Here is a 144179-nt window from a genome sequence, read left to right on the forward strand (position 1 = left end):
CATTTGACAGGTTGATATTAGTTCAGAGGTCAGTTACAGGGGAAACTCTGCCGAATTTTTCCCAGGAAAGTAAACTACTGTGAAGCGTAGCTATGGCTGGATCACAGGACACTGCTCTTTACAATATCAAGAAGCTGGATGGAACCAATTTCCCATTGTGGAAGAAGCAGATTTGGCACATGTTGGTACAAAAGAAGCAGATAAAACCTATAAAGCTCAAGGGGATAAAACCAGAAGATATGGACGAAGATGAATGGAGCGAAATGGATGAATTGGCACTTTCTACCATTATGTTGACTTTGGCAGAAAGCGTTTACTTCAATGTAGCAGACTAGATGTCGGCTTATCAAGCATGGTTAAAGCTGAGTGATCTTTATGAGAAGCAGAGTGCAGCTTCACAGGTATACTGGCTTAAGAAGCTTGTTGACTTGAAGATGAAAGAAGGGACACCTATGTCCAATCATCTGAATGAATTCAACACAATCTATAGTCAGTTGTCAGCTCAAGGTGTCAAGTTTGATGAACCTGTTAGAGCTATGTTCCTGTTGATCACATTGCCGGAAAGTTGGGACACTTTTCACACAGCTTTGAGTAATTCTGCACCTCCAGATGGTTTGAACATAGCAGGTGTAGAAGGAAGTCTGCTTACTGAAGAAACCAATAGAAAGACAATGGACAAGGGCAAAGGAACAGCCTTAGTTGTCAGGGGAAGGAACAAAGAAAAGTACAAAGGTGAAAAGAGGAATCAGTCTCGTAGCAAGTCCCGCAGTGCTAAAGGCAAGAGTGACATAGAATGCTACCATTGTGGCAAGAAGGGTCACATGAAAAGAGACTGCAGAGAATGGAAAGCAGAAAAAGGCAAAGAGAAAGCTGAAGACCATGGTGAGAAGAACAAGTCCTCAGTGAAGATTCAAGAAATAAATGTGACAAACACTGTTGCAGAGGATGACAGTCTAGTGTCAGGAGACATCTACTTCTTGAAGAATACAATGGACTCAGCTCTTCTTACAGCATCTGATGGAAATGCACTGAGTGACTGGATTATAGACTCAGGGGCATCACTTCATGTGTCTCCAAACAAGGAGTGGTTTACCTCTTATGTGACCACTTTTAGAAACCCCCATAGGCTGTACATTTGCCTCATTTGAATTTACATTTGAACTTCCACCATTGAAAAGAGGCAATAAACTGTCATAAATGTCGTGATCTTACATTACTATCTATATCTCTAAAATTCGAAATCTCTCTTGTCTTGTAGCCAAATGGCCTCCCCCACACTCACACACACTTAGTTTCACTGAAAAAGGTGCCCACAGACCCATCCCCACCCAGTGGTTACCTGATTTTTCTTGTGTTCACACGCATCTGCACACAAATTCACCTCTGAACACACTCCTCTCTCTCCCCTCTTGTAATTACTTTATTCTCCATATCACCTCTCACTTTTTTTCATCAACCCATCTCTCTCTTAGTCTCTCTCTCATGAGACTGCTGTTCTGGCACATATACACACAGCCAGACAAGTGGGGCCCACAGTCACATGGCCTATGTAGATAATGATTTCTTCATTTCTAAATTCTAGAATTTCTCCCCCCTCCTCCCCTATATAAAGAGGGGTCACCATCACATTAAAGACACACACAACATCACCAAAGAGCACACTATGCACTGTGTGTGCCTAGTGCACACACACACACCCACACCATCACCATCACTGCAATCACCATGCTCGTCTTGAGCATGACCTCTACACCCTTGGCCTATGGAAGATGAAGGGAAACTAAATGCGTTTAGTGTTTTCAAAACGTTTGTGACACTTGTGGAGAATCAGAGTGGCAAGAAGCTTAAATCCTTACGCACTGACAATGGTGGAGAGTATGTTTCAAAGGCCTTTCGGGACTTTTGTGAGTCAAAAGGTATAAAACGTGAACTTACTGCTCCTTACAATCCTCCTCAAAATGGTGTTGCTGAGAGGATGAATAGGACCATACAAGAGAAGGTCAGAAGTATGTTGTCTAATGCACAGCTGCCAAATGGGTTTTGGGCTGAAGCTGTATCAACAGCTGTTCATCTTATAAATAGATCTCCTAACAAGGTTTTGCAGAAGGATTCAGTGCCAGAGATGGTATGGTCAGGCAAAATGCCCTCATACAAGCATCTCAGAGTCTTTGGCTGTGAGGCATATACTCACGTTCCAAAGGAATTTAGGAACAAACTTGAGCCAAAGAGTAGAAAGTGCATCTTTCTAGGCTATGGTAATTCTGGTGAGATGGGGTACAGACTTTGGATCCCGATTCCAGAAAGGTTGTCCGCAGCAATGATGTTCACTTCAATGAATCCAAATATCATTCTAAACCAGAGAGGGTTGAGGAGATTAGAAGAGTTGTCTTCCAAGAAGATGGACCTACACGTGCAAGACAAAATGTCAGGGCTCAAGAGGAGCAAGGACAGGATAGAGTGGAACCACGGGTTGTGGCTGAGCTTGAGCCACCTATTGTGCGTAGATCTGGACGTGTCACGCGACCTCCTGATAGGTTTGTTCCATCTATGAATTATGTCATGTTGACTGATTGCAATGAGCCTTCATGTTACAAGGAAGCAGTGCAAATGGAGGACTCCGGGAATTGGCAATTGGCCATGCAGTCAGAGATGACAGCTCTGCATAAAAACCAGACATGGAAGCTAGTTAAATTACCACGGGGCAAAAAGGCTCTACCCTGTAAATGGGTTTACAGGTATAAGATCACCGCTCATGATAGTCAGCCAAAGTACAAAGCAAGGCTTGTTGCCAAGGGCTTTAAGCAAGAACGAGGCATTGACTTTGATGAAGTCTTCTCTCCGGTGGTCAAGATGACTACATTGAGATGCTTTCTTGCATTGGTTGCCATATTAGATTTGGTGTTGCACCAAATGGATGTCAAGACAGCGTTCTTGCATGGTGATTTAGATGTGGAAATTTACATGCAGCAGCCAGAAGGGTTTGTTGAGAAAGGCAAGGAAGATTGGGTATGCGAGTTGTTAAAGAGTCTTTATGGCTTAAAACAATCACCGAGGGCATGGTACCATAAATTCCACAAGTTTATGCTTTCTCAAGGCTACAAACGTAGTGAGTTCGATCACCGTCTATATACAAAGAAGGATAAGGATGGCAGTTGGCTGATCCTTATTTTGTATGTGGATGACATGTTGATTGCTGGCAAGCACTTGGAAGAAATTTCAGCTTTGAAGTCAAAGATGGCAAAATCGTTTGACATGAAAGACATGGGTGAGGCAAGTCATATACTTGGTATGCGCATTGAGAGAGACAAATCAAAGAAGTTGATTTGGTTATCTCAAACAAAGTATATTGACAAGGTTTTGCAACGTTTCAATATGGAGAAGGGAAAGGCATTGAGTGTTCCATTGCCACCATATGTGAAACTTAGCAAACAAGATTGTCCTGTGTCTGAGAAAGAACAGGCTGAAATGGATAAGATTCCATATGCGTCTGCAGTGGGTAGTTTGATGTATGCAATGATTGCTACTTGCCCAGACATTGCATTTGCAGTGGGAGTAGTAAGTCGATACATGTCAAACCCATGCAAGAAACATTAGGAGGCAGTGAAAGGAATATTGAGATACCTGAAAGCTACAAAGAGTATGCGTATATGCTATGGGAGTCAAGAGCTAAGTGTAAAGGGTTTTACAGACTCAGATTATGCAGGTGACTTAGACAACCGAAGGTCTACGTCAGGGTATGTCTTTACATTGGCTGGTGGAGCAGTATCATGGCGTTCTAGATTACAAGATTGTGTTACTCAGTCTACTACAGAGGCTGAATATGTTGCAGCATCAGAGGCATGCAAAGAATCAATTTGGCTTAATCGACTAGTAACAAATTTGGGAATCAAAGAAGAGATGCCTGTGTTATATTGTGATAGTCAAAGTGCTATACAATTGGCTCGCAATCCAGTTTATCACTCAAAGACAAAGCATGTGGATGCGAAGTATCATTTCATCAGGGAAATGCTCGAGGATAAGCAACTTCAGCTTGTCAAAGTTCACACCACAGAAAATCCTGCTGATCTACTTACAAAAGGACTTCCCTCAGAGAGCTTTGCGCATTTTCGCAAGCAGTTAGGTGTAGGGTAGTACATCACTTCTCTACTTGTATATTAGCTTGTATAGTAGCTTCTCGCACACTTAAAGTACCACATTGGACTTTAAGTGGGAGGTTGTTGGGGTATAAAGCCCAATGTGGTCGCCCAGGTAAGTGGGCGGGCCGCCAGGTATGTACACATATTCTTTTGTCAAAACCTAATAAGAACTCACTATGCTCTACACATTACTGTAGAGCGAGTTCACCATATCGTCGTGCTCTTCTGCTCGCACTCTCTCTCGCGTCGCACTTCCACTCGTACTCCTTCAAGAGGCCGAGCTTACAAGCTCAACCCAAAGTATGCTGAGGCAGTCAAGTCAGAGCTAGAAACAATGCAAGAGGCAGGGATCATTGTACCTGTGGAGCACTCTGAGTGGTTATCACCGATGGTAATAGCTCCTAAGAAGAAATCCAATAAAATCCGTGTGTGCGTAGGTTACCGCGCTCTGAATAAGGTAACTATCCCAGATGGTTTCCCCACACCTTTCACTGAGCGTGTGCTTGAAGATGTACCACGGCATGTATTGTACAATTTCATGGATGGATTTAGTGGATACAATCAGTTGGGCATCCATCCAGGTGATCAGCTGAAAACGGCCTTTGTGGCTCCGTGGGGTATTTTTATATACACTAGAATGTCTTTCGGGTTGAAAAACGCTCCACCTTCTTTCAATCGGGCGGTATATCTCATCATTTTTTCTCTGCTTACGGATCATCTTCGCATCTTCATGGAAGAGTTTTTGACCTTCTCAGGTGCTCAATGTTAAACCCCAGTGGAAAATCTAGAGGAACACCTCGCTCAGCTCTCTACTGTCTTCCTCTAGTGCAGAGAGGCACGCCTAAAGCTAAATCCTAACAAATGTCATTTTTTGGTCACTAAGGGCACACTTCTAGGCCATGTGGTGTCTGCTAAAGGTTTAGCGCCTGACACAGAGAAGATCGTGGCAATCTTAAAGTTACCACCTCCCATCAGTCCAAAAGGGGTGCAGAGCTTTGTAGGCCACACAGGTTTATACGCATGTATGCACAGGTTGCTCAACCCCTAACCCGCCTAACCAGTGCTACTGTTCCCTTTCAATGGTCAAATGCAGAGGCCGAAGCTTTTGCATACCTCAAGAAACACCTCACTGAAGCGCGCCTATCCTAGTAGCTCCCAATTGGTCTCTCCATTTTCATGTGCATACTGATGCCAGTCAACTGGCTGTGGAGGCTATGCTGACTCAGCCTAGTAAGAAGTACAAGCTGGATTTCCCTGTTCACTATGCAAGCCGTCTACTCACCAAGGCAGAGCGCAACTATAGCACCACAGAAAGGAAAGATTTAGCGATTGTGTATGCTCTGCAAAAATTTTGGCATTATTTATTAGGGGTCCACTTCACAGTTATTACTGATCACCATGCCCTGCGCTATCTGCTCAACAAGCTGCAAGTTGCAGGTCAAGTATGGCGATGGCTAATCTTATTTCAAGAATTTGACTTCGAAGTGGTACTCAGACTCGGCAAACATCATGTCCTTGCCAACCACCTCTCTTGCATTCACACAGGTGAAGAAGCAACAGGGGTTGCAGACGACTTTCCAGATAGCAGTCTCTCTAAGGTGGATACCACTCCAGAATGGTACGGCCATGTTTTGCATCTGCTTTCTACTGGCGTGTACCCAAAGAACACTTCTCCACTGCAGAAGAGACGATTGTTGTTGAAGTCTAGGCCTTTCACTCTGATTGGAGGTCAGCTATACAAGTCAAGACAAGATGGTGTTCTGAGGAGGTGTGTCTCCCCTCATGAAGTGGAGTATATTTTGGAGGATGCCCATAGTGGTCCCACTGGTGGCCATTACCTGGTCATATTACTACCTAGAAGATTCTACAGTGTGGCTTATGGTGGCCCTATGTTTTTCGGGATGCAATTGCCTATGTAAAAGTATGTGATGGGTGTCAGCGCTGTGGTCCTAAACCAAGCAAGCAGTCAAACCGTCCTTTGCAGGTCTCGATGGCATGGCATCCCTTTGAGAGATGGGGCATTGATTTTGTGGGTCCAATTGGTCCCTCGGCCCAACCAGGCAATCGAAAGTATCTCCTAGTGGCTACAGATTATGCAAAAAAGTGGACAGAGGTACTGGCAACAATGGATTGCACTGGCACTACGGTAGCCAAGTTTCTCTACGAATATATTTTGTGCAGGTTTGGATGTCCCTTGGAAATCACCAGTGACAGGGGTAGTCACTTTGTGAATGAAACAATTTCAACCTTGCTTACCAACTACAAAATTGTTCACCGAAAATGTTGTTCCTATTACCCTAGAGCAAACGGACAGGCCGAGAGCACTAATAAGCTTATAATAGCACTTCTGCGGAAAGCATGTCATCTCCATCCTTCGACTTGGGCTCAAGCTGCCACGGCATCCTGTGGGCATACCGAACTTCTTTCAAAGCCACAACCAATCACACCCATTTCAATTAGCTTTTGGTTTGGAAGCGGTAGCACCCTTCGAATTCAACTCAAGGTCTCCACGAGTCGGCAGTCTGCGTGCCAATGGAGATTTGGGGTCGGCATCTGTCTCTCGTCTTTGTCTTCTAGATGAAAGCCGAAGTTTGGCTTCTTTGGATCTGGAAGCAGAGCAGCTTTGTCGAAAAGCCTGGCATGATCGCCATCTCAGAAAGCCAAAAATAACGCAAGGAGCACTGGTGCTACTTTATCAAGCTAAGTATCTGAAAAAAGCAAAGAAGTTTGTCCCAGCATGGCAAGGACCATATAAGGTGCTGGAGATTCTACCCCAAGGGGCTGTACAATTAGCCACCCTTGAAGGAGTTCCATTGCCTTTAGTCAATGGATCTAGGATCAAATGTTATCATGCTTAAGCTGACGATCAACGGTCTAAAATCAAGTGTTGATCCTCACTGACTCCTGAACCCTTAAATATCTTCTGGTATCACTATCTTCGACATCCCCTCTTTCTAATGTTTCTTTTTCATCACTATCTCGTACACCCTCTCCTTATATAGCTCTCCTTCTAATGAATCTGTTGTGTTCAATGGGCTTGATTCTAGAATTGGGGAACCTCTCTCCTTCACTCTCGGTCTGTATCCTATGTAACCCCTCTCCTGCTCTAGTGAGTATGATTCTAGTCTTGGGCTTAACCTGCTCACTACCTCAACCCGACTCATGACTTTTTACAAAGAACAAAATTCTGTTGATCTATAGAGTCTCGAGTGACACTAAGTTCTTTTTGCTATGCATATAAGTCTTAGTGTTCTTGAATTGGGTATTTATGAAGGTTCCATGTTCATTAGCAATTTTACTTCGCGTTTTTATCTACCATGGATTCTTTCAGAGAGGTTAGATGATTTCCGCATTCTGTGAATCTTCCCTGCTCTTGCTTTGCTAGTCCCTTTTCCTCTTTGGTGCTTCTGATGTCCTCTCACTCACTCACTTTGCTTCTGGTTCGCCCAACAAGCTACCCGATTGCCTCGACTTAGCCATGTGACCTCGCCCTGAAACATCCCTTCGCCTTGCTGCTCTGACCCTCGCCACCAAGCCCTCGCCCTCGCCCCTTGCTCTCTCCTCTCGCCCTCTCCCCTCGCCCTCCCCCTCTCCGTTCTCCCTCTCTCCTCGCCCTCGCCCTCCCCCTCTCTCCCTCCCCTCGCCCTCGCCCCCTCAACTCGCCCTTCCTCGCCCCTCGCCATCTCCTGTCGCCTTCTCCCCTCGCCCTCTCCCTCTCCCTCTGGGCGTGGCCACTTGCCCTCGCCTTTCCCCGCTGCCCTTGCCCTTGGCTTCCACCACCTCCACATAATCAAAAAAATAAATATTAAAGCATACTTACCATGTTTTAGATTCCAATGCAGGAAAATCACAATTGGTGATAAAAACAAAAAACAAAAACAGCGCAGTAGGTTTTCAGTCAAGATTGTGTTAGCCAGGATTGCTTTTTCAAACAAAGAACTTCCCTTCAGTCAAGACAGCTTCCATCGCCTCTGTCCATCGCCAAACATTCCTCCCTCCATCTCCAGCGTTCCTATCTCCGTGCTCCTTGGCCAACCATAAGCGGGATACCATTTGATGATGGTAGCTTGATCTTGACCTTGCTACATGTATTTGTTTGGTGTCGCAAATTGCAAATTGTATCTCAGTGTGGTTTACGGTGGTATATGTATCAGGTGAGGACTTAAGAACACAAGTTTTTAAGATTCATCAGTTGCAGATTCTCTGGTATATTTTACTCGGAATCGAGAGCAGCACCTCCAGTCTGAGGAAGAGTCCTCTGCCTTCTCTAGGGATAGCTCTGACAATAAATCAGACTATACTCCTAGTTCCAAGCAACTTTCAGTAGAATCTTAGGAGGAAGATTCACCCCAATCAGTCACTGTTGGCAAGGTCACCACTCTCCAGGTGCCTCGCTCTTCTGGTGCCATCTCGAAGGTACCCTTACTAATGATCTATCATTTATAGGCACCAAACCCGGCAGTCAAAGATGTGTTCTCTCAGCAGCAAATGATACACCTGGGTCTTCAAAATTTGGCTCAGGCCGATTTGTCCTGCACAATCTCTAGTGCCAAGCTAAGTGCCCTCTTGCTTACTTTTCCAAAGCTAAATGTAATTACACTGATAGTGGAGGATATTGGGCATGCTATGGGGATATTGAATGTGTTGGCACCTTTGCCCGCAACCAAAACCTTCTCGAATCTCTCCCCGGAAGACACCGCAAATGAGTGCCAAGAACTGTTGCTGCACTCACATGCCGACTATCACAGGAGTCAGCAGCTGTATTCAATTTTACAGTATTATTTTTTACTACGCGCACTGGAAAGAGTAGTAGTTCCATCTTCTCTAGGTTCTCTAGGAATATGCGATGCTTTTTTGTCTCTGCCACAACCTGTCGTATCCATTTCACCATCTGCTGTTTAGAGGGCTACAGGACAGGGAAAAGCGATTTCGGACTCAACGTAAAGGGAAAGCGGAGAGGTTCAATTGCTATGCAGCCCCTATTATGTATTGGGTAGTGCAAATTATGCAAAAAAAAGGCAGATGCAACCGTTGTTCTCACCTTGCAAGATGAAGCCAAAGAACAAGAACAAGGCCGTTATAAAATGGCCAAAGGGAAAGGCACCTTACGCAAGAGGGCAAAAGTACAAAAAGATTCGACTGAGCAGCTAGCAACACTACCCTTCTCTGAATCATAGGTCAAAATCTCTGGCGTCCATACTGCAGCACCAAGAGTGGGCATGACTACTTCTGTGGCCACCTCTACTTTTACACCACCTCTTGTGAGTGGTGTTGCATGCACCAAAACACACCCTCCAGTTGTGTCGGCAGCACCACATACTACTCTTAGTGCAGGGGCACATAGGGATACTGCAGGGGCATCTAGCTCTGGGACACCTACATCTGGGCAACCTGACATGTTTACCAATTTTGCGCCTCAAGCCGACAGACTTTTAGATGCGGACAGAAGAGCCATTTCGATGATTATGGATGCAGCCATCTCATTGCAAGGTACCAACGGTCTGCATCACGCTGTCTATGACAGTATGCAAAGGGAAGTGCGTAACGATCGATGGATAGGGACATGTCAATTTCTCAGGCTCAAGATCGCATAAAGATTCTCACTCAACAGGTAGTGGACCTCAAACATATTGTCCACACTCAGCAAATACAGTTAAAAGAGGCAAATGATATGGCCACATTTTAGGACCTTTCTCCTGTGGACAGTGTGTCCCTCATGTGCCAAATATCAATCTATAGCAATTTCACAAATAGCTACAAATACAGCTCTGGTTTCTATGCAAGTTCCTACTATGGCAGGACAGATACAGTCGGATGTTTCCAAAGCCCATTCAGGGGATTCTCAAGCAGCTGAGAAAACAAATCTACCACAATGGAGTCTAAGACAACAGGATCGGCTTCATCACAGTTTCATGGACTCTCTATGACCTCCCCCTCCCAGTCCACCTCTTTCCCACAGCACTTCTACAGCTTCCTTGGAATTCAACCACCTGTTTCACCATCTCAGCCTACTCAGTCTTTTCCTGGGATTCCACCTGTCCCACCTTCTCAGCCTTCTCAACCTACTCAGTCTTTTCCTGGGTTTCCACTTGCTCCACCTACTCACCCTACTCAGTCTGCTGCTGCTGCTCATGGGGTGCCACTCCATATCCAATGTACCCTCCTCATGGACACTACCCCCCACCATACACATGGCCTCCATCTCCTTACCCACCTTTCTACCCGTCTCCTCCCCCTCCTCCATCATCCGACCACCAACAGTAGATATCACCTTTTGGAGTTTGACCAGTAGTAGACCTGGTTGCCGATCTTTCAGTTCTTCAGTTCCGCTCTCCGTGACGGGAAGTGGTCTTGTGGCGGGCAACCTGTAGCAGACTACAATGTCACTTTCACAGGACAGTTAGTACAGTTTGTACTTTACAGTTGATCTTTGGTCTGGTCGGTTAACACTAGACGAACTCGCTGGGCAGTGACACGTGGCAGGGATACAGTGGTTTAGTGGACATCGTGGCCAGGTCACCACCACCACCCAATGGAGATAGACTTAGGTGCTGTCATTTATGAGCCGTTGGTGGCTCTTTATGGTTGTATATATGAGTAGTAGCGATTTGGTCAGGATTATCTTTTACGTAGTCATCTAGAGTGAGTCTATACACAGAGTACGTCTTCACCATCCCTGCACATCTGAGCCTCGACACCCCCATTGTACCTGTGAGTCTTGGGCTGGAGCTGAGTGTGTTGCCACGCCAGAGTCTGTATCAGTTCTTTGAGATAGTCGAGTCATATGTTCTGGTCTGCTGTTGTGTCTTTGTGAGCTAAGTTGACGTCTATTGTTTCCTTCTTTTCATTCTGTTTGAGTGAGATTGTCACGCACATTACAGTGAGGACAACCCACTATAGAGAGCACAACACATTATCCGTGCTACATGATCACACCATTCTAGCGGCGACAAGCTCTCGTCTCTGTCAATTGCGTGATCTGCTAGAATGGTGCTCCCAGCACCCATCTTCTACACCTTTTATGGTTTGGGAATACTATGATCAAATCGATTGAGATCAAAAAATTTGGGTATTAATTTGAGACTTCTTTTAAGCACATCATTGATCAACTAAGGTATTAAGGATGAGGAAGGCAAGATTATTAAGGACCTAGTTGTTGTTAGCACCTTTTTGTTTTTCGTTTTATAAATACCATTGTTCATTTCCAAAAATGAGTTAGAATGGGATATTAGCCGATGTACTAATGTTTGCTCGAAGACGTCATGGTTTGTCATGAGCATGACTAGTATTTGTAATTCTTTTGGGTCGCTAATATAATATACTCACGTTCATGAGTTTTGCCATAAATAAATAAAATGGGATTAACCTATCAAATCTTGCTAGTGTGTGACCCATCACCTCCGGCTACAAAACATCATCTGCACTCATCCACACTTATCCCAACCTTCTAGAACTCTCTTTGTGGTTGCATTTCCATCTCGGGGCTTTTCTCTTGCCACCACATGCTAACAAGCTCTGATAAGAAACGCTTCACCTAGCCTTGGCCGTAATGGCACATCTTGCAATTATTGTGTAACTTATCTCTTTGGGTGTGTAGAAGAGATCACACTTGTCATACATGTCAACCAAAGCATTGCCAAACATGCCATCCTTTTTCAACATCCCCTAACAATATTATCACGGATATTTTTATCCACATCAATGTCTTGCATGATGTCACATGCCTTTAATAGCATAAACATAGGACCCCATTTGGAGAGAATCATGGGTTCACAACTGCTCAAAATAGCTTAAAGCTTCTTAAACTTGCCTTTGTTGGGCATATTCTACAAGCAATGCATACCATGAGACAACATTTTGCAATGGAAGTGTGCCAAAACCTTGTTGATCTTTCAAAACCATACCACATTTGGACATCATGTCGACCAACTCTCCTCCAAACATAGGGTACCCTTCCAATAGGCCTTAACTCTGTTAATCTCTTTATTGCGTTGAATAAGACGACATAAATGGGCTCAACATAGAGTTCAACCAATGCAATGCCAAGCATGGCATTCTTTTCAAAGGGCCTATGATTAACAATTTCATCATGAATTTGTTTGCTCGAGTTAATTCTTGGCATAATGTTACATGCCATCAATTCGTGAGCATCGGTGATTGCTTCTTGAGACATAGACTTGCTTAGCATTTGGCTAAGAATAGTGCAATGCTTCTTGGCCCGTCCCATGTTGGGTATATCTTAAAACCAATGCAATTCAAGAGACAATATCTACGACAAGAAGCTCATTGCACACTTTGTGGGCTTTTTGAGAATAGATCACACTTGGCATCGATGTTGACCAAAGCAATTCCAAACACAAAGTTTTTTCCAAAAGCAACAATCTCATGATGGTTTTGTTTCATGTCAACTTTTGGGATAATGCCACATTGCCTTCAATATGCAAGTGCATATTATCGCATGTCAAGATAATCCCTCAATCCACCTTCACTAAACAATAGCCAAGTGGTTTCATAGACATGATTGTTGAAATACTTGTCAAGCAATGAGTAAATATGTTTGCCCATGTCAACTTCTTGCATCATAACTTAACTTCGAAATGTATGCATAGGTGGTTGCCCTAGAATTGCCAAAGTTGAATGTACCTACACTGATTTCATTCTACAAAGGAAATCCTAGACAAGAGCTCCTTAGAAACCTATTCTGTCTTCTTCAAAAGTACAACTTGGCATGCATATCAATCAAATCCTTGCCCACCATGACACAGAGCATTTGAATAACATTTCTTGCCATGAATTAATTATCCCATGTCAACTTCTACCATAATGCCACGTGCTTTCAAAGATGGTAGCACATGCACTTGCATTTAATGAGGTTTTCTCACTTTGCATAAGATGAAAGTATCCTAGAACGTATTTGCTCTATTCATGTTGTACCACATTGGCACACTTGTCAACAACCAAATTATTGCTCAGCATGACATCTATTTTTAGCAGCTCTTTACTAACAATCTGGTCATGAACTTGTCAACCCACAAACTTCTTGCAAGATGACAAATGCCCTCAAAATTAAGCTTTGATGTTTGTGTTTAAAGAGACCCCATGCTTTAAATTTGTTGATGAAACCCTAAAATGTTCTAACCCTTGCCCTCTTACACGATCATGTAATGAAACCAAGAGAAGGCGTTCCACATTGGAAGAGAGTGTCAAATGTGAATTTTTAGAAGGACACGACACTTGGCATACATGTGAACCATAGCTCCAAAAAACATGATGTTGTTTTTCAACAACTCGTAAATGTTAATCTTGTGTTTTCCCATGTCAATTTCTTGCATCATGCCACATCCCTTTAAAATGCATGCATAGGTGATCACCTCTGGAGACTCATATTATCTTTGCATTCATTGATGATAGCCAAGAGCGCCCTAGAGTTGCCAATGTTGGATATTGCTTGTAATAACTGCAATCCAAGAGGTGACATCTCGGATAGGGAGCTCCTCAAGCACTTGTTGTGCCTTTAAACGTAGAAGACACTTGGCCTATATGTCACTCAAACCATTTTGAACCACTTGCTTAACAATCTCATGATGACTTATTTTACTCATGTCAGTGTCTAATATAATGCCACATGTCTTCAAGGTGCAAGCACATTTGATCACATTTTTTAGAGTTCCCCACTTTGAATCACACAAAATGCTCTCGAATGTATTTTTCCTATTCATGTTGAACATAACACACAACATATATTTCAACCAAAGCGTTGCCAAGCATGACATCTTTGTAGAAACTCTTGAATAGCAACCTCGTTATATCTTGTTATCACACATTTGTTTCTTGCATTATACCAAATGCCTTCCAAACGTAAGCATAGGTGATTGTAATTTTAAAGAAGCCCTGCTTTGCAATAGGGAAAAAAAACCCCAAAGCTTCGTGGCTCTGCCCCTATTTGCTGGCACATCTTGAAATGCAATCCAAGGTGCAACATTTCATACTAGAAGTGCAGTTCAAACTTGTGCTTTCAAAAGGACATGAAACTTAGCATACATGCTGACCAAAGCTTGATCAAGCATGGTGTTGTTTTCCAACACTTCATTTTAATTACTCTCGACATGAATCGCTTTGCCCATGTCAACTTCTTGCATTAGGTCGCATGCCTTTGTAACAAATGCATAAAGTATCACACTTGGAGAGAAAATTTGGCTATGCATTTGGTGAAAAGAGCCCAGAGCTTCCCAAAGATGCCCGTGCTGGACATACCAAACTTAGGTTTAGGACTCCCACACTAGCCATAAAATTGGATGGTTGAAGCCTTTCCAAGGAAGCCTACAATCAAGCCCTAAATTAAGTCCTACAATCAAAATCATTTAGCCATTAAAACGATGTACCTCTTTCATTATGAATCTATATTTTGGTTAGTTTATTTCAACTATGAATGGATCTTTTGTCTTCTCACCATAGATGTGTGTTCCCAACAACTGGTACTAGGGCCTAGGGTTCCACTTAGGAGTACCTCATAAAGCTAAATTAGGCTTTCAAACTTAGTACTAGATCATCAGCCCTTCTTTGGGCTTTAGAATTCATAAATTGAAAGGTTTTTTAGCTCCTAACTTCTATGCCAAAATTTATGTTGCTTCTGACTTGCAACATACATCACTTTTGGTGCAATGTGTAGTGTATGGGCAAAAAAATTTCCATGTTTTTGACTAGGAAAATGTTCCACCAACAAGCAAGTTGTTGCAATATACTCATAGTGTGGTTCTTAATTGCACAATCCTTTTGGCTTGGCATAGGGTACCTTGAGAGGTTTAGGCTCACGAAGCCACTTGTCAAATTGTTTACCTCCACCACCCTCCAATTATTGCATAGTTCTGATAGAGAAAGAAATAGAGAGTTTGATTAAGGTGATTCTCACAAGTCGGCGAGAATGAATTCTATCCCTGTGAGATGCAAAGTCACCCTACGGTGATTCTCACAAGCTGCCAGAATGGACTCTATCCCCTTGAGATGCAAAGTCACCCTAAGCCATTACTTCATTATCTCAAAGAATGCAATTAAGTCATCTTGTAAAGGAGAGTGAACCGGTGCTAGTGGACCCATAGCCTCAATGAATTTGATTAAAAAATCTCTCGCATCTACCAAGATCCCCCACTTAAAATGGAAAGCAATGAATTGGGCTCATGACCCGCTTTTCCAAGATTCCTAACCGCTTGACCCCTCATGGGTTGGTGTGAGAGGAAGTCCAAAAAGGAGAATCTTAAGATTTTCTTAATTTACACGAGCTTGCAAACACACATGTAATTCTAATAGTGGTTTGATGGATTAGGCTAACCAAGTTCTATTTAGGTGGTCAAGGGCTTAATCAAAAGCTTATGCAAAGAGGGTTTAATACACACATTTGATGCAATGGATTTTGCATTGAGGGAAGAGTAATTTGAAGTGCAATCAAGGGAAAATCAACACACTAATGCACTGTGAAAATGATGATACTAATGATTCCAAACACACTAATTAACCACTACTAGCAACAAATGTTGAGTGAAGATCAACTCAAATTTGTACATATGAACAATGAGTAGATATTGGAATTTCCTAATTCGAGAGATAAAACCAAACACTAATGAGTATAATCAATCCTATATTCAATCAATATCCATTAGCCAAGGAGAATAGTGGCTCAAGGGTCTAGAACCCAAGAACCTATTCTCATTTAGCTAATCTTCTAATGATTAAAGAGTGTGCTAACTTAAGCCTAGTGGATTAGCAAATTTCTAATCCTCATGTGGCATTGATGCCACTTCATAAATTAGGGTAGATAGAGAAAATTAGCATTCTCTGTTTACAGCCTTGAGCTAAGCATCTAGAGGGTAGTAAAGTGTGTAGTACAACTCTAATCAAGTGAATGAACCTCCACCAAGTCGTTGTAGGAAGAGGGGTTGATCCATGAAAGTAAGGGCTGATTTGGATTCATGTGGAAACATGTGAAAAATCATGTACATCATGTCAAACCTCATCATATCATCTCATAAGAAGAGGGTCATAGGCTAAAGGCTATACACGACAACAAGTATTTGTTCCTCATATTGTGCAATTATAGTATACAATACAAGGTGGCACATTGAATGTACTTCAAGTGCCATGTGGGTTCTCAAGATTGAACATTATTTTCTTTCATTAGGTTGCTTTTGATGTTCTTAGTGAGGCCTTTCTAAACACCTAAAAAAAGCGTTTATAGTTTGGCTTGCTAGCTCCTTGGCAAAGAATCCATTCCTAACCTTTTTATTTTTTTAAAAAAAATCATTTTTACCGAAGGAGCCACAAAGTAGCAGATAATAGCCGTTAGGTATAATTATATGCATATATTTTTCTATTCAACCTTGGAGAGAGTATTCCATAGAGAGAGATTATATGTGTTTCTATATGTAGACATACCTATATGTGTGCATGTATATATACAAATACACAAGCACCTATATGTGTGCATATATATTACAAATACACAAGCACCTACATGTATGCCTATAGGAACATAAACATAATAGAAACTAGAAAATTTTATACATGCACGCACGCACACATAATGTGCATTGCTCTCTTCTTTCTTGGGGGGAGTAGTACTCCTTAGTTTATGAGCAAAGAATCTAATATAAATCTACTTGCATCTCTCTCTCTCTCTCTCTCTCTCTCTCTCTCTCTCTCTCTCTCTCACACACACACACACACACACACATTAATAGGAAGCTCTTCATATACCCTCATAAGCGACAAGCAATATTGAAGGAGGTTGCTTAATTTTTGCTCAGCTCGATAAGATTGGCTAGAAGAATGGTAAAACTTAGTTGCACCTATGTTCTACATATAATTATTTTGTGAAAAGCACATCGCTACATTGTATTCCTATCACATAAAAGCACCAAGACAACTTCACATAAAAGCACCAAGACGTAAGTATTATGGTAATCTTCTTTTCTTCTATATGCCCCCCTGGCAGCTTCTTGACATGATTTACTAGCCACTCTTGCAAACAATGCCCAACCAAACTTGTGCCAAGTTGGATCTTCCTCCGACAAATTTGCACCTTTCAGATGCTCATACCACCGCAAACTTGAGCATAATTTCGTTGTTCACGGAACTAGAATGGTAAACTTTGTGGTATACAAGGCTTCCCATTAATATAGATAAAACTTATCCCATTCCAAGAACATATCTAATTTTTTTTAAAAATGGCTATCAAGTATCCGTAATTTCTCCACTACATACGATCTAGGAACAAAACTCAATATAGCACATACGCATTAGGGCACGGAGCCTGTAAGACCTGATTTACAGCCTAAACTGATGATAGGGCATTTTCTTCCTTGTTTGACAGAGTACGCAGACTTGGGATACATTTGAGATAGCCATGTGCGACTGGTAGATAGTTTGGGCATTTTTCGAGGAGTTTGGGAGCTCTCCGTGGGTCTCAAGTTTTTGGACAGATGAACTGGTTATGTAAGTAAATGCAGTTTGTATAAGGCTCAGTGAGCTTTGTGAGGGGAACCCGTAATGCAACCAAACATACAGAGGATATTAATTGCTCGCGGCTGTTTGTCATGGTGCCTTGATTACTAACAGAGGTAAGAAACATTTAGTGAAGCAGCATATCATGACTCCGCGATAATTGCATCCTCTTCTTGCGAGTGTTTCAGGAACATCGTGTATGATTAAAACTGAAACCACCGGGATAGAGCTACAACTGTGAGTATTTAATGACGAGTGTTTCCTACCGTCTGCCGGAGAATAGTCCTGTAACAAAGCTTTACTGAAATGTAACAAACCATGGAGGAAATTGATGAGATTCGCCAACGACCGATGCTAGATCTCTTGTGATTCAGCCATCCCAACAAGCCGCCCATTTTTTGCTTGGTCTTTTGCTTGGTTCACATCGATCAACTTAGGACCCCATAGTATATATCTTTGTTTTGTACTGTTGTTAGGTTATTTTGTTACTCTGACTTTGTATCAGATCCACCGGAGAATAGTCCTGTAACAAAGTTTTACTGAAATGTAACAAACCATGGAGGAAATTGATGAGATTCGCCAACGACCGATGCTAGATCTCTTGTGATTCAGCTATCCCAACAAGCCGCCCATTTTTTGCTTGGTCTTTTGCTTGGTTCACATCGATCAACTTAGGACCCCATAGTATATATCTTTGTTTTGTACTGTTGTTAGGTTATTTTGTTACTCTGACTTTGTATCAGATCCACCACTTTGTAACTTTCGGGTCTCATAGGTCATTATGGCCTTTTGAAGACGTTAATATAACATTTCATTTCTCTCTCTCTCTCTCTCTCTCTCTCTCTCTCTCTCTCTCTCTCAATGAGTTTTGCTGAGGTCAGCAGCAAGCATGGGAGCTCGAATGTCCCATGTATGCCTAAACTTGTTGAACTGTATTCGGTCTAGCCAATCCCATGATGCCAATGATTTTCAGCAAAAGGCCTCCAATGTAAGCTCCAAAAGCTCCTGTTGATGATGTACTCCAATACACACTAAAAAGACAAACCATATGTTTAAGCATAGGAAGCACCCTTCGACCCATGATAAATCCTCGCAGGTTTGAAAGCATAGAGTGCGAAAAAAATTCAATGACATAACACACACTTTCAAAAACTAAAAACCATCTCTTGAGTTCAACAGACTTGTAACTGCCAACTTGATCCACATCAAATTTTCAAAGACTGTTGAAGGAACAATGACTTCGTATGATAATATGAGTGTAGGCCCGCACGTAGTAGTTTGCACTTCACAACAAAAGAACATCCCCAAATTGATGAATATCTGCATTTAAAAATTGATGTGTCGTCATCAAAACTGCAATGACATTGCATCACAATGACACAACATGACCATCAGCTTCAAGTACAAGAACAAAGAATCATTTGACAAGATCTGACACTGCAACTGAATTGCAAACACCGTGCAGTTGGTAGTCTGTGTAAGAGAGTTGATCAATCAATGAGTTTCAATAATGTACATGTCAGCCATTTATGAACTGTTGCAATATAGTGAGATATCAGCAGTATCAGTACAGACCTAGGCTCTGCAGCTCATTAATATGCCCAGGTTCAAGAACTGAAGGAGCCTCAATGTCAGATAGGTTCTGGACAACATATTCCTGCGTGCCATGAAACAAAGTAATGCAAATTTACAACACAGGAAGTGGCAACAGCCTACTAGCAGATGCAGACTTCAATAATGTGCAAAAAAAATACATGCGGTTACGATAAGGATGTGAGTGCAGATTTACAGAAGCGAACATGCAATTTTAATGTAAATTCACAGCTAAACAATGAGGATGGATAACATGCCTATGTAACTTTAATCTAAATTCAAAGCTAAACAATGAGGAAGGATGGATAACATGCCTATGGAGCCAACAACATTTATGATGAGGGTATTTCTATCACTGATATTTGTTGTCATATGTGTCTTACATGTGCACAGTGTGTACACCAAAAGATGTCTTAAATGCCGCATCTGTCAGTGCAGGAGCTGTTGCTAGAAAAAAAAAATTGCATGACAGTGAATACAGCTACCTTAGTCAGCTCTTGTTTCGCAAGAACATGATAGTGTCGCTTGCTGATCCTTTGCCCACATATTATTGCAATGAAAAATCCATATAAAAGGCCAACCAGCAATATGACAATGACTGCAAATCAATAAAAGGGTTATCGTCAGCTCGATCTATGAACATTGATCTAAATACGTACTGAAAGTTACCATCTTTGTATCTGTACTCTAAACGATGTTCTTCAAGCTCAAACTTTATACATATATTTATTTTGCAAACAAAACCTTATGTCCAGTATAAAGGCAGTTACTTTGCTGGAAAAATTCTAAATCTGACAGCTTCCAACAACTGTCATCAAAGGGCTAAACAGTAGGAAACAAAAGAGAAGAAAAAAGAAAATTACGCGTGACAGCATCATTTAAATAGATGAGAAACGGCTAAATAAAAGCAAGCCAAAAATCACTGCATGTTTGTTACATTCAAAAAGCTTCAAGACAACTAGTGTGACAGCCGTTTTGACATGCTAAATGATAGCACACACTCAAAAAATTGCAGCTGCAGAATTCTGAACTTTCTAGTCTTTATGGTGCCATGCTTTTAGCAATAGCTTCAAAAGCATGTACACGACTTCAGGAACCGCGCAAAAGAATGGGTAAATTAAATGATCCCCTCATAATTATGCACTCACCAAAAGAAGTCAAATATCATAGAGTGTCTAATATCATACAGTAACACTAGTTGCGTTAGTTAATTTAGTCTATGTTGGTATTGTCCATTGCAGTATGACTCTCTTATTGTCTCTGAGTCGTCTTATAGACATAGATGTCTACATGAGTTAGTGGATGATGTTTGCTTCACTTTCATCTGATTGATGCTTGAGCATGGTTGAATGAAGCAGACTGATGACTTGGTGTCCCAAAATGATGACGTGGCTACATTTGACTCACACACACACACACACACACACACAGAGAGAGAGAGAGAGAGAGAGAGAGAGAGAGAGAGAGAGAGAGAGAAATGAAATGAAATGTTATATTAATGTCTTCAAAAGGCCAAAACGACCTATGAGATTAAAAGTTACAATAGGTGAATCTGATATCATGTCTGAGTACGGAAAGTACAAAGAACTAATACTAGAAACATTAAGGAAATGAATCTGAAGCTGATTCGGAGGGGGGGGTGTGGGTGGGTTCAAATGAAATCTCTCATCAATTGCTGTCGAATCTCATCCACATCCTCCGTGGTCAGTACTCTGGTTGGGCGTCTTGCATGTCGAGCTAGAGTGATTTGTATCTTCTGTTGTAGCCTTCGTCGATGGTGGGAAACCCTCAAGGTCGTGGGCGTCTAGATCTGCCTAGTTCCATGGTTCAATCAATCAACGTACCTCTAGTGTGGGTGGGCTTTGAGATCTGCTGTGGTGACTGCTCCTCTGCCTCTCCCCTGGCTTGTGTTAAGAAATCTGTGATTCGTCTCTGAGACTGTCTCTCCCCTAATGTCCTCTGCAAGCTCTCCCTGAGTCTGCGTATCTCTAGCAGGAACAATCCGAGACATCTCTGATCCTTGTATCTCATGACTCTAGAAAATGGTTCGAAGCCCTCTCTGAACAGAGAGTGGAAGCGGCTGCGTATCTCATAGTACGCCGGGCAATGACATGTGTAGTGCAGCTCTGTCTCTGGTTCTAAGTGACATAGGTGACATATCCTGGCCCCTGTTGGCACCCCTCGAAATCGGCCAATCTCGATCTGGAGCTGATGTGAGGATGTGCGTATCGCCCAATAGCGCATCGTATCCCATGAGATAAGTGTCACGTGACACATCCAACCCTAGGTATCCGTGGACAAGCTACAGAGCGCAGTTCGGAGCACTCATCTTGAGCAAAGTTCAAACATTCATTCCGCTGCACCTAACAATAAGTGTGTATCCATGTATGCAAGCCTAGTCACAAAACCGTCCTCCGTGAGTTGAAGAAGATGCTCTCTGTAAAAGGCCATCTTCGTTCCCAACTCCTGTGTCGGCTGTATCCATGTGCTCTTGGTATCTAGCTGAATCAGATCCTAGCGTATGAGTCTGCTGAGCTCTGTCCGTGTGAGAGACAGGGAGGGTGCATCTAGGGAGTATTAAAACAGAGGCAATCTATCCATGCTGAAACCATGTTGTCATCTGTCCATAGCAACAACTGTATCTCCTTGTAGCGCTAGTTGTTGAGATGACCCCAGGGCAAGCCGAGCATATCTGTCCCTAGGGAGATCCCATAAACTCTTGATAAAGGATATTGATCTAGCCTCAACCACGAGGGGGGGGGGGGGGGGGGGGGGGGGGGGGGGGGGGGCAGCTGGCTCGGCTCGGATAATCTCATGCGGCACTGAGGCCTTAGCCCGAATCATCCGAGCAATCATAGAGACCAGAGGCCTCTCCATACATCTCCATCCATTTGTGTTGCCAGATCTCCCATGATGGTCTACTGAGGGTCCCCATACCTGAACTCCGTAGAGCATAGCTGAGGTCACTAGAGTGTCAAAAAGCCATAGCTTTGTTCGCGGTTCCTGAAACTGAACCTGCGAACACATCCTCTCCACTCCTCCCAAGGCTGCATATGCTCTCGTCGGTCTAGTCTCTGATGCTCTCCTCGATGAAAACACCGGTCCACCGAAAACTACCCCAAGGTAGGTATATGCATCTGTGTACTCCACAATCTCCCGGCAATAAGTAAATGTGGGTGCTCACCTCCTAACCCACTGTGGTGTGGTGTTGAACACCATAACCTTGGTTTTCCCAAGGTTGACAAACAATCCACTGTCATGAGAAAATGTATTCAAAGCATCTAAATGACGCTGCGAGAGAGAGAGAGAGAGAGAGAGAGAGAGAGAGAGAGAGAGAGAAATGAAATGAATTGAAATGTTATATTAACGTCTTCAAAAGGCCATAATGACCTATGAGACCCGAAAGTTACAAAGTGGTGGATCTGATACAAAGTCAGAGTATCAAAATAGCCTAATAACGGTACAAAACAAAGATATCTACTATGGGGGCCTAAGTTGGTCGATGTGAGCCAAGCATAAGATTAAGCGGGAAAATTTGGGTGGCTTGTTGGGATGGTTGAATCACAAGAGATCTAGCATTGGTCGTTGGCGAATCTCATCAATTTCCTCCATGGTTAGTAGTCTGACCGGGCGTCATGCATGCCTGGCCAGCGTGCTCCGAATTTTCTGTCGTAGAACCCGTGGATGCTGTGTAGTTCTTCATAGTCGTGGGCGCCTCGATTTCCCTAGTTCAATCGCTCGGTCAATCAGTGTGCCTCTCGTGTGAGACGAGGGGGAGCTCTGTTGTGGGAGTGGCTCTTGCGGCCGTCCCGTGCCTGCTTTGAAGAAGTCTGTGATCCGTCTTTGAGACTGGCTAGCCTCGCCATTCATCATGCTATCTCTGTGTCTGCGCAGCTCGAGTAAGAACAAACCCAGACATCTCTGATCTTCGTATCCCATGACTCTTGAGAGTGATCCAAAACCCTCTCTGAACAGGCAGTGGAAGCGACCTCGTATCTCGTAGTAGACGGGGCAACGGCATGTATAGTGTAGCTCTGTCTCAGGTTCCGTGTTACACAAGGGGCATGTCCTGTCCTCTACTGGTACTCCGCTGTACCTCCCAGTCTCAATCCGCAACCGGTGAGAAGATGTGCGTAACTGGCCAATAGCACATTGTATCCCATGAGACAAGTGGGTATCCATGTATCTGGGTCTCGCCACAAAACCATCTTCCGTAAGCTGGAGAAGGTGGTCTCTGTAGAAAGCCATCTTCGTGCCCAACTCCTGTGCTGGTTGTATCCATGTCCTCCTGGTGTCTAGCTGGGTTAGGTCTTGGCGGATGAGCTTGGTGATCTCTGACTGTGTAAGAGTGAGAGATGGTGCATCCAGTGAGTAATAGAATGGTGGCAGCCTGTCTATGCTGAACCCATGTGCCCGAAACCATGATGCCATCTCCCCATACCAGCATGTTGTATCTCCTTGTATGGCTAACTGTCGAGAGGATTCAAGTGCTATGCGAGCATATCTGTCTCTAGGAAGTTCCCATGTGCGGTTTATGAAGGAGACCGATCTGGTGAGCGCCTCCACCACAAGTGGGGGGGCCGCTAGTTCTGCTCGGATAATGGCACGTGGTACTGATGCCTTGGCTCTAATGAGCCGTGAGATCATAGAGACGAGAGGTTTCTCCATGTTCCCCCATCCATCTAAGCGACCCGGCCTCCCGTGGTGATCCAGTGAAGGTCCCCATATCTCTGTTCCATAGAGCAGTGTTGAAGCCACCAAGGTGTCAAAGAGCCAGAGCTTCGTCCGGGGCTCCTGAAACTGAACCTGCGAACACATCCTCTCCAATCTACCCAATGCTGCGTGGGCTCTAGTAAGTCTGGTCTCTGCTACTCTTCTAAGTGAGAATGTAGGTCCGCTAAAAACCACTCCAAGGTAAGTGTAAGTGTCGGTGTACTCCACAATCTCCTGACCGTATGTGAATGTAGGTGTTGACCTCCTGATCCACTGTGGGGTGGTGTTAAACACCATAACCTTGGTTTTACCCAGGTTGACAGACAAACCACTTTCGTGTGTAAACGTGTGCAAAGCATCCAATTGTCGTTGCATTCCCTCTGGGGATTCGGAGATCAACACTATGTCATCAGCATATAACAAAAGTGGAATCCATGTCCCTGCCAACTGAGCACCTTTATCCCCATCGCTGTCAATGTAGTCAGAAACCTCATCCACATACATACCAAAAAGGGTAGGAGAGAGCGGGCAGCCCTGCTTCACCCCAATAGTGGAGTGAACCGGTGTAGAGAGTCCCTCCGGGGTGCGTACATGCCCTACTACTGATCTGTACAATGCCATGATTCCCCAAATGAGTTCTGTGGGTACTCCCATTTCCTGTAATCTGCGCATCAATCTAGCTCTGGGTACCGTGTCGAAAGCTTTGCGGAAGTCCACAAAGCTACAATAAATCCGTCTCCTATGAGATCTACCTTCCTCGATAATGGCCCTAGTGTTAGGATATGGTCAAGAGTGGAGAAGCCTCTCCTGAATCCTGCCTGCCCAGTTGCACGTATTCCTTCCCTCTCTGCCCATCTACTCAGCTGTTGCTCAAGAATGGATGCATACAACCGTGCCAGTGTGTGCCCAATCATAATAGTGCGATAATTCCCAGGCTCCATGGGGTCTTCTGATTTGAAGATAGGTACGATCGTAGATAGGCTCCAAGTGTCCGGTAGGCCCTCATACATGGCCCAGTTAAACATAACTGCTAGGAGCTCTGCTAGTAGGTCTTTGGCATGCATGAAATGCTCTGCGACTAGGCCATCATGATCATATGCTCTCCCAGTCTTCATCCTGTCAATAGCTTTCTTCAAAATCTCAACGGTGAAAAAGCCACATGCATGTGGGCATGGATCGGGGGGGTTGGGGAGGGGCGGCTGTCCAAGTACTGTGTACAAAGATGATGCGTACTGACCCCATGTCTCTGTGGAGGAAATAGCCGCGGGGGGGGGGGGGGGGGGGGGGGGACTACTCATGAAAGAGCCGCCACGCCTTACGCGAGTCCTGACTCAAGAATAGCTAATATAGATCCTGCTCGAGTCGAGCCCAAAAAGCCCTCTTCTTTCGCCGCACCAAGCGTCGGAAGTCAATTTGTGACTGTCTGTGAGTGACGTCCCCCAACAGCACCTCCCTCTGGAGTCTGGTTGCACTCCTCGTCATACTAGCTGTTCTGAGGCATGCTCCCCGATCAACGGCTCTGCTCAGGTTGGGTGTGTGGGTAGGCTTCTGCTGCTGCCTCATGTAGTGTCTGTGTCAGTATAGTAGTTACCTCCTCCAGAGGTCGCCCCGGGTCCTCAGTGCATAAGCGTCTGTAGATTCCATCCATGTATACACAATCCGTCTCCCGTGTGAATGTGCATAAGCGTCTGTAGATTCCATCCATGTATACACAATCCGTCTCCCGTGTGAATGTGTAGCGAGTAGGGGCTACTACTCGTGGCCTGTGTGCTACACTGAACTGGAAGGAGATGGTCATTGACACCAGAGCATGATCCACTGCCACCCCGACCGGTCTGGGCCCAACTGTGAGATCCTGGATACTGGAGATGAGATTCGGCTGTGCCATGACATAGTCCACTGTGCTGGCTCCATGTCTGTGTGGGAAGCATGTAAATCCTCCTGCTGCAGGAAATCTCTGTAGGCCGTTCAAGATGGCCAATCCATGTGCAGTGCCCATGTCTATCAGGTGTCGCCCATACTCAGTATATTCCATATCGTGTGATATTCTGGAAAGGCCCGTCTCTTCAACATCTAGTTCTCTTAGCATCTGCTCTGAAGTATCATAAAACACTGCCTGGTGATGGGCAGTCCTAGCATTGAAGTCCCCTAGGATGATACTGTCACCGTCCCTAGAGAACTCCCATATGTCATCATCCAAAATAGAGAAAGGGGACTGTCCTCTGGGTGATGCATAAACTGATGTACTCGGGGGAAAGTAGCAAATAGCTACATAGAGGTATCTGCCTGTCTCTGCTTTCAGTCTCACCCACATGTACCTAGCCTGCTCGTCCCTGCGGACTATATGTATCAGTGGCTGCAGATCCTCTCTAAATAACACTGCCACTCCTCCCGAGCCCCGCCCTGTGTGCTCTGAGCGTGTCTCCTGTCTATAGGCTGTCTCCCACCTGTATCCGCTGATGTGAGGCATGGATTGCCCAGGGGCCTGGTGTGTCTCAGAGTAAAAGATGATGTCTCTTCCAATAAAGCTATCCTCAAAAGCCCCCACATCAAGACGCATAGATCCATTGCAGTTCCAGGCAGCTACTTTGAGTGTGGTCCCATAAGTCTCGCACCGTCATGTGGAGCGTCGCTCTAGTATCACCACTTTCCCGTCTCGGTAAAAAGCGATCTTGTCTTTTCCCCTTGCCGCTCTAATCTCCGGCATTACTTCCTACATATGAGCAATCTGCAAGAGGGTGAGATCATCCCCGAGAAAGATGCCAGTCTCTTTGAGAGTTGGTCTTTTCTTCAGGAATGACTTCTTTGCTTCCATGGAGGGAAAACGGAGGATGAGTGCTCTTTCTTTTGAGGTTTCTCCACTGCTTCCATTTTTCTTTATGTTGCCCACTCTCCATGCCCTTGTGTGCGTCGGCTCAGGAATCCCCATCAAGGTTGTGAGTTCTTTTACTTCTTCGTCCACATTGCCTTTGTCTTTAAGACCGCAAATTCTCACATGTAAAGCGCGCACCCTTCTCCTCTGCTCCTCCTCTAGTGTCTGATTGATGATGTTGTCGGGTGTGGACGTGGGCGTTATCTCCTTGCCTTTTCCTTTCTTGGCCACCTTGATCCATTGCTCGGCTTCGTCCGCCTTCTGTTGAGTTTTGGTAAGAACATCCACCCAAGAAGTCGTCATTTCTTTGTGCTGCTCTTCTCCCTCTTTGATGGCCCGTACTTGTTCCTTGATCGTGTTGATTTCATCGATTACTGAGGGTTGCAGTTCGCCCTCTTCCAATGTGTTTCTTGATCGTGCTTCGGCGAGATCTTTCTTGAGTGACGCGATCTCTTCCTCTTGGGCCGTCACTCGGTCTTCCAGCGTGCTTATCTTGCTCTCTTGGATCAGCACGCGTCCTTCGAGTATGTTTATTGTGCCCCAGAGATTGCGGTTCAACTTGGTAACGGTCTCCGTCATTTCCTCTTTGCATTTTTGAATGGCATCCTCCAAGGGGTCGGCTTTATCGTTCATCTTCCTCATGCTTGATCGCCGTCCGCAAGGGAGTTAGATGACGCGTGCACCCCCCCTAGCAGCGGGTGCGGCAGCTGAGCGAGTGGGGGGGTCGTCCGCAAGGGGGGTCACTAGGTGTGCGTGTGCACCCACATTAGCGACGGGCGCGGCGGGTGGTGGAGCGTGAGGCGGTATGGGCCCGGGCGGGGGGAGGTATGGTAGAGAGAGTTGGGGAGGGGGCGGGGCGGGGCGGGGTTCAAGAGGGGGGGGGGGGGGGGGGGGGGGGGGGGGGGGGGGGGGGGTAGAGAGAGAGAGAGAGAGAGAGAGAGAGAGAGAGAGAGCGGGGACCGGGGAGGGCGGCGGGGGGGAACAACGCGTGGGGTAGAGAGAGAGAGAGAGAGAGAGAGAGAGAGAGAGAGAGAGAGAGAGAGAGAGAGAGAGAGAGCGGGGACCGGGGAGGGGCGGCGGGGGGGAACAGCGCGTGGGGTAAGAGAGAGAGAGAGAGAGAGAGAGAGAGAGAGAGAGAGAGAGAGAGAGAGAGAGAGAGAGAGAGAGAGAGAGAGAGAGAGAGAGAGAGAAATGAAATGAAATGTTATATTAACGTCTTCAAAAGGCCAAAATGACCTATGAGACCAATCAGTTACAAAATAGTGAATCTAATACCATGTCTGGGTACAAAAGAACTAGAAAAGAACTAGAAGTGGAACAAAATACTACTACTACTACTACAATCTAAAACTACGTGGGTGTAGCAGCTGATACAATAGGTACCCGGTAAACTGGATGTAACAGTGTGTGAAACAAAGATGGAAGAAATGGTGAGGATCCATCCTCATCTGCACTCTGGATGTCGAGAGAGTATGGCTCGAATCTTCTGTTGTAGTCTCCGTCGATGCTGTGTAGCTCCTCTCCTCAGTCGCGGTCGTCTGTATCTCTGTAGCTCCAATGCTCGGTCGATGAGAGTGCCAGTAGTGGTCGAATGAGTGTGGGACGAGCTCTGCAGTGGTGGCTGCTCCTCTGGCTGTCCCATATCTAGTGAAAAGAAATCTGTAATGTGTCTCTGGGACTGCCTCTCTCTAGCTCTCCCCAGTAAAGTGTCTCTATACCTGTGTAACTCAAGTAGATATAGTCCAAGACATCTCTGATCCTCATAACTCATGACCCTAGATAGAGGACCAAAACCCTCTCTGAATAAGCAGTGGAAACGCCCCCGTATCTCATAGAACACTGTGCAATGACATATGTAGTGCAACTCTGTCTCTGGCTCTCTCTGGCATAATCGGCATATCCTGCTGTCTGCTGGTATCCCTCTGAATCTACCGGTCTCAATCTCGAGCTGATGTGAGGATGTGCGTATCTGACCAATGGCACAACGCAAACCATGAGACATATGTGTGTCCATGTAGCTGGGTCGAATCACAAACCCATCTCCTGTGAGGTGGAGAAGATGCTCTCTATAGAAAGCCATCTTTGTGCTCAACTCCTGAGGCGGCTCTATCCATGTCCTCCTGGTGTCGAGCTGGATCAGGTCCTGACGAATGAGTCTAGTGATCTCCACCCGTGTAAGAGACAGCGAGGGTGCCTGAAGAGAATACTGGAAAGGGGGCAACCTGTCCATGGTGAAGCCATGCGTCTGAAACCATGAAGTCATCTGTGCATACCAGCATGAAGTGTCCCCCTGTAGAGCTAACTGTCTGGAAGACTCAAGGGCCAATCTAGCATATCTGTCTCTAGTAGTATCCCATAGGCTGTGCACAAAGGACACTGATCTGGTAAGCGCCTCAATCTCCATGGGGGGGGCAGCTAGCTCTGCTCGAATGATCGCGTGAGGTACGGAGGCCTTGGCTCTAATCAATCGGGAGATCATAGATACCAAGGGCCTCTCCATACCTCTCCAACCATCCTGGCCTACAGAAGGTCCCCATACCTGTACCCCATACATCATAGCTGAGGCTACTAAAGTATCAAAGAGCCATAACTTTGTCCGAGGTTCCTGGAACTGAACCTGCGAACACATCCTCTCCAAGCCTCCCAAGGCCGCATAAGCTCTGGTCAGTCTAGTCTTTGCTGCTCTCCCCAAAGAAAACCTCGGCCCAGTGAAGACTATCCCAAGGTAAGTGTATGCATCTGTATACTCCACAATCTCTTGACCATACGTGAAGGTCGGTGCCGATCTCCTGATCCACTGCGGTGTGGTGTTAAACACCATGACCTTGGTTTTACCAAGGTTTACAGACAATCCACTATCCTCTGCAAAACTGTGTAATGCATCCAACTGTCGCTGCATACCCTCTGGTGAGTCAGAGATCAAGACAATATCATCAGCATATAACAACAATGGGATCCACGTCCCTGCCAGCTGGGCACCTCTATCACCCTCTCTGTCAATGTAATCAGACACCTCATCAACATACATACCAAATAGAGTAGGAGACAATGGGCAACCCTGTTTCACCCCGATAGTGGAGTGAACTAAGTCAGATATCCCCTCTGGGGTGCGTACATGTCCCATCACTGATCTGTATAAAGCCATAATCCCCCAAATCAACACTGTGGGCACCCCCATCTCCTGCAGTCTGCGCATCAGTCGAGCTCTCGGTACCATGTCAAATGCTTTGCGGAAATCCACAAAGCTACAATAAATCTGTCTCCCATGTGACCTGCCCTCCTCAATGATAGCTCTGAGTGTCAGAATATGGTCAAGAGTGGAGAAACCCCTCCTGAAACCTGCCTGTCCCTTTGCCCGTACACCCTCACCCTCTGCCCAGTTACTCAACTGCTGCTCAATAATGGATGCATACAATCGTGCCAGTGTGTGTCCAACCATAATAGTGCGGTAATTTCCAGGCTCTGTAGGATCACCTGCCTTGAATATAGGCACAATAGTAGACAACCTCCAAGTCTCAGGTAATCCCTCACACATGACACGATTGAACAACACTGCAAGAACCTCCATCAGCATATCCCTAGCATGTATAAAGTGCTCCGCTACTAGACCGTCATGATCGTAAGCCCTCCTGGTCCTCATCCTGTCAATGGCTCTCTTTACCATCTCAGTGGTAAAGAAGGTGCTCGTAGGTGGACATGGCTCTGTAGGATCTGGAAGGGGATCCTGCCCAGGAACCGTATATAACGATGTCGCATACTGGCCCCACACATCAGGAGAAGTAATCACTGGGGGAGGGGAGTGCTCATGGAAGAGTCGCCATGCCTCGCCTGAGTCTCTACTCAAGAACAACTGATACAAGTCTCGCTCCATCTGGGCCAGGTAAGCTCGTTTCTTCTTTCGCACAAGGCGCCGGAAAGCAATCCGCGACTGTCTGTAGGTGATGACTCCTAAATGAAGATCCCTCTGAAGCTGGGCTCTCATCTCTCTGCACTCCTCATCATACCAACTATTCTGGGGCATGCTCCCAGAATGTCGCCTCCGATCCGGTTGAGTGTGTGGGTATGCCTCTGATGCTGCATCATGTAGTGTCTCAGTCAATAAAGTAGTGCACTCCTCTACTGAGAGGCCTGGAGCAACTGTGCATAGACGATCCCAGATCGCCTCTGTATAAACCGAGTCAGTCTCTGGTGTAAATGTATAACGGGTGTGTGACCTGCCTCCTGATTTCTGGGCTGTACTAAACTGAAAAGATACGGACAGTGTCAAGAGAGCATGATCCACTGCTACGCCCACTGGTCTGGCTCCCACCGTGAAATCCTGAATACAAGGAATAAAGCTCGGCTGTGTCATAACATAGTCCACTGTACTGGCCCCATGTCTGTGTGGAAAGCATGTGAAGCCTGCTGCTCCAGGAAACCGCTGTAAGCCATTAAGTATGGCTAGCCCATGTGTAGTCGTCATCTCCGTGAGGTATCTCCCATACTCAGTCTGCTCTCTGTCATGTGAGCATCTGTCAAACCCCAGCTCACCCACATCCAACTCTCTAAGCATCTCATCTGAGGTGTCGTAGAAGACTGTCTGACAGTTGCCCGTTCGAGCATTGAAGTCTCCTAGGAGGATGATATCACCATCCCTAGAAAACTCCCATATATCATCATCTAGAATTGAGAAAGGCGACTGCCCTCTGGAACCGGGGAGGGGCGGCGGGGGGGAACAGCGCGTGGGGTAGGAGAGAGAGAGAGAGAGAGAGAGAGAGAGAGAGAGAGAGAGAGAGAGAGAGAGAGAGAGAGAGAGAGAGAGAGAGAGAGAGAGAGAGAGAGAGGAAAGACGATAGACTTAAAAGGACTCAAAAAAGACTTAAAATGAAGAAGCGATAGACTTAAAAAATGGGGGGTGTGGGGGGTTTTAAAAAGTTAGTACATGAAAAAAATTAAACAGCGCGATAGGGAGAGAAAGAGACCCCGCGATAGACTCCTCGCGATAGAGAGAGAGAGAGAGAGAGAGAGAGAGAGAGAGAGAGAGAGAGAGACATCGCGATAGACATAACCCTGCAGGCAGGGGGCAGGTGCGGGTGCAGCGCGCGAGCAGAGGGTGGGGGGTGCAGGGGGCAGCGTGAGAGCGGGGGGCGGGTGCAGGGGTAACGTGCGAGCAGAGAGAGAGAGAGAGAGAGAGAGAGAGAGAGAGAGAGAGAGAGAGAGAGAGAGGTCAGCTCTGCCCTGCGCGCGAGTCTTCTGCCTGCACGCGAATCAGCTCCTGTGCGAGAGCCTGCAGCCCTGTGGCACGTCAGCCTGCAGCACGCGAGCAGAGGGTGGGGAGTGCAGGGGGGAGCGCGTGCAGAGGGTGGGGGGTGCGGGTGCAACGCGCGAGCAGAGAGAGAGAGAGAGAGAGAGAGAGAGAGAGAGAGAGAGAGGCGGCTGTATAGACAGATGACATGGCTGCCTGGATTTTTTGACGTGATTCGCACCACAAATCACAGGATGAAGATGTGTCAAACAAGCAAGCTTTTTGGGCGCCAGTTTCTAAAGCGGTCGACTTGCAAGCCTTTTGGGGTTCCTCTTTTTTTATGTTAATGCTTTTGAGGGCACCAACTTTTCCAATGCATATAAATCAGTGCGTTGGGGGTCCTCATTGTCATATCTATGCATGGTTGCACATATATACAAGGTATGGGTGCACTTCATGAAGAAGAGTGAGGTGTTCTCTCACATGCAGAATTCCAAGGTTATGGCTGAAAAACAGGTAGGGAAATATGTACAGTGCCTAAGGTCAAATGGAGGGGGAGAGTACTTCTCCAATGAGTTCGGTGGTTTCTTGAGAAAGCATGGAATTAAAAGGCACTTTTTGTGCAAGTATACTCCGCAACAAAATGGTGGTGCTCCGCGACTCTGTGTCTTGACTGTAGTTGTTTTTAAAGTTCAAGTGTTCTCAACTTTCAAGTTCAATCATGTATTTGCTGCTAATTTACCACCTCACCACTGGCTTGCCAGTTACATGCGGCACCCCAGACACATTGAAGAGGACCTCGACTATCCGTAACCCAACCGTACGGAGCCACTGCCACAATATTTGGGACTACAAGGACTACTGGCGTAGCAACTTTTACTATCAAGTGCAACGGAAAGGTTTAAGGATTTAACTCGGATCTAGTACTTCGCACCAACACAAGGCTACTTTACTTCACTTGAGAAATTGAACTGAAAAAATGAAAGAGAGAGGCAAAGAGAGACACCACCACATGTGGGATCCCAACCACCCTCAAAGGGCCCCGTTGTTTTGTTGCCAAAACAAGTACTTGCATTGATTACTTGCACAAATGCTGATATAATGGCTAAATGCTAAATGTTGATGCTGAATACTTCATGCTCCGTGCAAAAACGCCAGGCTGGATCTGATGCTCATGTTGAGAATCTGCAAAACGCTAAGGCTGATCTGACCCTATAGGCTGAAAACATTGATTTGGTGCAAAAATGCTGGCTAATCTGCTGCAAAAAAGCTGGGGCTGAATCTGATGCTGTAGGCTGAAAACGCTGCTGCTGAACTGCTGGTGCTGAGGGTACTGACGACGATGTAAGTGTTGGCGATGGAAACGTTGGTGGGTGCTTGTGCTGCGGGTACTTGTACTGTGGGAACTTGTTCTGTAGGTACTAGATTCTGTTGTTCTTAAACTGAAGGCAAGTGACTCTTTTATATGTCTTTTAGCCATTTGCCCTACCTACTTTTAATAAATGTCATGCCGAAGTCACTTATTATAATAAATGACTTGCATGACTGTTCATATGCCTATATGCTTAAGTGATTGTCTTGTGCAAGTGAGAGTATGCAACTATGACCTGCCTAATCATGCACGTCCTTCTCCCATGCAATGTGCACGTGACATTTAGATGTTGTAGCTTTTCTAGGAAAAAATTCGACAATTTTTTGTAAGGGAGAAAAGTAACTTGTTTTAGCACTTGCTTTTAGAGCTAGCTTTTAATATTAGAGCTATAAAGTAATGGTCAATGTGCCAATTGTAATCCAATTATGAGACCGATGCCAAGAGAGCTTAGAGCTAGAGGTTTGTGAAAGTGAGAAATGAACTTTAAGAAGTTAGAAAGTGATTTATACAGTGTGCGCATTGTTTCCTTAAGCAGTGCTTGCACCTCCTTCTCTATTCCATGTGTGTGTGCTAGTAGTAGAGAGTGTGTGTAGGGGGAGCACAAAGATTCCTCACATCTTGCCATATGTATGTGTGTTGAGAGTGGTGGGTTGAGGTGAAGAGGGAACGAAGCACATGCCATGGCTTCTCTTCTACCTTCTTCTTTGCTCACACCCTACCACTTTTCAGTGGCTTATGTGCCATGTCTTGGACATACCTTTGGGATTTCTTGGAAGTGTTTTAAGGATGATCTCTATGTGTACTCCCGAGAGACCACATCAACCACTTGATATTGGTATTTATACCATGTTCACTTATGGAATCTGCCTGAACCATAAGAAATACATGTTTATTGTAAGACATGGCAAAATTCTTGATCATGGAATGGTCTCCGAGGGAAACTACTCCTTTCAAGTGTCCCTTGCAGATTGCTGTGTGCAATGCTTTTTGGCCAGCTACAGGTGATGTGCAAAGTTCATCCATTGGTTTGGCCATCATCAAAAGTACATCCACCGCCCACAGCATGAGCATAAGGCACAATTACTTGTGCGATTTCTTTATGCAATAAAGAAGCAAACACCTCCTCCATCGAAGGATATCAGGACTTCCTGGTCGCGTACTTTGCCCAAGCTCTGCAAAGCTCACTACTCTCATCCTTCTGCTCTAAGATCATCCCCCACAAAATCTGGAACCAAACCTGCCTTTGTCTTCCCTTTCTTTGCCCACTCCTCTACCGATTTCAAAGCTCTCGCTTGTCCTAAGCTTGCTCCTTAGGTTTGTTCTTAGGACAGTTGCAAGAATCTGCCCTTGTCCCCACAACCATAACACTTGCCCTCTTTGTAGTATTCTCCACACTCCTCGACTATCAATTTCAGGCTGATGGGTTTCTTCTTCTCTTTCTTGCCCTTCTTTTTCTCATCAAATACCACCTTATGAGACCAACTCGTTCTCGGAGTCGCTTCTCGAAAGCCTCCAAGGTACGAAAGGCGGCGTCTTTCCTTGAAGATAGTGCTCAGATTGCACAAGAAAGCTTTGAAAACGTGGGTAAAGTTCAAAAGGCTGTTCACTTCGGCATGGTTAACTCAAGAGTGCGAAAGGACGTCATTACAGCTTGGAACCATCTGAGGATGACAAAAGAGGATACATTGGCTACTTATTGTCAACAGTTTTGGTTTTGGAAGATCCCTTTAATAGAGTAGATGGAGCGGTTTTGTTGTGGCCTATCGAAAGAGATTCGGTGGTATTGTTTGTTGAGAAGCTCATGGAATACTGAACACTAGCTTGTCCGAGGGATAGCTCAAGGAGCCGAACTGCATTGAAAAGTTGTCCTTGGACTTAAACGAGGAAAGGGTCATCAGCTTCGTACCATAAATGCTCCCGAAGGTGCAAGGATCACTACCTCAACTGTCTGAAGAGGACGAGGTGTCCTCTGAACTGATAGAATGCTTTTGGTGCTTTCCAGACTTCTTCTTGAATCTACTTTTCTTGGTCTTTCTCTCCTTCTTTCGCCTCTTCTCCTCCTTGCTGGAATCAGAGGAGAAGGATTTGTCTGAAGTCGAAGACGGAACAGAACTAGGATCATCCTCCAAGCGAACACACTTCTTGGATCCACTAGCCTCCTCGAAAGTGGATTTCCAACCTAGTAGCCGGGGTAATCCTCTGATTTTATTTCCTTCCGACAATGCTTTTTGCTTTTCATTAACTGGCTAACTTTCTATTCAAGAGCGTCGTCAAACTCTTCTTACGAGTACAGTTTTTGCTTCTCTATACCCGGCTTTGCTTTAGTCTTCATGGCCGACTTGAGAAATGAGTGGACGGCCTATCGCCATCGAGAGTGAACCTCACCAAGCGGGTGTTTCGGGTCCTTGGAGTACTTGATCATTCGTTTAGCACATGTGTCAACCTACACTTGACGTCGGTACTCTGTTTTGTCAAGACCCCTGTCCGAAACTTGCTTTAATCTTCTTCCAATCCCTCGAAAGGAGGCTTGCTCCCATTGGAATCTCCGTTGGTTCTCTAAGTTCCCTTGCTAGGATTGCAGTTGTTACAGGCTTGGACACTCTACGCGAGAAATCAATAGCAACACACAAACACAAACTACAAAATCATCGAACTTTACGAGAGAGAGAGAGAGAGAGAGAGAGAGAGAGAGAGTCGACACAGCACGGCGGAGTTCCGTGCCTAGAAAAACTGGCCCCAAAGACTGGCGTCCCTTTCGGTATTTCTTTATTATTAACGGTCGCAACAATACATGAAACCGGCCCGTGGGGTGGTAGGTTTCGCTTTCACCCGAAATTCTTTACTTTAGACAAACACTGAGAGAACGTGCAAAGGAAACCTGCTACAGGAATTAACACTTAAGCACACACACGGCTCGGAAGCTAGAATGCTCCGAGCAGACGCCGACAACCTGTAGGCCCCAAAATTGGCGCCCCTTTCAGTATTTCTTTATACTTTGAGAGGGTAAATTACAAAGTAGAGTCCTGGGAATCCTTTACCTGTATCCCGCTATTTACCACCTGTTTTGGCCAAATTTCGGGAACATAACAGGGCCAAAACTTGCGCGAAACCAATTTCTCAACTTCTAGCTGATCCTTATTTGGCATATCTTCTGGCACATCACCCACGAAGGGTCTTAGAAGACTCGCGTGAAACGCATTATGAATCTTCCATGCATCAGGCAATTTCAGCCTGTAAGCCACATCGCTGATCTTGTCAAGCACTTGAGAAGGCCCATAGTAACGCATGTTGAGCTTAGGAAACAACCGTTCCTTGCCCTTCATCTTCTTTAACCTTGCCTTTTTGAACCTTAACAGTACCCAATCACCAAGTGATAACAGCAATTCACGACGGTGACGATCAGCAGCCTTTTTCTGTTTTGCCGGATTCTTCTCCGAGGCAACTTTAATTTTCTTATACATTTCATCCATGTTCTCAACATATCGATCTGCCTCAAAGATCTTGTTCTTTGTATGCAAAATGGGAAGAACCTTTTTGCCACCTTCAACAATCTCAAAAGGTGCTTTGCCAGTAGACGAATGCAACGTATTATTGTATGCATATTCAAGCATAGGCAAATACTGTTCCCACTTGCCCTTGTTATCTGAAACATAGCATTTCAACAGATCTAAGACAATAGAATTAGCCTCTTCAGACTGTCCATCAGTTTGTGGATGAAACGAAGACGAGAACTTGAGCGTAGTGCCCATGTTCTCAAACAATCCTCTCCAGAACAAACTGGTCATGCGAGGATCACCATCACTGACAATCGATTGTGGGATACCATGGTACTTAAACACATTGTACATGAACAAGCGTGCCATCTGATCAGATTTTATCTTCTTCCTAACAGGGATAAAATGGGCCTGCTTGCTGAACCTGCAAATAATGGTCCATATACCATCATTCCCTGTTGGCGTTCTTGGAAGATCAAAGATAAAGTCCATAGCAATGATTTCCCATGGCTTATCCGGAATCGCCAGTGGTTGTAACAATCCTGGTGCCTTTTGCCTGTCAAACTTGACCTTTTGGCAAATCACGCATGCTCGCACAAAGGCATCCACAACTCTCCTCAAGGTAGGCCAATAGAAGAATGTCTCTACCGCTTTAACTGCCGCATCAATACCACGATGCCCTGCATACGGTGGGACATGACTCTCTTCCATGACCTTATGTCGCAATGGCCTAGTGACACAAAGTCTGCCATGCATCATCATAAAACCATCTCTGAGGAGGTAGTGCTCATGATGTTGCCCCTCTTGCAACTGTTCAAAGATCCTTGCAAAATCTTCATCAGTAGCATACTGTTCCTTCGTGTCATCTAACTCATGATGATAAGGAATTGACACAACTGAAATTTGTGGCTTCCTTGATAACGCATCAGCCACAACATTTTTCTTGCCTTCCACATGCATAATCTGGAAGTGGAACATTGAAAGAATGTTTGCCCATCGCATATGCTTTTTGGATAACTTTGACTGTGTCAAGAAGTATCGCAAGGTCTGATGATTGGTTTGGACAACAAAATCAGTACCTAAGAGGTAGTGCTTCCAACTAGAAAGCGCATGAATGACGGCCAAGAGCTCTTTCTCATAGACTTGCATAGTCTTCTCTGGCCCTTGCAAAATTCGGCTTTCGTAAGCTACTACCCGTCCATCTTGCATTAGCACTGCTCCGATGCTACTACCACACGCGTCACACTGGACCACAAATGACTTCCTGAGATCTAGCAAAACAATTACTGGATCTGAAGTCAACTTTTCCTTTAAGAGACTAAAAGCTGAAATCTATTTTTGGGTCCATCTGAAAGTGACCTCTTTCTTTTGCAAAGCGTGAAGAGGTGATGCTATCTCTGCAAAATTCCTGATAAACCTTCTATAGTAGGAGCACAATCCCAAGAAGCTTCTTATATCGTGCACAGTCTTCAAGTCTGGCCATGTCTTAATAGCTTCAACCTTTGCGAGATCCATTCTGACACCATCCTTTGAGACTATGTGGCCAAGAAAGTGGATCCCTTCCAAGAAGAATTCACTTTTCTTAGGATTGACAAGTAACCTGTGACTGCGCAGCTCTTCGAACACAATGGTCAAGTGATGCCTATGCTCCTCTTCATTCTTCGAATACACTATCATGCCATCAAAGAACATCCCAACAAACTGCTGATGCGAGCGGAAAATCCGGTCCATCATTCTGTTGAACGTGGCGGGAGCATTTGTTAGACCAAACGGCATCACTAGAAACTCATAAAGACCAAATGTCTTTCTAAACGCAGTCTTGTGTACATCCTCTAGCCTTATACAAATCTGATGGTACCCGCTCTTAAGGTCTATCCTGCTGAAAATTGCAGCACCCTCTAAATGATCGAGATATCATCAATTCTAGGAATAGGAACCCTATTCTTGATGGTATTCTTATTCAACGCACGGTAATCAATCTTTGAGCTTTACATCCAAAACATGAGTTTTTCCCCTATGCTAAAGGGTGATTGTCTTGCCGAAGACATCCAGCACGCCATGTACTCTGAACATCCAGGGAATCCCAAGTAGCACATCACACCCTTCCAATGGCATGATATAGAACTCTTCTGTGTCCTCATATGACTGAATATGCAGACGTAGCTTTCCAATAATGGGAGTAACACACTCTGAGTAGCCAGGACATGCCAACCTTGCCTGTGCTGTGTACCCCATCTCTTCAGCTCTGATGCCCAGCTTCATAGCTAACTATGGTGAGATAAAGTTGGCTTCGGCACCTGGATCAAAGAAGATGAGCGACGTCTGATCCCTAACTTTACCCCATGCCCTACATAACTCACTGGCATCTGTACTGGGCCTATCACCCACCATGTCTGGCACCAACCCTGCTGTGGGTTTAGGCTTCTTGCCTTTCTGGTCTTCTTTATCATTTGAGTCAGCTGGTCTTTTCCTTTGTGGACAATTGGTAGCGAAGTGACCAGGCTGCTTGCATATAAAGCATTTATTTTCAGCCATTAGGACCTTCTTTTCCTTGAGCGACTTGCGCACAAAAGGCTTCCTTTTCTGTTTCTTTGCTTGCGCTCCAGAAGTCCCAGCTGAATCCTTGTCTTTAGTGGCCTTTTCCAACCCCTGTGACGCTTCAAGAGCTGTTTTCGTAAAGGACTTCTTCGCTGAATTTTTCTTTTGCTGCCCTCCTTTCTCGTTGCTCGGAAACCTACTGTCCTCTCCTTTCAACAAGGCAAGACCAGTGTTAGCAACTTCCATAAGCTGAGTGAGGGTAGCCACTCTGTTCTTGGCACAGTAATCACGAAGCCCTTTAGGCAGCCCACAATAGTACTTCTCTATCTACTCTGTCAATGGCACAAATCTGTAGGAGGTCACTGAGAGTAACGCTTTACAAAACCTTCGATTGTACTCCAACAAGCTCTGCATGTAGCCGAAGTAAGCTGGTGCCAATCTGTCATGACGTCGGCTTCAAATTCATTTGACAGCCAAGCAGATGCAAACATTTGCTTGAAGTAAACCCAAGTGGCGGTTGCTTGTCCTTGCATTAACAATGTCGTCCACCATGTAAGCGCATTGTCCTTTAAGAAAGTGGCAACTTTCCTGACCTTAGAGGCCTCTATAAAATTCCCTCCTGCATAAGCTGTGTCAAACTGCTGGAGGAAAGTGAGTCAAACTGCTGGAGGAAAGTGAGAGCCTTTGCTTTATCCTCAAAACCACTAAAGGTGCTGAACTTTACAGTTGCACCACCTTCTTTGTAAGATTTCGGCTTCTCCAGTGCCCCCAAGTTGTCATAGGGAATGGTCTGCAACATGGGCACTGTAGTAGGCATGATCGGCACATCTTGGCCATTCACATTTTGCGTCAGAGGTGCGATATCTGGCTGCTTTCTAGAAAAACCAGCCATGCCAAAATGATCATGTGGCACCCAAAACTAGCCCTGGTTGCACTGAAAACCCTGTTGCATGCCGATACTACCATACATGGGGTTTGGCATCATCATGCCTTGCATACCCGCAAACACTATTCCTGGCATGTACGACTGACTTCCACGCGCATAACCAGCCATACTTTGGAACATTGATCCACCCCCAAAATACCCAGGATGTACCGTGGGTGGTGGAAAAACTAGGTGCATTGCCTGGTAACCAGTTCCCTATCCATTCAAGACAGCATGCGGGCTGTGAAAGGTGGCGGGCTGAACTGGCATAACCTGTGGAATAGGCGTTCTAGCCACCTGTTCCAGCACGGGAGGAACCTGTTTTGGAGCCCCTAACTCCGCAACATGCGTTCCTGCGTTCCTGTACTCTGTGTCTTTACCCAAAACCAAGGCTCACTTCTTGAGGAAAAAGTGATTGATGTCCCGGCAACGGAACCTTGAAACCGGCCCGTGGGGCGGTAGGCTTTGGCTTTCACCCGAAATTCTTTACTTTAGACACACAGAGAGAACGTGCAAAGGAAACCTGCTACGGGAATTAACACTTAAGCACACACACGGCTCGGAAGCTAGAATGCTCCGAGCAGACGCCGACAACCTGTAGGCCCCAAAATTGGCGCCCCTTTCGGTATTTCTTTATACTTTGAGAGGGTAAATTACAAAGTAGAGTCCTGGGAATCCTTTACCTGTATCCCGCTAGATACCACCTGTTTTGGCCAAATTTCGGCAACATAACAGTCCCAAAACTTGCACGAAACCAATTCCCCTGCTAGACCTTACTTCCATTGGCATAAACCCTCTAATTCCTGCCCAAAAACAGTAAATTCATCACGCTGTATTTACTGGTTTTTTCTCTGTTTTCAGCCCCAAACAGTCCACTAGTTGTCCTCTGCCAATGGGGCACGATTCCCAAGGGTTCTGGCGTCCGTATGGCTGAAAAACAGTCAATTTACAGCGCATACACAGCACTGAATTCGCACCTGTACGGTGAGGTTATGACCCTTACCAGTGCCCTGCTTTGAATTAGCAACTATCTACCCCTATTCCTGCTCAAGGAGGCTCTTGCCTCAGCACAAAAGCATGAAACCACACAGTTGTATATCAGTCAAATGAAGAGCGCTCTTGTGGGGCATCACATAACTGCACGTAGGGGAGAGAGAGAGTAGTGTGTAGCGTGCAGTTCCCTAATTTTTAGGAGATGCTTCCGCTGGGCTTCCACTCGTCATCTAACCATCTATCCTCATTGGGACTGTCACAAACAGGAGCGCATAACAATATAAAATACATTCGGATAAATAGGATTTCACTTATTGCTGAAGCCAAAGGATATAGTCGAGAGGAAATCCGAACTGGAAAGAGGAATACGCGTAAAGACGCAAGCACAAGAATAAAGATGGATTCTGAGAAGCTTTTCTTAAAAAGCGGAATATTTTAATGAGTTTTCCGGAAAGAGCAAACGCTTTCCCGCGAGGAATCTATGTTTGCATTGCATTCGTGCATGTGGTTGCATCCAAGGACACCTGGGAAGTGTTGTGAAAGGCATTGTTTTTAACTTATGAGGTTTCATTGAGTTTTTGGGCAGGTTCAGACCAATTGTAAAATATGCCGGCCGCCCACTTAATAAGTGGGCGGCCACTTAGAAAATAAAGCAACAAAACTAGCCAGCGAATTCTCTCTTCCTATTTCGGGTAGAGCAACGCACAAAAAAAAAAAAAAAACAGACGCGATTTTTACGCGAGCAGCTATTCGTGCCGTGGCCAAGGAGGTATAAAAGCACCACATGCCCTCACTGAAAGAGGAGTTACCAACGTCAGCAAGAGAAGACTCTGCCGCCAAATAACGCAAGAGATCGCGAGACTACGAAGCACGGAAGTCGCTTTTCCCACGAAAGAGCGACAAGCATCTATTGTGGATTCGCCATACGAATTGTTGTCACGTGTTTGTGTGTATGTTTGCAGGTACTTCATCGCAAAGGAGAAGTGAGAAGGCTTCGGCCTACACTTGGGAATTCCGGGAACGGAATTTGGAAATTGTCTGCGGAGTCTTGACTCCGAGTACAGACGGAAAAAGGATTGAGAGCTCGTCTCTCGGATTTCCCTTACGAGAAGGAACGACCATCGAGTCAGAGAATTAGAACGGAGGGGTTTTCTCCGGTTCTTGTGCTTGTAAAAAGATTCTCCCTAATAAAGGATTCTCTAAGAAAGGGGGGGGGGGGACGAGCCCATCTTCTGGTCCCCAGTACTGTGTCGATCTTCTCTCTCTCTCTATCTATCTATTTCTCTTTATATCCTTTGGCTTCAACAATAAGTGATAAATCCTATCTATCAATGTAAGGTGCAGCGGAATGAATGTTGTATTTTCTCAAGATTAGTGATCTTTATTGCTCAAGGTTCCTTTTAGTTCTTAGGAAAAGATAGAGCTTTCCGTCTTATGGAGAGTGCTATGATCACGAACAAAGTGAGTGGATTGTGCGTGCAAGTGGATGAGACTGAGAGAAAGAGAGAGAAGAGATACGACACCGAGAGGTTGTAAAACCCTCCTCCGAAGGCCCCACTCGTCGGCGAGAGTGGTCTATTCTTTGATTGCACAAAGGTGTACAATGCGTATGCAATGGACAGATGCAAGTGGGACTATGCCGATGACGACGACGGTGGTGACGACGACGACTCGATGGCTGAAATCTGTAGGCTTCTAATCGCTGAATTTGGAGACTGATACGGTGGCTGAAAATGACTGTTTTGGGCTGTGTTTTTATGGCTGAAAATGGGGAACCATCTGCAACCGTCTAAGGGGAAACCTGCTACTTTATCATGGCTGAAAACTGTGTTTTTAAGGGGGCTGAAAAACGCTGGTCAAGCTGAGATTCTGCTGTATAAAAACAGCTGAGATCTGCATCTGTTAGGCTGGCATTTTTGTGGGAAAAACGCTGGCTGATATGGTGGCTTTTGACTGCGGTCGTCGCGAGGGATCTGCTGAGGATGGAATCGCTGATGTTGCCTAGCGTTAGTGCATGCTGAAAACGATGAGGACTGAAGATGGTTGGTCGCGGGAAAACGCACAAGATGGCCTAGGTTGGAAACGCTAGGGTGTTGAGAGGGGGTACTGCTAAGAAGTTGCCTATTGAGCGGGGAGCTCCTGCTGCCTCTTCTGCCAGAAAGTGTGAACTTTGGTTTGCTTATATATTAACTTAGCAAAATTGCCCTACCTACTTTTGTTGGAAAGTCACTTAAAAATAATAAGTGAAAATCCCAATAAATAGGAAAATAGGCTAAATACACTGGAAAATTCCCCTAACTAATGCAAATGGATTCTGATGGGAATTCCGATGATCATGATGTGTGCAACCAGAGGATATGCATCTATGCTAAGTGACTGGGCATGCACGTTCTACGAATAGACTCACAAAAGTGCCAGATCACTGCTAATCTAGACTTGACTTGACTGAACCCTGCTGTGGTGTAGCTTGTCCACGGACACATAGGGTTAGGATGTGTCACGTGACATTATCCGAATGTATTTTATATTGTTATGCGCTCCCGTTTGTGAAAGGGACCGCATCCAAAAGTGCAATGTGGCCCAACTGTCAGATACTTTCTGTTGGTAGTTCCACCTTGACTTTATGCCTTTATTGAGTTCACTTCTTGGTATCCACCAACTTGCTAAGTGCGACAGAGGGACCTACATGATCTTACTCTGAGCCTAGACATCCTCTTACTATACGAATTCCACTGCCGGCCACTTCCCGTCTGCGGGTGAAACTACCGTTCACATTGGCCATACAATGTCCGACCGTTTCCTACTTCAAAAAGAGGGTCTCAAAAATAAAACAAAAACCATTGGAAAGAAACCAACAACTAAGGTTAGCAGTTGCCACGTCCTCGTGACAAAGTTAACAGCTGCCACGTCCTCGTGATCGTACAACTCCCGAGGGTCCTCTGCTCTCAGACTTTGCGTCCAGATGCTCTACAGAGTGAGGCCCCACAGGCTCTTATAAAGAGTACAAGTGTTGCCCAAAAGCAGAGCCCCAAAAGAACTAAACCCCAAAAGTATTTGCTCCCAAAAGCTAGCGCTAGCGTTGAAATCTTGTCAGAGTGAGCAGCGGAAGGTGGAGAGAGAGAGAGACAGACAACGGCGATGGACACACAAGAGAGAAATGGAAAAGGCTGAAAAAGCCCCAATAACTCCAAATGGCATAAAACTGTTGTGTACAAGATCGCAAGATGAATGGGAGAGTGCATCTCTCCCTCCTATGTATAGGAGAATAGGGAGTAGGTAGGGCAGACCAGAAGCCAAACGACTATGCACAAAAAAAACCCATAAATGAGGAAAAAATGGAAAAGGACAAGAATAGGTCCGGCCGGGCAAAGTGCTGAGCAAAACCCTAAATGTGCTTGAAGATCCCTGTCCAGTAGGTGTACGGGTGGCCAACCCACAACGAAGGGCCAGTGCACGTGACCTGTGAAGCTTGTAGGCAGGGTGCGAAGCATTTGGAGAAGAAGAACCTAACACCCCCCCTCAACGACAGATGCAGAGTCGTGCAGGAAGAAGATGCAACACGCCTAGCAAATCTGGAGTGTGAAAAGAAGAAGCGCCAGCCAAACAAAAAACGACGAACCGTCCAGCACCAATGTGATGATGACCGAAGTTAGGTCAGGCTGATCAAGTCGCACAAGGAAGCGGATGGAGAGGCTCACAACAGAACAAGTCGCTGAAGAGGATATATGAGGGAAAGATGGAAGACGAGCAGGGAGCTCATCGATGGAGGTCGGCAGATGAGAGACAAAAGAGAGAGAACACCCCCTGCAGCAGCAGAGCACTCTGACACAAAAGGATAGAAGGCCAAGGTGGTAAATCCGGTAAACTCCATGCCAAAAAGTGATCTCGATCATAAAAGGGAAGAAGGAGGTGGATGAAACTAGAGGATGAAGCCATCGCACTGTGAAGGGCTAGAGATGGCGGTGGCAGACGTCTGTCGAGAAGCCGTCCCATCCTCACGATCTGAATCATTCTTGCGGTCCTGCCGTCGTTTATAACATTTTGCTACAAAATGACCTTTCTTTCCACAATAGGTACAAGTAATGTCAGGGCGAGAAGGTGTACAACCAGGTACGGATTGTCCGGGAGCACTACCACCCCTATTGGATGTAGAGACCAATGCAGTAGAACCTGCAGAGGCGTCTGAGGTGGCTCTGTCTTGAATGCGCGAAGCTATCTGCTGCACAGCGGGTAAGAGATCCTCCCAAGTGATAGGAGTAGGGCGTGTGGAGGTAGTAAGTGACTGGAACAAGGAACCATAAGTGTCGGGAAGCTTGAGCAGAAACCGATTTGCCATGCCCTCGAAAGAGATCTGGTGTCCACAAGCTACTAGCTCATCACAGAGCACAAGCATGCCGGATATGAGGTCCTAGATAGTCGAAAATGATGAGACCTGTAAGTCCATCAAAGTCTTCTCCACAGTGAGGATCCTTCTGGGTGTCTTCGCCTCGTACATGTTGCAAAGGAAACCACCTACCTCATGTGCAGTGGTGTGAGAGCGTAAAGACGTCAACACGCTATCCGCACAGTTGATGAGTAAGAAAGAGTAGACTCTGCGATGGTTCAAATTCCACTGATCCACCATAGCCTGTGTAACCACAATACCTGATCCGCCAGAAGCAGTACCATGAGAAGAAGTAGATGAGGAGCCAGCACGTGTAACTACAGAAGAAGTGGTAGCTGATGATGTCAATGTAGGAGAACCAGATGCAGGAGCAAGGTACATACGGCATTGGCAGGATAGGTAAGCCAGTCCCAAAAGTCAAACTACATAAGCATCGCCATGATCTTCATCTTCCAAACAACAAAGTTGGAGCCGTCAAGCTTTTCGCCGGGAGGAAAGATGGGCATGGCTGGGAGTGTTACCATAGATACAGACAAAAAATCAACAGAGAAGTCTCGTGTGTAAAATCAGAAGCAAAGGTGAGGATAGGATCAGAAAACCACGACGGATAGAACGCCAAAAGACCACGAAGTAGGGGTAAGTGACGGGAGAGGTAAGGGAAACCCGAAGGGATGCCCATGAAGCAAAGTCGAGGTGCTGTTCAAACCTGAAATCGCAGAAAAAGGGAGCTCAAAACACCGTGAGAACGCAGGGGTTTGAGCGAAAACGCCAGGTGATGAACACCGGATGCCGAGAAGGTAAGGTGAGGGCTGTAAATGCACCAAAACAGGCTGAAAATCAACAATGGAGGGGTCGGAAAATCGCCGGCAAGTAGTCACAACTGTTCAGCTTCCAAGCGGGAAGACCAAGGGGCAAGGAGCGGGGCTCCAGCTGTCCAAGATCGGCAAGAAGAAAATGCTGAATTGGCAATGAAAACGCTGGTCCCAAGCTGCTGCTGTCCTGCTCAAAAACGCTAGGCCAAGCTGGCTGAAAAACGCTAATGGCAGATGGCTGTCCTCTTGCAACAAAAACGCTAGAGCAAGCTGGCTGAAAAACATTGATGCAAGGGAAGGGCAGCAGGTGGCGATCAATGGCAAATGGTTGTCCTCCTGCAACAAAAACTCTAGAGCAAGCTGGCTGAAAAACGTTGATGCAAGGGAGGGGCAGTAGGTGGCGATCAAGGTAGAGGGAGGGAGGCCGCTAGCAAAGGGTGCACCTCCTGCAACAAAAACGCTAGAGCAAGCTGGCTGAAAAACGCTGATGGAAGGGAGGGGCAGCCGGTGGCGATCAATGGCAGATGGCTGTCCTCCTGCAACAAAAACTCTAGAGCAAGCTGGCTGAAAAAACGCTGATGCAAGGGAGGGGGCAACAGGTGGCGATCAAGGTAGAGGGAGGGAGGGCCCTAGCAGAGGGTGTAGAAGAAGGTACCGTCCACCAAAAAACGCAAGCTGCAAGCAAAAACGTTGATGGTGATGAAGCAATTCTTCACGATGAAATCCTCTGCAGAGTCCTCCCAAGTGTAGGCAATGGCAGATCGAAGCCTAGAGCTCTGATACCATGTCAGAGTGAGCAGCGGAAGGTGGAGAGAGAGAGAGAGAGAGAGAGAGAGAGAGAGAGAGAGAGAGAGAGAGAGAGAGAGAGAGAGAGAATGGCGATGGACACATAAGAGACAAATGGAAAAGGCTGGCAAGCCCCAATAACATAAATAGGTAGGGCAAACCAGAAGCCCCAACGACCATGCACAAAAAAAACCCATAAATGAGGAAAAAATGAAAAAGGGCCAGAATAGGTCCGATCAGGTAAGTGCTGAGCAAAACCCTAAATGTGCCTGAAGATCCCTGTCGAGCAGGTGTACGGGTGGCCAACCCACAACCAAGGGCCAGTGCATGTGGTGTGTGAAGCCTGTAGGCAGGGTGCGAAGCTACTGGAGATGAAGAATCTGACAAATCTGTCCAAAATAGCCAGTGCTATTTGCAGAAATCCATATTGTCTGCCATGTCAACACACCAATGCAAATTACAGAATTCCGTACATATTTGCAACAACAATCAGCACGTTGAAATCAGCCTCAAACCTCAAGCTTTGGGTTTTCAATAATGTGTACATCTTATCGTGTTACTAAGCATCTCTTTGTCCAATTCTTTCCTCATATTTGCATACGTAGCTTTTTTGTAAGTTTCCGCATGTGCATACATCTCTTTTTCAATGTCACCTCTCAAAAGGCTCAGCTCCGCCTTAATCATCACCTGTACCTTTTCATACATTAAGTCATCTTTCACCCTGGACAATTTCTCTGCTCTCACAGAACCTGGCAATAGTGTGCTCTCTCGAAACCTCCGCCTAAATGTCTCTTTCGATTTAGGCGGGTTTTCATAAATGTTGTCATCCCCGACATCGACTGGTTGGTCCATCCTCAAGCACCCAAACAATTCCTTGCAAAGAGAGACCAATACCGGATGGAGTCCCAAACCCCCCTCCAAGGGCCCCCCACTCCGTTGCCGGAATGGTATTTGCTTTTAGATTTCACATATCTTGATACAAGAGTGTTGTGGCTGAATGTAGGTGCAGCACTGGGCTCAAACAGATGCTGAATGAAGGGTTCCTTGCGATAAAAACACAGGGAACTGGGTGCTGGATGCTGGGTGCTGGATGCTGGAATGTAGAAGAAGAAATTACTGGAAGGCTAGAACTGATGGTACTGAGGGCTGAAGGCTGAGGTACTGTAAGCTGAAAACTGAAAACTGACGTGCTGTATGGCTGAAATCTGAATGCTTGAAGGCTCAATATTGAGCCTTGCTGGTACTGATGGTGTTGCGGCTGATACCCCCTCACGCCCACCCTTCCTCCTTGCGACGCATAAAGAGTTTGTGGATTTTGTTGTGATTAATTTATTCGCAAACTACAAGAGGAGAATCTGACATCTGTGTTAATTCCCTTCTTCCTTTTTTTGAAAAAAATCATATCACTACTAGCTACATCCTTTTGGAGTCATCAACCTCAAGCGCTAAGAATATTTGTTTGCAATCAAGAATGGGATTGAGAGAGCTTTTAAAAAGGTGCAGACACCAAACCCCTGACCAAATTTGCTGCTAAACCATTAGCATTCCTTTTATGCATTTTTAACAACTAGAGTTGCACGTTCCACACAACTCTTGTTTCTGAAAGCCAGCACAGGCAATGATAATTTACCATGGCTTCAAACGTTGATCAAGTTTATTTGTTTTCCAAAATCTTAAGCTAGAAAAGTAAGCCTAGTTTTGTGTGGGTGCACATTATAGATAATTTCAGCCAGATTTTTTGGCCTGCCCAAAGGGCAAAGGCTATAGAGATGCCTTCTCTTTTTGCTGACTAAAATAAAAAAAAAGTTGAGTTGTATTTTCAAGCTTTTTTGATAAGCCAAAAATGCTGATTGGCTGCAATAAGATAGTGGACACTCATTTAAATGAACAGTGTGTAACACTAATGAATCATGATGGATATGTCATGAGTTTTACTATTGCTTTTTATTGGAAAAAGGCGTAAAGTTTTACTACTATTTTTTTAGTGGATAGAAATAGTGGACATTTACTATGCATTAAGATATCCAAAAATTTATGAACTTGGAGAGTTGTACTTGATGGCTCCAGTAGTAGGCCTTAGCCCATGGGCCGTGCCAATTTTGGTGTGGGGGGCCAAATGCTTTTGAATCACACACTAGATATTTATCTCACTTATGCTGATGCTTTGCAGGTCTATCTGTGTCTCTTTTCGGGTATGCACGAGAGGAAGATCGGAGTCTGGAGCTTGAATGCAGGGTGTTGCAAGCAGGGGACATTGTGATCAGACTCTAGGTGCAAAGAAGAACAAAGCAACCATGGAGAGTGCCGAGGAACGACTGATGCTGCTCGCGATAGTAATGTGCGTGCATGTGTCTGAAGCACATCGGGCTCCAAGTAGGGGATGGGGATGGCATGGTGCAATGGGCCAAAGCTGGCGATTCGTGAACCTCCTTCAAGGAGAACCACCCAAGCCGCCCGCAGAGACGGTGTTGTTCAGATCCACACCACTGTCAGAGCGGGCTTGCACAAATTGTGTATGGATTCCTTGGAAGCCCCTCTTGTAGGTGCTCTTGGAGAGGTAGCCCCGTTTCACCCCTTTGGCCAAGCTATACACGAACATGCAGGATGCGGAGGACTCCAGATAGTTGCCCTGCCGCCCCCCTTGAATATCCAGCACCTCCCACCACACGCCTGTGTGGCAGGGTCCTGCACCTTGGCCACCGCCACTGCCAGCCGCTGAAGAATGGACACCAGATCAGCCCTCTAAGCGTGGCTCTTCGGGAAGAAGTCCATAATATCCACCAACGCCATGAAGAACCAGCCCAACGCCCCCCCCCCCCCCCCCCCCTCCCGAAGCTAGGTGATGTACCCATCTATGGGTCGGCCCACCCCTGTTGCCGCGACTCGTCGTAGCCGTGATACAACAGCCCTGTCTTTGCATCCCATGCGTGCTCCTCCATCAGCAAGAACTGCAGCGCAATGTCGAAGGGGGTATATAGCATTGTGTGTGCTGCAGACCTATTCAATGCAGGGTGTGTGCATCGAAGAACTTGAAGTGTGTACACTCGTTGCAGTGCCCGATAGAAAATGGCAGGCGGAGACAAGGACAATGATAGTGTGTGACAATGCTATTGATAGCAAAAGCGAGTGATGGACTGCAGACAGTCAGTCAGTCAGTCAGTCAGTCTCTCTCTCTCTCTCTCTCTCTCTCTCTCTCTCTCTCTCTCTCTCTCTCTCTCTCTCTCTCTCTCTCTCTCTCTCTCTCTCTCTCTCTCTCAGGCAAATTGAGCAGTTCGTGGAGCCAGAGGATGTATGATGCTACCCTGCAGGTGAAGGGGGATGGGGTTTTGTGAGGGCTTGTCTGCATCTCGCATTGGAAAAAACAAGGCAGACGAATGAGGATGAGGGCTTCTTTCCACTGCATGCGGGCAAAGAAAGGGAGGGTGCATCCATGATGCAGTGTTGTTTTGTGTGTAACCGTGATGAGGGGTTTGGGAGCACCCTGCAGGTGAAGGGGATGCACTGCAGGCGGAGCCTTGAGGAGGTGGTGTGAGTGTGAGGAGGGCAACATCTGCAGGCGTTAGTGCTGAGGCTTGCCAAAGGAATGGAATACATCTGAACACAAGCTCCCTTCAAAGCAATGTAGGACACAGACGTTAGCCGTGCCACTATTCTTTACTCTGCCAATCCAACTCTCTAAACTCTGATGCTAGCCATGTCTATCCACTTCTCCTCTGTATTCACTCCTACCTACCTTTGTCTCGTCCACCTTTAACGTGGCATGGTCACACACACCGCTATCTCCCCACCGTTGCCCATGTGTATTCTCCTTATGCTTTTGGCTCTCATGCCCAATGCTATCACCTCTTTGCCTTCTCATTTCCAGCACTTTCCTGTGTGAATTTGAGTGCACACTCTCTACAAATGTAGGACTTGTAGCTGGCCTATATTCGTTGCATAGCCTTCCCGACTTGTACCGCACTCCGCACACATTGCATAGAGTCTTCGGCCCCATCAGTCCCGTCCTCCATTGTGGCGTCTTCTGTGTAGCACAATGAAGACACTTCCTTACTGGGGTAGCATCCTCCACCTTGGTTTTCTTAGGCTTGGGGCTGAAGAGTTTGGTAGAAGGGCGTGTTGCCTTCATCTTCGTCATCATCGTAGTCGTAGTATGTGTTGTACACATTGGACTCAGATGATGCAGCTTGGATGGCATATGTGGTGGAGGCAGTTTCCAGAAGGCTTTCCGAGACTTCAAGGGAGAAAATTTGTGTATCTAGAGGCAAACGACAGTGCAGCAACGTTTGCTACGCGCACGCCGAGGAGCAGGGGACATGTCAGGGCTGAAGCTGAAGGACACACAATGGTTTCATCTTGAAAATTTGTAGCACAGAAACAAGGCTTGTGGTTCGAAAAGACTCTTCACTGCTCCCATGGCGGTGTTCGCCCTTGTCATCATCACCTGAGCGGCCATGAGTGCCCCAGCCAAGGCAGGCAGGCTTCACACTTGACAAAAACCACTAGGAGACGGCCAAGTTAGTTATTGCCCAAATAATGCAAACTGAATTGCCAAGGACAATCAAACTATAAGCTTAAAAATCATTTGCCAGAATGTCCATTGAGTTTTTATTAAGAAAACTTTCTTTTCAGCTTTTGTAATTAGTGCATATTAAATGGTAATTGTTAGAAAAATTCTGTTAGAGAAGGGAGTTGGTTCAATCTTAAGCTCATAGGAGGTGGCATTGCTAAGGCAGGGGACAATGGGGCCACCTATGTCCTCATTGAAAAATCCAAAAGGTCGACGGGAAGTCGGAGTACTCGGTATTTGCTGTTGTTTGCGCCGCATTGGACTTGCCGGTGGGATTAGCAAGTGGGGGTGCATAACCACCATGAGCGGGTGGGAGAGGAGGGGCAATGTCCATTGCCATGCCAAATTACGAAGAGGAAGGATGCAGAGAGGGGCTATGGAAGCGAGGGTGTGATTGATAGCTTCTTATTTACATAGAAATTTAAAGATAGTGTTTGTATCTTAGATAGTCCACGTTCAATAGTTAGCACTGTGATATATATTTTGAAGAAATTATGACTAGATTATTTTTTTATTAAATATACTTTTTCTTTCTATTATATCTACTTAAAGGCGCAGGCCTTGTGATTTTATCACTTGTTGTTTAAGTAACCAAACAAAGGTAGGTAAGTTTAAACAACATATTCACTGAAAGATCATACCACAGCTCAACATCTTATAGCATTCATCATTTGTGAATTCTCCATGCCAAATTTGTCCAAAACCAATGCATGACGCAGCTAAGTTCTGGCTTACTTCTTGCAGAAAAGGCAATTGATTTACCTGCCAATGCATGGAAACCATAAGGGTGATGCTCATACCCAAACATTTCCTTCAATTCCTCTCCATATAAAGAATAAATCAATAAGCTGAAAGATGCCACCACCTGAAAGAACAAAAGCATTGACTAAAAAACTCACAAAGACCAGTTTACAAGCCTTAAAAGAGTTCCATTTAATACATCTAACTGGCACTTGCAAAGACCAGCCAGTGAGCCATAAACGAGTTCCATTTAAATACATCTAACTGGCACTCATAGCACAGGCTCAGACATTTGGCCAAAACATGGTGAGACTTTTGCAAAAGAAACTATGTCTAATCATGTTTCCCTTCTACTGATTCAAAGCATTAAGCAAGCAATCAAAATCACACTCTGTTTGCTTTACAGACTGAATTGTTACATATATACCTTCATAAGTTCAGAATAGTCTGAGCTTACGAATTATAAGAGGGAATAAAGCACTCATAAAACTATAAAGGCAAGGGACACAAGAAAAGAAAAGAAAAAAAACTAAATCACTTTATTTGCTACAAAACAAAACTAAATAAAACAAAACATTATTAACTTAAATGTTTTTAGAAAAGACATGCGCAAAATCAGTTGACGCGGCTTACTTGGCTTAAACTTAAAACAAGTACTCAACTTTAAACAAAAAAGGATAAGACATCTTAGAAACTTAATCATAGAAATCAAACTTCACACAACAACTTTCAAAGGAACAAATTCTTAAGTCCTAACATAAGCTAAATACAAAATCGAAAAATGAATACTACTACAAACCTACAAGAACAAAGAACCAAACTTGACAATATGTGACCTCAACTTCCTTGCTTGTCCAAACAGGAAGAATAAGATTATCACCTTTATCGTGCATAGCTTGGACAAGAGTTTTGACATCCCTACTCACGTTGTCAGTGCCCAAGAGCAGGTGCAAATTTGTATAGAGGTCATTCATGCTTTGAACGTACTCTACAAAACCAACGAGCTGAGTTGCTATCACCCTCCGGAGGTGATGGGCATCCTCAGCCATGATAAAGGCTAGCATTTGTCAAGCTAGAGTAAAAATACTAGAAGCCCTAGGGATCAAAACAACAAAATAGTGTGTTACTAAGTCAAACAATAATTGGGCTTTTAAGCTCCCCACTTTTATTGAATTTACTATTGATTATCTTGAAAGAAATATACCTAGAGGAATCCAAGATAAGCCCAGATTCACCCTTAGGATAAGCCCAGATTCACCCTTGAAGGAAAGTGCAAGGTATAGACCCATGGTAGTCACCCACAAGACGATATAACCATCAGCTCCATCATACATAGTATTGACTAAATACCACGACATCCCCACTAACGTCGTCAATGCCCAATAGTGGGTGTAGAACTAGGTACTAACATATGCTCCCCAACACAACACACACCACACGCACACACACATGAGCATACATCAATACAAAGTTCAGCGTACTGAGTTTCTGTCATGACTCCAGCGATCAAGGGCAGACTCAGCCATAATGAAGCCTAGCACTAAAAGAAGCATGAAATCGAAAAAATTAGCACAAATGAGGTAGTTGATAGGGCATACGCACCACAAAAGATAGAAAGAATTAGCACAATATCAGCTGGTCGTAACTTACTACAATGCAAAAATGAAAGAACGTTTTTCATGATTCTTTTGAATGAGTATCCTTTCTCAACGAGTAAAGAAATAAGATGGCAAAAAAGACCAACAAAAGCAGATTTACTAGAACAAAGACGAAAAAATCTAAATAGTTGAGATCAAATGACACTGTACTTAGCTAAAAGAGAAATGTTCGAAGAAATGTAAAGCATACGGATGATATTTAGATTTGCATATTCTAGTTCAAGGCGCTTATCATAGATATCTACTTCTAATCCGAAGGGAGTCTAAAAAATCTTAAGGTCTAAAAAAACACAACAATCACTATTTGTGGTACAGTTACGTTCACAATCACTATTTGTGGTACAGTTAAGTTCACAAAACTCCTTAGAATAAATTCCTGCACCTACAAAACTCAAATTCAAGTACATAAAATCTTGAAAAGAAGGAACGTCAGGAACAAAAAGATCATCTACAAAGCGTCTTACATTGCATAACTTGTGCAAAAATATTGGGAAGTGTTAGCAAGGACAAGACGCTCCATAAAATCAAACTCATAAGTAAAAAGATAGAAATTAGCAAGAAAAACAGCACAATTGGTGCCCATAGGGATACCAATTGTTTGCTTGAAAAGAGAGTCAGCGACGGTTATAAATAAATTATCCAACAGAAAATCTAACCAAGAGATGATGTCAATGTCATATACAATCCTGGTGAATCTCTTTCTTCCTTTGTCTACATCCACATTCTTACTTTTTAACCATAAGAAGTCAAAGTTCAAGGCTTACTTTCTACTAGCAATGCCTTGTACCTATCCTTCTCAAGCTTGTATGCAAAAACTTTTGAAATAAGAGACTTGACTCTGAATTTAAGGTCCTCCAAATTTAGCTTCGTATATAGCGTTGTAAAGTCAAAAGTTTGGAGACATAAAGGAGAAACAGGTAAAATGGCTTTGAAACAATAACTAATTAAGCCATTTGGAAACCTCGGTCAAAGAAGTGTTACAAGAAGCAGCTAAAAATCTAGGCTTTATAGGGTTCTTGAGGAACTTCCAAATAGTATATAAAAAAGGTAATTTAGGCTGGCACTTGAAACCAAAAGACTTACGAAAGTCTTGATGTTTCAAGATAACCTCTTGTATCGAAAAATCTTAACCATTATAAGTCTAGCAGTTTACTTCACCTAACAAGCATTATAAATAGAACTTTTTGCACGTAACAACAAAGTTATTAGAGCACTTACCTATGTAAGAGATTACAAAATCACGATGAAATTTCTTAAGACCATCACGATCAGAAGAAGATAAGTTCTTCCTTCCTTAGAAAACATTCCTAGAGCAAGATGCTATTTCAAAGAAGCTTTCTTGAGGACTACAGACTTCCAATGGGTAAAAACACCTTGAACTCCTAAAGACTACTCAAACTTTACTACGAAACTAGAAATTCCTTTCTCTATGGCTTTACAAAGACAAGAGTCATGGAAGGGAGCCTATATTTAGTACCTATTGAGAAAAGGTCTTTCAAGGAATCTGAAGGAAGAATAGAACAATTGGCAGTAACTACATGACCCAAAGTTCCATCTCCGTAAGAAGAAAAGACAGTTTTACTACAAGGGCAATCAATACTTGAGATTGCTAGCCTTTCTTGCTTTTTAAGATTACGTCCGATGTCACTATAGTTGAAATCTTTTTGTCCTAAAGTTTTCACATATTTGAAAGCTATGACGGGATGGTTCCATACCTTTCTCACACAAGGAGGGAGAGCATCCAAAGCTTTTTAAGATCTCAGAATAGAGCTTAATCCAATCTTGTCTAAGTCAGGGGAGGTAAAGATAGTTATCACAAATCTTTCTTTCCAACCAAGGGATTTTTCAGACTAAGACACTTTGGACTTCAAAAATTTGCCTCACAGTACTTGAAGTTGAGTACTATGAGACTCTCTTAGCTCCAAATCTTCATAAGAGTAGTTCTCAAGGGTATACAAGAGCTTAAATAGGATCCTTATATTATACCTCTCAAATAATTTATAAGAAAAAGAACCCAACTCCATGGCTCTAGATAGGTAAATCAACCTCCGTTTGAAAACACTATATGCAAAAACTCTATGGTTAGAAGGGCCATCACTCTCAACTCTAGAGATTGAAGACCTAGGGAGACCTTGTACTCTACTATAAATAATGTTGTGCAAGACAACTAGATTGATTTCAAGGATAGAAGGTGGATCTGTGTTACGAGACTGTGACAACCACTATATATATTTGTTGATTTCTTTCCCTTGATATTTATTTAATTTTTAGGACCCTCTTGTTAAAATCACAAATGCCCCGGACATTGCATGGCCAGTGTGAAATGGCCGTTGGTTGAGAGTTTCACCCGCAAGAGTCAAGGCTAGGCAACCACGACATGGTTGGGCCGATTGGCACTAGAATCCAGCTAGTAAGAAGTGGCTAGGCTCAGTTAAAGTCATTTACACCCCTCGACAGGACTTTATAAGTTGGTGGGTATTAGGAATTAAACCAAAAGGAGCAAATTGGACACATGGCAGGAGAGCAACTTGCAGGTCAACTCTCACTCCAGAAGGTCTCTCCCAAGAGGGGCACCCATTTTTGAGAGGGGGCTGAATTGTGGAGCTCATAAGTGAACACAGCGTGTGTGAGTAGTGGGTGCAGGTGATCACAACCTTAATGGAACGCTTGCATTCTCCCTTGTCTCATGCAGTGCGATGATTTTCTCTCATGCATCTCTCTCTCCCCTTCGCACATATGGTAATGCCCCTCTAGTTGGGCTTCTCAGATGACCATGTACAGTTCTCAGGGTTTTATGTGCGTTTGCCAAGGCAAGAGCCTTATGTACAGGAACCGGATTAGCTAATTGCTAATCCCCTTCACGTACTCACGGTTCCATCACAAAGGAATGCGAAAACGGAGAGTTTTCTCGCGTGAAAACTCGTCCGATACTATCCCATTGCGTGTGGGAGCTTCTAAGACACGTGTAGAAGTGTTTGCTCCGCTCAAAATGATGCGAAACAAAAAATTACAACCTGCTATGTTTTTCTGTAGGTTTAGGGGTTTCGCATCTGAACTGCAAGGTAATGCCAGAGGAGCCTCTGGAAAGCCTTGGGTGTTTGTACAAGACAATTTAGAGAGCTTCCCGTGAGGAATCTCGTTTAATTCAAAGGGCTACGTGATCGGCACGCGAATCAGAGTGCAAAACAAACGATTACAGCTTGCTGTAATTTTTTGCAAGTTTAGGGTTTCGACTAATTTTGATGCCAGCTAGGGAATCACCGAACAGGTGTTTTGGTGCAAATGGGAGGCCAAAAACAGAGATCTCAGTGTGCTGTAATTTCTCGCCAGGTTCTGTGAAGTCCTATGAAGTGCATGGAAAGCCTTTCTTTGGATTTTATTCGTGGAGACTTCTACTGTGGTTATGCTACCGAAACTGGGTTAGAGTAGAGGAATTTCAACCCGATAAAAGTGGGACAGCTTGTAGAAGTTTCCATGTTTTTCTCAAGTGCAATAAGAATAAAGAAATACCGAAAGGGGCCTACAAGGTGTCGCTGTCTGCTTGGAAGTGCTCTAGCTGCTAAGCCATGGTTTGTTTAAAGTGTTATTCTAAGTCACAGGTTTATTTGTGTCTATGCCTTTGGTTTATTTGTGTCTATGCCTTTGGTTGATGTGAATGCTCCACAAGTTCAAGGGTTTATGCTTGGGCAACTAGACGAGAATGCATTCAGGACACAGTTGCGTGCTGCTGAGAATGTGTTTTCTCGATCGGTGCAGAATCCTAGGTTTATGGAATTTCTACAAGCGCAACCAATGTCACAACAGACAAGGCAACTTTCTCATGCAGGAGCGCCCGTTGAGGCTCAAGCCCAGGTCCTTTATGCGTACCAACAGGACAGGGAGCACTCGCAGGTTGCAAGCCAGTTGGGGATTCAAGGAAAATTCCTTTTGTCCATAAACAAGTGGTTAGGACACCAGTTCCACAAGCTTTACCAGTTCAGCCAGCCACCTTTTGGAGTCCAAATGTTGGTTTAAATGGACAAGGAACTAATTTACAGGCTAGGCGTTAGGTTTTCCCACCACCCACGGTGTATTTCGGGGTTGGATCAATGTTTCAGAGCATGGCTGATTATGCGCCTGGAAACCAACAATACATGCCAGGAACAATCTTTGGGGGTAAGAAGGACATGATGCCAAATGTCACGAGGACGTCGCAATTGTTAACTTGAGTTGTTGGTTTCTTTCCAATGATTTTTGCTTAATTTTTGGGACCCTCTTTTTGAAGTTGCAAATGGCCAGACATGGTATGGCCAATGTGAAACGGCCAACGGCCAAAGTTTCACCCGCAGTCGGGTCACCATGAGTTAGTCGGGCCAATCGGCACTAGAATCCGAGCAGTAAAAGGGTGTCTAGGCTCATTTCAAAGTCATTTAGGCCCCTCGCAACACTTTTAAGTCAGTGGATACTAGGGAATTAACTCAAAAGAGGCAAACTAGACACATGGCGGCTCCAGATGCATCTGTCAGAAGCATTAGCAAGAGGGGGCGCCCATTTCACGAAAGGGGATTGATTTGACTTGAGAAGTGTGCTATAGTGTGTGTGAGTAGTGGGTGCAGGTGCTCACAGCTTTAATAGAAGCTTGCCTTCTCCCTTGCTCTATGAAGCGCGACGATTTGCTCTCGCGCATCTCTCTCCCCCCTTTGCACATATGGTAATGCCCCTCTAGTTGGGCTTCTCAGATGACCATGTACAGTTATGAGGGTTTTATGTGTGTTTGCCAAGGCAAGAGCCTTCTGTACAAGAACCGGATTAGCTAATTGCTAACCCTCTTCAGGAATGCACAGTTCTATCACTAAGGAATGCGAATACGGAGAGTTTTCTCGCCTGAAAACTCGACTGATTTGAAAGGGAACTGTCCCATTGTGTGCGGGAGCCTCTAAGACACATGTTGAGGTGTTCGCTCCGTCCAAAATGATGCGAAACAAAAAATTACAACCTGCTGTGTTTGAACAGTTTAGAGAGATTTCCCGCGAGGAATCTCGTCTAATTCAAGGGGCAAGTGACCCTACAGATGCGAGAGCTCGAGGGCTACCCAGAAAAGTGACCGGCACGCGACTCGGAGCACAAAACAAAGAATTACAGCTTGCTGTAACTTTTTGCAGGTTTTCGGTTTTAGCTAGTTTTGATGCCTACAGGTCCCAGGAGCTTCGGGAAAGCTAGGGAATCACCGAACAGGTGTTTCGGTGCAAATTGGAAGCCTAAAACAAAGATTTCAGCGTGCTGTAATTTCTCACCAGGTTTTGCAAAGTGCTCTAAAGGGCATGGAAAGTCAATGTTTACTTGGGATTTTGTCCGTGGAGACCTCTATTGTGGTTTATGCTGCCGAAATCGAGCTAGAGTAGAGGAATTTCAGCCTGATAAACGTGGGACACCTTGTAGAATTTTACAGGTTTTTCTCAAGTGTAATAAGAATAAAGAAATACCGAAAGGGGCACCAGTCTTTGGGGCCAACAGGGTGTCGTCGTCTTCTTGGTAGCGCTCTAGCTGCAAGGCCGTGATTTGTCTTGAAGTGTTGAATTCTAGTCACGGGCTTATTCGTGAGGTTCCTTTGTGTCGTAGCGTTAAAATAAAGCTTCGGGTGAAAGCCTAAAGTCTACCGCCCTACGGGCGGATTTCATGGTTCCGTTGTCGGGACGGAATCAATTTTCCCTCAAGAAGTGAGCCTCGGTTGGTTTTTGAGCAAAGACACAAAGCACTGGAACTTGGAATTACACTATGGCTGACAGGACGGATGACACCAGGGAAGAGGGTTCCTCGTCACAGGACTGACAAGAAATTCCGCATGTTCCTACATAACGTTTTCAACGTTCGCCCTGCCAAAAACTGATCAAATTAAGGCTGATTTTTTGCTGGGTTTTTACGGTTTGCAAGTATGAACCAAGATGAGATAGGGAGAGGTCTCTCAGTGGTGGATTGGCCACTAGATCTCCTGCGGGAGTGATGTGAGTCTACCAGGTGGCACGCTGCTCGCCAATTCTCTGAGGCAATTGCTTGGATTCTTTGACGCATTGGAATCATCTTGAAATTTTAGCTTACTTGGTCGTGGGTAGTACGCTACAGTGTTGTGGAATTATGCTCGTTTGCAGAGGCAAGAGCCTCTTGCACAGGTAAAAGTTTAAGGGACAGGTTGCAAGATGCTATTTTGTGAAGTTCAAGAACTATCCACCTATGGATGCAAAGTGGATGGAAGAGCATGAACTGTCAAAGTTCACCAAATGTATTGCAGCTTTACCTTGAGGCCTTTGGGTTACAGCCTACGTATGCCCCAACCCAACGCCTGCAAAGGAGGGGTAATGACAGAACTAGCACATCAAATATACTCATGGATTCAGTGCAATAGTAGTGTACATTGTTTAACAAAAGTATGAAGGTCTCATTAGGTCATTTGTAAACACATGTTTTGACAGTCTTTCTTGCGGATACATCAGATGATAACCATAGGGCGGTAGACGTAGGCTTTCACCTAAAACTTTACTTTACTTTAGGTCACAGAGAAACTTTGCAAATAACAACCTGTAACGGGAATTGATATACCTAGATGAATCCAAGATAAGCCCAGATTCACCCTTGAAGGAAAGTGCAAGGTATAGACCCATGGTAGTCACCCACAAGACATGGCTCGGAAGCTAGAATGCTCCGAGCAGACGCCGACACCTGTTGGCCCCAAAGATTGGCGCCCCTTTTGGTATTTCTTTATTGAATTCAAAGAGGGAATGAAACCTGTGATTTCCTACACGCATAATCCAGGCTGAAAATGACCTGTTCTGGCCCGATTTCAATAGCATAACCGTACTAAGACGCTTCACAGACAGTATCCCCACGCAAAAAGTGACTTTCCCGACGCATACGGACACTTTGCAAAACCTGGCGAAAATCTGAAGCACGCTGAATTCTCTCTTTTCTACCCTGAAAATGCGCCAAATCACTCGCACAATGGTCCCCTCGATACAAAGCAGGCTCCGTTTCCCTGTTTTAGGCTCCGTTTTGCGAGCCGGTCGCATCCGTAGCAAGTCCTCAAGCTCCCGCGCCTGTAGGCTACTTGCCCTTTGAATCGGACGAGATTTCTCGTGTGAAATCTCTCTGAATTCACCTATACCTGCGGGGGATTAGCAATTAGCTAATCCAATACCTGTGCAAGAGGCTCTTGCCTCGGCAATCGCGCATGAATCCACACAACTGTACATAGGTCAAATGAAGAGCCCTCTTGTGGGGCATCACATAACTGCACGGAGGGGGGAGAGAAAGCAGTGAATGTTGTGCAAGGCTTCAGTTCTTGCACTTCATTGTACATAGAGGGTAGGCAAGCACACAGTAGCTTTGGTATCTGCAACAATCCACCATACGGCTGAAAATACAGCCCACGTTTTATTTTGACGCTTCTCTCTCTCTAAAGTTGGAAAATGCCCAAAAATGTGCCAAGTGACACTCATGCATTAATTCCCCGCTTTGGGCCTTTTGGTCTAAAAATATCTTAATCGGTTGCTTAATAGACTTAGCGGCAGAGTAATAAAATGTTCCCCTTGTCATTTTGAAGTTAATGATGCGAACAGATTTGTGGCCCATAATAGCAATTCCCTAAATTTTAGGAGATGCTTCCATTGGACTCTCATTGGTCATCTGACCCTCTTTCACCACTAGAACCTGCTCAGTTGACTTAGCGGCAAAGTAATAAAATGTTCCCCTTGTCATTTTGAAGCTACTGAGGCGAGCAGATTTCGTGGCCCAAAATAGCAATTCCCTAAATTTTAGAGATGCTTCCATTGGACTCTCACTGGTCATCTGACCATCTTTTACAATTGGGACCACGTCCAAAAATGCAATGTAGCCCAATTCTCGGGTGATTTTCTCTCGGTGACCCCACGTTGGCATTGTGCCTCCATTGAGTTAGTTTCCTAGTATCCACCAACTTATTAAGTGCGGCAAGGGGACCTGGATGACTTTGAACTGAGCCTAGACACCCTTTTACTACTGGAATTCTAGCGCCGATCAACTTCCCGTCTGCGGGTGAAACTATTGTTTCACACTGACCATGCAATGTCCGGCCATTTGCAACTTCAAAAAGAGGGTCTCAAAAATTAAACGAAAATCATCGGAAATAAACCAATAACTAAGGTTAGCAATTGCCACGTCCTCGTGATATATCAAACCTGTAGGAACTCCAATTGTACACCTGTAGGCTCTTGCAAGTAGCTGCAGTGAGTTGGTGTCAATCTGTCATGACATCGGCTTCAAATTCATTTGACAACCACGCAGATGCAAACATTTGTTTGAAGTATACCCATGTGGTGGGTGCATGTCCTTGCATTAACAATGCCGTCCACCATGCAAGCGCATTGTCTTTCGAGAAAGTGGCAGCTTTCCTGACCTTAAAGGCTTCTGTAAAATTCCCTCCTGCATAAGCTGTATCAAACTGCTGGATGAAAGTAAGACCATTTGCCTTATCCTCAAAGCCGCTAAAAGTGCTAAACTTTACAGCTGCACCACCCTCTTTGTAATCTTTCGGCTTTTCAAGTGTCCCCAAATTGTCATAAAGAATTGTCTACAACATGGGCACTGTGATAGGGATCATCGGCGCATCTTGGCCATTGACATTGTGTGTCATAGGTGCCATATCTGGCTACTATCCACAAAAACCAACCATGCCAAAATTACCTTGTGGCACCCCAAATTGGCCATGGTTGCTCTGAAAGCCTTGCTACATGCCGATGCTACCATACATGGGGTTTGGCATCATGCCTTGCATACCCCCAAACACTGTTCCTGGCATCTATTGCTGGTTTCTAGATGCATAACCAGCCATACTTTGGAACACAGATCCACCCCAAAATACCCAGGATGTACCGTGGGTGGTGAAAAAACCTGACGCATTGCCTCGAAACTGGTTCCCTATCCCTGTAACGCAACATGCGGGCTTGGAAAGGTGGCGGGCTGAACTGGCACAGCCTAGAGAATAGACATCCTAACCACCTGTTCATGGACGGAAGGAACCTGTTTTGGAGCCCCCGACTTTGCAACGTGCGAGTGCTCCCTATCCTGTTGGGACGCATGAAGTACCTTGGCTTGAGCCTCAACGGCCTCTACTAGGAGTGGGAGTTGCCTTGTCTAGTGTGACACTAGTGGCGCTTGCAAAATCTCCATAAACCTTGGATTTGCACCAGTCGAGAAAACACATTCACAGCGGCAACCAACCGAGTCTTGAACGCATCATCTTCAAGTTGCCCAGTCATAAAGCCCTACACTGGTGGAGCATTCACATCAATAAGAGGTACAGACAGACATAGCCGTGAACTCTCACCAACCTCAAAACACTATAGGAATTGTATGCCTCTCCTGTAAAGAGAAACCCTCGTCGGCCATAGTGTAATCCCATGTTCCTGTACTCTGTGTACCAAAAACCAACCGAGGCTCACTTCTTGAGGAAAAAGTGATTCTGTCCAAGCAACGGAACCATGAAACCGGCCCGTAGGGGGTAGACGTAGGCTTTCACCTAAAACTTTACTTTACTTTAAGACACGGAGAAACTTTGCAAATAAAATCCTGTAAAACGGGAATTGATACTTCAAACACACACAGCTCGGAAGCTAGAATGCTCCGAGCAGACGCCGACACCTGTTCGCCCCAAAGACAGGCGCCCCTTTCGATATTTCTTTATTGAATTCAAAGAGGGAATAAAACCTATGATTTCCTACAAGCTGCCCCGATAGTCCGGGCTGAAAATGACTTGTTCTGGCCCGATTTTGGTAGCATCATTGTACTAGACGCTTCACAGACAGTATCCCCATGCAAAAAGTGATTGTCCCGACGCATGCGCACATGTTGCAAAACCTGGCGAGAATCTGCAGCAAGCTGATTTCTTTGTTTTCTGCCTTGAAAATGCACCAAATCACTCGCACAATGGTCCCCTCGCATCCTCGGACCTCCTGGGGGTATTAGGGACCGTTTAGCGCCGAAACCCTAAACCTGCAAAAATACACAGCAGGCTGTATTTCCCTGTTTTGGATTCCGTTTCGCGAGCCGTTCGCATCCGTAGCAAGTCCTCGAGCTCCCGCACCTGTAGGCTACTTGCCCTTTGAATCAGACGAGATTTCTCGCGTGAAATCTCTCTGAATTCACCTGTACCTGTGGGAGATTAGCAACTATCTAATCCAATACCTACGCAAGAGGCTCTTGCCTCGACAATCGTGCATGAATCCACACTACTGTACATAGGTCAAATGAAGAGCCCTCTTGTGGGGCATCACATAACTGCACGGAATGGAGAGGGAGAGCAGTGAATGATGTGCAAGGCTTCACTTCTTACATTTCACTGTACATAGAGGGTAGTCAAGCACACAGTAGCTTTGGTACCTGCAACAATCCACCACATGGCTGAAAATACAGCCCACGTTTTATTTTGACGCTTCTCTCTCTTTAAAGTTGAAAAATGCCCAAAAATGTGCCAAGTGACACTCATGCATTAATTCCGCGTTTTGGACCTTCTGGTCTAAAAATAACTCAACCGGTTGCTCAGTTGACTTAGCGGCAAAGTAATAAAATGTTCCCCTTGTCATTCTGAAGCTACTGATGTAAACAGATTTCGTGGCCCAAAATAGGAGTTCCCTAAATTTTAGGAGATGCTTCCATTGGACTCTCACTAGTCATCTGACCATCTTTCACCATTGGGACCACGTCCAGAAATGTAATGTAGCCGAGTTCTCGGGTGATTTTCTCTTGGTGACCCCACCTTGGCACTGTGTCTCCATTGAGTTAGTATCCTAGTATCCACCAACTTATTAAGTGCGGCGAGGGGACCTGGATGACTTTGAACCGAGCCTAGACACCCTTTTACTACTGGAATTCCAGTGCCGACCAACTTCCCATCTGCGGGTGAAACTACTGTTTCACACTGGCCATGCAATATCCGGCCATTTGCAACTTCAAAAAGAGGGTCTCAAAAATTAAACGAAAATCATCAGAAAGAAACCAACAACTAAAATTAGCAATTGCCACGTCCTTGTGACAAGTATTGTTGTGGCCTGCCTAAAGGGCTTTGAGACTATTGTCCAAAGAATCGAGTGGCCACCCTTACTCAGCTTACGGAAGTTGCCTGCACTGGTCATGCCTTGTTGAAGGAAAAGGACACTGGGTTTCAGGGCAACATGAAAGGGGGGCAACAAAAGAAAAATTCAGCAAAGAGATCCTTTGCAAAAGCGACTCCTGAAGCTTTCCAGGGATCAGGAAATGCAGAGAAGGCTGAAGACTCAGCCGAGTCTTCTAGAGGACAAGGCCAAAAGAAAGAAAAGTTAAGAGAGAGGTTGCAAGACGTTATTTGGTGAAGTTCAAAAGCTATCCACCTATGGATGCAAAGTGGATGGAAGACAGTGAATTGATAGAGTCACCAAATGTATTGCAATTTTACCTTCAAGCTTTTGGTTTACAACCCATGTAATTCTTCAACTTAGATCCTTCAGTAGAGCGAAGGTCAAAGGACTTGACACGTGCTCAAAAGAGGGGTAATGCTAGAGCTAGCAATTCACATGTACTTGAGGATTCAGTGCAATAGAAGTATACATTGTTTGACAAAAGTATGAAGGTCTCATTAAGTCATTCGTACACATGTTAATAGTCTTCCTTGCGGATACATGCGATGATAAAAGGGTGCTAACCACACTAAATCATCTATGGCATGTATAGGATGCATGCAATCGAGGACGTTTGCAATTTCAAGAGGGGGGTATGTCACGAGACTAGGACAACCACTATATATATTTGCTGTTTTCCCTTGATTTTTATTTAATTTTTGGGACCCTCTTATTAAAATCACAAATGCCCGGACATTGCATGGTCAATGTGAAACGGCCGTTCGCCGAGAGTTTCACCCGCAGGAGTCAAGGCTAGGCAACCATGAGATGGTTGGGTCAATCGGCACTGGAATCCAACTAGTAAAGAAGTGGCTAGGCTCAGTTAAAGTCATTTAAGCCCCTCGGCAGGACTTCATAAGTTGGTGGATACTAGGAATTAAACCAAAAGGAGCAAACTGGACACATGGCAGTAGGAGAGCAACCTGCAAGTCAACTCACTCGAGAAGGTCTCTCCCAAGAGGGGCGCCCATTTTTGAGAGGGGGCTGAATTTTGGAGCTCATAAGTGAACACAGTGTGTGTGTGTGTGTGTGTGTGTGTGTGTGTGTGTGTGAGAGAGAGAGAGAGAGAGAGAGAGAGAGAGAGAGAGAGTAGTGGTTGCAGGTGATCACAGCTTTAATGGAAAGCTTGCCTTCTCCCTTGTCTCATGCAGCGCGATGATTTGCTCCCACGCATCTCTCTCTCCCCTTTGCACATATAGAAATGCCCCACTAGTTGGGCTTCTTAAATGACCATGCAGGGTTCTGGGGGTTTTATGCAGAGTTCTGGGTGCCAAGGCAAGAGCCTTATGTACAAGAACCGGATTAGCTAATTCCTAATCCCCTTCACGTATGCACAGTTCCATCGCAAAGTAATGCGAAAACGGAGAGTTTTGAGGGGAAATGTCCCATTGCGTGCGGAGCTTCTAAGACGCACGTAGAAGTGTTTGCTCCGCTCCAAATGATGCGAAACAGAAAATTACAGCCTGCTGTGTTTTTCTGCAGGTTTAGAGTTTTGCACCTAAACTACAAGGTAATGCCAGGGGAGCCTCTAGAAAGCCTTGGGTGCTTGTACAAGACAATTTAGAGAGATTTCCCGCGAGGAATCTCGTCTAATTCAAAGGGCAAGTGACCCTACGGGTGTGAGAGCTCGAGGGCTACGTGATTGGCACGTGAATCAGAGCGCAAAACAGAGAATTACAGCTTGCTGTAATTTTTTGCACGTTTAGGGTTTCAACAAGTTTTGATGCCTACTGTCATGACTCTGTGGCAACTTTACTTGTTGATTTCTTTTTGGGGGAATTTTATTTGACTTGTTTTAAAGCACCCCTCTAGAAATGCCAATGCCCATGGTGTGAGGCGGACAGTGAGAGTCTAGGTCGGACGGCCAGTGAGCACTGAAGTTGAGCAAATGGACTAAGGTTAGCCACGGTGGGGCTACCAGTGTAAATCACCTGATAGCTGGCCGACATTGCATTTTCCGATGTGGTTCCAGTGGTCATTGATGGTCATACGACCAGTGTGAGTGTCGTGGAAGCATCTCCAAAATTTAGGAAACTACTATTTTGGGCCGTGAAATGTGTTCGCGTCATTAGCTCTGGAATGACAAGGGGAACATTTTATTGCTTTGCTGCCAAGTCAACTGACGCACCAGTTGAGATATTTTTAGCCAATTTGGCCAAAGTCGGAAACTGAGCGAGGTGTCAGAGCTCGTGAGCAATTCTGCCACTTTGGGAGAGCTAGGCGAGTTGTTTATCAGCAAAAGAGGCGCCATTTTCAGCCACAGGCGGATTGCAACAGGTTAAGAGCTATGGAATGCTTCCTTTCCCTCTTATGTACAGTGCGGTGCCAGGAGTGATGCCCTGCACGCTACGCACTGCTCTCCCCCCCCCCTCTGAGCAATATGTTATGCCCCTCTAGTGGGCTTTTCATTTGACCAATGTACAGCTATGTCGGTTCATGCGCGATTGCCGAGGCAAGAGCCTCTTGCACAGGTACTGGATTAGCTAGCGGCTAATCCCTTGCAGGTACAGGTGAATTCGGAGAGGTTTTCACGTGCGAAATCTCGTCCGATTCAAAGGGCAAGTAGCCCTACAGGTGCGGGAGCTCGAAGACTTGCTACGGATGCGACCAGCACGCAAAACGGAGCCCGAAACAGGGAATTACAGACTGCTGTGTATTTTTGCAGGTTTAGGGTTTCGGCCCTAAACGGTCCCTAATACCCCCAGGAAGTTCGGGGACGCAAGGGGACCGTTGTAGAGGTGATCTGGCGCATTTTCGGGGCAGAAAACAGAGAATTCAGCGTGCTGCAGATTTTGGCCAGGTTTTGCAAAGTGTCTGTATGCGTCGGGAAAGTCATCTATTGCATAGGGATACTGACTGTGAAGTGACCTAGTAGAGTTATGCTGCCGAAATCAGGCCAGAACAGATGGAATTCAGCCCAGATTGTGCGGGGCAGCTTGTAGGAAATCACAGGCTTTTATTCCCTCTGCTAAAGAATAAAGAAATACCGAAAGGGGCGCCAACCTTTGGGGCCTACAAGTGTCTCTATCTGCTTGGGAGCATTCTAGCTTCCTGGCCGTGCTTTTGTTTTGAAGCGTAATTCTAGTTTCAGTTACAGGTTCCTTTTAAGTCATTGCTTTGTGTCGTATAGTCCAGTGTTAAAGAATCGGGTGAAAGCTAACGTCTACCGCCCTACGGGCCGGTTTCATGGTTCCGTCGCCGGAACAAGATCACTTTTTCCTTAAGAAGTGAGCCTTGGTTGGTTTGCCGCGAAGACACAAAGCACAGGAACTTGGAATTACACTATGGCTGACAGGACAGACAATGCTAGAGAAGAGGGTTCCTCTTCCCAGGGTAGACGGGCTATTCCTTTACAGCATGAAGTTGGCGAGAGTTCACGACTGCCACTGTCTACGCCTTTTGTTTGTGTGAATGCACAGCGAGAACAGGTTCAAGGGTTCATGACTGGGAACTTTGAAGAGGATGTGTTCAGGACACAATTAGTTGCTGCTGTGAATGTCTTCACTCAGTTGGTGCAGAATCCCACGTTTATGGATTATCTACAAGCACCATTAAAGTCACAGCAGGCAAGGGAATGCCCTCAACGTACAGAGCCCGTTGAGGCTCAAGCCAAGGTCCCCCGGAAAAGCTCTCAGAGAAAGGGCTGATTCAGCCTAGCTCGTCACCTTATTACCCTCCAGTGCTCTTAGTACAGAAGAAGGATGGCTCGTGGCGCATGTGTATTGACTACCGTGCGTTAAATAAGAATACCAGCAAGAATAGGTTTCCTATTCCAAGGATTGATGATATTCTTGACTGCCTAGCGGGTGCGGCGATTTTTAACAGGATCGACCTTAAAGATGGGTACCATCAGATTCAAATTAGGCCTGAGGATGTGCACAAGACTACGTTTAGAACGACATTTGGTCTTTACGAGTTCTTAGTGATGCCATTTGGTCTTACGAATGCTCCTGCTATGTTCAATAGGATGATGGATAGGATCTTCCGTCCATATCAGAACTTTGTTGGCACATTCTTTGATGACATGATAGTCTACTCGAAGAATGAAGAGGAGCATAGGCATCACTTGACCATTGTGTTCGAAGAGTTGCGCAGGAACAAATTGCTCATCAATGGCAAGAAAAGCAAGCTCTTCTTGGAAGAGATCCACTTCCTCGGACACATTGTGTCAAAGGATGGTGTCCGAATGGATGCTGCGAAGGTGGAAGCAATGAAGACATGGCCAGCCTTAAGGACTGTCCACGATGTCCGTAGCTTCTTAGGGCTATGTTCTTACTACAGAAGATCATTCACAACTTTGCAGAGATTGCTTCACCTTTACATGCTTTGCAAAAGAAAGAGGTCACTTTCAAATGGACCCAGAAAGAGATTTCAGCTTTTAATCTCTTTAAGAAAAAGATGACTTCAGATCCAGTCATTGTTTTGCCAAATCTCAGGAAGTCATTTGTGGTTGAGTGTGACGCTTGTGGAAACAACTGTCACAAGTCTGTGGCAACTTTACTTGTTGATTTCTTTTTGGGGGAATTTTATTTGACTTGTTTTAAAGCACCCCTCTGGAAATGCCAATGCCCGAGTTGCATGGTGTGAGTCGGACAGTGAGAGTCTAGGCCGGACGGCCAATGAGCACTGAAGTTGAGCAAATGGACTAAGGTTAGCCACGATGGGGCTACCAGTGTAAATCACCTGATAGCTGGCCGACATTGCATTTTCCGATGTGGTTCCAGTGGTGATTGATGGTCAGACGACCAGTGTGAGTGCCGTGGAAGCATCTCCTAAAATTTAGAGAACTACTATTTTGGGCCGTGAAATGTGTTCGCGTCATTAGCTAAGGAATGACAAGGGGAACATTTTATTGCTCTGCTGCCAAGTCGACTGACGCACCAATTGAGATATTTTTAGCCAATTTGGCCAAAGTCGGAAACTTGGCGAGGTGTCAGCTCGTGAGCAATTCTACCACTTTGGGAGAGCTGGGCGAGTTGTTTATCAGCAAAAGGGGCGCCATTTTCAGCCACAGGCGGATTGCAACAGGTTAAGAGCTATGGAGTCCTTCCTTTCCCTCTTATGTACAGTGCGGTGCCAGGAGTGATGCCCTGCACGCTACGCACTGCTCTCTCTCTCCCCTATGAGCAATATGTTATGCCCCTCTAGTGGGCTTTTCATTTGACCAATGTACAGCTATGTCGGTTCATGCACGATTGCCGAGGCAAGAGCCTCTTGCACAGGTACTGGATTAGCTAGTGGCTAATCCCCTGCAGGTACAGGTGAATTCGGAGAGGTTTCACGTGCGAAATCTCGTCCAATTCAAAGGGCAAGTAGCCCTATAGGTGGAGGAGCTCGAGGACTTGCTACGGATGTGACTGGCACACGAAACGGAGCCCGAAACAGGGAATTACAGCCTGCTGTGTATTTTTGCAGGTTTAGGGTTTCAGCCTTGAACGGTCCCTAATACCCCCAGGAAGTTTGGGGACGCAAGGGGACCGTTGTAGAGGTGATCTGGCGCATTTTCGGGGCAGAAAACAGAGAATTCAGCGTGCTGCAGATTTTGGCCAGGTTTTGCAAAGTGTCTGTATGCGCCGGGAAAGTCATCTATTGCATAGGGATACTGACTATGAAGTGACCTAGTACAGTTATGCTACCGAAATCGGGCCAGAACAGATGGAATTCAGCCCAGATTGTGCGGGGTAGCTTGTAGGAAATCACAGACTTTTATTCCCTCTGCTAAAGAATAAAGAAATACCGAAAGGGGAGCCAACCTTTGGGGCCTACAGGTGTCGCTGTCTGCTTGGGAGCATTCTAGCTTTCTGGCCGTGCTTTTGTTTTGAAGCGTAATTCCAGTCTCAATTACAGGTTCCTTTTAAGTCATTGCTTTGTGTCATATAGTCCAGTGTTAAAGAATCGGGTGAAAGCTAACGTCTACCGCTCTACGGGCCGGTTTCACCTACAAGTCCCACGAGCTTAGAGGAAGCTAGGGAATCACCGAACAGGTGTTTTGGTACAAATTGGAGGCCAAAAACAGAGATTTCAGCGTGCTGTAATTTCTCACCACAATTTGTAAAGTCCTCTAAAGTGCGTGGAAAGCCACAACTTTCTTGGGATTTTGTCCATGGAGACTTCTACTATGGTTATGCTGCCGAAATTGGGAGTATAGGAATTTCAGCCCAATAAAAGCGGGACAGCCTGTAGAAGTTTACAGGTTTTTCTCAAGTGCAATGAGAATAAAGAAATACCAAAGGGGCGCGAGCCTTTGGGGCCTGCAGAGTGTCGTTGTCTACTTGGAAGTGCTCTAGCTGCCAAACCATGGTTTGTTTGAAGTGTAATTCCCACTCATAGGTTTATTCGTGAAGTTCCTTTGTGTCGTAAAGTTCAAGTAATGTTAATCAGTGTAAGATCGGGCGAAAGCTAAAATCTACAACCCTACAGGCCAGTTTCAATCTGAACAAGAACCTTTAGGAATTTAAGTTCTTTTAGACTGACTTGAAGGGTTCTAGAACTAACTCGGGTTTGGGATGTCACATACATGATTTATGCTCTAACTAGGCTCATTTTAATCAAAAAAGCTCTTTTTAAAAATGAAACTGCCTATCAGATAAGGCCTCCACTTGATACTTGACCTCAATAGTAGATCTTAAACCGGTAATGTGTGATCAATTCCATACGTTACAACCGCTCTAGATGGTACGCAGCAGTACGGTGGGCCAATGTCAACATGGGATGCAATCTTGACCATTGCTAGTTATAACACCACCTATGGATCTATGTAAGGCAGTAACTACATGGTACCCTCCAAATAATGTCGTCACATGCACGAAATACAATTGCTTTATGTCCGATGTGGAGCAGGACTTGCATGTTCGGAATGGTAAGCAGGTTTAAGCATGCAACCTGTTTGCATAAATGATTGTACAAAGCATAGTTGTTAGGAGTTTTGCAGTTCATCTACTGGGTGTGCCAAGGACGGGGAGTATGAATGTGCCCAGCCCATGTGAGGTAGTTTTCTTCCGCCTCTTTTTTTTTTTTTTTGTATGTGTGTGCGCGCGCGTCACCCCTCAGCCTCCTACCACCCCAACCCACTCCTCCGCCACCCACATGCCCTCCCTCGGCTATGACCCTATGTGTATGTGTGTGCGTGCACGTGTGCCACCTCCCCCATCCACCCCGGCGTGCCCTCCCTCGGCCCTGACACACACCCCCCCCCCCCCAAAAAAACACCACCATGACAAACAAACTCTCTCTCAACAAGGAAGAGCCATGCATTGTCTACACTAAAAAATCCCTTGCAGTGGAGGAGAGCTTCAAGTGCCTTGGGCTTGAGGCTCCAGCCAATCACAAAAACAATGATTGTGGTGCATGGCACTTAGAAGACAGCAAGAGAGCCTACTATGCATTTGAGAACATGTGCTACATGGGAAAGATTAAATGTTGGGTTCTCAAGAAATACCTCTTTGACACCTTGGTGACACCATCGCTTCTTTATTGAGGTGAAGAATGGAGTGGTGGCATCTCTAAGTCTACTTGAAGAGTTTGAGAATGTTCAAAAGAGTTTTCTTGCGAACTTTCTCCAAGTCAAGACACGAACATCATACATGCTCTTACTTCTTGAGACCGTCTCATATGCGCATGTCTCCATGTGCCACGTGAACATGCTACGACTACCTCTTCAGAGCCAAGGTTTGTCTAGAGTTCTAGCTCCAGTATCACAAGACCCGCACTTCTGTTTTAACCAGGTTGACCAAACCCTGATCAACACCTACGCACTTTTCGGTGCTCGGCTGTCGAGAATGAAGCAGAAGCCACTAGTGGACAATTATGTTCATAACAACCAGATTAACTTGAGTTTAAAAAAACATATTAATGTGGCGGCAGTAGTAAAGATCCACTTAGCTACCTTCCAATGGCGTACACCATGGGCTACCCATAAATTTGCTCCTCTTGCAAGACTGCATATTGAATAGGTAGCCACAAGTTGATAGAGAGTGAGAGAAAAGGAGCCTTTTAAAATAAAGCAAAAAGCTCTCTCTCTCTCTCTCTCTCTCTCTCTCTCTCTCTCTCTCTCTCTCTCTCTCTCTCTCAAATTGCATAGCCAAAGAGCAGCCCAAAATCTGCCAGCAATTTCCGTACGCAATTCTACCACGTCAATTGTATGGATTTCCGTGATCTGCGCCGCAAAACGCGGGCCTGTCTGTACGGTGCAGCCACGTCATCATTTCAGCCAAGTTCTCCGCAGGACTATTCATGCCTCTACGTCCAGATGCTCTGAGAAGTGGGAGGCTTGCCCACACTTATAAAGAGATTACAAGGGATGCCAAAAGCAGAGCCCCAAAACCTGAAAACTCAAAAGCCTTTTAAAATAAAGCAAAAAGGGCTCTCTCTCTCTCTCTCTCTCTCTCTCTCTCTCTCTCTCTCTCTCTCTCTCTCTCTCTCTCTCTCTCTAGCAAATTGCATAGCCAAAGAGCAGCCCAAAATCTGCCAGCAATTTCCGTACGCAATTCTACCACGTCAGTTGTATGGATTTCCGTGATCTGCACCGCAAAACGCGGGGCTGTCCGTACGGTGCAGCCACGTTGTAAGGTGCAGCAGAATGAATGTTTGCGCTTTGCTCAAGATGAGTGCTCTGAACTGTGCTCAAGGTTCCTTTTGTTCTTATGGAAGGGAGAGCCTTCTGTTCTTAATGAGAGAATGCTATGATCACAAACATAGTGAATGGACACTGTGCGTGCAAGTGTATGAGACTGATAGATAGAGAGAGAGAAGAGAGATACGACACCAGAGACGTTGTAAAACCCTCCTCCGAAGGCCCCACTCTCGTCGACGAGACTGGTCTACTTATGATAGCACAAACTAATACAACTGAATGCAAGTGATTGATGCAAGTCTAGGCTATGTCGACGATGACGACGGTGATGACGAAGTCGACCTAAGGGCTGAAATCTGCAATCTTTCTACTGCTGTCCAAAAACACTATGGGCTGAAATCTGCTGCGGGTCCAAAAACACTGATTTGGGGGCTGTTTTCTATGGGTCTTTGTCGCTGAAAATCTGCAGGTTTAGGGCTGAAAACTGAGGATCTTCAAGGCTGAAAATTGAGGTCGTTCTGGGGCTGAATCTGCTACCTTTTTGGGCTGATCTCTAATGCTGAAAACTGCTAACGCTTGGACATGCAAAAACGCCAGGCTGAAGGGTTCAAAAATGCTAGATGCTGGCTTCTTCAAAACGCTAGTTGATGGGACCTTCTTGGCGATGGTTCCCTGATGCATAAACGCTAGTTGAGACTGTCTGGCGAGGGTGCTTACTGAAAACGCCAATGCTTTGGGAGGCTATGGCGAGGGTTGGTCTTTGCTTGAAGGAAAATCCACAAAATTCTTGCTTGAGAAGTTGCCCGCTGAGCTTGGCTCCTGTTGCCTCTTCTGCCATTTAGTGCTAACTTTGGTTTGCTTATATATTTTCTTACCCAAATTGCCCTACCTACTTTTGTTGGAAAGTCACTTAAATTAATAAGTGAAAAATGTCAAAAATAGAGAAAATAGGCTAAATGCACTGAAAATTTCCCCTGATGGATTCTGATGGGAATGCTTATGATCATGTTGTGTGCAACCAGAGGATATGCATCTATACTAAGTGCCTGGGCATGCAAGGTCTGCGAACAGACTCACAAAAGTGCCAGAACACTTCTAAATCTAGACTGACTGGACTGACTGAACCCTTGTCATGCTGTAGCTTGTCCATGGACACATAGGGTTGGATGTGTCACGTGACATCCGCTCCTTTTCAAAGTGAGATACTGGTACCAACTGTATGGCGTCGAGGGAGAGCGCCAATAACATCCGGAATCTTGGAAGGGACTCTTCGCCGGCCCACTCTGATGTGTGGGTCGTGTGGTACTTGAACTTCATAAAGGTCTGCAACGCTTGCTTCTTTGGGCCGCGCCAAAAGCGACACAAAGTCTTCTCTTCTCTTGCTCCTTCAATGCTTCAACTTCCTCGAGAGTCATGCTTCTTTCTTCTTCAAGAATCTCCATGGTTGAAAATTCCTGAAATCATTTCCAACTCAAAACCATGAATATACCTATTCCATGTAAAGTGAGTGGAAAAAATCTTGTCTTCCTAAAAGTCTGTGCATGCAATGTAGATGAACCAATAGATGGAGTGCCAAACCGTTCACCACACACACGCAAACAATGAGATCAAATCTTTTTCTTCTGATCTAAAGTAATCAACTCTGGCAATTCACAACGGAAATGCCCATGCTTGGTGCTCATACTTTCTTGTGCTCGTTCTACGAATGTGTCATGCCAAGGAAGAGACATGGAATGTGACTTCTTTACAAACATACTTTTCAGCTTTTCATGAACAATCCGCATACATTCGGGCCCATTCATAAGTGAAACGTGCTCAACGTACAACATGTCATGCCTAGGAAAAGGGATCACATAAAGACGCTGACGAAAATACAGGGAACGATCACGAATGAAACACTCGAACAATGCGTGCGTACTAATCATGCGAACACATAATACTTCCTGTGAGGGTTCTTTGGACCTAGGCTCGAGAGCCAACATCGGTTCTTCTTGAATGATCGAATCGTCCTGTGGGGGTTCTTTGGACCTCGACTCGAAAGCCAAGATCGGTTCTTCGTGATTGATTGAATTTGCAACGATGTTAGCTTCGCTAGAAAAAGCATCCACTAACACATCATCCTTGTGAACAATCACATCATCTTCATGCAACTCATCATGCTTGTGAGAAATCACATCTTGATCATGCAAATCATCATGCTCGTCTTTATCATCCAAATCATCATGCTGATCATTGTCAATCAAATCATCATCATGCAAATCATTGTCATTCAAATCATCATGCTGCTCACAATCATGCAAATCCTGTGTGTCATGCTTTGGAGAAGAAGAGGCTGAGAGAGTCTCCGTCTCCTGAATCTCTTGCATCTGTGCCGGCACTTGAGAAAGGAGTCGCAAGAACTCTTGCATGTGTCGGTCTCTCTGTTCTTGTCTTGCCTTTCTTTCTGCTTCTCTTTCTGCTTTGTCTTCTGCCTACCTACGATTCATTTCTGCTATTCTTTTTGCATTTCTTGCTTCGCGTTATAAATTCTGTTCCAAAAACATCAGCTCCAACTCCTCCATTGGAGTTAGTGCAATCTTTGTCGTAGATGGGGAAGGAGGACTCAGGAGGGTCCGAAAAACCTCCTGGTGGGGAAAATTCTTCTTCGCCTCTCATGCTCATCACCTCCAAGCGAAGTATCCATTCCGCTTCGAGTGATGACCATTCTGAAGTCGTGGATTCTTGTGGGTTCTTGTGGGTTCTTGTGTGTTCTTAAGTTCACGAAGAACTTGGGTTCTTGGGTTCTTGAGGGTCTTGAGGTTCTTGAGGTTTTTTTTCGCTTGCAAACCGTGTTCGAGAAGGATCTTCTCTTCACCCGAGTTCTACTCCTTTCCGCGGGCGCACCCCTTGGCGGCCTTGCGCTCACACCAAGGTTGCTTTTTCCCACCTCACGTCGATTGGCCGGCCGCTAAGTGCACGGTCCGCTCTCAATGAGTGAAAAGAGGCCCAAGGGGTGGCTGGACAAGCCCTTCTTTCTTAGGATTCCTGTCACTCTTCAAAAACACGATTAGGAATCGACACGCCCAAGCGAACTTGGGTTCGTGCGACCTCAACAAGCAAAAAAGAAAATTCTTGTTATTCTTGTGGTTCTTTCCTTGAGTGATACAAAACACTGCCAAAGCTCTGATACCGATGTAAGGTGCAACGGAATGTTCAATGAATGTTTGCGCTTTGCTCAAGATGAGTGCTCCGAACTGTGCTCAAGGTTCCTTTTGTTCTTATGGAAGGGAGAGCCTTCCGTTCTTAATGAGAGAATGCTATGATCACAAACAAAGTGAATGGACACTCTGCGTGCAAGTGTATGAGACTGATAGATAGAGAGAGAGAGAGAGAAGAGAGATACGACACCAGAGATGTTGTAAAACCCTCCTCCGAAGGCCCCACTCTCGTCGACGAGAGTGGTCTACTTATGATAGCACAAACTGGTACAACTGAATGCAAGTGATTGATGCAAGTCTAGACTATGTCGACGATGACGACAATGATGACGAAGTCGACTTAAGGGCTGAAATCTGCAATCTTTCTACTGCTGTCCAAAAACGCTATGGGCTGAAATCTGCTGCGGGTCCAAAAACGCTGATTTGGGGGCTGTTTTCTATGGGTCTTTGCCGCTGAAAATTTGCAGGTTTAGGGCTGAAAACTGAGGATCTTCAAAGCTGAAAACTGAGGTCTTTCTGGGGCTGAATCTCCTACCTTTTTGGGCTGATCTCTAATGCTGAAAACTGCTAACGCTGGGACATGCAAAAACGCCAGGCTGAAGGGTTCAAAAACGCTAGATACTGGCTTCTTCAAAACGCTAGTTGATGGGATCTTCTCGGCGATGGTGCCCTGATGCATAAACGCTAGCTAAGACTATTTGGCGAGGGTGCTTACTGAAAACGCCAATGCTTTGGGAGGAAATGGGAAGGGTTGGTCTTTGCTTGGAGGAAAATCCACCAAATTCTTGCTTGAGAAGTTGCCTGCTGAGCTTGGCTCCTGTTGCCTCTTCTTCCATTTAGTGCTAACTTTGGTTTGCTTATATTTTCTTACCCAAATTGCCCTACCTACTTCTGTTGGAAAGTAACTTAAATTAATAAGTGAAAAATGTCAAAAATAGAGAAAATAGGCTAAATGCCCTAGAAAATTCCCCTGAAGGATTCTGATGGATCTGATGGAAATGCTTATGATCATGCTGTGTGCAACCAGAGGATATGCATCTACACTAAGTGTCTGGGCATGCACGATCTACGAATAGACTCACAAAAGTGCCATATCACTTCTAAATCTAGACTGATTGAACACTGTTATGCTATAGCTTGTCCACGGACACATAGGGCTGGATGTGTCACGTGACACACGTCATCATTTCAGCCAAGTTCTCGGCGGGACTGTTCATGCCAAAGGGAGGGTGTGCGTGTGTGTGTACTGGGCAACCACGTCACCAGTTTGTGACATACCCCCCTCTTGAAAGCATTGTAATCGCCCTCGATTACTGTAAGGTGCAGCGGAATGAATGTTGTTCTTTCTCGAGATGAGTGCTCCGAACTGTGCTCAAGGTTCCTTTTGTTCTTATGAAAGGGAGAGCCTTCCGTTCTTAATGAGAGAGTGCAATGATCACAAACAAAGTGAATGGAAACTGTGCGTGCAAGTGTATGAAACTGAGAGATAGAGAGAGAAGAGAATATGACACCAGAAACATTGTAAAACCCTCTTCCGAAGGCCCCACTCTCGTCGGCGAGAGTGGTCTACTATTGATTGCACAAACTCGTACAAGTGGATGACTGTGGACTGATGCAATCCTAGGCTATGTCGAGGTTGACGACAGGGATGACGAGATCGACACTACGGCTGAAAACTGATGGAAGTTAACTGCTGTCCAAGAACGCTACTGGCTTAAATCTGATGCAAAACTGTTGCTGTCCCAAAAACGCTAATGGCTGAAAATGACCGGAACCAAAAACGTTGATTTGGGTGGGTCCTGCTCGCTGAAATCTGTTGGTTCTTAGGCTGTCAAAAATAGGGAAAATAGGCTAAATGCACTGGAAAATTCCCCTGAAGGATTCTCATGGATTCTGATGGGAATGCTTATGATCATGTTGTGTGCAACAAGAGGATATGCATCTATACTAAGTGCCTGGGCATGCAAGGTCTGCGAACAGACTCACAAAAGTGCCAGAACACTTCTAAATCTAAACTAACTGGACTGGACTGACTGAACCCTTGTCATGCTGTAGCTTGTCCACGGACACATAGGGTTAGATGTGTCACGTGACATCCGCTCCTTTTCAAAGTGAGATACTGGTACCGAACTGTATGGCGTCGAGGGAGAGCGCCAATAACATCCGGAATCTTGGAAGGGACTCTTCGCCGGCCCACTCTGATGTGTGGGTCGTGTGGTACTTGAACTTCATAAAGGTCTGCAACGCTTGCTTCTTTGGGCCGCGCCAAAAGCGACACAAAGTCTTCTCTTCTCTTGCTCCTTCAATGCTTCAACTTCGTCGAGAGTCATGCTTCTTTCTTCTTCAAGAATCTCCATGGCTGAAAATTCCTGAAATTGTTTCCAACTCAAAACCATGAATATACCTATTCCATGTAAAGTGAGTGGAAAAAATCTTGTCTTTCTAAAAGACTGTGCATGCAATGTAGATGAACCAATAGATGGAGTGCCAAACCGTTCACCACACACACGCAAACAATGAGATCGAATCTTTCTCTTCTAATCTAAAGTAATCAACTCTAGCAATTCACAACGGAAATGCCCATGCTTAGTGCTCATACTTTCTTGTGCTTGTTCTACGAATGTGTCATGCCAAGGAAGAGACATGGAATGTGACTTTCTTACAAACATACTTTTCAGCTTTTCATGAACAATCCGCATACATTCGTGCCCATTCATGAGTGAAACGTGTTCAACGTACAATATGTCATGCCTAGGAAAAGGGATCACATAAAGACGCTGACGAAAATACAGGGAACGATCACGAATGAAATACTCGAACAATGCGTGCGTACTAATCATGCGAACACATAATACTTCCTCTGAGGGTTCTTTGGACCTAAGCTCGAGAGCCAAGATCGATTCTTCGTGATTGATTGGATCTGCAACGAGGTTAGCTTTGCTAGAAAAAGCATCAACTAACTCATCATCCTTGTGAACAATCACGTCATCTTCATGCAAATCATCATGCTCGGGAGAAATCACATCTTGATCATGCAAATCATCATGCTTGTCAGTGTCATCCAAATCATTATGCTCATCATTATCATTCAAAACATCATGCTTATCGTCATGCAAATCCTGTGTGTCATGCTTTGGAGAAGAAGAGACTGAGAGAGTCTCCTTCTCCTGAATCTCTTCAATCTTCGCCTGCACATTAGCAATGAGAGACGGAGAATGAACAACTTGCTCTCCACGAATGACAATGGGAGAGTCACTTTGGCATTGAAAGTGAACGTATTTTCCACCCAATCAATGAGAGGGTTATGCTTACGAAACCATCGAATGCCCAAAATCATATCACATCCTGAGAGAGGAGAGACAAAAAAAATTCTACAGAAACCAGCTTGTTGAAATGTAAACAACACATCAAGGCACTCTTTTGTGATGATAGAGTCCATACCGCGAGTGAAGCCAGAGACCTCAAGAGGAGATTTCTGACTAACCTCTAGGCGGGCTTTCTCAACAAGAGAGAGACTGATCACATCATGCATACTACTTGGGTCAAACAATATGACAAAACACTGCCCCGTCATATGACCATTACATTTAATGAGAGACTCATCAATGGGAGGGTCGGGAGAAACTTGGGGTACACTCCTGTTGTCATTGATTGCATTGACAGAGGAAGTGGGTTCTGTGGATTCTTTAGATTCATTACAATCAAGCTTAGGACATGTTCTTTTTATGTGACCTTTAATGTGACAACGACCTTACTTAGAATAAGTGCTTTGCTCTTCTGACGTGATGTATTTTCCTAAAATTCCTTGTGCTACCTTTTCATCTGGAGTGAGCTTAGGTTTAGCAATTGTGTCAGCCTTACCCTTAGGTTCATTGGAAGAATTCTTTTCTAAGAGACTATTGGAAGATTGGTTAGAAGAGTTACCGTTCTTACCGTTCTTACCGTTGTGAGGGTTCTGAGAAGTCTGAGAGGTACTTGTGGCAGTCTTGTTCTCCTTAGGCTTTCCCTTGTTGTACTTCATCTCCTGTGCGAGAGCAATCGCTACCGCCTTGTTGAGATCGATTGGATCGAAGACTTCTACATTCGTCTAACCCAAAAAGGAATGCCTCTTTGCGCTCATCATCCGACTTGCGTCTAGCTGCAAAACACGATTAGAAAAAGACATAACTGGCATACCATTTTGCTTGAGAGCGCGCTTATCGTCCTTCAATCGTGCGAGGTACTGAGGTGGCATAAACCGCGCCTTGAGCTTGTCTTGGAAATCAGCCCAATTGAAGGAAAGAGGCGTGAATTCGTCGGCTTCCTCTAGGTGCGCGGCTAACTGTGCCTCTTGCCATGCGTGGTGCCAATTGATGGCATCACCGGCAAGGTACATAGCTGCCGTCAAAACCTTGCTATTTCCTGTCTCCTTAGTTGTCACAAAATAAGCGTTAAATTGATGCAACCAAGAATGAATAACCGTAGCATCCATCTTTGCGCCACTTGAGAAACTACCAACATCTTTGACTGGTTCAGACTTCAGGCAAGAACTTGTCGAACCAATTCTTAAGTGCGTAGGTCTCTTTGAACCTCACGATCAGCCTCCAAGGCCGCTCGTCTTGCTTCGGCTTCCTCCTTTCTTTGTGCTTTTCTTTCTTTTCGTGCATCGCGCTCGCGTTCCAAAGCAATGCAAGACGCTTCATGTTGTGCCAACACAACGCGATTCGCTTCTTGTTGTGCCAACGCAACTCGAGTCGCTGGCCGCTTCTTGTTGTTGTGCCAACGCATCTCGATTCGCTTCTTGTAGTTGTGTCATCATGTCCATCATCAACTTGACCATCGTCTCCATAGGATTTGATACAATTCGTGGCATAGATGGAGAAGGGGGAGGATCGGAAAAACCTCCTGCTGGGAAAAATTCTTCGTCGCCTCTCTCATGCTCATCACCTATATGCAAAGTATCCATTCCGCTTCGGGTGATGACCATGCACTATGATCTTTGGTTCTTAAGTTCACGAGGAACTTGGGTTCTTGAGGGTCTTGGGTTCTTGAGTTCTTGAGGGTCTTGAGGTCTTGAGGTTCTTGAGGTTCTTGAGGACTTCTTTCGCTTGCAGTCTGTGTTTGAGAAGGATCTTCTCTTCACCCGAGTCCTGCTCTTTTCTGCGGGCGCACCCCTTGGCAACCTTGCGCTCACACCAAGGTTGCTTTTTCCCACCTCACGTTGATTGGGCGGCCGCTAAGTGCACGGTCCGCTCTCAATGAGTGAAAAGAGGCACAAGGGGAGGTTGGACAAGCCCTTCTTTCCTAGGATTCCTGTCACTCTTCAAAAACACGATTAGGAATCGACACGCCCAAGTGAACTTGGGTTCGTGCGACCGCAACAAGCAAAAAAATTATTGTGATTCTTGTGGTTCTTTCCTTGAGTGCTACAGAACACTGCCAAAGCTCAGACACCAATGTAAGGTGCAGCGGAATGAATGTTGTTCTTTCTCACGATGAGTGCTCTGAACTGTGCTCAAGGTTCCTTTTGTTCTTATGGAAGGGAGAGCCTTCCATTCTTAATGAGAGAGTCCAATGATCACAAACAAAGTGAACGGACACTGTGCGTACGAGTGTATGAGACTGAGAGATAGAGAGAGAAGAGAATATGACACCAGAAACGTTGTAAAACCCGCCTCCGAAGCATAGTCACAAGGGATGCATTCCGGGACGGGGGAACGGGGGACGGGGGACGGGGCTGAAATGGATTTTTAGTGTAAAAAAGAGAGCGGGATGGCAAGTGGGGACGGAAAAGTGGGGACGGGAAGCCCGAAAAAGGGCGTCCCCTGTTACTATGCTCCGAAGGCCCCACTCTCATTGGCGAGAGTGGTCTACTATTGATTGCACAAACTCATACAAGTGGATGACTGTGGACTGATGCAATCCTAGGCTATGTCGAGGTCGACGCAATCCTAGACTGTGGACTGATGCAATCCTAGGCTATGTCGAGGTCGACGACGAGGATGACGAGATCGACACTACGGCTGAAAACTGATGCAAGTTAACTGCTGTCCAAAAACACTACTGGCTGAAATCTGATGCAAAACTGCTGTTGTCCCAAAAACGCTAATGGCTGAAAATGATCGGAACCAAAAACGCTGATTTGGGCGGGTCTCTGCTGGCTGAAATCTGCTGGTTCTTAGGCTGTCAAGGGCTGAAATTCTGTTGATGCTTTATCTGCTAAAAACGCCATGCATAAGGGGGGCGATTTGGGGTTCTGGAAACGCTAGGGGCTGAGGTTGTCTGGCGATGGTTGCTTGATGAAAACGCTAGGGCTGAGAGGGACTTGCTTGGAGGGAAAACGCCATGGGCTGAAATCGCCAAGGGTTGGTCTTGTTGAGAAGTGTCTCCAGAGGGCCTGTTGCACGTAAATGCCTGATGCTCTCCTTCTTCTTCTACCAAATAGTGCTAGCCTAGGTTTGCGTATATACAAACGTACTCAATTTGCCCTATTTACTTTCCAACAAAAGTCACTTAAAGATAATAAGTGAAAAATGTCAAAAATAGGGAAAATAGGCTAAATGCACTTGAAAATTCCCCTGAAGGATTTTGATGGATTCTGATGGGAATGCTTATGATCATGATGTGTGCAACCAGAGGATATGCATCTATACTAAGTGCCTCGGCATGCACGGTCTACGAACAGACTCACAAAAGTGCCAGAACACTTCTAAATCTAGACTGACTGAACCCTTGTCGTGTTGTAGCTTGTCCACGGACACATAGGGTTGAATGTGTCACGTGACAATTACACCTGCTAAACAGACAGAAGCCATAAAGTGTCTGTTGCACCAGATATCCAGCCAAGCTGAATTCGGGGTTCCATTTGGAATAGACTATGCTAAACCAAAAGCTTCAACGTAAAGATTCACAATATGAGGAGTATCTGCTAGGTCCTCCTCCTCCAGCCACTTCGCCAATGCAGGATAGTTCTTGAATTTAACCAAGAACCGCCTCGTCGCTTTACCCCTAATCTTTCTTTCTTTATGTGCCAATATCTGTTCTGGAACAAGGATCTCCTGGTTTTCCTCCACTTAAGGTTGCTCATCAGGCTCCCCATCTTCGGGCACATCGCCTTTAAAAGGCTTCAAGAGACTCACATGAAAAGCATTGTGAATCGTCCAAGTATCGGGCAACTTCAGATGGAAGGAGACATCATTTATCTTTTCGGAGATCTGGAAAGGTCCGTAGTATCGCATACTAAGCTTTGGAAAAAGCCTCTCCTTTCCCTTTTTCTTTTTGAGGCGTGCCTTCTCAAAACATAAGAGCACCCAATCGTTTCTCCTTCAATTTCAAATCGCGACGATGGCGATCTGCTGCCTTTTTCTATCTTTCTTGAGATTTCTGCAAAGCCTCGCGGACCTTGGTAAAAGCCGTGTCCAAGTCACGCGTGTACTCATCGACTTCAAAAGTCTTATCTTTCGTGCTTAGGAAAGTTGGAACCTTCGTAGCACCTTCAATAATCTCAAATGGCACCTTCCCCATCGAAGAGTGTATCGTGTTATTATAGGCAAATTCCACCAAAGGTAAATACTTTTCCCATTGAGTCTTCTGATCCGAGATGTAAGACTTCAATAAATCTAGTACCACTGAATTGGCAATCTCACATTGCCCGTCAGTCTGCGGATGGAAAGATGACAAGAACTGCAACCGCGTGCCAATGTTCTCCCAAATAGCCTTCCAAAACAAACTCATGAATCTGGGGTCCCTGTCGCAGACAATCGTCTCGGGCATGCCATGTAATCTGAAGATCTGGGCCACAAACAGTCTGGCTAAGTGATCCGGCTTGACTGTTTTCTTCACTGGAATGAAATGAGCTTGCTTGCTAAATCTGTCAATAACAGTCCAGATACCATCGTGACCACTCTGTGTTCTCAGGAGATCAAAAATGAAATCCATTGCAATACTTTCCCAGGGGCGGGTGGGTACGGGCAAAGGTTGTAACAATCCCTGTGCTTTATGCCTATCAAACTTGACCTTCTGGCGTACCAAGCAACTGCGCACAAACTCTTCCACGTCCTTTTCGAGTCTCGGCCAAAAGAAGTATCTCTCTACCCCTTTCAAGGTAGTAGCAATGCCGCGGTGACCCGTAAAAGGTGGACAGTGACATTCAACCTTTTCTCTCAACGGCTGTGTAACGCACAACATGGTTTTCTTCATCAAGTAGCCATCCCGAATGGAATATCCCGCTACTGTCTCCCCATCCCGTATCCATGTGAAAATGTCTGCAAAATCTGTATCTGTGGCATACTGATCGACCATATCCTCGAAGCTCCTATGATGTATCGCGGAAACAGCCAGAACCAACGGCTTCCAGGAAAAGCATCTGCCACCAAATTCTTTTGTCCCTGCACATGGACAATCTGAAAGTGAAACTGTGACAAGATGTTTGCCCACCGCATCTGCTTTCCCAATAGCTGCTTCTGTGACAAGAAGTAGTGAAGACAGTAAAATCCGCTCCGAGTAGGTAATGCCGCCACTGAGTAAGAGCATGGATAATCGCCAAAAGCTCTTTCTCATAAATCTGTGCTGTCAATTCTAGCCTTGAAAATAAGCGGCTTTCGTAGGCAATGACATGGCCTTCTTGCATTAAGACCGCACCCAAACAACGACCCGAGCATCACAATATACTTCAAATGACTTTTGCAAGTCCGGCAAAGTCAAAACTGGTCCTGTAGTTAATTCCTCTTTCAATGTCTGAAAGGCAGTCACCTCTGTGGGTCCCCACGAGAAAGGGACTCCTTTCTGCGTCAACAAATGCAAAGGGGAAGCAACCTCTACAAACCTTCTAATGAACCGCCTGTAGTACGAACACAAGCCCAAGAAGCTTCTAACTTCATGGACATTCTTCAAATCGGGCCAATCATGGATAGTCTCTATCTTGGCCGGGTCCATCTACACTCTCGATGTCAAGACAATATGTCCCAAAAAGTGTATCTTTGGTAGGAAAAATTCACTTTTCTTCGCATTAATCACCAACTTGTGATCTTGTAATGCCTGAAAGACCTGAAGCAGATGTTCTCTATGTTCTGCCTCATCCTTGGAGAAAACAATGATGTTGTCAAAGAAAGTGCCAACAAATAGTCTATACTCTCGAAAAATCCTGTCCATCATCCGGTTAAATGTTGCAAGAGCATTGGTTAGGCCAAAAGGCATCACCAAAAACTCAAATAATCCAAAAGTCGTCCGAAATCTTCGCATGACCAAGAAGGATACATTGGACGCATATCGCGAGAGATTCTGGAGCTCTTTTCTACCAGCCTCTTCGTTTAAGAAGATCTCGTTCAAAGAACAGATTGAGCGGTTTACCTTGGGACTTCCTACAGAGATCCGAGATCACTGCTTAGAGCAAAAGTCAGATTCCATTCAAAAACTGATGAGTCGTGCGAAACGGGATTTTGCCATTCACTCAAGCAGTTTAACCTACCCCACAGATGAAATCATGACACAAAGGACCGAACAGACTTCGAACAATGAAAGTAGATAGAGGAAGAGCAACCGAGAAACGAAAGAAAAGGATGCACGACCCAAACTCACTCCTTGAGAGAGAGCTCTTTACATCAAAGAGGGAAAGTGCTTTGTATGCGGAGAAACTAGGCACATCTCCGTGAAGTGCCCTAAGAAGGCACCAAAAGAACAAAATGACAAGGATGAAGACAAGCTAGAGGGTTCGAAAGCAACTGAGGAACGTGGACGAAAAGGCAAGATGAAAGCAGGACTAATTCTAGATTGCATGGGTACTGACCCAAGCACGATTGATTAGAGTACAGAACTTTGTCGAGCTTGGGGCAAAGTGAAAGACCAAGAAGCCCCGACCTTCTTTGATGGAGAAGCCAAGGCCAACTTCATTTCACCTGAATTGGCGGCGCGGCTCGAGATCACACCTGATCGAATGGAACCACTAGCAGAGGCAGTTCTAGCGGCACCCGGTAGGGACGTAGCCATTACACCTGTCATTGGCAAACTTCGGTTGCATTGTCAGGGGTATTTGGGGCATGAGGACTTCTACATAATGCCCTTGGAAGGTTGTGATGTCCTCTTGGGAATTCCCTAGTACCATAAGAACAACGTCGTGGTCGACTATCGGGCGAGAAAAGTGACTTTGACTACAGATAAGCGCATAACCATTGTACTTGATGTAAAACTTAAGGGCGAGTGTGTCCCTATTGTATCTCCTTCGGCCGTTTCAAAATTAATGAAACTAGTTGGGCACCTATACCCATTTACATGTCTTGCAAGATTACTAGTTTCTTAGCTATTCAAATAGTTCACCACTATCTAGTTACTTTACTATGAGGCCCTTGGCACTCTAGGGTGATGGCATTAACACTCCACCTAGTCAAACTCTTTTTATAAACAAGGTTTATCTTTAGGATCCCTTATGCATGTCATCTATGTGGACCTTGGCTACTGGGCCTTGCCATAATCGTAGGCATTTGCCTATCCTAGGTCCCTTGACTTGACATGAATCCACCCTTGGAGAAGAGTTTTCATGCTTAAAAAAATTTGGACGATTTCTTATTAAGAATATCAATGTCTTCCTCTCATTCTTTTAAGTGGCACCTTCTTTGGGTGTATCTTTACACTTCACAAGTACTATCCAGTCTATTTGTTTACTCGATCTTCTTGAGAGAGTTGAATGATGAGAATAGGACAAATATATTTGAACTTGATAAAGAACGCCAAGATTTTCTTCACACTCATGCCGATTGCTTTTTAAAGGGCCTGCCAGGCGAGTTAGCACCCGCCCATCCTGAGGATCATACTATTGATCTGATACCTGGAAGCACACCACCGAACCGGCCACCTTACCGTGTGAGCCGAGCCGAGAACGAAGAGATTATGAACCAAGTGAAAGACCTCTTGGAAAAGGGTCTTGTCCAGCCTAGTACTTCACCGTACTACTCTCCAGTGTTGCTGGTTTTGAAGAAAGACAGATCTTGGAGAATGTGCATCGATTATAGAGCTCTCAACAAAATCACCATCAAGAACAAATTTCCGATTCCTAGGATCGATGATATACTTGACCGACTACAGGGATCCTCGTGTTTTAGCAGGATCGATTTGAAGAGTGGATATCATCAGATCCGAATCGCGCCGGGAGATGTCTACAAGATTCAATAGAAGCGTGGACCACCAAGTTCGAGCATTTCCCTTGAAGTAAGAGGTAGCCCTCCGAATCTTGGAGTGCTCTGAGTGACGCCCTCCAGAGAAAGCTATGTCAAACTGCTGAATGAAATATATATACCTTCATAAATTCAGAATAGTTTGAACTCACGAATTATAAGAGGGAATAAAGCACTCAAAAAACTATAAAAGCAAGGGACACACGAAAAGAAAAGAAAAACAAAAACAAACAAACAAACTAACTAAATCACTTTGTTTGCTACGAAACAAAATTAGATAAAACAGAACATTATTAACTTAAAAATGTTTTTAGAAAAGGCATGTGTAAAATAAGTTGACGCAACTTACTTGGCTTAAAACAAGTACTCAACTTTAAGCAAAAAAAAAAAGAATAAGACATCTTAAAACTGAATGAAAGCCAAGGCCTTCGAAGCATCTCGATATCCAAAAAACGTGTCAAATTTAATTGACTGTCCACCTTCCTTAAACTCTCGGACTTTCTTGCTTTTATCTTCCAGAAAGTCATACTGGTTGGCTTTATAAAAATTCTTCTTCTTTGCATAAAAGCTGTTGTCGTCAGAGTTTGAACTATCCGAAGACGAGTCCTCTGTAGAACTGTCAACAATTGGGCGAGATTTAGACTTCTTTGCCTTTTTCTTGCCCTTTGCGAAGCTTTGCTTTTTGCTTCGCTTTTTGCCTTTTCTGTCTTCTCAGAGGAGCTAGAAGAAGGAGAAGAAGAAGAAGAACTGTGTACTCCTTCAAATCAAACACGCTTCTTCTGCTTTCTTGCCGATGCAAATGTAGACTGACGACCCAAATAACCCGAGAAGTCAATTCCTTTCTTCTACTTTTTGTCGAGCTTTTCTGATTTGTTCTGCGCGTCAAAAAGCTGAGAAATTCGTGTATCAACACCTCTTCTAATTCTTGCTCTGTATACATCCTTGGAGTAGGAGGTTTCTTGAGTGCCGGTTTGAGCGGTGATTCTATGGTTTGCCGCCACTGTGAGTGCACCTCGTCGAAGGAGGTCTGGCTCTTAAATTTTGCAAATTTCGCGTCCTTCGCAAAATTTAGCATCATCTCAGAGGAGCTAGAAGACCTCGAAGAAGAAGGAGAAGAAGAAGAATTGTGTACTCCTTCAAATCAAACACGCTTCTTCTGCTTTCTTGCCGATGCAAATGTAGACTGACGACCCAAATAACCCGAGAAGTCAGTTCCTTTCTTCTGCTTTGTGTCGAGCTTTTCTGCTTTGTTCTGCGCGTCAAAAAGCTGAGAAATTCGTGTATCAACACCTCTTCTAATTCTTGCTCTGTATACATCCTTGGAGTAGGAGGTTTCTTGAGTGCCGGTTTGAGCGGTGCTTCTATGGTTTGCCGCCACTGTGAGTGCACCTCGTCGAAGGAGGTCTGGCTCTTAATTTTGCAAATTTCGGGTCCTTCGCAAAATTTAGCATCATCTTTGTTGCATCGTCGATCAATCGTCGACGCTCCATCTCTTCGAGCTCTGCCTGAGTAGGCCGAGGCAAGGCGTAGTACTCGCGTGAATCTTCGTCATGATCTCTTCCCGCATCTCCAGATGCAGAGGAAGTCGGTTGATCTCTGTCTGAAGCCATAAGTGCTGCATAAAAAGGATCGGATTTCCCGGTAGAAGAAAAATCAACCGTGCTCTGATACCACTGTTACAGACTTGGATACTCCAAGTCAAGATTCTACCGCGACACGACAAGAATTCACTTCAAAACAGTTCACAGTTCACAATTGATTCGACACTGGCCCGGCGGAGTTCCGTGCCTAGAGATATTGGCCCCAAAGACTAGCGCCCCTTTCGGTATTCCTTTTGTATTTATCTGCAACTCAAAGTACAAGGGATGGGAGGCTCTCACTCTAAGACTCTACGTCCCGATGCTTTGAGAAGTGGGAGGCCTGCCCACACTTATAAAGAGATTACAAGGGATGCCAAAAGCAGAGCCACAAAAGCTGAAAACTCAAAAGCCTTTTAAAATAAAGCAAAAAGGGCTCTCTCTCTCTCTCTCTCTCTCTCTCTCTCTCTCTCTCTCTCTCTCTCTCTCTCTCTAGCAAATTGCATAGCCAAAGAGCAACCCAAAATCTGCCAACAATTTCCGTACGCAATTCTGCCACGTCAGCTGTACGGTTTCCGTGATCTGCGCCGCAAAACACAGGCCTGTCAATACGGTGCAACCACGTCATCATTTCAGCAAGGTTCTCCGCGGGACTGTTCATGCCAAAGGGAGGGTGTGTGTGTGTATTGGGCAGCCACATCACCAGTTTGTGACAATTCACGTTTAATGATTATTGCTACACCTCGATGGACCTTCGGCAACACAAGCATGTAAATTAGGTCTAGGGGAACGCACCGGTTCAAGTTCGAGGTTAAATGCATCACCAGTTTGTAAGATATGGTGGGAACAGTGCTAGAAACCCTATTAGTGCACATTGCACTTAATGGATGGCACTTCACTTACAAGAAAGTAGATGGACACTACAACTTGAGGTGGCTTACTCCTATAAATAGACCATTTAAACCTCTCGCTTCCTCATAATATACGGGCGCCTATAACAAGAAGACGTCGCTAGCGTTCTACATAGGATCGCACTCACCTACATCTCTTGCATTTTCAGCCCTGCTCTCCCGATCTGTGTTTTTGGCACATACATTGGCAGCCCACTGTTACCAAACATATGTGGTAGTGATGTGTGTGAACACACTTAGGACGGGTATTTTTTCCCTCACTAGGAAGTCTTTTCCCCCATGCATTGTATATACGCCCATCATTGTATTTTTTCCCTCACTAGGAAGTCTTTTCCCCCATGCATTGTATATACGTCCATCATTCTAGGGCTAACTTATCTTTCCATTGTGCACTAAGCAATATAGTCTCTCTGTTGTGTGCCTTGAGCTTCTTCATCTTCTCCAAGCTATGTGTTTCCCTACAACCCTATTTCCAACAATTGGTATCAGAGCAGGTTGCATCCTCCTATCAACGTCGCCAACACCCGCCTGCTCCCTTTCTCCGATTTGGGTGAGCTTTGGTGAGTGTCAACAGGTCGCCATATCCTTCGGGCAAGCTCGTAGAGCCTGGTCCGCACAAAATTTTGATTCGAGCTCATCTTGGCCTCCGTTTCCTCTACAGGCAGTACTATGCAGGCAATTTTGTCCTTTTGTGCAAAATTTCCATTAGTGCAATTTTCTACAGAACAAGTCCCTTACAGTCTTCTTTGGGTTGTGCTATATAGCACATGCTAGTCCTACTTCGTTTTTCCTCTTTTCGGGCAGTTTTCACATCAAGTGCAGTCACTCGCCATGCCTGACAACAACACACACGTTTTCAAGATGTTTGTTGCTAACGATAAACTGGACGGGGATAACTATCCAATGTGGGCTTACATGATGCAACATATTCTTGTGTCAAAGGGCGTTTGGAATGTTGTGCAAGGCATTGATGTAAGACTGCCTTCTGTAGATACAGGCTCTGTTGAGGATGTTGCAAATTTTGGTCACAAGATTGTTGTTGTTAGAGCTGTTTTGTCTACGGCTGAGCAGTCTCATTGAGATGTTATCGATACGCAAGCTCATGCATTAATTGCATTATCTGTGAAGCCTACTATTACTCCTCACATTCGTTCAGCTAAATCTGCAAAACAGGCTTGGCATATTCTGGCTGGTCTTTGTGCAAGTCGCAATAAGGTCAAAATCGCATTACTGTGTAAAGAGTTGGAGTCCAAGATTATGCATGAGGAAGATTGTCACGTGGCACATCTAACCCTATGTGCACATGGACAAGCTACTTCATGACATGGGTTCAGTTGAGTTCAATCAGCCTAGATTAGGAAGTGATCTGGCACTTTTGTGAGTCTGTTCGCAGACCATGCATGTCCAAACACTTAGATTAGATGCATATCCTCTGGTTGCACACAGCATGATCATCAAATTTCCATTAGAACCCATCAGGAGCATTTTTATAGTGCATAGATCTATTTTCCCTATTTTAGCCAATTTTCACTTATTATTTTAAGTGACTTTTGTTGGGAACTAGGTAGGGCAATTTGACTATGAATATGTATAAGAAAACCCAGTGCTAGCACTTTCTGGCAGAAGAGGCAACAGGAACCGTGTGTTCAACAAGCACCTTCTCAGCAAGACTTGCCAACAGCAGACCTAGCATTTTTGCAACAGCAGAAACCTAGCGTTTTCCCCCTACAGCAGCCCCTAGCGTTTTTGCATGGCAGATCAGCCTCGGCGACAACAAGACACAGCAGATCAGACCTAGCGTTAGCAAATTCAAACAGCAAAGCCATAGCGTTTTTGCAGATTGAGACCAGATTAGCCTTAGCGTTTTTTATCAGCAAGAGGCCTAGCGTTTTGCAGATCTTTCACGACAGAACCGATACAAGCATCAGCATTTTCAGTTTTCAGCATCAAGACTCCGCAGAAGAACCACAAACCTCGCAGATCTTACCTTTCCGCAGCAGATCCTCGCCGCACGGTAAGATCTAGCGTAGTTTGCAGTTTCAGCCCGCGAAACGCAGATTTCAACATCTGCGTTTTCAGCGCATCGTCGTTGCATCGTCGCCATCGACATCATCACCGACATAGAGTCAGAATTCAGCAGATAAAGATTTGCAAATTTCAGCCACTAGCGTTTTCAGATTTCAGCCCGTCTCGTCGTCGTCCTCATCGTCGTCGACATCGTAGGCAAGTCCATTGCATTGTAGAGATTTGTGCAATCAATAGTAGACCACTCTCGCCATAGAGAGGAGCCTTCGGAGGGTTTGACAACATTCTGGTGTCGTATTCTTCTCTCTCTGTCTCTCAATCTCATGCACCTTCATTCACAGTGTTCACCACTTTGTTTGTGTCCATTGCACTCTCTCACTAAAGGAACGGAAGGCTCTCCCTTCCGTAAGTAAAAGAAACCCTTGAGCACAGTTCGGAGCACTCATCTTGAGCAAAGTTCAACATTTGCTTCCATTGCACCTTACATTGGTATCAGAGCTTTGGAAGTGTTATGTACCACTCAAGGAAAGAACCACGATAATTTTTTTTCTTGTTGCGGTCGCACGTAACCCAAGACCTCTTGTGCATGTCGTCGTGTTTTTGAAGAGTGACAGGAAACCCAAGAAAGAAGGGCTTGTCCAGCCTCCCCATGTGCCTCTTTTCACTCATTCAGAGCGGACCGTGCACTTGGCGGCCGGCCAATCGACGTGAGGTGGGAAAAAGCAACCTTGGTGTGAGCGCAAGGCCGCCAAGGGGTGCGCCCGCGGAAAAGAGAAGAGCTCGGGTGAAGAGAAGATCCTTCTCTAACATAGATTGCAAGCTAAAGAAGAACCTCAAAAACCTCAAGACCCTCAAGAACTCAAGAACCCAAGACCCACAAGAACCCAAGTTCCTCGTGAACTTAAGAACCCAAGACTTCAGTGTATGGTCATCACCCGAAGCGGAATGGATACTTTGCATGAAGGTGATGAGCATGAAGAAGGTGAAGAAGAATTTTCCCCACCAGGAGGTTTTTCTGACCCTCCCCCTTCCCTATCTATGCCACGGATTGCACCAACTCCTATGGAGGCTTTGTTCAAGTCGATGATGGACATGATGGCACAACAACAAGAAGCGAATCGCGTTGCGATGGCACAACTACAAAGAAAAGCAGAACGACAGGAAGCCGTAGAGCGTGAACACCAAAACAGACAAGAAACCTTGGATTGCAAAGCGCGCATGGCGGCCGAGGAATGAAAAGAAAGAAAAGCAGAAAGAAAGGCAGCTATTGAGCGTGAGCGTGAGCAAGCGCGCTTGGCGGCCGAAGAAAGACGAGCGGCCTTGGAGGTGTGACAATTTTTTAATGTTAGTTCATAGCTTTTAAGAAACTTATTTTTGGCGAAGGCTTTTCAGAGCGCTAATTTTTGGATCTATTGCTTTTCAAGCCCAGTGCCTTTTTAAGGGTGCCTTGAGAGGCTAGTCTACAAATGAAGCGTATGGTTACACATCACAGAGCTAGCCCTCCAACAGTTGTACTCTCTATAATTATCAATATGAAGTAGTATCAAAAGGGGTCTTTGGAGCAAGTGCATCTACAAGTGGAACTCTGCTGCTTCATGTCAACTCTTCTTGTCAAGTGTATAATTTTATATTTAACGTCGCAGAGCGGTTACATGTCACAGAGCAGTTACCTCTTACAGTTGTACTCTGTAATTATGGATATAAAAGAAGTACCAAAAGGGGCACCATTTTTGGGAGCCAGTGCATCTACAAGTGAAACTATGCCACTTCGTGTCGACTCTTCTTGTGTTTTACAGTTCAAGTATTAAAGTTGCTTTCAATTCTATTTGTGTGTTGGGTGTCCAAGCCAGTTACAAGAAAGAGGGGAGATAAAGAGAAGAAGAGAAGAGAAGGTTTTAACGTCCTCGGAACAATCCCAAGAGAGTGAAAGCGAACTCTACAACACTCAAAACCACAAATGAGTGACTACCCACAAAGGACGGTAGGGCAATCACAAAAAAAAAAAGGGGGAAAAGAACAAATGCAGGTATTCTCATGTGGCAGATGGAAGTTGAGGTGTCTACAAAATCAGAGGTGAGCCTTCTGTCATCACCACACCTTCTGTGGCCTCTTCTGACAAGATGGGTACCCAACCCTCTACCAGCCCACCAAATAGGGCACATGCATGACCAATCAGGCAGAGGGAGATATGTCTACCTCACGTATAGCCTAGCACATTGATAAAACAATTCCTAACTCCCTAATCTGTTACTAGGAGATACCGGATCCACCACCGGACACGAGGTAAACTCTAGGAGGCACATTTAAAATAATAGTGGCCAAATGGACCAAAGCCCTATAGGCTAGAAAGCAAATGCAAAGCTAAAATATATCTACAACCATGCAATGCATGGACATGAGGAGGCTCTCAAAGTTACACTCGAAAGTATTATTTACAGACAAACCATTACATGCAAATAAAGATATGCTTCTCTTGGAGAGGGGATTTTGATTACAGGTCCTCACGTCACTAGAGCAAGAGGTATGATATGAGGACCTATAGATGCCCCACGTGAAAAGCCAAAGGCCAAACAAATGAAACGCCAAGGGGTCAAAGGTACTCAAAAAGGCTAAGCTAGTACCTATATAAAGACTCCTTCGAGGGCATGTATGGAGGAAAAATTGAGCATCAATTTTTGGGCCATCTCTCTCTTTGAGCATTTGTGAAGACAACCAAGACTTTAAGCTTTCCTAAAGACTACGAAGGCTTGAGCACTTGTGAAGATCAAGAAGGCCTTGAGCACTTGTGACAACAACTGGCAATGTTTTGCAATATACAAGAAATACCCTACAGGGGCGCTCGTCTTGAGGGCCAACTCTTCTAGGGAAGGAACTTTGCCTTCCTATGTCTCTTGTATTTGTTTTCTCCCTCTCTCTCTCTCTCTCTCTTTTCAAGTAGAAGTGTCTGCTATAGTGATTCACCGTCTGTTCTTAACGTACAAAAAGGTTTCACTATGTATAGCATGTACACAGGTAGGGTGGCATTGTACACGTAGTAATAATACCTTCATTCCTGCTATACAGCCAAGGCAGACAAATTTGGACAGAAGATTTCCATACTTGGGCACCCTAACAATCCTTTCATAACCCCATGCAACACTCTATAGAACGTTCGGACCTGCTAATCACCATCACAATTACCTCTAGTTCTGCCTTTTAGCTCTGCAGTCCACTGCCTATCCAGGACATTGAAACACTGTTTTGAGTTTAATCATGTACACTCTACAAAGCAAATTTCATAATCAATGATCCTAACTCAGAATAGACTAGATGGCATGTTGGTTGATTGCACCCAATCATGGCTCGTTACTTGCACGAGTGTCCTACTAACAGATTAATTTGTATCAGCCATGCTCAGAAACCTGAAATCTTCGGAAGGACGCCTTAAGCATCAAGTACTGAGATCATAGTATCATGCAGTTTTTTAGGTGCAGAAAACAAAAAGGACTCACCAGTTGAACGACGATATATATTACTGCATGGTCTCGTATTACCAGAAGTTGAAACTTCAACCGCAACCACCATCGATCTGCTGGCACATTTGCTCGAAGGTTGAACAACGTCCTACACTCTGTACAATGTGCAAATGCAAATCCCTCCTGAAGCGAAGAAGTACTCAAAGTTTCTTATACAATCAGAACAAGCCAGTTAACCAAGAATACTATCCTTGTGTGTAAATAATGAAAGGCAATGACACTACTAAGCCCAGACCACAGTACCTTTGCAGCCCTCCAATGATCTAGGCAAGACCTATGGACAAACTTTTGGGTTCCTCTGCACTGGCATGGGGAAATCAAGTCATCACCTACAAAAAAGGATCATCAAGAATGAGATTTATCCTCCACTATGAGCGTAAGCAAATTGACACTTTCCCTAGGCACCATGAATCATCTTATATGGCATGGGAAAAGTCTTCTCTCCGTTTCAACACCAGGCGTGCAAAGTAAATTCAACAAAATTGAATGTCCCGTTCACAGACAATTAAATCAAGATAACTTTGTCTATGATGTCCCTGTAATATTAAAAATCCCAGTCCAGCTACTGCTCTGAGCTTGCATTGTTTTTTACATCCTAGAAAAATCTGTGAATGAAGCATGTAACATGATCTTCTCCTGCAATCAGGGCTCAAATTTAACAGCTAACCAGCAGACATGCATAAGTTACTAAAAACAGCTTTGTCAATGAGAGGGAATCAAAGAATTACCATACCGCCAACATCAAGGCAGATCCGACACTGCTGCTGCTGGTCCATGGTAGCAACATCAATCTCAGCCTCTTCCCCACCATGACGGTACTTTAAGGTCTCCAACAGTGAGATGCAATCATCTGAATGTGAAGCGCCCCTTTCACAAGAGCTGAACTTACCTACTTCATTTGCACTCTCACTTTCTTGGTGCCTTGACAAGAAAGGTTCCCTCTCAGGCTCATCAGCTCCTTCAACCGAACTCTCTTCTACTTCTTGGTGAATTTCAGTCATCTCATTACCAGAAAAAAACATTTGGCAATGCTGTTATAATTAGAACATCCATAAAGCTGGATCTCGCTCTTCACCAACCTTCATTGCCTGGCCAGCGTAATGTCAAATTGGAGATACGTGAGATGGTAACTGAAGGGGCACATGGACCTGGGAAGCAGAAGCCTGATCTTCTTTTATGGACTAAACCTTCTAATTGTATGAAGTTGGACTGTTAGAACACAGCTCATCATAAAGTTTACACAGCCCAATTGTTTGACCACCCTCTGTCAATCATCTACCACCATTCATCAGTCAAGAAGATAAAACTTAATTAGTATTCAAAAATAAATGGCCATTGATCATTACATATTCTATGCCATATTCTTACAAAATATTTCGACAATGTGGGTATGAATATTCTCCAGACTTTCAAGCTTCAGCCTTTCAGCAAGCCCATTGAGACCGAGACGTGCAATATCAAGATCAGATATCATGAGCGATCCAAGAAGGAAGTGACCTCCATTACCTAGCAGACCATGAAACTTCTGAAGTTTTTGTCATAGCGAAATCTATGATAAAACCTAAACCATGAAATCTATCATGACCACTCATAAAACCAAACTGTCAAAATTCATGAGAGGTCCTAGAAGCAAGCCTGCTTACGGGTAAGAGATCCATTAAACACAATCTCTCTCTCTCTCTCTCTCTCTCTCTCTCTCTCTCTCTCAGGAGGCTAGATCCGAACTGCCGCAATAATCCATCTCGTCAGACGCATTCTTCACTCAAATTTGGTAACTCTGGCACCGTTGGAACGCGAGCTCAGGAGAGACAATCACTGTGTATGTGTGTGTGTGGTGTGTGTATACAGCAACAAGTGTCAAGACCTCAGAGTTACGAGGGAGAGTCAATTTTAGTTCACACTTTACCTTTAGGAATACCCTTATTTATCTCTTCCTCGATAGGTTAGTAATAAAACCTTCAAATTTACTCAATTTACCTCTACTACGGTTTGCCAAGTCTTTCACAAAAAGTTCTTTTCGAGCATTGGTACCCTCCTCATGTAGGCAGACAAATTATTGTTTCAAGAGAGACGGGACCAAATTGTCGGTCAAGGACGAAATTTAATCCATAGGCGCGTGGAAACAAGAAGACGGATGTCAAGCACCTTCTCGACCTTCTAAGACAATCTCTAATCGAGGAAATCAAATCTAAGTGTTCTATGCACTAGTGAAAGCAACCCAACCTACGATGCTCATACTATTCGAAACTAGGTCAAATGCATTCGAAATGTCATGAAACTCACAGGATACACTCTCCTTATCACGAGATCAATACCCTGTGGACTATGACTTGGTATCTAACCTCAAACTACCTCGTGTGACAATCGCGTATAAAGACAAGCAACAATATACAGGTCACCATTTTCTGTTGTGCATGGTCCTAATGTGTAACTCTACTCACCCCGAACCCATAGGTGCAAAGAAATCACCGAACGAACACCTAGTTTGCAAGAAAACTCACCCGGAAGCTCGTAGGAGCTCACTTCGCGACGTCGTCGGAATCGTACAAACTTGACGTTGGATGGAAGCCCTTGCTGTTGCTAACATGTTGACGGTGCCGCTTTTGCAATGGACCTTCGTAGAGTGCATAGGGAAGAGAAGAAATCGCTCTCGCTCTCTCTCTCTCTCTCTCTCTCTCTCAGTCAGACACAATGCACAGTAAACTACGAAGGAAAGGACACTCATCCTTCGTTTCCCCTCCATGGAAGCGAAGGACTTCTTGAAGAAGAAACCGACTCTAAAGAAGACATGCATCTTTCTTGGAGATGACCTCACCCTCTCGCAGATTGCTCATATACAAGACGTAATGCCGGAAATTAGAGCAGCAAGGGAGAAAGGGAAGATTTCTTTTTACAGGGATGGAAGGGTGGTGATAGGAAGGGTGGTGATATTGGAGTGATGCTCCGCATGACGGTGCGAGACATATGGGACCATACTAAAGATGGCAGCCTGGAATTGTAATGGGTCACTCCGTCTTGATGTAGGTGCCTTTGAGGATAGTTTCAATGGGAGAGACATCATTTTCTACTCCCTTGGGCAATCCATGCCATAGGTGAGCGGATATAGATGGGAGACAGCCTGCAGACAGGAGACCTGATCAGAGCATCGAGGACGGGGCTCAAGGGGAGTGGCAGTTTTATTCAGGGAGGAGTTGCAGCCATTGATATATATAGCACGTAAGGATGAACAAGCCAGGTACATGTGGGTGAGGCTAAGGTTAGAGACAGGCAGATACCTCTACATTGCTATTTGTTACTTTCCTCCTAGTATGTCAGTATATGCATCACCTAGAGGACAGTCCCCCTTTGCTATTTTGGATAATGACATATGGGAGTTTTCCAAGGATGGTGACATTATCATACTAGGGGACTTCAATGCTAGGATTGCCCATCACCAGACAATATTTTTATGATACTTCTGAGGAGATGCTTTGTGAGATCGAGGGAAGATAGACATGCTCATAACCACCCAACCTGCCTATATATAGGCCCCTGGCCCTCTGGCTCTTAGCTATATATAGCCCCTGCATTGCATGTGTATCCGTAGGTCCTTGGCCAGGGCCGTGCCCTCCTAGTCCTACCCTTGGCCTGACATTACTCCCCCCTTGGAGAAGCGTTTTCGTCCTCGAAAACAAAAAGTGGGAGTATCTTCATAAGAACACTAATGTTTTTCACAATGGCATCCTTCATGGATCCAGCAGTTTGTTTGACCGAAACACGGTTCGTAGGAGGTCCAATGAAATCAAGAATAACATCTTGATTTTGCACATTGTTGTCCATTTGCAACCATCTTGTGTTACCGGCTCTTGTCTAATCATAGTGTGTAGACTGCATTTAGCGCACAAGAGCATGCTAAACGAGTTATAACAACAAAGAGGTACCCGAAAGAGAACCTCTTTTCACTTTCTATGAAAGTAACTTGCTGACATAACTCATCAGCCAAGTTTAAGTCCTTGACTTGTTTGCAAATTTCATTAGTAAACAACCCCACCATAACTCGTGTTCAGGGTTGAGAACCTAACTTATACAACATGAAGAGACTATACCTAATCGCAAACATGCTTTAATTTATGGTAAGCAAACTCCAAGTAGAGCATTTAATAGTAGAGCAATGAAAGCTTACTGATTGGATTGATTGTGCTAACGTACGCACTTTGCATTTAATAGTAGAGCAATGAAAGCTTACTGATTGATTGTGCTAACGTACGCACTTTGCATATCCTTTAGCACAAGATTACACTTTGTACTCTGCCTATCCCCTTGGATAACGGACAGTACTGAGATATTTTTCCCACGTTTACATACAGTCTTCCTAGATGACTGGTAAACAGGTGTCATAATAACTAATATCTAATTCTCCTAAATGATTTTCTCATGTTAAACTAATCATTTAATATGGGGAAGTACCAGGGGACAAAAAGCTAGATTACTGGTAAGGCTAGCAGACTGGTCACAGTAGGGATCCAAAGGAGGGAAAATAGGGATCCAAAGGGGGGCCATCTACTCTGCAGAAGAGCAATGTGCAAGCAATGGGCTTCAAAGACCTAAGGTTCAGCCCATTGAGACTTCCAAAATGCTAAGGTTCCAAAATTCAAAGGTTAAGTCTAATGGTCAATGCTTAGGAGAATTGGATGCTTTGTAAGTGTACAAAAAGTCTTTGCAAGCTCCTAAAGAAGGAGGAGGCGAGCCCTTTTAGTAAGGGATGAGAGAGAAACACACACACACCCTGGGGGATTCACCATGGAAAACTTACCGCACCACGTAAGTGCAAGGGAGGGGTTTTTTTTTACAAGTTACATAAGTAGATAAGTTAGGGGCAGGCCCCCAATAATTTAGCTCCCAAACTTAAAAATAGGGGGGGGGGGGAGGCGTTAGGGGAGGGAAGTGAGAAAAGGGAAAAATGAGAGGAATGTTTTATGTTTCAAAATCATGGCTTTCCAAAAGAGTCTTCCCTAGAACTTGTCAGTCAATAGCTGCAAAGATACATGCAAGAACTAACAGTGCTTTGTACCAATTGCTTATTTTGTGAATATAGTTTATTTGTTGCGAGATGAAAGCTATAAAGAGTTTGTATATATGCAAATTTACACGGAGAACCTAACACAACTTTATAACCATGTTTATTGATTAATTTAGATGGATCAAAATTGGATGAGTAGCCAGAGTGAAGGTTGATCGAGCACATAGTTTGAAAGTCAAACTAAGACACATTGATATATCTAGTTATAAATAGAAGTGGTTCCTTAGTACCTTGCTAGTCACTATGCTACACAGTATTTGACTAAGTTTACTCAGTTAGATTATGTGAGACCTAATTTTTTAATGTAAGATAGGGGTATGATAGTTTTCTTCATTGATTGCCGTATAAGCATAAAAAGGGGGTTCATATTGCCTAATATGAATCGTATATAGGGGTTTTATCAAAGTTGTCCGCTCGCAGGTGGCCTCCTGTTTTGTATATAGAGTGAATCCCCCAGAACACACACACTCACTCATGCAAGCCCCTTTACACAAAGGGCATAGTGGACACATGTCAGGTCCCTAGCACAATTGCCCACAAGGTGCATTCAAATCCTATTGGATGGCCATAGAGGTGGACCAATGAGAATTAGGCTAGAGTAAATCATTTAAAAACACTTGATAAAAGAAAAAATAAGAATTAAGCTCTCTAGAAGACTATTGGCCAGTCTCCCAAGGGGTCCAATTAGCATTCGTAGCCCAATGGCTTGCCTGATTCCTATTGGCCAAAAGACAAAGGGGTCCAATGAGAGTTTAATTGCATTATTTAATTACCTAAAGATCTCACAAAAGGGGAAAGGGGGACACATGTCAGAAGGTTATCACTTATGCTTCTTAATTATCATTGGCTAGGCTTTGCAGGGTCCAATAGGGTGTCAGCATGAGTAAAAAGCATGTGTCGACCAAGAGAGAGGGGGTTGATTTTGTCAAGGCATTATCACACACGCACTCACACAATCTCATGTGTGAAGCAAGAAGACTCTCTCTCCTTCTGAAGCTTTAATGGAAAGCTCATCATCTACTCCAAGCTTGTGAGAAGGGAGGCCTACTCCAACAACTCTTGGCTTTGTGATGCAAATCCAACCAAGAGCCAAGCTTCAATGCATGCTCATCTCCTCTACCATGCTAATTACTAAGCTATGCTAAGCTTTTATGAGTGATTATGTGAGGAGATATACTTCTTTCTAGTAAGAATACTCCTTCTTCCTCTCAATCTAGTCTCATACCCCGCTAGCTCTCACCATCTTCGAAGGTGTGTGAGGTCTTGTGAGCCAAGCTTCCATCTTCATTGCACCAGCAAATTATTGAAGGAACACAAAGTATTGTATGGTAAATTGTCTCCTTTGATGGGGAAAACCTTTAAAACAAATCCTTTTGGAGGGGGGACCAGCTCCATGTAAATCCGGTCCTCAACTGTTGTCAATAGCTTAATTTGTTTCTCTTTTGAAGTATTGTTCATGCCTATCTAACTAGGTGTTATGCTTTTTGTTGCTCTCTCCATCCAAGCACTCTTGCTATGCTCATTAGGAATCTATTCTAATTAAATGCTCACTATGTTTTTGCTATTTTCCGTTACACACAAGTTACTAGGCCATTAAATGTTACATTGGTATCAGAGCACAAGGTTTCTCTTTTCTTGTTCAAGAAGGGAATTCCTCAAGCTAGCTATAAATGGTTGGTATTATTAATTGAAATTGAGTAAGTAGAATAGGGATTTTTCAGCCTTGCAGTGCGCCTGTTCGTGCAGATAACGGGGCATCACCGCAAGAGCTATGGTCTTAATAGTGGAGTCCTATGGGGCTTGCCTACGGCTTAACCACTATTGAGCTATTAGAAGTTTGATAGGAGCCAATACTCTTTTGGTGTTGAAAGACCCTCTCTTCTATTCCTTGCAATTAATGATATTCGAGCCACGGGTACAGTAGCTTGAGTGATTTTCTAAAGGGGTAAAGAGGAGCAGCAACTAGGGCTTGAAGTGCCAAAGTACACCTAAAAATATTACATCTAAAAAATTGTTTGAATGGCTGACAATAGTAAAGAGAGTGAAATTAATGTTGATAGCTTTGATTTTGCTAATGAGCAGGCTACTAATGATGCCCCTATGCTTGTTAACTACCTTGTTTCTAGGCTTCAACAAGCCATGGGCAATCCATCCCTCCAAAGTGAAGTGCAACGACAGCTACGTGCTCATGGTATTCTCCAAACTCCCCACCATGACGAGAGAGTACCTAGGAAGCCTCCTTGCGAGAGACTTCCAAAAGAGGCCTCTCTCCGATTTGGGAAGAAGAAGAGGATCCGTACGAAGGGCTCATAAAATTATTTCTTGATGACACATCTCCTTCCCAAAGGAGAACTCAATAGCCCCCACCAAAAGAACGTGAAGAAGTGAGTCTCCTGCCACCTCGACGGAGATGGCTCCAAGAAGACGGCAGGAAAAACGCTCTCCATCACCTCCTAAATGGAGAAGACCAACGCACACTTCTCCACACCATAATTCAAAGAGGGATGACAGAAAACAAGAGAAGAAAAAGGTGAGAAAGAGGTCACCCTCTTCTCCATCTTCTTCATTCTCTTCCTCTTATAAAGAAAGTGATGGTGCAGACAAAGGGGAACAAGACAAGAAAAATGTGAGAAAGAAGTCACCCTCTTTTCCATCTTCCTCAAATTCTTCTTCTGAAGAAAGCGATGGTGCAACTTTTGAACCATCAAAAAGAAGAGGCTATAGCAAATCCTATGTCGCGTGGAAGAGGTCATCCAAGCTCAAGAAGTTCAAAGAGGGAGGAAAGAACATCTCTTTCCTTACCTACGATGGCACCTTTGGTGCTACGGACAAAGTCTTGGCTTTCATCCAACAATTCAGTGCAGTGTTTGGAGATGAGAGCTTCACGGAGTCCTCTAAGCTACGCCATGTAGCTATGCATTTTTAAAAGTCCGTTAGGCAATGGTGGTCTAGCCTACAAGCAAATGGTGAAGCCCCACGAACATGGAAAGCTTTAAGAGCTTCCATCATGAAGGAGTTTTTGGCCACCGATGCCAAAGACAAAGTACTCACCGAAATGGTAAAGCTTGAAGCTCTCTCCCTACGAATCCATTCACAAATATGTAGACAAATTTTGGGACTTACATCTCAAATCTACTGTCTTCAAAAAGATGGATTTTGGAGAGCAAAAACAACAATTTTGTGCGGGCTTAACTGAAGTGTCAACTCCCAAAGGTCACGCACCATATCTGCGGTCATACACCATACCATGGTGGCTTCACAAATCAATTGCCAAACAGGGGCTAAGAGAAATCTTAAGCCCACGAAAAACAAGGGTTCCAATACGCCTAAGGGAAAGGACAATGTCCAAAAGTCTCCTAAGGGCAATTCCAATAACAACAAAGCTAAGGAGAAGGGAGTTTACAAAGGCAAAAATAAACTCTCTTCTGAAGAGCTTGAGCGTTATCGCAAGGATAACCGTTGTTTCAAATGCGATGAGCAAGGGCATGCGTACCGTGCTTGCCCCCAAAAGAACACCCGCCATGAGCCTCCTAGAGCTACCTTGGTCGAAATTCAAGAAGAGGAAACTCACCACAAAGGATCTCCTCTATGCCATGCTTGGGGAAAGGTAAGAGAACATGATGCTTTGATTCTCTTTGACCCTGGTTTTACTCACAATTTCATATCCACGGGGTTGGCCACCAAGCTAAGCATCCAAGCCTATGAGATGGGAGATGTCCTACCCGCCGATGGTGCTTCCAAGGGGCAAGAAGCTTCAGTCATTCCCTTAATCGAGAAATTGAGGCTCCATGTCCAAAGCTATGTGGACAAAGAGGACTTCTTTATCTCTCCTCTCAAGCATGAGGATGTAATCCTAGGGGCACCATTTTAACCCTCACGGCTCACGGACACCCTATCACCTACAACGGATGATTGTATTATTTACTTGGTAGAGTCAGGTACCGGGCTTGTCGGTCCAATAGGAAAAGGGTAAGAGTGATCGCCGATGAGAGGCGCACTCTAACTGGAACATTCAAGGTATTAGTTGGCTGAGCATGGGCACCCAAGTGTGAATGGGGTGAGCTCATATAAAAGTCAACTAAACCTAAAATTCACTCATTCTCTCATTTGTGCAATAGAAGAGTGCTCTTGCTCCATCTCCATCTTCTTCTTCTTCATCTCCTTGTGTGTGTGTGTGTGTATGCATGAGAGAGAGAGAGAGAGTGTGTGCGATCGAGCATTGCAACGATGGCACGGCAGCGGCGCGAAGCGATTGAGCGCGGCGAAGCGGCGGCTCCTTCTTCTTCGCGGTGAGGAATCCTCCACGAAGCAAGCGTAGAGCGGTGAGTGACACACCATCGCCTTCTTTGAGCTTACTAGTTTAGGCTTGTTGTGTGCTTGGAGCCATTTGTGGCTCGCACACGGTGTATCGGCAAGTTCCTTGCATTGACACGTGCGACATACGCGCACATTTTTGGCACCGTTGCCAGGGAATGCCGTGCATTAAGCTCGAGTAGCACTCTGTGCTTCTCCGTGGTGCAATTTCTATTGTAGGAAAGGTAAGGAAGGAGTGTGTGTGTGTTGAGAAGAAGGATTTGGTGTTGTACTGTGTATTTTTTTTGTTAATGGAGTTTTCAAAGGTACTGTGTTTATTCTCTGTGTATTAAAGTTATTAGTTCTCTTTGTTAATGGAGTTTTTAAAGATACTGTGTTTATTCTCTGTGTACTAAGGTTGTTAGTTTTCTGTGTACAGTAAGTAGGAAGTAGATCTGTGAGAGTTAATAGAGTGTGTTAGTGTGTAATAGTAGGTGTATTAGTTAGAAGTAGGTAGATAGAGTGTGTGTGTGCTCTCGCGGGGGCCGCGGCGACCTTATCCTTTTAAAATAAAAAATAAAAAATAAATAAAATAAATTAATTAATTAAAAAATTTAAAGGTAAGACCGGGATCGGGAATATCTCCCAGACCCAAGCCCAAGCTCACGCTCAGGCTTAGGCCTTAGTCGCCATTAAAAAAAACAAATTTTAGCTTCACACGTAGCTAAAAATCGATTTTTTAAGGATCAACAGAACGTCAGATGCCCGAAAATATTGTTGTAAAGCACACAGCGACCTCTAAGTGATACACTCGTTTTGAGCTATCACAACACTTTAATAAAAAAAATCAAACATTAAAAAAACATTAAAAACGTAAAAAACGCGAGTGAAAACGGACGCTTAAAAAAGGTAAGCGGTTAACCTTCGAGGTTATTCGCTGATCTTTGTAGGGTGCCAAAGGCACATGCATTTGCCCTCTGGTCGTGTGCTAGAGACGGAGCAACTAGAGATAATTTCGACTTACGCGAGTTCTCAATATCCACCTACTTTAGGTTCTGGACCCTCGGCGGGGACCCATTAAGGTAGTACAAACCAAGACCCGAACATAGCGGCTAGTGACTCTTCCTCTGACTACGACGCCATGGAGGGTTTCCAATGCCTAATCCCGATAGCTCGAGCCAAGACATGCATGCCATGGGTTCTCGGTCCGGGCCGAGTGTGCTTAGCCGCCTGAAGGAAACCTTTAGTAGAGCCACTCGCTCCGAACATGGAGCTAATGATGTAACTGAGGGGGGTGGGGAAGTAAATTCTCCATTCGTGACAAACGTAGACCCTATACCGTTAGAGAATGTGCACGTGAATACTTCATTCACTACACCTCCTGACTCTTCAGAGCTATTCCCCTCCGAGGTCATATTACCCGATGGAAGAAGCCTTGCCGAAGTGCAAGAGGTTGAGCGATATATCCTTGCAGCGAGGGAAAAGGAAGTCGAGAGCTTACGCAAAGCGGAGCAATGAAGAGAGTTAAAAGAGAAAGCTCCTATGTCAATATCCTTGATAAGAGAGCAATCGAGTGCTTCTGACTTAGTAACCTCTAAGGGCCAACCTCTAGAAAGCAACATTGCATTTAGCTCAAAGGACACCCCTAGCACCTCAATCCTAGATGGAGTGTTCTTAAATGAGAACTGGGAGTACGAACTACAAACAGAGACTCTGACCGACCTATACACAGGTCACACCTATCATGTGGGTTGGTTAGATGTCCTACAATCCAATGGGTGCTACTAGTGTAGAGGATCAACAACAAAGAGTTTGTGAGGTCATCCATAGGGTCATTGACTTAGAGAGACAGAACAAGGGGATCAACATGCCTTCAACGGGTCTCATGAGATTCTTGGATACAGGGAAGGCTAAACAACCGACCTTATCGCAAATGGAGACTCACTCGGTAAGTCCAATGGATCCCCCATATGTTGTTTCTCCAGGGGTCTCAGTGCAATCTGAGCCCACAAGTGATAGCTTCACCTTTCCAAGTCTAGCTCATCTTTCCCTTGATGACACCACGGCTGCCATGCCTACCCCAATGATGGGCATGCCGAGAACCACGCCATGGACCTCATTTGTTAGTAAAGCACCACTACATGGTAGCTCAATGCCTGCAACAGTACCTACAAGTAAGTACCAATCGTATGCACCTATGGGTCATCACTCATGTAGTCCCTACCCCTCCCATTGTTTCAACTACCTATGCTCCGCAACCACAATACACAAGTTCTTATTTCCATGGGACTATACCGGCTAGCATTAGCATGTCACATCCGACGTCTGCTATGCCTAGGGCCACCCATATGAACTATGGACCACCACATGGCACAACATCGTACCCAACGTGGAACCCAAGGGCTTCCTATGCGCCAAGCCCAATGCCAATACCTACTCCACATGTAGTCTCTGGAGCGCCTTCACCCATAGTGCCTGCTCATTTAGGTGCCTTGGAAACATTTGCTCAAGCTATCGTTCGATCTATTGCTGAGAATATGCGTTACGCGCCTGATAGAGAGCCTAGAAGTAAGGCAGTACAAATAGCCAAGCTCACACAAAAATTTAGTGGAGACGGGGATGTGAGAAAGCATATCGAAGTGTTTGAACAAATATGTGATTCTCTAGGAGAACATAATGACCTACATAAGAGCAATGCTTTAAGCCTAACCTTAAGTGGAAAGGCTCCGGATTGGTATAGAACCCTAAGGGTGGAAGAAAAAACGATTTACCCTACTCTTAGGAGACTGTTCTTAAAAGAATACATACGAGAGGGAGTGCTTTGGGGTGTAGCCTCTCAGCTCCAGAAAGCCCAACGAGAGGAAGGAGAGTCGGTGAGAGACTCCAAATGAGCGCTTCAACAATAACCAATTGCTTGATAGATTCATTAGGGGATTACGACATGAGGATATCTACAATGGCCCAGTCATTAGAGGTATCACCACATGGGAAGTAGTCACCACCAATGCGATCCAATTGGAGGATAATTTAATGATTCAAGGAGAAAGAGTGTCTGTTGAGACTAAATCTATTAGCTCGCAAGCATCAGGGCATTAGCCAATGACCCTAAAGCCCATTGCTAAGGAGCCAAAGATATCTGAGATGACTTTAGCAGATCTCACCAAGGCTATTCAAGAGAGTCTTAGAGACAATCGTGCTCCGCAAAACAATCATATGTATCCAAGAAGGGAGCAGCAATGGTGTTCAGTATGCTATGGACCGCATAGTACCAGTGAATGCCCTACTTTTAGAGTAAAATTCAATAGGAACTGCAATGCATGTGGAAGGTATGGTCATCAAGCTAAGGATTGCATAGTACTTAAGCGCGCGATGGCCAATAGACCAACCTTAGCATGGACAGACACACCTCGAGTGCCTGCATTGATGCCGGCCCCACCTCTTGAACAAACATCACAACACATGGTACCTAGGGCCCAAAATGTTGTTCAAACAGCACCTTTACCACCTCCAGTGCTAGGACCGCAACCACCACATCCGAGAATCACTTCTGTGAATCAAGTGGGTTGTGGGTCATCTATTGCTTGTTTGGAAGGCTGTGAGGAAGATATAGATCCTAATATTGCCTATGGGATAGATGTGCTTGAAGAAAGTCCACAATACTACATGGAGGACTATTGGGGACAAGTCAAACCTGTATATCAAGTAGCTGCTCTTGCAGCAAGAGGCCAAAATATCAATTACACTACTAAGAGAGCACCTCTTTAATGCTATGAGTGTGGAGGTCCACATCGTGTAGCCGTGTGTCCTATTAGGCTACAAAAGAACGCCACACTAATGCAAACCAATCAAGCGAGCACGTCTACAATGCCGATACTCATGTGTAATCGATGTGGTATAGATCATTTGATTGCCCAATGTCCAAATAATCCAAATGCACCGAAGATCACGCCATTAAACTTGATTGAAGTTACCGAGGAGCCATCACCAAGTACACCCGTGGTACCAGTAAACGTACTCACACGATAGATGCTCCAAAAACAAAATTATATTCATGAGGAAAGAGACACGGCATCAATTGTCCAATCTCAGAAAAAGAAGAAAACATGAAGAAAGAGATCACAAAAAGCAACGAAGTCAAACCCCGGTTCAAAGACCAACATAGGGACTGGTGACGACCCCGTATATATGAACGACGTTGAAGAAGATTCTGATTCGGGTGAAACCATATAGACCAAAACGACCACTAACATAGAAACCAACAAGGAAGATCTTCATGAGGCACAATGGCCAGGATCCAAAAAGAAGATAGGAACTTACCCAAACACTACATAGGAGATTGAGTGAGTCAAGCAATTAAGGAGTTTGGTAGAAGATACCTAAAGGGATCTAGAACTAGCACCTAGGAAGATCCAGATTACAGACACCGTGTTCCCTACGCAACAACAACCTCACCAAGTCCATAGACCCTTGGACATACCTAGTGTCATCCAAGAAGAAAGTGACTTAAAGTCATGGGAAAGTGGGCGTACTCACTTCTTGATGGAAAGAATGTTTACAGAGGGACTACCTGATCCTATCGAAGAAATGGAGATCCCATCTTCCCTACGTCAAGGGACTCAAGGCCAAAAGGTGCCCTTAAAACATTGCCAAATTGATGGATTTCATGTCTTCAGAAGTTAGAACCACCATCATGTCCAAACTATATAAAGACCCTGAGCTAGTCTCAGCTCTTCAAGCCTTCCTCAATGGAGAACTAAAGTTTGGGCTACCACAATTTGCACAGATGGCTGGAGTTGGGGAGATGCCAACAGAGGAGGAACACTTAGATCCACAACCCAACCTAGATGAGAACCTTGTTATAGAAATACATGTTAACAAGTTGGGACAATACTTTGAGAGTGATGAATCCAATGCGACTATACCAATCACTACTAAGGGATTAACTGTGAAGGGAATCCTTGATGGTGGCGCTGGGGTTAGCATTGTGACTAAAAAATGCTGGGAAACTATGGGAAGACCTCACCTTGCGACCACAACGATAGTAGTGAAGATGGCCAATGGGTCTATTGTTAAACATATTGGGATGCTAGAAGATCTCAAGATCAAGGTCTTTAGACATAAAATAAGGATTACCTTTATTGTTATGGATTTCTCCAAACACACTATGGCATCGGAGATGATCTTAGGACGTCCTTTCATGAGGGAAGCAAAAATGGTGCATGACTGGTCCAAAAACCATGTCTACCTGCAGTTCCAAGATTCTGTCATTCGAGTGGATCTTGTGACGGGTCGAGCACATCCTCTAGGAAACAGGTTTATAATTGATCATAGATCTGAAACCACAGTTCACTCGGCCCCATTACAGTATTGTTACACGTGTAAAGCGGACACTGATGTTGGGGAAGATTCTCCTTATATGGATGTACTACCTGGGATGACTGAGTCGGACAATGTGGATTGGGTCCACCTAGCAGCAACCATAGACACTTGGGGAAATAGGGGGACGACCTGGGTAACACTTGAGGGGGATGAAATGCCTGTACCCTTAAATATGCTACAAGCAATGCATATAGCTTCTAAGAAGACTCATCCTAATATAACGAAGAAAACATACAACTGGGTCCCTAAAGATTCTTTAGCGACCATAGCCAAAGCTAAAAGGCAGGATCCTGGTAAGAGATGTCCCACTCGCTTCAAGAAATGTAAGGAAACGTGGCGTTGGATTCCTAAACGACTATTGGAAGCCCAAGGCTACTATCAAGGAAATGATCAAATCTGGGTGCCAAAACGTAGATTGTGTTCTTACCTGTCACCTGACCCATGTGAGCCCAATCCCGTAGCTCCAAAACGAATCAACAATCGCAAAAAGAAAAAAATCACAGAATGCTACACACCCGCTCCAGAGCTAGTTTGGGTACCGAAGAAAGAACAATTTGTTCCACCTAGCTCAGGAAGGGGGGAGTCCCATGAAGCTTCTAGCTCCTCATGTAATGTATCCATAGAGGTAAAAGCTTCTCCACAGCCTCCACCTACAATAGTGGATCTCCATGAAGCTACAAAGGAATCCACACCTCCCAGTGTTCAAGAATCACCTGATGAACTACTTCAAGTTCGATCCTGGGAGAGTACCTTACCACCCTTGCAACTCGGCGAGGCAGCTAAGGTAATAGAAAACTATTGGTTAAAGCCTTCACCTATAACAACTTGGAACAACTGGTTTCAAAGGGCGACGACATCATTTCAAACGGTATGATCTACCCAAGGAAGGGGGGAGTGTTTGTTGACATCCATCATTCACTTGCTTCCCTCTCAACCTTTCTCCCTTACCTCTTAATCTCAAATCTTAGGGAATGTATATATAAATCCTTATACTCACAAAAACAAGATAAAAAAGTAAAAGAGCAAGAGCCATAACACAAAATCATAAAAACACATTATGCACAAGAACACGACCCTTGTAATATTTGCACTCTAACCATCATCTATTTGCGTGTACAGATATGGCTAGTATGATAGAGTCATCCACTCCTGCCTAGGGTGAGAGGTACCCTCGTTACTTTTCACAAATGTTTCACATGGTCTTTCCGGTGCTTGCATGTGAATGGGATTTGGTAGGTACGCTAGCATGCGAGAGAAATTTTGAGGAGTTAGAGTGCCTGATACGTCTCTTGACCAGGACTGATCCATACTTAGTAGAGAGCGTTTCTCCCATTGCACAAGCCTATCCTTTTGACCAAGATGACTATAGGCATCTAGTGACCTTCTTAGTAAACATGGGTACCTATGATGAAGAAGAAGATTTACATGACTACACGGATGGCACATATGGTCTCATGGATGATGACTTTTTTTATCTCGACGACGAGAATAGGGGTTTAGCCTTAGGGTTTCCCCCCAATCTCTACAATATCCTATTCCCTTGACTCTCTAGGGGGAGTGCAAATAATTAGGTTAGGGTTCCTTATGTTTTTTTTGTTGTGTTCAATAAGTGTTGGTACCTTTTCCCACTGATGTGCCTCCTAGAGGTATTCTTTGTGTTTCTTAGTGTGTACAGGAACGTGTTGCTGTTGTTAGGATTTGGACCTTAATGGGATCTTTCTCTCATTCACACTTCAAATCAAGCGCGATCATCGACACAAACAGGTGTTTCTTGTCCATTAGCATGGCCCCTTATCTTTTTGCATCCATATTTGTCTTCTTTAATTGTGATTGGTAGCATAATATTCAACGCATTTGCTTAGTACCAAACATTAAATTCAATGAATTTTTGTCATAATCACTTGTCTAGATTTAAAAATCAAGCAGTCCGACTAAGCTAGTTTGACCAAGTTAGGTGTTAGAGATCTTCTCTTAATACCATGGGGAATGCCTTCCTAATAATCAATGGTTACTTAGGTTCTTAATCCGATTTAGGCAGCATTGTGCGAAATGTACTAGGGATTTCTAGTGGGCTTGACCCTATTGACCTTTAGCTTAAGTATTATAAAGGGAGTTTACTTGTGTGATGTGCCTGGGGAGGTGTATCAATGTTATATGACCCCCCAAAGTTACAAAATTAAAATGATGAAAATGAAGAAACAAAAAATCAAAGTGCCACAATGTAAAATCTTAAGCTGGAAGAGAAATCTCAGCTTGATTGGGTACTTCACTCACATGTATCGCCTATGGTACTAGAGCCCTAGAGGTTCCCAATGTGGGCGCTTTTCCTTGAAAAGCAAAAAACCCAAGGCATACAAAATAAGCACACACATCAAAATTGAATCACTATGAAAAGACTTTGGGGGGTCAAAGAAAAGGTAATCAGTCAGGCGATGATTTCATGAGAAATTCCTTTTATCGTAGCTTAACTACAAGGTCTTCTAGGTATAGCCTCTAGTCAGCCCTCGAACATGAAATACTTGGCTCTCGCGATTAAACAACTTAATTGACCAGAGAAAATTAAGAAGCTTACCCATGGTATTAATAGTCGATCTCTAGTGCCTTTCGACCGTTAAATTAGCGACCCCATACTTGTTTAATTTTTTACCTTTACATCTATTTATGCATTTGATTATATTGCAATTTAATGTTTATTGCTGACAAATTGTTTAAAATTCTGTTACCAATCAAATTGTCTGCCTACAACTGCATATGCTTTTTCATTGCTTATGAGAATGCAATTACTGTGCCAATGTTGTTTGCTTTTGCAGTGATGACTGAAGGAGGCTAAGGACATTCATCTCAGATGCTCTTCCACCTCGACGAACAAGCTTCAACTCAATAGCTTCCGAGGACGGAATATATATGAGGAAGGGGGGCATGTTAACCCTCACGGTTCACGGACACCCTATCACCTACGACGGATGATTGTATTATTTACTTGGTAGAGTCAGGTACCGGGCTTGTCGATCCAATAGGAAAAGGGTAAGAGTGATCGCCGATGAGAGGTGCACTCTAACTGGAACATTCAAGGTATTAGTTGGCTAAGCATGGGCGCCCAAGTGTGAATGGGGTGAGCTCATATAAAAGTCAACTAAACTTAAAATTCACTCATTCTCTCATTTGTGCAATAGAAGAGTGCTCTTGCTCCATCTCCATCTTCTTCTTCTTCATCTCCTTGTGTGTATGCGTGAGAGAGAGAGAGAGAGAGAGAGAGAGAGAGAGAGAGAGAGAGAGAGAGAGAGTGCGATCGAGCATTGCGACGACGGCACGGCGGCGGCGAAGCGGCAGCTCCTTCTTCTTCGCGGCGAGGAATCATCCACGAAGCAAGCGTAGAGCGGTGAGTGACACACCATCGCCTTCTTTGAGCTTACTAGTTTAGGCTTATTATGTGCTTGGAGCCATTTGTGGCTCGCACGCGGTGTATCGGCAAGTTCCTTGCATTGACACATGTGACATACGCGCACACACCATGGTTTGATTGCATGGCTGCCAATGTTAAATTCCCTGAAAGGAAAATCTACTTTAGGTTTAGGGAAAAAGATATCTACATAGATGCCAAAGAGTTGGGTAACACCATACCCATTATACATACACAAGCTTTCAATAAGTCAAGAAAGAGATCTATTTACGTGTACATGATTTTTCTTAAAGATTCTCAAAATGAACCTAATGCTTTAGCAAAAGAAAATATTAATAATCACAAGGAATTAGAGTTATCCAATTTTTCAAGGGATTTCAAGATGTTTTTATTGACGACATCCCTTGTGAACTACCTCCTAAACGAGGCAATGATGACCATGCAATTGAACTTCTTCCAGGAAGTTCACTGCCAAATAAACCTCCTTATAGAGTTTCTCAAGGTCAACAAGAGGAGATTGTGCGGTAAGTGCATGAGTTAGTTGAGAAGGGCATGGTTAGGCCTAGCTCATCTCCATTTTGCTCACCTGTGCTATTAGTGCAAAAGAAAGACGGCACATATTGTATGTGTGTCGACTATAGAGCACTAAATAGGATCACTATCAAGAATAGGTTTCCCGTTCCATGGGTAGAAGACCTATTTGATAAGCTACAAGGGTCGACCTACTTCAGTAGGATTGACCTAAAAAGTAGCTACCATCAAATAAAGATAGTTGATCAAGACATTGTAAAGACCGCATTTCACACTATGTTTGGTCTTTACGAATACATTGTCATGCCTTTTGGTTTGACTAATGCACCAACCACATTCAACTGCTTGATGGAGAAGCTATTCAAGCCCCACTGAAGCTTTACTGGAGTGTTCTTATATGATATTATCATCTACTCTAATTCACTAGATGAACACAAACAACATCTCTAGGTAATATTTCAAGTCTTACGAGAGAATAAACTTTATGTTAATCAAAAGAAAAGTGAGTTTTTCTTACAAGAGATTCAGTATTTAGGTCACATTATCTCTCAAGATGGCATCCAAATAGATCCATCAAAGCTAGAGGTAATAAAAGGATGGCCTAATCCGAGGAATCTTCATGAACTAAGAAGCTTTATAGGTATGTGTGCATACTATAGACGCTTCATAGAAAAGTTCTCACAAATCGAAGCACCGTTACATGACCTAACAAAGAAAAACATTAGGTATACATGGTCTGCCAAGGAGAACAATGCTTTCGAAAAGCTTATATCTCAACCTATGCTTACACTGTCGGATCTCTCAAAGCCATTTGAGGTCCAATGTGACGCTTGTGGTGATTGCCTTGGAGCTGTATTGCTCCAAGAAGGGCATGCCATAGCCTATGAAAGTCGAAGGCTCGACCCTGTTGAGCAAGCTCTAGGCATATATGAAAAAGAAATCCTTGCAGTTCTACATGCCTTAGACTCATGGAAGCGCTATTTATTGGGGACTCCTTTCATTCTGAGGACGGATCACCAAAGCCTTAAGTACTTCATGACGTAGATCAAGCTCTTCGACAAACAAATGAGGTGGAAAAATTGCCTTTCTCAATTTCATTTTCATATTGCTCACATTATTGGCAAGCATGATCAAGTAGCCGATGCACTCTCAAGACGGCCGAGAGTGAATGCGGTTTCCATAGCAACATCACAATGATTTATCTTCTATAATAGATGAGTATGCTATTGATCCCAATTTTAAAGATGTGATTTCAGCCCTTGCATTAGGGAAGAAAGAGGAACCATTTACTTTACAAGATGGTTATCTTCTCTATGGCAATAGACTATGTGTTACTAACTCACTACGTGAGAAAGTAATGTATGAATCCCATGCTCCTCCTTAAGTGGGGCATAGAGGGATTCAGTCTACCCTAAAAGGGATTGAAATATATTTCTATTGGCCTACAATGAAAGCAAACATACAAGAGTATGTTTCTAAATGTGTGGTATGCCAAAAGACGAAGGTTGATATAGAGGGAAGCAACTTGGATTGCTTCAACCATTGCCAATCCCTAATTCACCATGGGAGAGCATATCCATGGATTTTATCTTTGGATTGCCCAAGTCTATCCATGGGAATACGGGAATATGGACAATAGTAGATAGGTTCAGCAAACAAGCTCATTTTATACCTGTTAAAAAGACTATCAAAGCCCATCAATGGCAACCCTCTTCATCTCACAAAACTTCAAGTACCATGGCTTGCCGATGTCCATAGTGTTGGATAGAGATCCTAGAATGACCAGTAAGTTTTGGAAAGGTCTCTTTGAGAATTTAGGGACAAGTCTAAACTTCTCTTCGACCTATCACCCGCAAACAGATGGCCAAAGTGAAATAGCTAACCTAACAATTCTTGATCTACTAAAAGCCTACGTAACGGAAGTAGATCAAAGGTCCAAATTGGAGAAGTACTTACCCTTAGCAGAGTATGCGTACAATAACACTGTACATACTTCCACGAGAAAAGCACCTTTTGAGGTAATTGAGGGAAGATCTAAAAGTCCCTTGCTACTTAAGGTACACGGGAAGATCTTCGTTGCAGATGAGTATAGCCGAGACCTACAACAATCTTTCCAAAAGATTAAGGATGCTATCTCTATCTCACAGCAAAGGCAAAAGGCTCTGTTGCTCAGCTAATAAGCATAGAAGAGCCCAAGCCTTCAAAGAAAATGATTGGGTCTTGCTTAAATTTCCCAAGGCTCGATTAAGGCACACCACGAGCAAGAATCCTACGGGACACCAAAAGTACTATGCTAAGTTAGCAAAAAGGTACTATGGTCCCTTCCAGATTCTTCGACCAATCAATGAGATGGGCCTATCAACTCAAGTTGCCCAACCATTGGCCCATACACAATGCTTTCCATGTGAGCCTACTAAAGCCTTACAAAGGAGAGCCACCTCAAGAACCAACTATTGAAGACCCCACCGGAGATCGAGGACCAAGAAGAGGTGTGCAGCCCGAGTCCATTCTCCGACATGAAGATAAGGTATTAAGAGGTGGTAAGATTATCCAACGATATCTTATTAAGTTTAATAACTATCCTTTTGAAGATGCTAGATGGATGCAAGGCATACAACTAAAGGATAACCTAAACCTTGTCAATGCTTACAATGCTTCCCTAGAGTAAGCAAATGTACAAATGTTTAAAATGAACAAAATTTTTGTCTTATAAGACTCTCTTTTTCTTTATTGTGCACAAATGTTAAGTAGTATGCATGCTTAGAATCAAGTTTGTGGAGACGACGTCTTCCAAACACCAAGTAGAGCTTGTCACTCTACTATGGTAGATTGATAGGACTAATGCACAAACATGCTTGCGGCAACCTTAGGCTCTCAAGCGCCAAATGGATTAGTCATCCATTCTGGAACGATGTCGTAGGGTACGATAGGGATCCTCTACCCGCTAGAAAAAAGACTAATGAATAGGCTTTATCGTGTCTACCCCATAGTTGAGGAAGACTATGATTTCAAGAGAGAGGTAATGTCATAATAGCTAATATCTAATTCTCCTAAATGATTTTCTCATGTTAAACTGATCATTTAATATGGGGAAGTACCAGGGGAGAAAAAGATAGATTATTGCTAAGACTAGTAGATTGATCAAGTAGGGAGCCGAAGGGGGATCATCTGCAGAACAGCAATGTGCAAGCAATGGGCTTCAAAGACCCAAGGTTCAGTCCCATTAAGACTTCCAAAATGCTAAGGTTCCAAAATTCAAAGGTTAAGTCCAATGGTCAATGCTTAGGAAAATTTGATGCTTTGTAAGTGTACAAAAAGTTTTTGCAAGCTCCTAAAGAGGAGGGGGGAGCCCTTTTAGTAGGGGATGAGAGAGAAACACACACACACACACACACACACACACACACACACACATGCAAGCCCCTTTACACAAAGGGCATAGTGGACACATGTCAGCTCCCTAGCACAATTGCCCACAAGGTGCATTCAAATCCTATTGGATGGCCATAGAGGTGGACCAATGAGAATTGGGCTAGAGTAAATCATTTAAAAACACTTGATAAAAGAAAAAATAAGAATTAAGCTCTCTAGAATACTATTGGCTAGTCTCCCAAGGGGTCCAATGAGCATTCGTAGCCCAATGGCTTGCCTGATTCCTATTGGCCAGAAGACAAAGGGGTCCAATGAGAGTTTAATTGCATTATTTAATTACCTAAAGATCTCACAAAAGGGGAAAGGGGGACACATGTCAGAAGGTTATCACTTATGCTTCTTAATTATCATTGGCTAGGCTTTGTAGGGTCCAATGGGGTGTCAACATGAGTAAAAAGCATGAGGAATCGACCAAGAGAGAGAGGGGGCTGCTTTTGTCAAGGCATTATCACACACACACTCACACACTCATGTGTGAAGCAAGAAGACTCTCTCTCCTTCTCAAGCTTTAATGGAAAGCTCATCATCTACTCCAAGCTTGTGAGAAGGGAGGCCTACACCAACAACACTTGGCTTTGTGATGCAAATCCAACCAAGAGCCAAGCTTCAATGCATGCTCATCTCCTCTACCATGCTAATTACTAAGCTATGCTAAGCTTTTATGAGTGATTATGTGAGGAAATATACTTCTTTCTCGTAAGAATACTCCTTCCTCTCAATCTACTCTCATACCCCGCTAGCTCTCACCATCTTCGAAGGTGTGTGAGGTCTTGGGTCTGAGACCGTGAGGAAAGTGATGTTGTGTTTTATAAGTGTGTGCATGGTGCTTGAAGCTTCCAGCTTCATTGCACCAACAAGTTATTGAAGAAACACAAAGTATTGTATTGTAAAATGTCTCCTTTGATGGGGGAAACCTATAATACAAAGCCTTTTGGAGAAGGGACCGGCTCCATGTAAATGCATTCCTCAACTGTTGTCAATAGCTTAACTTCTCTCTCTTTTGAAGTATTGTTCATGCCTATCTAACTAGGTGTTATGCTTTTTGTTGCTCTCTCCATCCAGGCACTCTTGCTATGCTCATTAGGAATCTATTCTAATGAAATGCTCACTATGTTTATGCTATTTTCTGCTACACACAAGTTACTAGGCCATTAAATGTTACAACGGGGATCACAATATCGTACAACATTGCTGAGGAATCAATAATGTCTAGAATAACCATTTTGGTTAACATGAAAGATCCACAAGCACCCAAATCGAGCCATGACCTCTATTGGTGATTGGTAGACCCAAAAGTAATCTCATACAGATACTGCACATAGAGTGCAAAATGCTTGATAAGCAACTAAGGTTAAGAATATGCATGCCGCTCCAAATCAGTCTTTGCTAAACACTAGGGCCCATAACACCTAGTGTGCATACATTTAGCAAAAAACAGATACAAACCTGTATATCCATGATCATCCATGTCAATACTGATGGCGAATGTGATGCTCCTAGCACACATGAAAAGGGGAGTGTAAATAGTTCTGAAAAGAAACTAAATACTTGCTATTGCAATCATTTGCAAGCCTTGCTGAAATGTCGGTTGAACCATAATAGAAGGGAAACCTTAAGTCACTTCTAGGTACAAACAACGAAAATTTTTCATTAACAACTCATAGCGTGGCTATATGTATAAACAACCATCTGTACTATTGTTTAGCAGCACTTGTACCTTAACAAGTCATTCTAAGTATCCAACAATTTTTGGTCATTGAAATTGCTCCTGATATGTCGTGCTAAAAATGGTTTAGAAAACAGATTTGACCAGCACCGAGGAACATCGTCGCGACACATAATGGAAGTAGCGGTGCCAATGTCAACCCCAGAGACTCATATTCTCCATAGGTGGAATATGTCTCAACTAAGGATGTCTAAAAAAAAGAACATCCTACAAGTACAAGAGGTACTTGGGTGTGGAGGTAACTGTAAACACGCATGCGATGTGCATGAGAGATACCCTCATTATCCATACTTCACACTGGCTAAACCGAACTCCTTGAGTTCCTAGACCATATTGTATCCCATGTGAAAACATGTGCCAAATCAAACCCTACAAGTGGGTCTATAACAACGGAATGTAGAAATTTATTGTGGACACTACAACCCAAAGTTCCAAATTGCTATGCTCTTACCTGACCTTGTCATGTGGCTAAAGAGAAAATTGGATGGAAGCCTTCTAGCTCATACATCCCTCTTATAGAAGTAAGTAGACGTATTTGGAAATCAAACTAAACCAAAAACATATACTTACCATGAGGTAGAGAATACCTTATACTTACTCGGATGGCTAGTGTAGCTTTCCACATGGGTGTTGCCTCGGCAATCCAAACCCGTGGGTATATCCTGCCAATCCAACTCCCTTGACAAGAGTCTGGAAAGACCCTACTGACTACCCCTTGGCAGATTTTAAACGCCTTTCCATGAAGGTACAATTATGAAGAGGTCAACAAATGACCAAAACCTCGTATAGAGTGCTTTGTAAACCACCAGCAGGGTCATACCCTGGGAAATTGTGCTCCTAGGGACACACCCAATGTGCCTAGAAACGAGAGATCCTTGGAATCTTATTCACAACTAGATTTGTGTTAGCCGTAAAAGTCTTTACCCTTGGATTCTAGTGGGCAGTCGTGCTGTCTGAAACACTTAACTCATTCATACATCGTGGTATAGATAAGTCTGTACGTGTTTAAGATCATCAGAAAGTCTACTTGATTTTTGCACTAAAAGTACACAATGCAAAAATGGCACCGAGACTATCACGAATGGCAAGACTCTTGCTTGTCCATGACAAGCGATTGGAACACAATTGGGTAGAACATTTCGATCTTAAGAGCAATCCCTGATGGATTAGAAACAGATGGCTCTTAGCCATTCAAAAATAGATGGTTCCCCCTTACAAAACAAATGGCTCTTAGCGCTTTGAAAATAGATGGCTCATAGCCTTTCTGTTTACCATACCGACTTAGAGAGGTTGTGGTAAAATCGTGAAAATAGAGAGAGAATGCTTGGCTGAGGAAAATCCCGTACTCTATTGTGGTGTGTGCCTTCTATGTATGTTGATGTGCATACTATGTCTGGCTTGCACCTTATCTATAAGCCTACAATAATCTGCTTGCACGATGCTCTCTTATAGAGAAGCAAAAGTCCCAGCTTGACCCACCTACCTTGGATGTGGTCGTAACTGGACAAGATTGACTTAATGAGGGCACTTTGCCTGTGGATTAATTTTTCACTATAAACATTTGAAGCATTCAATACTTTGCGTTGTCCTTGACAGAGTAGCTGGTGTTGTAGCGGAAGTGCAAACAATGACGAGGTGAAACAAATTTCACCGTACCAGCACACCATGCATGCAAAGCAAAAAATTGAAATGTGAAGCCCTTGGCTATAAGGATGGTCTCAATAGAGTGAGCCGATACCATAAGTGCCATGCACTATCTGAAATGGCATGAATACATCACAATTTGACGTTAGCCTATGTAAAATGTGAGCTTATATCCCTACATTGCCAAAGTCCCAAACTTTTACGCCAGTGCCCTTGATCCCAAATCAATGGGTAGGGTCGTGGTAGTTGAGAAACCTTGCTTCGTGGTAAAATTGGCAAAGCATTGGGATTTGCACAACGTGAAAGTGTATTTAAGTAAACATTTAAACAAGAAAAACTTGAAATTGTCAACCTGGTCGCCGTGTTGTGGCCAGGTGTCCATGAAATGCCAAAGGAAAATCTCTTTTAAAGAGTGAATATTCAGCCTTATTTTGTTGTCATTGTTGGAATCTGGCTCGTAGCCATGTATGTAGAACAACTTAGAGCTATCGACTGTGAACCCTCTTGACGTAGTTCATCCAGACCTCTATGGAAAGAATCGACAGACATCTTGCAAAATCCCAAAAGTTTGTATGCTCATAGCATAACCCAAACGTTGAAAACCACTATGTTTGATGCGTAAATTGAAGCATGGCTTCACATAAATATTGTTGTGCTCATAGCCAACATATTCTTTTGGTGACATCCATATGTCATGGCAAAATATAAGCAACTTTGTTGATCGTGCAACGATAAGTGAAAAAAAAACATATATGTGCTAGCAACGGTGACATGTAGTTGGCCATGTCGAGCAACTAGCACCCTTCATAAAATTTAGCAAACAGGTCGTGCTGATCTCCTTGAGAACTTCATATGTGCTAGAAGCGGTGACACGTAGTCGGGAGAGGCCGTGCTTGATTTGGGTTTGGAAACGAATTATTGGTCCTTTGCCAACAATGTATGTAGCAAAATGTTAATGCTTGGAGTGCTTAAAGTGCACTCACCTCTATTGCATGCCCAAGCTATGCAGCATGTTTCAAAAACTTTGGCAAACAAATTGAAAATCTATGCATACCTAATTAATCACTTGACGTGACTTGCCATGTTGTTGTTTGCTTGCACGTTGCATGACCAGGCATGCTAGGATTTTCGTATCCTTGCCGATATACTGTGCTGAATCTTGAGCCTTTCTTGCATACATAAGAGCTTGTTGTATTCTTAACCATTGTGGTTCTTAGCCTTGTTGAGGATGTGCCCCTTTTGCAGAAATTCCCCTAGGATACCCTTGCACCTTGGCTTCATGAGTCTTGCCAGGATGGTGAAGGACAGCCCCTTAATGGCTATGTTCATTACACAATTGCTTTGGATTGTGATTTGCACGTGCAATCACCATCTCATGATTTGACCTCATGTCCCTTGGCGTTGTGATGGCCTTAATGAAACTGGAAACCTGCTTCCTCTGATGAAATTCTATGTATGGGGGTTTTCCCTAAAATTTCCTTTTGAAATTGTAGTGCAAGAATGTGTGTTGAAGCCATAACGCTTCAAAATCGTCAAGAGGCGCCACGCTCGAGTTCGCCTTGCATGGGATGGGCCCCTTCGGTCATCCAATGGGCACCCTAGGGCACCCAAAGCCAAAAAAAAAGTGAATGCCAAATAACTTCTGAGTAGCATGGCAGTGGCCGCAAAATAGCGCAGGGAATCAAGAGAGGAGAACTCTTTGCATGTGTACCTACTCACTGTCGTCCTTTAATGGGAGTTGCTCCCTTCTGGCTCGTGCACCCGATGAGCTCTTCCATGTGTTGTTTGGTGTAGTTCGCCGAACGGGCTTGCATGTGTACTAGACACGTTTCCCATGGCCCTCCTCCCGCTTCGACTCTGCAGGGGCAGCGTTTCACCATAGCCTCTTTCCCTTGATCGACTTTGCATGCTCCATGCACCTTCTCGACCTTGCATACTTGCTTGCATGCTGTTCGTCCAGTCCATTCCTCCTTCTGCAAGGTGAGCGAAGAAGTGAGAGCCATGATACGCTTAGAATAGAGATAGCGGAAGCCATGCTTCCTACACACACACACACACACACACACACACACACACACACACACAGAGAGAGAGAGAGAGAGAGAGTGAGAGAGAGTGCAAGGGCTGCCATGATTTCTCTCCCCTCAACTCTGATACTAGTCTAAGATCGAGGGAAGATAGACATGCTCATAACCACCCAACTTGCCTATATATAGGCCCCTGGCCCTCTCGCTCTTAGCTATATATAGCCCGTGTACTGCATATGTATCCATAGGCCCTTGGCTAGGGCCGTGCCCTCCCAGTCCTACCCTTGGCTTGACATGCTTAGGGAGCTGGACGTCACAGAGATGGGCCTATACGACTATCACAAGATGAGGAGTGCACTCAGTATGGTAGATACTTGATAGATATGGGAACTGCACATAAAGTGGCCATTTTGAATGGCCTACAAAGACTTTTGACAGGTGGAGGTTTTACATGCTTCCCACATCGACATGGTGCTAGTACAGTGGATTATGTTATGGCCTGGCCATTCTTTCAGGATTTGCCAGTTGGAGTACCAGTTGATCATGCTATCTTGTCTTTCACTCTTATGTTTCAGTTCAGCATAGCTCCATTAGGAGAGGTCCCCACGCACACTCGGTATACCTTTGTGAGGGAGACGGATTCTGTGTATATGGATGCGATATACAGGTAGCTATGCACTTAGGAGCCGGAACGGCCATTGGATGAACTCACTCAAATATTGACAGAGACGCTCCATGATGCAGCATCAAAGGCATACCCCCACAACTAGCTACATGGAAAAGATTTGGGAGCATGCCCCAGAACAATTGGTATGATGAGGAGTGTAGAGAGACGAGGATCAAATTACAGAGGGAAGTGCTCATGGGTATTACCACACATAGATAGTCACGGATTATCTTTTGCCGCCTAGTGCAACGAAAGAAAAGCGCTTACCTATCACAGCTAGAACGAGATCTGTATTAGCTATTTATTAGTCAAGACTCAGGCGAAGCATGGAGGCTATTCCACGAGAATTCACCACCACCAGCGATCACCTCCACAGAGACATGGGGGGAGTATGCCACATCTCTCTATACAGCATCAAGGCAACCACCTTTGCCGGACCACTAGAGACATACCCTGAGACATGTACTTTCTTTACTGCCGAGAGGGTAAGGAAATCCATTGACAGGATGAAGACAAGGAGAGCAGATGATCATGACGGTCTGGTAGCAGAGCATTTCATCCATGCCAGGGATATGCTTGCAGAGCTTCTTGTTATGATTTTTAATCGAGCCATGTTTGAAGGCTTTCCTGAGACTTGGAGTATGTCTACGATTGTGCCTATTTTCAAGTCAGGAGATCCCATGATTCACGGGAACTATCACACCATCATGGTTGGTCACACACTGGCTAGGCTGTATGCATCCGTTCTTGAGCAGAAGCTGAGTAGATGGGCAGAGTGAGAGGGAATACAAGCACCAGGGCAAGCAGGATGCAGGAGAGGTTTCTCCACTCTTGAACAAATTCTGAGGAGGGTAGACATCATGGCAAGAGGATCTATTTTAGCTTTCTGGATTTTCATAAAGCTTTTGACACAGCGTCGAGAGCAAACTTATACGCAGATTGCAGGACATGTGTGTGCCTATAAAGCTCATATGGGGTATTATGGCCTTATACAGGACAATGATAGGGCGAGTACGCACTACAGAGGGAACGTTTGACATTGTCCACTCTACTATTGGAGTGAAGCAAGGATGGCCCCTATCTCCGACTCTTTTTGGGATGTATGTAGATGAGTTTTCAGATTATGTAGAACGTAAAGGAGACAAAGGGGCTCAGCTAGCAGGGACATGGATCCCGTTGTTACTATATGCTGATGATATTGTGTTGATTTTTTACTCTCCAGAGGGGATGCAACGTCATTTAGATGCTTTGCATACATTTTCTCGTGATAGTGGATTATCTAACAACCTTGGGAAAACCAAGGTTATGGTGTTCAAAACCACACCACAGTGGGTCAGGAGGTCAACACACACATTTACATATGGCCACAGGAGTACATAGATGCATATATCTATCTTGGGGTAGTTTTCGGTGGACCGGTGTTCTTACTAAGGAGAGCATCATAAACTAGACTGACAAGAGAATATGCAGCCTTGGGAGGACTAGAGAGGATGTGTTCACAGGTTCAGTTTCAGGAACCACGAACAAAGCTCTGGCTTTTTGACACTCTAGTGACTTCAGCTCAATTAGAACCAAAGATAGAGCTGCACTACACATGTCATTGCCTCGCATACTATGAGATATGTGGCCGCTTCCACTGTCTGTTCAGAGAGGCTTTCAGACCATTTTCTAGATTCATGAGATACGAGGATCAGAGGTGTCTCGGATTGTTCCTGCTAGAGCTGCGTAGACTTATGGAGAGCTTGCTAAGGACATCAGGGGAAAGACAAATCACTGATTTCTTTACACCAGCCAGGGGAGAGCTAGAGGAGCAGTCATCACAACAGATCTCAGAGCCCACCCACACTAGAGGTATGTTGATTGACCGAGTCATTGAGCTAGGCAAATCCAAACGCCAATGACCTTGAGGGGTCTCCCACCGTCGACGAAGGCTACAACAGAAGATACATGTCACTCTAGCTCGACACGCAAGACACCCAACCAGAGTATTGACCATGGAGGAGGTTGATGAGATTCGACAACGACCGATGAGAGATTTCATTTGACCCCACCAAAACCCCCTCCCCCTCCCCCTCCCCCCGCCCCGTCACCCCTACCCTCTATCTTGTCTCAATTCCAAATCAGTTTCAGATTCATTCCCTTAGTGTTTTTAGTTTTAGTGTTAGTTCTCTGTACTTTCCATACTCAGGCATGGTATCCGAATCACCAATTGTAACCTTTTGGACTCATAGGTCATTTTGGCCTTTTGAAGACGTTAATATAACATTTCATTTCATTTCATTTCTCTCCCTCTCTCTCTCTCTGTGTCTCACTCTCTCTCTCTCTGTCACACACACACACACACACACACACACACACACACACACACACACACACACACACACACACACACACACACACACACATTAGAAAAATAAGATGTGTGGTACAACCGATGAGCATGTGCCTCTTAAACTTTGTACAAAATAATGCAATTTCAAAGAGAAAGGCTAACTGACTACCTTCATCAGAGACTCCCTATCATAAGGGTATCACATACCCAATTTAAGAGCTAGAACACCATACCGTGAGTCCATAGTACAAGGCATACAATCTGCATTTGAAGGTGGTGTCAACAAACACATTAGTTTAAAAGAAACGTCAGCACAAAAACCATAAGCACTAGTAAACTTTGTGACAGCCTTGGTCCCCTTGCATGCTTAGCAAGGTCACTCGGTAAGATGAGGTGCACAACATTCTGAATCTCCCGTCTGGTGATAGCGGGCTTCTTCTAATTGTAGCAAGCTAGGCGAGCAACCTCCTGAGCAAGCTTCTCAAAGATATCATTAACAAAAGAGTTCATAATGCCCATGGCTTTGGATGAAATTTTGTGTCAAGATGCACCTGCTTGAGCACCTTGAAGATATAGATCTTGTAGGTTTTTGTGTTTTTTGCCTTCTTCACCTTCTTCTTCTCACCCCCCTCCTTCGCAGCTATACAGGCTTCTTCTAAGCAAGGAGCTTCTCACGTGCAGACTGTTTGCCGAGCTTGACTCTATTCTGCGCCTTCCGCTTGATCTGACCTAGCAAAAGGTAGCCGTCCCCCCCCCCCCCCCCCCCTCTCCTCTCTCAACTCTTGTGAATTGGTGATGTGTGTGTGTGTGTGTGTGTGTGTGTGTGTGTGTGTGTGTGTGTGTGTGTGTGTGTGTGTGTGTGAGAGAGAGAGAGAGAGAGAGAGAGAGAGAGAGAGAGAGAGAGAGAGAGAGAGAGAGAGAGAGAGAGAGAGAGAGAGAGAGAGAGAGAGAGAGAGAGAAGAAGAAGAAGAAGAGGGTTTTAACGTCGTAGGAAACAATCCCAAGAGACCTTAAAGATATAGCCGACGAGGAGAGTTGAACTCGAGACCTGTTATTCAAGAGAGAGAGAGAGAGAGAGAGAGAGAGAGAGAGAGAGAGAGAGAGAGAGAGAGAGAGAGAGAGAGAGAGAGAGAGAGAGAGAGAGATTTTATTATCGTCCTGGGAGGTCAAATATGACCTATGGGACCAAAGTTACATGTGATGTAGTATGTGTATGGCTGATGAGTGACTCTCGATGCTCAAAAATTGTGGTGGGCTAGAGTCGCAATGGAGAGGCCACACTGTGGCTAGGAGAGGAAAGTGTGTAGGTCTAATTCATGGCTGAAAATGTGAGAGAAGCAAGTTCGGATGTGAACAAAAGCTGAGCACTCTAGTAGTGTGTGGTACTAAGACTCTCAAACTTGCATTGAGCATAATGAGCACCAGTCAATTTGACTCTTCTCCATTGCCCCAACGCCCTGTCTCACACCGAAGGAAATGGGACCTAAGCCAAATGGCTCCGATAGTGTGTATCACCGACAAGGGGATAGGCTCAAGCATGTAAGTGTGAGAACCGTTTCCTCTTTTAGCGAAGAACATGGTTTTGTAGTTGGGGGCAATATGGGTGGTGTAATGTATGAAGCGTGACCCACCAGATTTCTCCCAAGCCGTAATACATTGGCATTGTAGAAAAGCTTCATTCACTTGGGAGTCAATTAAAGCATCATGTAGCAAGTGTAATGCATCCCGTCTCCCACAAGATCTTGCTTTTATGTGTCTTTTGAACTTTTTTACTTGCTTCCCATGCAATTGTAGGAAGTCAATGTTAGGGGTTTTGACACATCTTTATCATGTACTCCACAACCCTTTCCATGCCCATAACCTCAATTGGAAGGGATCTCGACTCAAGAAGTAGGAGCATATATGGTGTTCGTGTCTTAATTTGGAGAAAGTTTGTAAGAAATGCTTTTGGAAATTCTCAAACTCTTTCCAAGTAGACTTTGAGATGCTCTCGCCCCACACTTCAACTCCATAAAGAAGAACCGGTGTCACCAATGCATCAAAAAGGTACTTCTTGAGAACCCAACACTTGATGTTTCCCGCATTACACATGTTCTCAAATGCATAATATGCTCTCTTTCCCGCTTCCAAACGACAAATTGCACATTCATGCCACTTGTGACTAGACGGAACCTCAAGGCCAAGGTACTTAAAAGCTTCATCCACTTGGGAGTCAATTAAAGCATCATGTAGCAGTGTAATGCATCCCATCTCCCAAACCACTTCTTTATGTCTTGCATCCATCCCGTGCTCAAGATCTTGCTTTTATGTGTCTTTTGAACTTTTTTGCTTGCTTCCCATGCAATTGTAGGAAGTCGGTGTGAGGGGTTTTGACACATCTTTATCATGTACTCCACAACCCTTTCCATGCCCATAACCTCAATTGGAAGGGATCCCGACTCAAGAAGTAGGAGCATATATGGTGTTTGTGTCTTAACTTGGAGAAAGTTTGTAAGAAAACACTCTTGGAAATTCTCAAACTCTTTCCAAGTAGACTTTGAGATGCTCTCGCCCCACACTTCAACTCCATAAAGAAGAACCGGTGTCACCAATGCATCAAAAAGGTACTTCTTGAGAACCCAACACTTGATGTTTCCCGCATTACACATGTTCTCAAATGCATAATATGCTCTGTTTCCCGCTTCCAAACGACACATAGCACATTCATGCCACTTGTGATTAGACGGAACCTCAAGGCCAAGGTACTTAAATCTCTCAACAACTTCAAGTGTCTCATTGTTGTACAAAATGCATGGATTCTCCTTATGGTTGGTTTTCACAAGCATAACCTTTGTTTTGGATTCATTTACAATCAGCCCACTATGCAAGCAAAAATTCTCAAGGACAACCATAAGCTTTTGTGCATCTTCTAAAGTTTGTGCTAGAAGCACACTACATCATCCGCATACAACAAAGGCATGATTATCGCATTGCAAATAGTGACCTCTTCAATGCCTTCTTCTTGCATAAAGTCAAGTACCATTTGTTCCAATTGATTGATGCATAGACCAAAGAGAGTTGGTGACAACGGACATCCTTGTTTAACCCCAATAGCGCTTACAAAAATCTATGAAATTCCTCTTCCCATGCACAATTGACAAATCACCTTCTCATAGATTCGAGAAACCGCAGGCATAAACTCACTTGGCACTTGGAGTTCTTCCATCCTTCTCCACAAATTGTTACGTGGAATCATATAAAAGGCTTTCTTAAAGTCCACAAAATAACAATACAATTGCTTGCCTTTCAACCTACTTTCCTCCATGAGAACATGAACAGTGACAAGATGATCAATGGTGTTATCACATCGACAAAAACCCGCTTGTCCTTTTGCACGCTTGTCATTCTCTTCAGTCCAATCACTCATTTTCATCTCCATTATGCACCCAAACAACTTTGCCATAAGAGACCCAATCATTATAGTCTGGGAGTTGTTCACATTCTTTACATCCCCTCCTTTATGCAAAGGTTTAACCCAATTAGTACTCCAATCATAAGGCATACCATGTTGAAGTGCAAGGTTGAACATATCACGCATCTACTCATGGGTAAAATCTCATGTCCATTTGATCATCTTTAGCTTGATACCTTGAAGATCTCCCGCTTTACGAGTGGCCAACTTTTCAAGCCCACCACATACATCTTCAATAGTAAAAAAAGAGGGCATACAAGGGAGTGAACAATAAAATGGTATTTTTTCAGCATTTGCTTTCTCATATAATTGCCTACAATGTGTATACATATCCACAAAACTCAAGTTACCAAAATTCTCAACCCGCTTGCCCCTCAAATTTTTCCAAAATCTTCCACATACCTGTGTCTTTCTTGGACTTGAAAAAGTTGTTGCTTTACTTCCCATCTTCTTCTCTTCTTTTGAAATGCCTTGTATGTATGCAAATGACTTTGATAGTTGTTTTTATCCATAGTTGCATCAAACTTTATCAAGGACTTTCGAGCATCTTGACATTCTTTATCAAACCACCTTTTGCGTGATCTGTCTTTGTTGATACCATGGAGATGCTTTATGGCAAAGTATTCTTCGGCACAAGAACAAATAAATTTCTTGAAAGCTTTCCATTTAGTTTCCAATGGTGCATCATATTGAAGATTTGTCATGCATAAATTTTGATCAACCATTTCAGTGTACATTGGTGCCCGTATGAAATCCATACATAGTGATAATTTCTCTTCCCTTTGGCTGAGATTATCATGCTTAGTTGCTTCTCCACATGAAAGGTCAATACATAAGGTTTGATGGTCTGATTTGGGGGTCCATTGGCCAAACATAAAACTCTTTATGTGATACATGATGGCTTTGGAGAGTAGCATATAGTCATTCACACTATCCCCATTATGTTTCCTATATGTAAATCCATTGGTTCCACCCCACAAAGATACACCATTGGCAATGAGCATAACCGTGCTATTACACATGTGTAAAAGTAACTTTCCATATTGATCTGGCTCTTTATCATCCATTGAAGTATGATCATACAAGTGAACTTCCTCTAACTCCCTTAAAATGTATGGCATATCAAATTGTTAAGTATCATGTTGCAATGTTTTTGTACGAGTATTCATATCCCCAAATACAATAACGTCACCTTGGCCTTTGAAATAAGAAATGTCCTCTTCGAAAATAAAAAAAATGGCTGATCTCTATTCATGCAAGCATAAAACGGGGAATCATGATGTGGAATGTAGCAACCGGCTACAAAAATGGGTGCTCTTTTTGGTGTCATAATTTTCAGTCATACATAACGTTTGAACTTGTCATCTTTCACAATCGATATAAAATCTTCCAATCCTTTCTTAACCATACATGCTACCCCTCCTTGCCCTCTTCATTGCTTGAGATTCTTTGACCACATCAATGAATGTACATTGTAATCCTCCAGGCCGTTAATCCTTTCTGTTTCCTGCTCCCAAGCTTCAATAAGAAGTACAACATCAGCTTTGGATGTTAGTTCATCAATGCCAACCCCCACATTCCATGGTGTTGGGGTATAGGCGCCTGTGCCTTGCCCGGCCGCCCAGAGTCTGGGCACCCACTGACTTGTATACCTTATACATAGCATAAGTGTATAGGGGGCTGCTCACTCTTTGAGTCTCCCCACCCATATCTGTGTGTCTCCTTCTCTCTCACTCACTCTCCGTTTGCGGTGCTCCCCGATCCCCTTCAATTGGTATCAGAGCTATGGTGACTGCGGAAAGCACGATGGCTTTGAGAGCTTCAAGGCGATAGCTCGCTCGCTCTCGACGGTGGAGTTCGATCGCGGAGTTTCACGGAGAGCGATTTTAGCTTGAGGAGCATTGTCTTTGGAGCTTAGGAGCTTGGTGTGGTCAAGCTTGGTCGAGGAGGCGGTTGCGGCTTCCTTGGTGAGAGGAGCTTTTGAGCTCAGTGGAGCTCGTTAGAGAAGTGCTCGGCGGAGGAGAGCTTGACATTCGAGTGCTAGGATGCTGTTGTGGTAGAGCTCTTGCGTTGGAGCTTGCATTGAGAGGACATTGCATCACGCAGAGTGGAGCAGGAGAAAGTTCAAGACTGTGTGCAGCTCGTTTTTGCCATTTTCAGGCTCTAAAACGCAGTTTTTTGAGTAGCTCTGTCATACAAAGCCAGATCTACATGATCCAGGAGTCTAGGTCAGGGTTTTGGCACGCTCCAGACGCGATGGTGATGTCTATTTGCTGAAATTATGCTTTGAATTACAGCAGGTACAGCAGTAGATTTATTTGTGCACTTTCGGGTCCCAAAAACACTGTTTTTGGTATATCTCACACACACGGAGTATTTTCTGCAGCAACCAGCAAATTCATAGTGTACACAGGTTTTTGGATATGCATTTGTCCAGAGAGCCACTCATGCAAGAGTGAGCTATGTTGCCATGGTCTTGGTGGTTTATGTATGCCATATATGGATTTGTGTATTTGTTTATGGCTGAGATTATCTGAGTGGTACTTCGGCAAGAGCGGGTATGCTCATATGTATGACTTTGTGAGGTGATTCCGGTCGAGTTTATTCCCGGATTGGCCATTGTGGTATATATTATTGTCTCTTTGAGGTTTACTGTTGAGATTTTGCTCCAGTTACAAAGGAGACTTTGCCAAAATTTTGTCAGATATTTATGCGCGATTAAGTCATATTGACTTGTGATTTTGTGCAAGGTTTTGCACGGTTATTGGTGCAACTTTGCATCAGATTTTACAGCCATATTTGCAGACTTTTGTTGATGCGATTCGAGCTAGTTTAGGGCTGATTTGGTTGACATTGCGGGAGCTCTATTTTGGAGTGTGTCTCACAGGTTTTACATTGTGTTTCTGGCCATATTGGTAGACAGTTTCCAGGTGTTGTTGGTGAGGTGGTTTTGCTTTCTAGTTTGCTACATTGTGCTCATGGCAGAGACATGTGATCGATCAGATTGTGACCTCTCACAGATGCGCGTGTTTGATGGGTAAGACTTTGCGGCATGGAGAGATTGTATGCTTGACGCATTGACACAACGAGGGTTGCATGGACCATTGAGTGGTGATGCAGGTAGACCTTCAAACATGTCTGACGATCAGTGGCAGGAGCTAGAGGAGATGGCACTACCTACACTCTCTTTGCACCTTGCGGAATCTTTACATGCTCTTGTTATGTATGAGACTACTTCGAGAGCACTTTGGTGCAGATTACATGAAATGTATGATAGATATGAGTCATCATGGACTCGTGTGAGACATATACATTCACGAGCATGCCGACAGGTGACATGTTGGTATTGTGGTCATTCTGGACACGTTAGACGGCGCTGTTTTCGTCGTATGCGACATCGTAGGAGACATGGCAGTCTCAGAGATGTATGTAGTGATGCCATAGACTCAGTTGCTTTGACAGTTGAGGCACATGTAGTGTCGGAGTATACTAGTGATGGGGATGTCACTTTTACCTCAAGCTATGCACGAGATGCTATACATGTGGATAGTGCACTCCCTTCGCAGTGGTTGCTAGACGCAGATGCTATGTTTCATGTCACGCCGCATCGTGCATGGTTTTGTAGCTATTCTAGCGGGATGCTTGGCAGTGTACGTTTGACCGATGGATCGGTGCATGCGATAGCAGGTGCAGGAGATGTGAGATTGTCATTACCGAGTGGTGCATCTTACTTGTTACGACATGTGCGCTATGTACCAGATTTGATAGTGAGTTTGATCTCGATTGGTCAGCTTAGAGATTGTGGATGTCAGATTTCGCTACGAGAGCGAGATTTTGTGATGCATTTGGGTTCGCTAGTGATTGCGAGAGGTGCCAAGAGTGGTACACGTTACCCATTGCATGTGGATCACGGGAGAGACGGTGTTGTCTCTGTGATCACGCAGCCAGGTAGAGAGCGAGAGAGCAGGCGAGTCTCTTTTGCTCATGGGTTGCAGGATGCTTTGCATAGAGTACAGAGTAGTGAGCTCGTTGTGCACACAGTTGGGGCACAACTTGAGCAGTCACACAGAGAGGTGACAGAGTCAGACATGCATGCTTTGCTAGTGACTGAGCAAAGCAGAGAGTCAGTTGTGCGAGATACTTCTATGTAGGATAGACAGGTAGAGCAGTCTTGCTCTAGTGAGTCACGACAAGAGGACGTTGTGCAAGAGTCTATGCATACGGAGTTAGAGCATGAGAGCTCTAGTGAGTCACAACAGATTGAGTGGTCATGTTTGCAGTGGATGATTGTAGAGGAGACTGAGATGTCAGCGATTATGCAGTCATTCCTTTCTATGCTCGACAGTGAGCATGGGGATATAGTTGTGCAGGATATGTCTTCCAGCAGACACCTAGAGCAACTGGTTTGCTCTGAGGTTGCACGACAGGGTGATGCGTCTTTTGCGGACAGTCAGGAGATGCATGTGGCTGACACGCCTTGTCAGTCAGAGATGCCTATTGCCAGGGATATATATGTTGATGCATGCTCCGTAGAGCTAGCAGGGCCCGCTAGCATTGCATCGGCATTCGGTGGTCTCATGTATGAGATGTTGATCTTGAGACCGGATATCGCAGCTGCAGTGGGAGAATTTGCAGTTGGGGTTGTCAGTCGTTTGTTGACTGATGATGGCATAGTGCACAAGGGAGATATGCACGTATTGCATACATACTTGCAGTACGTGTGCGGTACGTCTGGTGGTGTATGGACTTACACGGGAGCAGGACAACCGGATGCACACGATCACAGCCAGCCAGTGGGCATTGGTTGAGAGAAATTTTCTCTCACCTTTTGTAGTCTTTAGACTAGGTTCTCTTGCTTAAAGGCACAGTCGCCTTTAAGTGGGAGGTTGTTGGGGTATAGGCGCCTGTGCCTTGCCCGGCCGCCCAGAGTCTGGGCGCCCACTGACTTGTATACCTTATACATAGCATAAGTGTATAGGGGGCTGCTCACTCTTTGAGTCTCCCCACCCATATCTGTGTGTCTCCTTCTCTCTCGCTCACTCTCCGTCTGTGGTGCTCCCCGATCCCCTTCACATGGGTATCCATTACAATTCCAAAAACATATTATCAATTGTAACTCGGTCTCATAGGTCACACATCCCTATTTTCTCGAGGGACTTGCCTCCTCCTTGGGCACATTTTGTTCGTGGCAGGTCTCCTTGTTTTTCTTATTCTTTTCTTCATATGCCTTGCGATGCATCTTTTGTTGCTTAATAGTGCGATCTTCACATACAAACATTTTATATCCCTCAAATAGATCCAACTATTATCAAGAATAATCTTTTGTTTGGTCTCATCCGATATGGTGTATACAATTGGCCGTTCTCCCGAGCGAGGAGCTCCTCGCTTACCCACTCTATCTGCTCCATAGACCATAACTTTGGGATTTCCACGAATAACAATGTCCTTGGAACGTCGCTCCCGTTCCTTCAACTCCTCCACATCCACATTCTCAACATTCTTTGTTTGAACCATAGCTTGCACGAGTGAGGAATGAAGAACCACATTATTACCACATACATTAGCCCAAGACTTGTTTGTGCATACATTTTTCATGTCGCATACATCTTGGCTCATGGTGTTAAATTTATCCTCTTTCAATACATGGTCATTCTCTACTTTGCTCATGTGCTCCTTCAAAGCATTCAAGTCCACAAGAAAGTGTCTACATTCCTTGACTTCCTCTTCAAGTTGCATCAAACGTGGTGTTTGCATCTCAAGTGTCCTCTTGACATTCTCATTCTCAGTCACAAGTACCCTTAGTGTGTTATCTCCATTGCAAGTGCCTGTAAGTCTTCGTCTTGTTTGTTTACGGTCTCTTGCAACGATACCAAGCATCCCATGATCATTTTTTTTGATGTCATTGGTTGCGTGGTTGTGTTGCTATCTCTACACTTAGGAGATTTTGGATCATTTCCCACAATGGTTGTGAACCTTGTTGAAGAAGAAGAACCCTTGCGAGTGCCGAAAGACATTGTTTGTAAAATAAGAGATGAGAGTCAACTTTTCTGAGCATGTTCATGTTAATCCTCATGGACACCCTATCACTTTTGATGGATGCCTTAGTATTTATTTGATTGAGCCATGGACCGGGCTTGTCGGTCCAATATGTATGTAGGTGATCACCGATGAGAGGCACACCACTTATCTTATTTTTACAGTAGTTTTGCAACAATTGACCACTGTGGGTGCCCATGTTTGAATGGGTCAAACTCTTATAAACGGTCCATGTGACCTTAAAATCCTCATTCTCTAAGCTAAGAAGTGCTCTTCCTCCATCTCTGTCTCCTTATCCTTTGTGTGCTCACGTGTGTGTGTGTGTGTGTGTATGCTTGAGAGAGAGAGAGAGAGAGAGAGAGAGAGAGAGAGAGAGAGAGAGAGAGAGAGAGAGAGAGAGCATTGCGACGACATCGATGTCGGTGAGGCGGTTGAGCACGGCATTGATGGTGGCTCCTTCTTCTTTGCAACACAGGATCCTTCATGGAAGCATTGAGCGGTGAGTGATACGCCATTGTTTCTCAAGCTTGCTAGGACTGTCTAGTTGTGTGCTTACAGCCTTTCGTGCCTCGCACACAGTGCACAAGCAAGTTCCCAGTCTTTGACACGTGCAACACAAAGCACACATTTTTGGTGCCGGTATCGGGGATTGCCTTGCATTAAGCTTGAGGAGCACTCAGTGCTACCTTTGGAAGCCTTTCTTCCATCTGTTTTCATGCTTTTGTTTGAGTTTGTGTAGATCTGCTAAGAGGTTGTAATGCGCAGGTTTAGCAGGTCTGTTAGAACGTGTTAGTGTTGAAATGTTCAGTTTTTTGTTAGGTTTGCTATGATCTATAATGTGCTCTGTGAGTGGATTGAGTACTCTGTGAGTGAGCAGTTTTGCTGTGTTAGTTAGTGTAGACAGTGAACAATTGTGTAGACAGCTAGAAGTAGAGTAGAGAGTGAGCAGTAGAGTTGATTGTCTGTGAGTGTGTAGTTCTCTGTTAGACAATGAGTGAGCAGAGGTAATTAGTGGTAGATAGTTGTGTTAGCTGTAAGGAGGCTAGAAAGAGCTGCTAGGAGCTTCCGTGTACGCGCGTGATTTCGTTGCCCACGCGATAACATTATCCTTAAAAAAAGTTCTTTTTTATTTTAAAAAATAAAAATTATAAAAAAGAGAAAAAAAGCTCGAAATATCTAGGACTAAAAAAACAAAAAAGAAAAAAAAACTCACTTTAAAAGGAAGGGATCAGGATCTTCTCCAAGCCCCCAAGCCCCAAGCCCAAGCCTTAGTCCTCAATTTTATGATATACTATACACACTACTTTATATATAAAGACTATGATCTCAAGTGAAGGGAGGGCATGTGGGACAAGTTTCTCAAGTCCTCCACCATCCCCTTCACTCTCACCCTTTGGACTTACTAATTCTAACCTTCTCCTCGACTAGGAAAAGACTACTTTTGGGATTCTAAGGGCTTTACGTAACCGAATCCGGGGCTGTAAAGCACGGCACATCCCTTTAGCCAAGACGCTCAATTTAAGCTATCACACACTATATTTCGTGGCTTGTTTAGAAAAAATGACCATAAAAATAAAAATATTAAGGGTAAATTTGGGTTGTAAACACCAAAAAAACTAGTTGAGCGGCCTTCACGGGCACTCATCAACACTTCTAGAGTGTTGAGGTCACATGCACCTACACTTTGGTCGTGTGCTAGAGGACAAGTACATAGAGAGTGTCTCCGTTTACACGAGCACTCATTATTAGGCTCTATGCCCTGAGCGGGAACCCAAGGTAGTACCACTCAGGACCCACATATTGCGTCTAGTGACTCTTCATCTGACTACAATGTCATGGAAGTTTACCCGATGCCTAATCCTGATAGTTTAAGCGAAGACATGCATGCCATGGATCCACGGTCCAGGCCGAGCATGCTTAGCCACTTGAAAGAAACTTTTAGTAGAGCCACTCGCTCTAAACATGGAGCTAACGAGGTAAATGAAGGGGGTGGGGAAGTAAATTCACCATTCATGACCAATGTAGACCCCATGATCTTGGAGAGTGTGCACGTGAATACTCCATTCACTGCACCCCCTGACTCTTCAGAGCTATTCCCCTCCGAGGTTATATTACTTGATGGTAGAAGCCTTGCCGAAGTGCAAGAGGTTGAGTGATATATCATTGCGTCTAGGGAAAAGGAAATCGAGAGCCAATGCAAGGTGGAGCAACGGAGAGAGCTTAAGGCAAAGGCCCCTATGTCAACATCCATGCTAGTCAAGCAATCAAGTGCTCCTGGATTAGCAACCACTAAGGGTCAACCCATAGAGAGCCACATTGCATTTAGTTCAAAGGACACTCCTAGCACCTCAATCCTAGATGGAGCATTTCTAAATGAGAATTGGGAGTACAAACTACAAACAAAAACTCTAACTGACCTATACATAGGTCACACCTATCACGTGGGTTGGTTAGATTTCCTACAATCTACAACTGGTGCTACTAGAGTACATGATCAACAACAAAGAGTTTATGATGTCATCCATATGGTTATTGAGTTGAAGAGGCAGAACAAAGGTATCCACATGCCTTCAATGGGTCTCATGAGATTCTTCGATATAGGGAAGGCTAAGCAACCAGCTTTATCACAAATGGAGACTCCCTTGATAAGTCCAATGGATCCTCCATATGTTGTTTCGCCAGGGGTCTCAATACAATATGAGCCCACAAGTGATAGCTTTACCTTCCCAAGTTTATCTCATCTTTCTCTTAATGACACCACATCTACCATGCCTATCCCAGTGATGGGCATGCCAAGAAACATGCCATGGACCTCATTTGTTGGTAAATCACCGCTACATGGTAGGCCAATGCCTGCAACAGTACCTACAATTGTGTATCAATCATATGCACCTATGGGTCCTCATGCTCATGTAGCTCCTACCCCTCCCATTGTCTCAACAACTTATGCTCCACAACCACAACATCCAAGCTCTTATTTCAATGGGACCATACCGGCTAGCATTAGCATGTCATATCCCACGTCTGCTATTCCTAGGGCCACACATATGAACTTTGGGCCACCACATGGCATAACACCGTACCGAACTTGGAACCCAGGGTTGCATATACGCCATGCCCAATGCCAACCCCCATTCCACATGCAGTCTCAAGAGCGCCACTCCCCACTATACCTGCTCACTTAGGTGACTTGGCAACCTTTGCTCAAGCTATTGGTCGATCCATTGCTGAAAATATGGGTAACATGCAGGATAGAGAGCCTAGAAGTAAGGTAGTGCAAATAGCCAAGCTCACATAAAAATTTAATGGAGAAAGGGGCGTGAGAAAGCATATAGAAGTATTTGAACAAATATGCAATTTCCTAGGAGAACACAATGACCTACATAAGAGTAATGCTTTAAGTCTGACCTTGAGTGGGAAGGCTGGGGATTGGTATAGAACCCTAAGGGCGGAAGAAAAAATGATTTACCCTACTCTTAGGAGACTATCCTTGAAATAGTACATATGAGAGGGAGTACTTTGGGTGTAGCATCTTAGCTCCAAAAATCCCAACGAGAGGAAGGAGAGTCAGTGAGAGACTTTATTAGTCGCTTGAAGCATTTGAATTTGCGTTGTAATCACAATGAGCGCTTCAATAATAACCAATTGCTTGATAGATTCATTAGTGGATTACGACATGAGGATATCTACAATGGCCTAATCATTAAAGGAATCACCACTTGAGAAGCAGTCACCACCAATGCGATCCAATTGGAGGACTTTTTAATGATTCAAAGAGAAAAAGTGTCTGTTGAGCCAAATCTACTAGCTCACAAGCATCAAGGCATCAACCAATGACCCTAAAGCCTATTGCTAAGGAGCCAAAGATATCTGAGATGACTTTAAAAGATCTCACCAAGGCCATTCAAGAGAATCTTAGAGACAATCGTGCTCCACAAAACAATCATATGTATCTAAGAAGAGAGCAACAATGGTGCTCAATTTCTTATGGTCCGCATAGTACAAGTGAATGCACTATGTTTAGAGTAAAATTCAATGGAATTGCAATTTCTGTGGGAGGTATGGTCATCAAGCTAAGGATTGCATAGTATTTAAACGCGCAATGGCCAATAGACCAACCTTAGCATGGACGGATACACCTTGACTGCCTGCATTGATGCCGGCCCCACCTCTTGAACAAACATCACAACACATGGTCCCTAGGGCCCAAAATGTTGTTCAAACAACACCCTTACCACCTCCAGTGCTAGGACCACAACCACCACATCCGAGAATCACTTTTGTGAATCAAGTGGGTTGTGAGTCATCTATTGCTTGTTTGGAGGCCTATGGGATCGATGCACTTGAAGAAAGTCCACAATATTACATGGAGGACTATTGGGGACAAGTCAAACCTGTCTATCAAGTAGTTGCTCTTGCGGAAAGAGGCCAAAATATCAACTACACTCCCAAGAGACCACCTCTTCAATGCTATGAGTGTGGAGGTGCACATTGTGTAGCCGAATGTCCTATTAGATTACAAAAGAATGCCACACTGATGCAAACCAATCAAGCGATCACATCTCAAATGTTGATACTCATGTGTAATCGATGGGCATAGATCATTTGATTGATCAATGTCCGAATAATACAAATGCACCAAAGATAACACCATTGAATTTAATTGACGTTATTGAGAGGAGCTAACTCACGTGTGGTACCAGTAAATGTACTCACAAGATCGATGCTCAAAAACCAAAATTATATTCTTGAAGAAACGACACAACATCAATTACCCAATCTCAGAAGAAGAAGAAAACACGGAGGAAGAGATTGCAAAAAGCAACAAAGTTAGACCCCATTTCAAAGACCAGCATAAGGACTGGTGAGTACCTCATATATATGAACGACGCTTAAGAGGATTGTGATTTAGGTGAAACCATGGAGACTAAAATGACCACTAGAAAAGAAACAAACAAGGAAGATCGTCATGAGCCACAATGGCCAAGACACAAGAAGAAGATAGGAACTTACCCAAACCCTATAGAGGAGATCGAGCGAGTCAAGCAATGAAGGGGTTTGGTAGAAGATACCCAAAGGGATTTAGAGCCAATACGTAGGCAGATCCAGATTACAGACACAATGTTCTCTACACAAAAGCAGCCTCACAAAGTCCATAGACCACTAGCTATACCAAGTGTCATCCAAGAAGAAAGTGACTTTAAGTCATGGGAAAGTGGGCGTACTCCCTTCTTGTTGGAGAGAATGTTTACCGAGGGATACCTGACCCTATCAAAGAAATGGAGATCCCATCTTCCCCATGTCAAGGGACTGAAGCCCAGAAAGTACCGTTAAATATTGTGAAATTGATGGATTTTATGGCTTCAGAAGTTAAAACCACCATCATGTCCAAATTATATGGAGACCCATAGCTATCCTTAGCTCTTTGATCTTTCCTTAATGGAGAACTAAAAGTCGGTGGGCTACCACAATTTGCACAAATGGATGGAGCTAGGGAGGTGCCAATAGAGGAGGAACACTTAGATCCACAACCCAACCTAGATGAGAACTCTGTGGTTGAAATACCTGTTAACAAGTTGGGACAATACTTTGAAGGTGATGAACCCAATGCAACCATACCAATCACTACCAAGGGATTAACTATCAAGGGAATCCTTGATGGTGGCGCTGGGGTTAGCATTGTGACTAAACATTGATGAGAACTATGGGAAGACCTCATCTTGGGACCACAAACATAGTGGTAAAGATGGCCAATGGGACTATTGTTAAGCCTATTGGGATGCTAGAAGATCTCAAGATCAAGGTCTTTGGACACAAAATAAAGAATACCTTCATTGTCATGGATTTCTCCAAGCACACTATGTCATTTGAGATGATCTTAGGACGTTCTTTCATGAGGGAAGAAAAAATGGTACATGACTGGTCTAAAAACCATGTCTACTTGCAGTTCCAAGACTCTATCATTCGAGTTGATCTTGTAACTGGTTGGGCACATCCTATAGGAAACAAATTTATAATTGATCATAGATTTGACACCATAGTTCACTCTACCCCATTGCAGTATTGTTACACGCGTAAAATGGACAATGATGTTGGGAAGATTCTCCTTATATGGATGTTCTACCTGGAATGACTGAGTCTGACAATGTGTATTGGGTCCACCTAGCAGCAACCATAGACACTTGGGGAAATAGGGGAACAACCTGGGTAACACCTGAGGGGGATGAAATGCCACAACTCGTACCCTTAAATATGATAGGAGCAATGCATATAGCTTTTGATGACCTACAAGATGAAGTCTTGACTGGCATTGGAACTAGTAGCATCTCATAAGACTATAGCCCACAGAATTTGGAGTCAAAATTATCAATGGAAATCGACTCTAGGGACGAAGAATATGAGTTAAATCTTGGTGAAAATGTGGGGACAAACCATTCAGGGCTCAGTGGTACCCTAGATGACAATCTATCTAGGAGAGCAAAAGACACAAGTCGCAATTCATTTGGTGATTCTTCACTAGATCGACTGTAATAAAAAAATAAACAAGAAGAGTAAGAGATATAAGAGGCAACGATATCAAACAAATGTGCGTGCTAGAATAAATGAAAAGAAATCTACCACATAATGGGTTAATTATATAGGGACATGTGATGCTCATCGGAAGTTGGTAGATAACTGGGGTGAATACCTTTAAAGCGCTATGTGACATAGTCCACAACCCATTGACATCACACAACTAGAGGCTACAGAGAAGCCAAAGTTGAGCCGTACCATAAGGAGACGAAAAAATCGAGAGTAAGCTCAACAACAAAAGGAAGCGGATGAGAAATCACATTCCACAGAACAACAAGACCCCATAGACTTACACCCTGCACCTGAACATTTCAAATCCTACACCATGGAGGAACGAAAGGTTGTGTATACAAAGGCACAGAGGACACCTATCAATGGAAGTAATGGAGTCTATGATGGTCCAACAATAGTTAAGAAAATAGAGTTAGCAGACCCTGGTGAGGAGTCCAAACCTGTTTTCATTGCCCAAGATCTGACAGAGACTGAGGAGTATGTACTTAAAGAACTTCTCAAGAAATTCAAGGATATATTTGCTTGGACATATCATGATATGAAAGATGTTTCACTTTCCATGCTGCAACACACGATTCCCATGAATAGCATGTCTAAACCTGTCTAGCAATGACCCTACCCAATGAATCCTAAGTATGGAAAGATTGTTCAAGAAGAGATTGAAAAGCTTGTCAAATGTGGATTCATATACCCTATTGAACGCTCAGAATGGGTGTCTCCAATAGTTATTATGCCAAAAAAGAATGGGAAACTCAGAGTGTGCATGGATCTCAAGAAGGTCAATGCCGCCACTAGGAGGGACCATTACCAATTTCCATATTCAGAACATGTGCTTGAAAGAGTTGTAAGAAAGGAAGCTTATAGCTTTTTAGATGGGTACTCTGGATACGATTAAATCACAATTGCACTAGAGTACAAAGCTAAAACGGCTTTTATAATTGAATTTGGAGTGTTTGCATTTTGTGTTATGGCTTTTGGCTTAACCAATGTCCCTGCTACCTTCGAAAGATTGATAAACACTGCTTTTAGAGAATATTTGAGGGAGTTTTGTGAAGCTTTCTTAGATGACCTTTGTGTTTATTCCTCTTGAAAGGAACATCTATCATGTTTATAAAAAGTGTTTGAGAAGTGCAAATTGTATCGCATCTCCTTTAACCCTTTTAAATGCCAATTTTGGGTTAAACATGGAGTCATTTTAGGGCATATAGTGTCCAA

At 44.3% G+C, this 144179-nt stretch overlaps 1 protein-coding gene and 1 pseudogene across 5 annotated transcripts; both read right to left on the reverse strand.

The window, feature by feature from the left end:
- Positions 1 to 18773: 18773 nt before the first annotated feature.
- Positions 18774 to 98287, reverse strand: LOC147433285 (RING/FYVE/PHD zinc finger superfamily protein). 5 transcript variants are annotated; one of them, XM_086492890.1, is made up of 9 exons: positions 98046 to 98287; positions 97771 to 97908; positions 97136 to 97677; positions 96646 to 96731; positions 96379 to 96525; positions 52545 to 52665; positions 19709 to 19821; positions 19206 to 19287; positions 18774 to 18950 (listed from the first exon to the last, which is right to left on the reverse strand). In XM_086492890.1, exons 3-9 carry the CDS (start codon positions 97422 to 97424, stop codon positions 18916 to 18918), a joined length of 873 nt encoding a protein of 290 aa, XP_086349016.1. In that variant the 5' UTR covers positions 97425 to 97677; positions 97771 to 97908; positions 98046 to 98287; the 3' UTR covers positions 18774 to 18915. The 5 variants fall into 5 exon arrangements, with proteins under 5 accessions (XP_086349016.1, XP_086349017.1, XP_086349015.1 ...); XM_086492891.1 differs by having other exon boundaries at positions 98128 to 98284; XM_086492889.1 differs by having other exon boundaries at positions 97771 to 98287.
- Positions 50710 to 51741, reverse strand: LOC147433286 (uncharacterized; annotated as a pseudogene).
- Positions 98288 to 144179: the final 45892 nt, after the last annotated feature.

Source organism: Adiantum capillus-veneris, chromosome 20 (genome assembly GCF_014529385.1).
Source record: "Adiantum capillus-veneris isolate H3 chromosome 20, ASM1452938v2, whole genome shotgun sequence".
Classification (NCBI taxonomy): Eukaryota; Viridiplantae; Streptophyta; class Polypodiopsida; order Polypodiales; family Pteridaceae; genus Adiantum; species Adiantum capillus-veneris.

Bases quoted from the DNA above. Each gene is read 5' to 3' on its own strand.
- LOC147433285 (XM_086492890.1), bottom strand. From the start codon at position 97,424: ATGTTTTTTTCTGGTAATGAGATGACTGAAATTCACCAAGAAGTAGAA. The intron at 96,732-97,135 runs GTATGGTAATTC...CCTTTTTTGTAG, and splicing joins GATCTGCCTTGATGTTGGCG to GTGATGACTTGATTTCCCCA. The intron at 18,951-19,205 runs GTCTGTACTGAT...TTTTAAATGCAG, and splicing joins TAATGAGCTGCAGAGCCTAG to ATATTCATCAATTTGGGGAT.